Genomic DNA, 108,312 nt, shown 5'->3' on the forward strand with positions numbered 1-108,312 from the left:
TAAAAGCTCCCCAAGTAGCAAGAAAGAAGTGGCACAGCAATCGCTCGACAGAAAAGGAAAGCTGGAAAGCTGAAAGGTGGAGATGGAGGTGGAGGTCCTGACCCCCATCTTCCTCGGAAAATAGCTGAGGATGCGGAAAACTGTAGCAGAGGAAGCGGAAACAGTGCAAGTTAAAGTTTGCAGCGAACGGACTCCATCTTTGAATTAGTGAATTTCCGGTGGCAGCAACTGTAACAGCTAGAAATGTTTTTAATTCTGTTTCTATTTGTTTTTTTTTTTATACCCGTTACTCGTAGAGTAAAAGAGTATACTAGATTCGATTAAAAGTATGTAACAGGCAGAAGTAGGCGTTTCTGACCATATAAGGTATATATATTCTTGATCGGGATCAATCTGGCCATGACCGTCTGTTCAAATGAACGCCTCGATCTCAGGAACTACAAAAGCTTCCAGAGACATAGACGCAGCGCAAGTTTAGTTCCATATATTGCCACTCCCACTCTAACGCCCACAAACCGCACAAAACTGCCACGGCCACACTTTTGAAAAATTTTATAATAGTTTTTCACATTTTTATTAGTTATGCAAATTTCTATCGATTGCCGAAAAACTTTTTACTACGCCCAGTCAACCGCCCACAATCCGCCCAAAACTGATGTTATAATTCTGTAGAAATTCAAAAAAATTAAAAAAAGGCTGAAGTTCTGAAGTCTATAACTCAACTTGTCATAATCGGATTTTAAAGTGGCATATCTCTAAATGTTTCCGGAACCATTCTCTAAAAATCTGCATTCAAATGTAAAATTTTATTTTTTTTAATTTTTTTTGTAATTTTTCTGATGTGATGATGTAGAAATTCAAAAATGTGCCAAGACTGAAGTTCTAAAGTCCATAACTCGACTAATCTTAATCGGATTTTGAAGTGGCATACCTCTAAATGTTTCTGGAGCAATTCTCTAAAAATCTGCATTCAAATGTAAAATTTTATTTTTTTTAATTTTTTTTGTAATTTTTCTGATGTGATGATGTTGTAGAAATTCAAAAATATGCCAAGACTGAAGTTCTAAAGTCCATAACTCAATTTATCTTAATCGGATCTTGAAGTGGCATACCTCTAAATGTTTCTGGAGCAATTCTCTAAAAATCTGCATTCAAATGTAAAATTATATTTTTTTAAATTTTTTTTGTTATTTTTCTTATGTGATGATGTAGAAATTCAAAAATGTGCCAAGACTGAAGTTCTAAAGTCCATAACTCGACTAATCTTAATCGGATTTTGAAGTGGCATACCTCTAAATGTTTCTGGAGCAATTCTCTAAAAATCTGCATTCAAATGTAAAATTTTATTTTTTAAAATTTTTTTTTTAATTTTTCTGATGTGATGATGTAGAAATTCAAAAATGTGCCAAGACTGAAGTTCTAAAGTCCATAACTCAACTTATCTTAATCGGATTTTGAAGTGGCATACCTCTAAATGTTTCTGGAGCAATTCTCTAAAAATCTGCATTCAAATGTAAAATTATATTTTTTTAAATTTTTTTTGTTATTTTTCTGATGTGATGATGTAGAAATTCAAAAATGTGCCAAGACTGAAGTTCTGAAGTCCATAACTGAACTTATCTTAATCGGAATTTGAAGGGGCATACCTCTAAATGTTTCTGGAGCAATTCTCTACAAATCTGCATTAAAATTTGCATTCATGTTTTTTTTTAATATTTTTGTAATTTTTCCGCCCCATACTGTTCACGCGTTTGAATTTTTTTAAACAATTTTTACCGATATTCCAGAAAATGTTGAAATTTCTCGCTTGCGCTTTCACTAGCTGAGTAACGGGTATCTGATAGTCGGGGAACTCGACTACAGCGTTCTATCTTGTTTTTTTTTGTATTTTTGTTGCTTCTGTGCTTCTGCAATCTCGGTTGCATTGCAACAATTGTAAAGGCCAAAGGGAAAATGCTCGATCTATCTGCTGGTCATTTGTGTGCTTTCAGTTTTAGTTTTTTGTTCCACTGGACAGCGGGATAGATGGATGAATTTTTCCCATTTTCACAAGCCACGCTTAGTGGAAAGAAATGCAGGACTTTGCTTTGACTGGCATAAGCCGCGTTCTCCTGCCGGCAAATATGGAATACCGATGACCGAGCCAAGTGAATGGCGTCAGCCACAGTTGGTTTTAACCCCTTTCCGCAAACAAACATGAAAGCCCTCGGCCACAAAGGCTATCAACATGCTGGCCCGCAAATCGATTAACTTTGGCTTCTTAATTAACATCTTTTGTGGTCCGTGGGTCCATGGGTGAACTCCCGACATGTTGCTTGAATAATTACGTGCGACAAGCCGCAACATGTTAATCCCCACGTCAACACAGCCTCTCTGTCCGTGGTGATGGTCGATTCCATATGCACAGCCATCGCTCATTTAACTGCTTATCAAGTATGGATGTCCATATGTACGAGTATGTACGCAGGATTGGAGATTGCGGTCTCGTGTCACTGGCCATAATAACAATAATAATAATAATACGCACTTCCACAACCTGGCGTGCAATCAGCGGATGCGCCTTAATGTATGCAATGATTGATATTACTGCCAAATTAGGGCATGTCGTTGGGCATTAGTTGATATGTATTGGTATTAGTATCGGCACTCGCATCGACACTGGATTGCATAGCACAAATTGTTTGCGTTGAATAATGCATTAAATTAAATGGCCGAGACTGCAAAGCAAACAGCTGCCAGGTAAGAGCAACTTCTGTGGCACACGGATCCATTCCGATTCGAGAAAAATGCTGCACACACAAAGACACACAGAAACGGAGCGTAAATGCAGTTGCAATGGCAAAAACCAACGACCAAAAACCAAACCGAAGCAACCCAAAAGCCGAAACGCACAGGCAAACCCGCAAATTGCATACAAATGAAGCAATTTGCACTTGAGGCTGCCTGCCTTCCAGGCGAAATCAATTTTCAATTAAGAATTGCATATTTTTGTACACATTTACGAGTATATGGGTGTGCGGAAAGTCCTCTCTATGTATTTGTAGGGTGTGCGTGTAAACGCGACTGCACTTACACACACCTTAAAGCGCGACTGGTGAGGCTGGCGCGCTGGTTTAATTGGAAAATCAAATTAAATTTCGAGACTTAAGCACATTACGTATACGCCACGTTGGCCGCACATAAAACTTCCCTCTCGCTGTCTGCGCAAGTTAAGGCATTTTTAACAGCTCCCGAGAAGCTGAGCTCAGTTTGGGCTGGGCTCCCAAACCATTCGCATCGCCCCTTTTGTGCTTCCCACTTTTAGCCATCGGCTGTTGCTCCTCTAAAAGCTTTGCCCCATTTGCAACAACAACTAAAATGGCAAGAAGAACAACAGTTACAATAATGGCAAACCCAGGAGATAAAAAGATAATATCCATTTGTCTGTTTGTTCGTTGTTTGCAACAGCAGCAACAGCAGCAGCAGCAACAACAATCGGAAGAGCTACAAAAGTGGAAGCAGCAACATTTTAAGCGGATTTCGCTCTGCTGGCTGTCAACTTTCGGTCAGGATCGACCGCTTCTCGTCCATTTTAATTGATTTGCATGGAACATTTCGGATGGGCAGATGGATTTTAGCGGTGGGTGTGACTATGTGGCTATGTGGCTCTGCGGATCTGTGGCCATTGGTTTTTAGTTTGCGAAGCTGCACATTTTCGCTGATTCAAATTAGAAGCAGAGCAGAAATTTGGACTTTGGGCGGGACAATGCTTTAAATCGAACCGCCCATCGATGCGTAACGCGAACAAACTCTAATTGGAATGGATCGGCCGGAAGGAATGCTAATGTGCCACATAACGTTCAATGGAAGGGGCATGTAGAAATGTATCGCATACGAGTATACCCGTACTCGTATGTAAGCTGGGCAAACACATTTGTCATCCGATGTCAGGGCTTTATTATAATGTCATCATGGCTGGCAAGTGTCAACCATTAAAACCGAACATCATCATCTATTTAGAACGTTTTTATTATTTCTGTTCAATCTGCTCATTCAGTGCAACAACGAGGAGGAGAACGGCGTCAAAAAAAAAAAATCCACATCGTTAAAAATTTGCGCAACGCCACCGACATATTGGCTAAAGTATTTCATCAAATTGAATTCAATCACGTGCCAATGATCAATCGATACTGTCAACGCAAAATACAATGCCAACGGAGCCATGAATGAAGCATCGCCTAACTGGATTCAAGCTTTCAGTTCAGTTCAGTTCGGTTCGGTTCGTATCGACTTTCCTTTACTCTCGCAGCTGGGCTGATTGAATGACTTTTGACATTAGTGCACAATGTCGTTAATCAAAATGCTTTCGACTCGAGCCCAATCCGAGTGCGAATATCCAGCAGCCAGCAGACAGCAGCCAGAGTCCTACGTCCTGCGTCCTGCGTCCTCAGTCCTAAATCTGGATTCCTGAATTCCAAATCCCGAATCCCACATCCCATCCACCCAGCTGGCAGCCTAATGCCGGGCATGTGTCGAATGTCAATGGTTGGGTTGTTTCAGCCACAATGGCATGGAGCTATGCGACCTATGACCAAATCGGGCCACCTACAAGCCAGCCCTCCACAACACACCACCTACCCTAATTCAATGAGTTGGCTTACACAGACAGACAGCAGTGGTGTTATGACATGCCAGGGAATTCCATTTAGCGACCTTGAAGTGATTTTTGGCCAGCCAAATGTTTGGGCCACTTCATTGAAATCGCCTTTCCCCTCCCCCTCCCCCTCCACCGACCACTGTCTGTCTGCCTGTCCTTTTGTCAGCCGGGCGTGCGTGCTACAAAGTTAATTCTGGCACAATAAAAATCTGTTTTATGGCGCCGAGTGTGTGCCTGCTCATTAAGCATCTTCCGCTGGCAAACAGCTGAGAATGTGTGAGTGGGGCGCGAAAAGGGGGGTTTTTGGGGGACCATAAGCGCACTCTTATGTAAATGTAGCCAGGCACGAACTGACGGGGATCCTACTGCTGTTTATATCCTGTGCACTCAAAGAAAACATTTGCATTTGGAATTTACTTCAACAAGTTTCTATGAATTGAAGTTCTTATAAGGAAAATGTTTTTAGAAATTATTTTAAAATATCTAAGTGGCCCCAAAAAGTATGCAACTCCTTTGGCAAACTCATAAGCAAGAACTGGATAGTCAAGGAACACAATTGTAATATAAATAACATTTTTAATTTCTTGTTAGACATTCTCGCCATACATTTTTCTGAGTGCATGCTGGTGTGTTTGTCTGCCGTCCTGCTGTCTGCACGTTCTGCGTGGTGCATGCATTTCGTAGTAATTGTGTAAACAACCTCACACACACGCTTATACATTAGACTCTCCCCGGGCGCCATATGCCAGCCCCCCTGCCCTAACAAAGCCCCCTGTTGCCACTCCTTTACGCCGCTTGTTGTTGGGACTCCTTAGTCAAACGCATAATTATGTCACGTAAGTTTAGAGCAGTTAACTGTGATGTTGCAATTTAGTAGCAATTCACGCTCAAGTTTGCAAAGAGAGTTCTCGACTTGAGTCAAGTCGAGTAGAGTCGCATTGCCTCGCCGCGCCAGCAGCAACGACCCGCAAGTGGCCTTTAGTGTTTTACGGTTGACAGGCTGTCAGCTTGTCCTGGCTCTGTGTCCTGCATCCTGGCCGGCTGGAGTGTCGAGTTAATATGACAGAGCCTTGTTTGCCGGTCAGCGGTGGGCGAGCTCATACGCCCCATTGGCCCCCCGACTTTTCCAGCCATTTTAATTGAGCTGAAAATCACTTAACCTACTTCCCGCAAAAAACACCCAAGCGAGCGAAACTAAGGCGAGAATCAGCACAAAAAATAGGAAAAACGGTCGAAAGTGTGCCAAGCATAAGTGCACACCCAAAAGCTGGTTGAACGGAGTCGCAACATCCATTATAGTGGTCATTATGCAGCTGGAAAAGGTGAGACGACAGGCAACATGTGTGCCCTGCCTGTGGCCGCGTTCATGAATGCACTCATTTGGTTAGATATGTGAGTAGAGTGAGTTCCAACCAGCTGTTAATGGATTACCGGAGTGGCGAAACGCCAGGGGCTATAACGTGAATATAGCCAAACTTGGCTAAATCAGTTTGTATGGAGATTTAATTGGTTGCAGTCGAAGAACAATGGGAAAAATACAACAGTTTGGTGAAATGCAAGCACTCAAGCTACTTTAGGATAGAAAATGTATTTCAGTTCGTTTACCCGTACAGATAGGCAAAATAAATAATATTTATGACTATTAAATATTTGGCAAAAGAATTTCGCCATTGTGCTTTGCTCAAGAAATTACCCACTCACCCAGTTTAAGATGCATTTGCGCATGCACAAAAGGAAAAAACAAATGGTGAATGGACAAGGAATGAGAGCATTCCCGCCGAATGTCTGCTTGTCCCACGTTGTTTTCCACGCCATCTTTTTAGCTGGCTGCAATAAAACATGCTGAACTATTTTGCATTTATTGCTGCAGTAGCTGGCAAGTCCTTTTGTCATGTCGTGAATAATTTATGAAAACCTAGGGAAAAATAGATGCACATTGTTTAGCCGGCCCAGCCCAGCATTGTTTCGCTCAGCTCACTAATAGCTCAAAAATTCAGCTGCGAGTGCTGCGCGGATCTCAAAGCTTTGTGCCAGAATGAAAAATTGAAAGTTTCTCCTGCCAAACTGCAGCTAATTTCATCTGCAAGTGGAACTGCAGCACGTCTAGAGATAGATGCAAATGCTTATCGCGAAAAAGTTGAGCCAAGTATTCCATTGTGTCTTTCTGATCCGAATTTGGAACAGGACTCGAAGCTGCTAAAGCATTTAAAACTACAGATGGAGCAGGGAGGGTGGAGAAACCCACAGATGGGGTAAATTTTCGGAAAACTGCTTCAGGGCGACGACTTCTATGGAAAAGTTTGGCAACTGTTTGTCGGATTAAACAAGCTAGATTCCTTCTTTTTGGTAGAAGCTTGCAAGCGAGATAAAGGCCACTTATGAAGCATACATAACATAAACCCCGGGCCACAAGTTGATGTAAGCAAAAAGCCAACAAGAGTATTAGCAACGACTGGGATGGGGATCGAGCGACTGACCAAATGTTTTACCACTCTTGCGGAGAGTGCCAATTAAATTCAAAACGATTGCCAGTCCCGTAATAATTCCGTCAATGAATTATGACAACAAATTGGTAGTTAGGAGCCCAAGAAAAACGACTCGTAGCACATGGCACATAAATTCGGGCCCAAATTATATGGCAAGTGTAAATAGAAGGGGCGTTCTTGGGGGCTGAACTCAAATTTATGAGAGCCACTCAAGCGGGTTTCAAAGGGTTTTCCTTTTCGGCGCAGAAGTTAAACAACTCGGCAGGAAGGCAAGTCGATCCAGGACGAAGGATGTGTGCCACGCCTCTCGGTGGGAGGGGAGGGTGAGGGTGTGGGGGCGGAAATCCGCAAATGTGCAAGTTAAATATTGAAAAGTATTTGTTGATTGTACGCAGTAAACGAACATTTTATTGTATTCAGGGCGCACTCAAAGCTGAAGCAAAAGGCAAAGCCCCAAAAAGTCGATTGGCATCCGGGAAAAGGGAGCTGGACTTCGAGCTCGAGTTCGAAAGCAGATTACCAAATCGTAGCAATGCCCCAGAGGCGCCGATGCTAAAAGGTAATGCACACACGTGTAGCTGCCACAGGAACAAGCAACTCCCAGAAACAAGGACATCAGGATTCGGACTACGGACATTGGACAATGGACAATGATGTGAAGACCTGCCACACAGACAGCCTGCCTGCCTGCCTGCCAGCCTTCTAATCGAATTTAAATATTCAAATGCTCTGAGAACTGGACGAAGAATCCGAAATGGAATGGCAGAAATTTTTGTAATTTAGCTTGCTTAGTGCCGATGCAGAAGCCGAGATATGCATATGAAAAATACACAAGCCGATTGCATTTCATTTGCATCCAGCATTCATTTGCATTCGCATTGTTTGCCGCAAGAAAGCTGCTACTGCAAATAAATGACAACGCTTCCGATTCTGAGTCCTGGAAACTGCACTCTGCTGCCACACAAGTCCTGTCAAATGTGAAATATAAATTTGTGCGTGCCACCCAGCTGCGCCTCGAGTAATTTGTCAGATTTGTTTGACATTTTTGGGGTTTCGTGTGATTACTTCGGATGCGCGCGTAACTTTGCCAAAAATCCATGTAAACCCTAATGAGAACAGCTGCACATTTCGCTGCAATGAACTCTGGGCAAATACTATAGTTATTTACAATTGTACACAAAGTTAAATATGAAAATGGAATGAGTGGCATCAAATATATTCTAGATTCAATGGGTAATTGAAAACTTGAAATAATTGCTCGTCACTTAAAATATTATTCTGCTAATAATGGTAAAAAAAAAATGTTAGCTTATCGAATAACCTTAAGTGGGAAAATAAAACACCATCAATTCAATATCCATTTTGGTGAAATATAGCCCTTAAGTAACGGCAATATTTTGTATATTTGGCATATTATGACCCTCAGTCAATTTAGTAAGCATATATATATTTTTTACCATATACATTTCCTACTATTCGAAACGCAAGTGTATATTTGCAAAAAAGATTCCGCTTCGATGAAATCAACCAGCAAATCTGCTGAATGTATTTTTAAAATACAGAATGTTTTATTCTGTGGGCGAAATAAATTGCAACAGCAACCGAAAGCCTTTTATAATTCTATCAAATTGAAATGCTGGCATTTTAATTGCTTACAAAAAATGTGCTTCGTTTTTATTAAAATTTTAAAACGGAATCTATAATTTGGAGCCTGGCCTGCCGAGTTTTGCTTTATTTTCGTTTCGGCCAACATAAATGTGGGCTTTTAATTCAACCTTCAGCTGAGTGACTGCCGCAAATCAAGAGATGACAGCATGTGGCATGTTCAGTGTCACACATTTCCACTGACACGTTGCACTTCAGTCAGAAGGCAGATCTCAACCGAATCCGCAGACTATCATTGTCATCCAGGAGGAGGCAACTTAAAGCTCCAGCTGTTGACAGATCGGGAACGGGAAAACTTTGAGGAGATAAGCTGAGATTGCAGGGACAAACTTTCATGGCATAATTATCGCTATCTTCTGATTTTAGGGCCACTTAAAAGCGTCGTTTTGCCAATCAAAGTGAATTGAATTCGGCTGCCGGCTGGGAACATTAAACTCAACTGAAAAGTGAAGCGCCGAATGAAGAGCGATGGCCCTGGCAGCCAAAGATAATCTGATGGCGGTCTTTTCAGCTTTTCCGCGACGATAGCAATTACCCAGTAGCCATTTCCATTGGCAGTTGGAACACGTGTTCGCCGATTAAACGATATTGCCGCGGAGCATAAAGTATGCTAAAGTTGTTACCCAACATCGCATCGATTGGCCTGCTACATTGTCTGCCGCGTAGATGCTGCGTTTTGTCGGCGCGTTTTTCGGTGAGTATTTTATGGCCACGTGGCGTATGCGCAATATTGCCCACTATATCAACTGGAAAAATATTTAGTGCATTCAACAACAGGCAACAGCAACAAATGGCAGGCCATATATACTGGCGTCTCTTTCGAGAGGAAAGAAATATACGGAAAAAATATACTACACAATGCAGTGTGCGGGTGCAAAATGGAAAAATGCCACCGACAATCTACCCCTGATTTTGCAATTCGAGGCGCCTTTAATGCAGTTTACAGCGCTTCCCGGCCGAAGTTTCATTAACTTTGTGCTGTACAATTCCTGAGAAAATAAGCCAGACAAGCCAGAAACAGCCATCGAAGTTTGCTGGAACAAAAAGCCTTGTCTAACCAATCAACTGTGGCTAACTTTTGGCCACACAACTTGAATTACAACGTGGCAGGGGAGTCGCTGGCCCCGGGCAATGCGACACGAAGAGCCAAGAAATGGAGAGAAAAGTCGAGAAATCGGGGGTAAAATGGTTGCTTGCAGAAAAAAACAGCAGAAGAAATAGTCAACTGGCAGACACAAATGAGAAATCAAATAAATACTCAATCGAGCGTAAAGCATTCAAAGCGACAGCGTGCCAAAGAGCAGCGGCAACAAATGGGCCATGCCATGTTGGGTTAAGCCCATTCGAATGGGAATGCCAGTGGGTTAAGTGGGGTGCCACTACACACTTACCAGTGAAGGTGGGGTTAAGTATACGCCCTGTAGTGCGGTTCACCTTGGCGACGTGTGCATTCGCACAAACTGCTAAGCGCATCAATCGAGGAATCAAGGCGCCCGCCTTATTCCACCCACCCTCCTCCACCCACAAAACGCTTATGCAATTGTTTCCCATTTCCGTTTACGACACAATACAAAGCATCTCAAGTGTTTATAGGAAGTCGAAACTTTCTGCGCTGCAGAACGTGATCGGGGTTTGTAATTTTTAAACAGTCTGCAGCATTTTGCCGAGATTTACGAGCCCAGCTAGAAATTAAGCCACTGAGCAGTTGCGAAGCAGCTTAACTAGCCCGGGGCAATGGGACACGCAGGACTCGTATCCTGGGGGGTGCTTTAACTAATTTCCAATAAACAGCTCGAAAGTTTTTTGCGATGCGCGTGCAAAACAGCGCAGAAAATTGCTCAGCACTCGCCCCTTATGTTTTTTGTTCGTGTGTTTTGTGTTTGTGGCACAACAAGAGTATCCACTTATACACATGCCCCCGTGTGCGTGAGTATCTGTGCTCGGTGGCGCGTGTGCTGGCGTGCTTGAAATTCATTTAGAGGATTTATATGAAAGCATTGCCTTGCATATTTAATATAATTTACAATGCGAAATGGCAACTGTTCCTCAGCTCATCCAGATCCCGGATCCCAGGATCCCTAGCAAGACAACCAGCATGGGGACACTGGGGGCATGGCTTACAATTTATTATACTAAACGTCAATTTGGTATATATCGACAATCGACTTTGCGCCGACAAACAGCAAACAGCTCCTTCTCCTTTTCAGCCGTTCCGCCATATCGTGTATGCAAATGATCCAGAGACCCGTACTGTACCCTGCTTTTTGAGGGGTAGTATGGACTTCATATGCGGTTGGCTAAGTCCACTGCAGTTCGACCCAATAATACAAAGGTATAGTACATAAGTATAGGCTTTTCTAGTACATACAATCTTTTTATATTTATTTGTACTTTAAACCCCATTTGGCTAAAACTCATAAGAAGGAGTTCCGGTCGATCCTACATCGCCTGCTTTCCCTTACTAAGTATTCCCATGTCGTCGCCCATCTCCTTATGCATTTTAACTTACATATACAGGCGGTATATGTGGGTTTTATACCAAGGGCTTATCTGCTTGTTTACAGCACAACAATTTTTTTCGCATGTTTATTTTGCAAACAAGGCGACGCCGAGCAAAATCGGCGGCAAATTTCATTTGGCACTTGTTGAACCTTGGCTTATGACATCGCACGCATATGGCTCCGTCTGGGCCAATTAACGATTCGCCTTTTATAAATTATTCAAGTGAAATTGAAACGCCACTTACACCAAACCGATTCGGGAGCTAGAGCACGACAAATTAATTAGGGGCCAATGGTATTTATAGGTTGGCTAATGACACGTCACGCATACGACAGGGGGGCCCGAGACAAGTTACTTATCCGCCCCGTGCATATGATGCGGTTGTTAATTAAACGCGGCTAACGGGGACACAATTAAACCTCGTTAAGCAATGGACGACAGTCGAGGAACTGTGACTGTGCCATTGATTACTTGTCAGTCAGCCAGCCAGGCAGCCAGCCAGCCAGCCAGGATGGCCATGATTGCCAGAAGCGATGTCAGAGTCCTGGCAAATCGACACAACTGACAGTGGCAGAAAGTTTTTCGGGAGAAATCATTAATTTATAAGTGCGACCAGAACTCTCTCTATCTAACTCCGATGCAAAACCAATGAGAAGTGGAAACTTTTGCAATTTGCCCAATGCATTTTTGCAGCCCACCCCAAATACGAGAGCCCAAAACTCGACGCTGTGGCGTTTTCGAACAATTGATCTCGATTCGCATCTTAATTCATTACTTAATAGAGTCAACGTCAGACTGACTGGCTGCCTGCCTGGTTGGCGGTTAGGGAGCAAAGTTTGCTTTGGTTTCGGCTTTCGTTGATTACATTTGAGATGCATGGCCAATGCAAATGGGTGGGGGGAGGAGAAAACGGAGGGGAAGCTGGCAACTTGGGATCCCAAAAACTGGAGAGCTGGGGAGCTGGGGAACCGGGAATCGGGAACAGGACGTGGATAACTTTGCATTGTGTCATTTGCATGCGGTTCTGTTGTATGCAAATTGCGAGTAATTGGTGTGAAACGTCTGCAATGAACGTGACCCCTGCTCAGCAGACACCCAGGCGTCCTGAGAGTCCTCGCAAAGGATTCCTCCTGCGAGGAGCCAAGCGATATGCATTCATTATTTATAAGCAAAATATCATAAAACTTAACAAGAGAACGAACAGCCAGCGGGTGGCCAAACTATTGGGGTTAGTGCCAGCATTTTGTCACGTGTCCTGAATGAAATCAGTTCATCTTGCCGGGCAACTTGTAAGTAAGTATGTAATTGTTACTGCAGCTGGGAAGATGGATTCTTGCTCGACAACAGCTGAAAGTGTAAGGGTGTTTCTAAATCTGAATCTGAATATGAATCTGCACTTGGCCCACGGGCCATGCTGAACTAATAAACTACATAGTTTACGCATTAAGTCCTGGCATGATTTCCTGGTAAACGCTCGAGAGCAAACCGCTGAGTGGCAAAAGGCAACTGAACTGTCGTTGTCCTAGTAATCGGATTTCAAAGGACACGAACCGCGAAACCCGAACCACAGAGAGGATTTCCAACGAGCGGAGAGAGAGAGAGAGCTTTCGCCTGTTCTAAACCAGCGAAGAGAACGTGAGTAGCAACCCCTAAGAGCTGCCCTTACGATATTCGCTGGCAAGGACACCAGGAGGAGTCCTTCCATATGCATGCATGTAAAATGTAAAACCAAAATTGTTATTTGAGCCGTCCGCTTGTTTAGGCTAAATGCGACTACTGAAACTGCAACAACAGCAACGACAGCCATGCTCAACACGACTGCGAATTGTTGAACAAGCCTTGCAATTTCCATTTAACCAGCCAAGTTTCGCATTAACCGAACGCTCGAGCTAATTGACTAGACAGCCAAACTGCAGTTGTTACAATTTAACGGTCTGCCTATTTGGGAGAAGCCCATTTTTTCCCCCGGCTAATTAGACGGGCAAACAGCAAAGGGGCGTGACGAACGGGCATATAAATTACGCCATCAACCCAATAAGTTTACACCTATCGAGGGTTCGTAATAGATTGCATCGCAAATTTGAGGTGCACGGCTGCCAATTCAAAAATGATTTATGCACACACGCACTCACCCCAAAAAGCCATCTCTGCGTATACGCATTATATATACAAGTATATGTTATTTTGAGAGCATTCAGCTTCAGCATCCATTCGAAATATCTGTGTGGCCCCCCCAAGTTAATTAATGTGCGGTCAGCATAGGTTTTTGTGGCTTCCAGCTGCTAGGCGCCAAGGAGCAGGCATTCAGCTCCTCCTGATATTTATGTTGCCTGGTGTTTTGCATTATTGTGGCCAAACATTGGGCCGTTGTTAAGGCGTCCGGAGAAGGAAATGTATGCGGCCAGTGCATATCATTTAATAAGAATTTTAATGCAGAGGCAGAATGCACATTGCATATTGCAGCAGGAAATTGAATTCCAGCCCCATTTCATGATGAATTTATGTTGTGTGGTTAAATTAAATAAGACATTAAGTGCTGCATTATGACCGAGCTGAGTGCATTCCGTTCCATCTGGTTGGGCTGGTAATCGGTGTGCTCGAGAATTAAGAGACATGCGGCTTGGTTAGTCCAAGCCAAATAACTTGCCAAGATCTGTTGCCACACCAGTCTCAGTCCTTCAGATTTAATTAGCATTCCGAGAAGCCAGGACGCCGGAGGACTTCTTCGTCTTCTTATGCCGCTCCCACTCACGTCCACCGCCAGGTAATTAACAATAACAACTACGACACTCCGGCGACACAAAGTCGCCAACCGAAAACATGACATAACACAAAGCCGCCAAGCTTATTTGCCTGGCAATGGTCAGCCGGTTGAATTAGCACTGGGTTCTTGGGCCCGGGTGGCTAATTAAAATGTATTGCTTTGTTGTTTGGTTTTGAATACAATACTGCGGGATGAATTAAGTCCTGCTTTTAAAGACTAACACCACCCCCTACCACAGATGAGTGGGCGATATGGTGTGGCAGCAACATCAACAGCATCATTATTCAAGGAGTAGACGTTTGGCAAAAGTTCGCTGGGAGCGCTAACGATCTGCCAATGTCGAGCTGTAGCTTCAGCTTCAGCTTCAGCTGAAACTGATGCGAAATCGAGCCGAACCGAACCGAACCGAACTGAGTTGAGCTGAGCTGCGACCATGCACCATTAACGATAACATCATCAAAGAAAATCCTTTACAACCATGTGTCACGTCAGAACGTAACCACCCACCCGCTGCCGCCCCACTCTCCCTTCGAAGGACACACACGCACACACACACATCGACACACACATGGTGGGAGAGGCGCAATAGAAGCCTACGCTTCCTGTCACAGGACAAAACGCACAGCAGCAAATTGGCAGCAACGACAGCAATTGCTACAAAAGGGACGACCATCCGAGTATGCCCGCATCCGAGTATCCCGATGAGTCCCCAGCATCCCCCAGTGTGCCCCACATACCCCACATACCCCACATCCCGGCATCCGAACATCCGAGCGTCCTTCGGCGCCGGAGACGCACGTCGCCAAAGCTCAACTGCACACACATCAAAAATAAACCATCAGGCAAAGGCTGGGAAAAACCGACAACAAAAAACGACGACATATCAACATTAGTCAATGTCGTGTAAGGGAGTACCCGTGTCTAGGCCACCCAATCCCCCAATCCCCCAATCTTGGCATCTCCACCCGCTGGATTCGGTAATCATCGAGAAGAGGGTATACTGCATTCGTGTGAATTTAGAAAAATAATACAACAAATATTAGATATTACGCTTAACCAATACACAAAACCATATCCCCCTCGGCTTTTCCGTTTCTGTGGCAGCGAACCTCATTTGTTAAGGGTATGTCATAGTCGTTTCATAAACTACACTCTTTTTTCTTTGTTTTTGTTCGGGTGGCTTGGGCTGTGCGGCTGTTTTGAATAATTGTGCCTCGCTCCGCTTGTGGATTTTGTAAAGTATGAAATATATGCGTGTCTTACTTAGAGCCGCGCCATGGGCCTAATGAAGTGCTCAGCCCCCAAAGGGCTGCACCGCCTGGCCCGCCCTTTGGGCCAATAATTAAAACGTGTCCGGCGGTTCCTCTCAGCTTACACGCCCCTGCCGTTCGTTTATCTATTTTTTGCCATTTTTTGCCCCTTTGCTGCCACACGAGGTGGCATCGAGGTGGCATCGTTATGGCCCTCCTGTTGTCTCCAATTCAAGCTGCCTGCTGGTGCGAATGGTTCGACTGGATGGAGATGGAGCTGCATTTGCACGAGCTTGTCATTTATCAGTGGCTCTGATGCGTCTGCTCTTGAATTTCAATGCAGCTTATACAATTGCACGACTTTGCATAAAAGCAAACGCCTGCCTGCCTGCCTGCCATCATCGAAACATTTTCAGCGCCCTGCTTATGTGTGTTCGAAGTGGCGATGTTTGCTAAGTCGTGGAAATTTTTGGAGCACGCAGCGCACTCTCGATTGGCAGGCAATGGATTGAAAGCTGGAGGAGTCACTTCTTCAATCCGCTGACTCTATATTGACTTGCACACTGTGGCGCTTTGCGGTATTGCGTGGTGCATACGAAATGCCTGCAAGACAATTCGCCAAAGGAAGCGTCAGTGGCAGAAAAGCCACGAAATGATGGAACAAAACATAAAAACAATTTTCACTTTCGGTTTGTCTTTGAGCGCATTTCAATTTTTCTCTTTTGAGCTCGTGGCATACCTCGATATAAGGTATTTCTTTTGAAACAGCTTGATTACCACTGCCTCGAGATAAAAACATAGAACAATATATTTCTAGCTCTTTTGTTTTGTTTTTTCCAAAGAATTACGCACCAAAAAAGTTGCATTGAAATTGGTGGTTTCTCTTGTTGTTACCGTTGTCCTAACTGTTTGCCTGCCACTTTTTGTTGCAGCTTTGTTAAGACATCACCCGTTCATTTCCCAACATGCAATTGCTTATTAAGGGATCTGCGGACCAAGCGGCGTATGCGTAACGTAGACAAGAGAATGTGACACGTAACAGGTGATTTGACCTAGCCAAGCAAAGGCAGACAATGGCACAAAAACTGATAACGATAACTTTATCCCAAGATCTTTTGACATGAGCAAACAAATAAGGAAGAAAGCACGCAACAGCCAAAGGAGCAAGGAATGGCAGTGGAATGGAATGGAAATTCAGAGGAAAAAAAACTTGGAAAAATACAAAGTGCTGTCATTCATTGTGTACAGCTATTTGCCAAGGCAAGGCAGTTCCACTGACATTCTCCTGTCCCCCACTTTCCTCCCACTTTTGTTTTCCTTGGCCGCCCGGCAAGGACATATGCGTGTGTGTGTGTGTGTATGTTGTGTTTGTGTTTGTGGATGTGTCCAAGTCCAAGTCTTTGTGCGTGTGACGTTTTATCTCTGTCACTAAATTGACACTTTAGTTAATGGATTTTGTGTGTGTGAGTGTGGCACTTTTGTGGCGCTTACTTTTTATCTGCGCTCCATGGATTTGGATTTCTGCCACTGTTGCTCCTTAACATATCAGACTCAGGAGCCAGCAAACACAAAAACAGGACACGCACTTGCCCGAAACGTTCGCTCGCCAAGTGTAAGTGTAAGTACTTTGAATAATAAGAATGCTCACTTTGATGGATGCGCAACAAATCTCTTTAGGTTTATCAGCGGAACGATGACAACGCTGCGGATGGGTAATATGTTGTGTACACCGCGCCAGAGGCGTCATGATTCCCATAACAATTGGGGGATTATTCACATGCTTTGTGTGAACGTTCAAAGCAAACGATTTACCACGACTTACGTGTCACACAGTGTGTAGAACACAGTGTGTATAAACGTTAGGAAAGTCTCTGTGCCTCGATTTCGGTCAAACAAAATGCCCCGTCGAGTACTGGAAACCTACAAATTTGAGCCAGCCAAGCACTCATGTCTTCGTGAGTCCTTTCACATACTTGCAAACTATCAAGCTATAAAAATAGTATAAACTTGTGTACCGCATGCAGGCAAGTCAAAATTGGATCCCAAAGGTAAATGCGGCGCTGCCATCAAGAAACAACCGAAGGAGCAACCTGTTGAGCAGAAGAACCCGCTGCACTTCCTCCAGCTGAAGAGCGATGAGGAGCTCGTCGTGCATTGGACTCGTGCTGGGGGAAGTACTTTTTCTCCCATCAAATTGCTGCCTCCTTGGTAGTAGTGTGTTTTGTGCATGAATTATCTGTTTGCCCAGCTTTCGCGCAATTCATGGTAGTATCAAGAAGAATATAGATCATATTGGCAAGTCCAAAAGTAAACAAAAGTATCGATTTTCAATTTTAGGGTATCTAGTCACTAATACAAAACGATTCGGATATTAAAAAAGTACAAATTATTTCAAACACTTGTATGAATAACATTTGCCCGGTTATTTGTTCAAGAGGGATGCCAATTTGATCTGGGCAAGTAATCACACTTAAGAACACATACACTACACTCACTGCTCGACCAGTAAGAGAGATTACTTGAACTATTTTGCGACTCTAAATTAGAAGACATGCCTTACAGTCCTCACTAGAACTAGTTGGGAACTATAGGGCTACAAGAAAATATTTTTCCTAAGCAAATATTAAAAGCGGCAATAACTATGAGTTCCGGCAGTAAGTTAAACATTCTTCAGGCTTTAATTAAGACAGTTTTAACTATTTTGTGCAAGTAACACATACACTACATACATACATACATACATACATGCATGCATGCATACATACATACATACATACATACATACATACATACATACATACATACATACATACATACATACATACATACATACATACATACATACATACATACATACATACATACATACATACATACATACATACATACATACATACATACATACATACATACATACATACATACATACATACATACATACATACATACATACATACATACATACATACACCAGTACATACACTACCCATACACTACACTCACTGCTCGACTGGTAAGAGAGATTACTTGAAATATTTTGTGACTCTAAATTAGAAGACATGTCTTAAAATATGTTTCCTAAACAAAAATGTATATTATTTGTACTCTGGCAATCGAGTACAAAGTACTCGTTAGTAAAAAGTAAAAACTCGAATTTTGGATTGCCTTAATATGATAACTATTTAATTACATCATATAAATAGTAATAGGTGAATAAATGTACATAATAATACCGAATTATTTTAATATTACTTTATTATAATAATTACTTTATACTAGAAAATATGTCGTTAGATTATTCAGCCTGCGACGTAGAAAATATATTTGATCTTAGTGATTCTTAGGTGCGCTGGTCCTGCCTCAAGAATTCAAGAAAATGCCTCAATTCAAGAAAATAATAGTCACGGGATCAATTTTTAAAGAATATTTAGCTCATATTACAACGAAATTGACCAAAACATTAATCAAATTCGTTTCTTAGATCAAAATTGATTTCGGACCGAAAATCGTCTTCTAGTGGCTGCATAGTGCAAAACCAATGTATGGCCGTTACGCATCTTATTCTAGTGTCTTTGGCTAAACTGTGGCGAGGAAATATAGAGAATAAATATAAAGAAATTCCTTTCCATGCTAATCAAAAACTTTTTCAAATTTCTCATAAACCTGCCCTTAAGTATAATGTTTTGATTGCTAAGCTGCTTTGGGGACTTTTGGTATGCTTATTCCATAGACATGATACCATAGAAAGCGAGGACACACCATTCGGCTTATTTTCGGTTTTTCGAGGGGCAAAACAAGGAAAAAGATTCCGCTTTAAGTAAAAAAAAAGCGAAATATTTAATGCCTTCGGCTTATGTGCGGGATTTCGATGCGACCTGGGCCGCGTGCGATAAATACACATGTGTATATCTGTCACACTGTGTCAAGTTTTAAATCGGCTTTCGGGTCGGCCAGCAGCTTCAATTTGACGCAATAATTTATATGTGATTTGGTCGCATTGCGGCGGCTTGTCAGGACGCAGTGGGTCCGGGGGCAGCTCGGCGGGGGATTTGTAAGTTCTGTTGACAAAATAAGCAAAATAATATATTACAAAAGTTGTGGCACGCGCTTCCACCGGGATTTGGTTAATCGAATATGCACACAGTGGGTTGGGATGCGGCTCAAACCGTTCCAATCACTTTTCCCAACCGACAACGACGCATCATCATCATTGTGCGCTGGTCCTTGACAGATTAATTGGCCAAGTGCTCGGGAAAGTTGAGGGGCTCCTTTGGCAGCATTAAATAAATATATGGGCATGTGCTTTATGCAGCACCCAGGTGTTCTCCAAACTGGCCAAAGCCGAAGTGGTAAACTTTCCTCTGAATGTGCCAGCACATGCAAGTTGCCGGTTGCCAGTTAACAGTTGCCCGCTGCAACTTGCAACATACCCATGCAACAGCCACCCACCACTTGGGCACTGGGCGCGAACTTGGCCCAGCAAACTTTTCCTGTTCGGTTGCGGATTGCTTTAAAGCGACTCTATTTATGCCACTGCCAGACTAACCACTCACACTTGAAAAAATATAGTTTCAACTTTAGGGAAAGCTGCTACCTTGTGGCCAAAGTAAAGGGGAAGTCCTGGACTTGACGTGGAACGTTCTCCAAACAGAAGTAATTAGAATATGGGTCGGATTTACATCAACCCCCTGATAACGATAAGCTCTATTAAAATATCTGCACAGATTTCTACTTAGTAGCGGTTATTTTTCCATTCAAATCATATTCAAAATCGAGCTAAATTTTGGACAGATTTTTTGGAGTGCAGAATGCTTCCTGAATACGAACCCTGGTGACCGGGTGCTCATTATGCCCATTGCCGAGGGTATCGCGCTAAGTGGCTCCTGCATTGGGAATGGAAACTAAATGAATGGCCGCTTGAAATGCCTTGAAGCCCAAAGGATTAAATGCTCGCTGCACACACAAAGGCGCCGGATTGTGCCACCGCATTGTGAAAACAACTCATTTATCATAAGCGTGCTGCAGTGGGGCTGATGGCATGATGGTGCTGATGGGGGGAGTGGCGCTCCTGGGGGGAGGGGGGAGGGGGTGTGGTAGCGGGGTTTCAAGAGCGGACTGGAGCTTACGACAAAAGTAACTGACAACTGCAGATGAAATGTTGAAAGCGCGAACTGAACACACAGCGCAACAATTAATTGTCTCCGCATTCATTTGCCCTTCGCCAAGATGCCAGATGCTATTCCATGCCAGAGGCGAGGGGTTAGTGGTGCTGACGCGATGGGGTCAAGGGGCAGGTGGGCGGTCACTTGGTCACGGGTGCGGCAAGTTGGTCCGCCCGGCACGCAATAATCGCCCGGCATTTGCCCTTAATTAATGGTTGAGCGCAAAGTAATAAACGATATTTAAACAGAAATTGCTTTGTTTTTTTGCTCTGCTTTTGTAATTGAAAGCAGACGGAATTCATATTTTATGTGGCTGTCATAAAACTTTAACAACTATTTTGCCAGTACAAATAACAAAAAACAAACTATAAAACAACAACGTTCCTTTTAATTAACTCAAAAGCTTGAGCATGCGATAAAGGCATTGGCCAATAATTACCTTCCTTTAATTAAAATATTTATTATTAAATTAGATAGGGGTCAGCAAAAAAGAACTCACCTGATCCAAGCGAAGATAATTCATTTTAATGACGACAGACGCCGACTCAGAGGTTCGTGCGTGTCAGGACAAAAGGCAAGAAAACTAGGAGCAAGGATGGGTCACCATGGGTGATGAGTTAAAATATATGAACAGTGTGGGAAATTGGGGCATACAATTAATAAATAAGAGCGTTGGTAAGCCATGAAACCATAGTATTTATATTGATTTTGAAATGAACTCCCTTCTATTGAAGGACACCCATATTATTTCCACACCCATCAATCAGCAGACAAGTGAACCCATCGCTTCATTTAATTCAGAATTCAGAATTCCAGCTCCTTTCGACTTGCCGCAACATGACCAATCACTTTCACCAGCCGCAGCGATCTAATTAATTTGTTGCAAAATAATTTATTAATTAGCATGTCAGTGTCAGAGATTTTCGGCCACGGCTTATCATTAAACAAAGGCGTAGTCGCGCAGCAGAAGGTGGGTGGCGGTGTGATTCTACCGAGAGGTAAATAGGCAATTAATCTGGCTCAACTGCGGACAGGTGTGTGCGCGAAAAAGCTGCATAGGAAAGCCAGGGAAAACTGGCCTGGCCGGGTTGCCATTGGCATGGCCATGTTTCTCTTTCGCCGGACATCGAAGAAGAAAGGATGGGCAAACTGCCGGAGCCAAGTGCGACACAGATGGAGGACAGGCAGCGGCAAATTGAACGAGCAATTATTTATTAATTTAACAGACACGCAATGCACATGGAGTTATCTCGATGCGATTCCTGACATCCGCTCCGATTGCCGGCAATTCGAGTTTTCGCAATTCGCAGCGCAGTCGAATGTCAGGCGAGGATGCGGATTCAGATGCAGATTCACAAGCAGTTTCACATGCAATTGCAGTTGCAATCGCAATCGCAGTCGCAGTCGCAGTGCAGTGCGTGTGTGCGGCCATTAAGCATTTATGATGTGCATGTCAGCGTCGGGATTCCTCATTCCTGATTCCTGATTCCAGCTTCTGGCAGGACTCGCAGAACTGATTTCCCACGGCGACCTTCCGTGCGCAGGACTTTCCGGCTGGGCGGCTTTAATTCAAGCAGCCAGGCTGGCTTAAGAATCATGAGACAATTAATCAATTGCCTTGATAAGTTGCCCTTAATTGGGCAGCTCTCGACGTATCAAGTGATTGCTGACAGCCATTCCTGGGCACATCCTCTTAGAAATGTTATTCAAAAGTAGCCTGCTTTTCGGAATTTAATATAAAACCAACGCTGTATTTCGGGGCTCAGCTTTTGGCTTTGGCCTCCTTTCTCACATCGCCTGAAGGGCTTGGCATTTTGGCTAGGTTTTAGCAAATTGCAGGGAGGCATTTGCCCCAAGCCGAATCCAACCGAAACCGAAATGAAAACTAAAACGTCGCATTTTGCACTCACATCTGCAGCACTGCATTCGAGTCTCTGGGTCAGCAATTTGCCAAGTTTCTGGCAAGTGAAAATGAAAGCCCTCGGTGTCTCTGTGTCTGTGAGTGTGTGTGGGGGCAGGAAGGATTTTGCAACGGAAGTGGGTAAATAGTGAAAGAAGGAAATGTACAAATAAATATTTGCAAATGAAAATGAACAAGGAAATGCAAGCGCCATGTGGCAGCGACAAGCGCTAAAACGTTTTCTATATGTGGCCTGGTGTCCGCAACGATAATAAATGCGCCTCTTTGGCCACACAAAAATTTGCAGCAACCCTGATCCAGAAATGCCTCAAAGAAAATTCGTTGGAAAATGCATGTATTGTTCTACTACAGCAGAATAGTCAGGAAATGCTGCTTGTGGCGTAAAGGCTAAATAGTTACCGAAACTCTATAGAAATTATATCTCTCACGTTGTTCAAAAACATCAAGGCTATATGTGTATTCACTCCAGAATTATTGTGTATTCGCATATCTTAGAATATTATTGATCATTACATTAATGAGCTTTTCTACCATGAAGGCATAAAAGTAAACTCCCCTGGGACTCAATCATTCAGCATTGCATAAGCCTGAGCCCAAATCATGATTGAAAATTTAATGCGCAAGTTTAAAGGCAAAGATTATCGCCAGTGAATCAAATTAATTCGAGTGCAGGAATTCCAGATAAAAGAGGAGCGAAATATGTAAAGGCAAAAATGCTAACCAACTGAATTATTTTCAAATCATTCTAGGCAAAAGCAATTTGCATCTCAATTGCTGCTCAAAAATCGAGGGGCGACGGCACGAAGGATCTGATGGGAATGGCAATCGGAATGGGAGTGTGCATGGGTATGGGTGTATGGGCACGGGTGAAAAATGCTGCCACAAAGCGGCAATCAGTAACAGTTATAGCGGAAAATAGCTATAATATGAATAGGGCTGATATGAATATCTAGCCCAAAACAGGCAGAAAATTGCAAAAGTGCCTAGAAAGAATCCACAGAAAGGGGCTGCACACATGACTGAAATTAAAATAGCAACAGCAACAGCCGAGCAGATGAGCAGAAGGATATTTTCGGGGAGGCACGAGCTGAGGTCCTCCGGCAAGTCCTTCGTCCCCGGCAACCACACAAAAGCAATTTCGATCAGGCACAAAGATAAGGAGCGGATTCGAGCAGCGCGAGAGAGAGCCAACGCAGCACATCAGTTACAAAAATGTAGGCTACCCCCTGAAAAACACCCTCGAACATCCTGAAAACCAAACCCACACCTCAACAAAGGACCCGTGAAAGCAAAGCAGATAAAGACGAGCCGAAAAAACGAACAAGCTTGAAGGGCCGGAGTATCAAGCACACAAGGATGCGCTGCAGGATTCGTGGTTTAGGCCTCTTTTTTTGCCCCTTCTTTGCGGCTGCTGTAGGTGCGCTAAAATTATGCAAATCATCGTAATACTTTCCCGGCGCAAAGCAAAGCGGAAGGAAATTGTGTAAAAGCGGCAAGAAGGCTATATGTGCTGCTGCCTTGTCTGTCTGCTGCTGCTTTTGGCAGCCTTTTTGGCAGGCTACAAAGCAAATAATTGCCCCAGAAATTGGGGCCATGCAAACTGTAATGTAATGGAGCCGTTTCGCTTTGAACGTCGTCGCATGTGAAGTCCTAATGATGATATTTCCCGAAAAGAACTCTGAAGCGCCCGTGTTCGGCTGGTGGAAAACAGTAAAATGAAGTGAAATACTTGGAAAGTGTTTGCTCAGGCGACCGCAGTCAATGGAGGAAAGCTTAAAGACTCTTCGCCCATAAAAGAGTTTAAGCTGCCGCCCAGCCGAGCATAAAGTGCACACTCCCCTCGCCAGGATTCAGCCCAGTTGCCAGCATCCTTGGTTTCCGCTTCCTGTGGTTTGGTCGAAAAATTTAATAAACGTCAAGCTGAGTGGCAAAGAAGAACGAGGGTCCAAACATTGCACCTGCCGCTGACCGCATTCGGGAATGTTAGTGAAAAGGTGGCACGCCGAAATGCATACTTGTATGGCCGTACACTCGTACGTATACGTATTGTCCACACGAAGCAGCGGCGGCGAGTATGCAATATAACGTATACGCCCCGTGACATTTTTGGGACAGCAAGCAGCCTTGATCCCAGTGATATCACGCAAACTTCATAATACTCTCGCCACCCGTCCAAGACCCATCTCTGATTTATGGTCTTTAACTTGGTTAACTTGCCATCGCTCATATGTCCTCGTGGTCTTATAATTGCACTTCTAAACATGGACCATTTATAAATCTTAGACTTGCAAAACTTTTCCCATTTCCACGACAATTTCGCGCAACATTAACGAGCTTATTAATCGTTGCACCCTTATAGTCAGAAACATCAAGCACGTATCTCGATCCAGGACACAGCACTCTGATCCTGGGATGAAGGACGCGTGAAATTGTCACACACAACCACATTAATGTGGGGTTGGGGCTGAGGTCACGGAATTTTATTGGTCCCCCCGGCTGGGTGGATGCCTTTTTTGAATAGCGCGACACATTAACTTAATAATTTAGTGGGTGTCGAGTGGGCTGTTATAAATATTTATAAGAGCCTCCCTGAGTGGGCCGTCGATGGCAGGACTAGATCTGCTGCTAAGAGCTACTCCAAACTATCCCAGCCGTGCGGGGATTCTCCTGGATTCTCAGGCTCAATTGCGCGTAAAAGTCAAATGTCTGTGCCTTTCGCCCAAAAAGCTTCCTTGGCACTTGGCAGATTCCAATACACACATGCAAAGTTTGCACGTTCCGGCGTACACACACGTATAGGTATACTATATACACACATGGCTGTCTAAGTCGGCGTTATATATGCGCATGTATTAGTTTTGGCCGCCATTTCTGCATGCCGTACAAACGGAAAAGCGTACAGCCGTTAAGGGATTTAGCAGGCAAATATAAATTTATGAAATATTCGCAAGGATGTGCGAGATGCGGTCCATGCTGGCTATTGCTATTGCTAGTGCACCTTTCCGCAAACAAACCAGAAAATCAGACCGTTTTGGCCTGGTTATAGCTAAAGCTATAGCTTCGGCCATGCAGCCATTCAGATGGGGCAACAAACACTCAATCTCAGCCACAACACAACTTGTTGTTGCCCACTGGTAGTGGACGTGGATGTTGAGCTGGACATGGACAAAATCAATGCTAAACCAAACCAAACCAAACCAAGCCCAACCCAACCAAACCAAACCAAACCAAACCGAACTAATGTTATTTGTGGAACAAACAACGATAATGAAATCATGGGGCGCTGGGTAAATGGAAAGTGATTCGGTTGGTTCTGGTCAGGTTGTGGCATCGGGCCAATAACTAATTTCATTTACTCTGCCAGGCACATTTGCAATCGAATGGCAGCATATGCACACAAAAGTTGACAATATCGGCATGGGGCCCCCGGCTTAACCATTACCTGGGGCCTCTGATCTGGAAGTAATTAAGCCAACCAGGTGATAATGTGGGCCACATTTTTCCCACTTTAGTTCGTTACCCAGTGTTACCAATAATGATATAATAATATAATTTTTGTATCGCTCGTGCAAGTTGATGCATACAATAAAATTCAGCAATGAATTGCACGTATTTTTGAAACAGTTGTGCATACACTTCTCCGATTTCCGAACAATATATAAATAGACTGGCAAGCGATTAAATGTCGAGATCAATATTTCGGAAATGTTGCGAATTGTGCTGCCGCTACTGGCTTTCTGTGCCTTGGGTAATATACAAATATATTCTCCCCCATTACTGGACTTAAAGTTTATATCCTTAAGCACATGGACAGTGCCGATTCACCAGGGCTCAAGTGGAAGGAACCAATCGCATCTTCATGGTGCGTGGTCAGAACCGCCAGCTGTCACTTAAGCGAACTGCCAGTTCGGCGGTTGGCGAAACGCTGCAAATGTGGTGCAATCCCCGGGACATAATGGCCACCACCTGTCAGGCGGGACAGGTTCCAGCCTTCCGGCCAACGCTGCCCATGACCTGTCCCTCTGCTCCAGTGGCCATCACCACCCCAGTCCAGGATCGCAGCTGTCCGGCGACCATGTACCGGGTGGGCTACAATGTGGGCAACAACCAGTTCCTGGAGCTTTATCGCGCCTGTTTCAATACCAGGGCTGTCAGGGCTATTTTCGTGGAACACCGGGTGTATGGAAAGCCCTTCTGTAAGTATACATATGTACAAATTCAGAATATTATCATCTTTCATATCTAGCAAGATTCAGCAGAACACTTAATATTAAATTGCTGCTTAATATCCTCAGATATCACGCGACCCTGTGTCCAGTTCAGTTCTGATGGAGTGATCAGTGGTGCAGATGCGGCCAGTTATACGGTCCGAAATATCTACGGCACCTTTAGGCGGCTGTTTGGCCAGAACCAGAACTACATACCAAACAACCGCGATGTGATCATCAATCGCGGGCATTTGGCCGCCTCGGCGGACTTCTTCTTTGGTGACCAATTGTGCGCCACCTTCAAGTATGTAAATGCAGTGCCGCAGTTCAAGAGCATCAACGATGGCAACTGGGAGACCATCGAGCGGTTCGTTCGCAATTCGGTGACCGGAAACAATTTTGTCAATGTGCGCACCGGGGCCAGGGGTGTCCTCTCGCTGCCTGCGGGGCGAGGATCCAAGAATGTCTTCCTAAGTGGCAACCGGAATCCAGTGCCCCAGTGGATGTACAAGATAGTGCGGAACGCCAACAACCAGCCCATCGTGGCCTTCCTCACCCTGAACAACATCTACGCCCGTCAACGTCCCAACGCTCCCAACTTTTGTCAGCCCGTGAATTGCCCAGTGGCATTGGCCAACACGGCGCAGGCTGGCTTTTCCTTCTGCTGCAACCCCGCCACTTTCAGGCCCTAATTGGATGCCTTTCTTATTAAAAAAAACATTTGAGCGTTACAAATTTCAGTCATTTAATTACCGCAATCTATGAGCAGGCTGGGAATTAACATTACATGATGTCGCGCACTTAAGATACTTTAAGCTTTAAAACAAGATAGAAGGCTATAGTCTAGTTCCCCGACTATCAGATACCCGTTACTCAGCTAGTGAAAGTGCAAACAAGAAATTTAAACAATTTCTGGAATATCGGTAGAAATTGTGTATACAAATCAAAAAATTCCACTATAACATCGGAAAAATTAAAAAAAAATTAAAAAAAAATAAATTTCCAAATTTGAATGCAGATATTTAGAGAAATGCTCCAGAAACATTTAGAAGTATGCCACTTCAAAATCCGATTAGGATAGGTTTAGTTATGGACTTTAGAACCTCAGTCTTGGGACATTTTTGAATTTCTACACCACCTTCACATCATAAAAATTACATAAAATTAAAAAAAAATAAAATTTCAAAATTTGAATGCAGATTTTTAGAGTATTGCTCCAGAAACATTTAGAGGTATGCCACTTCAAAATCCGATTAGGATAGGTTTAGTTATGGACTTTAGAACTTCAGTCTTGGGACATTTTTGAATTTCTACATCATCACATCATAAAAATTACAAAAAAATTAAAAAAAAAAAAATTTCCAAATTTGAATGCAGATGCTTAGAGAATTGCTCCAGAAACATTTAGAGGTATGCCACATCAAAATCCGATTAGGATAGGTTTAGTTATGGACTTTAGAACTTCAGTCTTGGGACATTTTTGAATTTCTACATCATCACATCATAAAAATTACAAAAAAATTAAAAAAAAAAAAATTTCCAAATTTGAATGCAGATGCTTAGAGAATTGCTCCAGAAACATTTAGAGGTATGCCACATCAAAATCGGATTAAGACAGGTTTAGTTATGGACTTTAGAACCTCAGTCTTGGGACATTTTTGAATTTCTACACCACCTTCACATCATAAAAATTACATAAAATTAAAAAAAAATAAAATTTCAAAATTTGAATGCAGATTTTTAGAGTATTGCTCCAGAAACATTTAGAGGTATGCCACTTCAAAATCCGATTAGGATAGGTTTAGTTATGGACTTTAGAACCTCAGTCTTGGGACATTTTTGAATTTCTACACCACCTTCACATCATAAAAATTACATAAAATTAAAAAAAAATAAAATTTCAAAATTTGAATGCAGATTTTTAGAGTATTGCTCCAGAAACATTTAGAGGTATGCCACTTCAAAATCCGATTAGGATAGGTTTAGTTATGGACTTTAGAACTTCAGTCTTGGGACATTTTTGAATTTCTACATCATCACATCATAAAAATTACAAAAAAATTAAAAAAAAAAAAATTTCCAAATTTGAATGCAGATGCTTAGAGAATTGCTCCAGAAACATTTAGAGGTATGCCACTTCAAAATCCGATTAGGATAGGTTTAGTTATGGACTTTAGAACTTCAGTCTTGGGACATTTTTGAATTTCTACATCATCACATCATAAAAATTACAAAAAAATTAAAAAAAAATAAATTTCCAAATTTGAATGCAGATATTTAGAGAAATGCTCCAGAAACATTTAGAAGTATGCCACTTCAAAATCCGATTAGGATAGGTTTAGTTATGGACTTTAGAACTTCAGTCTTGGGACATTTTTGAATTTCTACATCATCACATCATAAAAATTACAAAAAAATTAAAAAAAAAAAAATTTCCAAATTTGAATGCAGATGCTTAGAGAATTGCTCCAGAAACATTTAGAGGTATGCCACATCAAAATCCGATTAGGATAGGTTTAGTTATGGACTTTAGAACTTCAGTCTTGGGACATTTTTGAATTTCTACATCATCACATCATAAAAATTAAAAAAAAATTTTAAAAAAAAATTCCCAAATTTGAATGCAGATGTTTAGAGATTTGCTCAAGAAGCTTTTAGAGGTATGCCACTTCAAAATCGGACTAAGATTGGTTTAGTTATGGGCTTTAGAACTTCAGCCTTGGGACATTTTTGAATTTCTACATCATCACATCAAAAAAATTACAAAAAAATTAAAAAACAATAAATTTTCAAAGTTGAATGCCTATTTGTATAGAATTGCGCCAGACGTACATTGCCAGATCGACTCGGCTATTGATCCTGATCAAGAATATATTTATATGGTCGGAAATGCTTCCTTCTACCTGTTACTATTAAACGAATCTAGTATATCCTTTTACTCTACGAGTAACGGGTATAAGAAATATAATATAATATAATAATATTAATTCGCCTTCGGGTCGCAAATCAATTTTCATTTTCATAAATCGTAAGTGCTTGCGTGGCAGTTTAAAACGCGTGCGAACGCTTCGAATTCATGGCTCATTCGGAATGGACTCGAGACGTCAGTTTTAATGGTCATTCAGCGGCTTCTCATAAATTTATCCCCCCGGGCCGCCACTGCCACTCGCTTTTGGCCCATTTAAATTCAAGCTGCGATTGTGGCGGTGGGCAAACGCTTTTCAATGCGTGCGAGTGCAATAAAGGCCACGGCAATTGCTTGGCCGGGGGTTGCGCCTAAAAGTAGACATTAAATAAATTATTCAGCAGGGCATGGCTGTTTGTGTCTGTGTTGCTTTTAAATACGCACGCCTGCGAAATTGTTTTGTGCGTGTGCTGCTGGAATGGAGCTGATGGATATCCTGTGTGTATAATGGGAACAGGGGGCCGGGGACACTGGGAGCTCATAAAAGTGCAGAATAAATTTAGCAACCCGGACATGCGTTCAACTGGGCTCTCATAAAACCTAACAGTTGTAATTGTGCTGTAAACACGCAACTGAATGGCGTTGTGAATGGGCTGAGCACTTGCACCACCCAGCATTCAGAGCACCCACATTCTGACCATTTCTATGCATCCATTCTGCACTGCGGCACAATTTAATTTATGCCCCGTTTTGTGGCCGGCTTGTTGATTTTGCTGCCTTGCCCCATGTCCCATGCCCCTTGCCCCTTGCGCCTTGCCCCTTTTACTTTTATTTCTATTTTTATTGACCATTACAATTCTACACAAGCAGCCGGGCAGAGCCTCTCACTCCAACCGCACGATTTGAGTCACAAATTTTATATGGCATAATTCGGCTCGCCCCTGTGAGCATGCATTAAAAGTGCCCAAATAGCGCCAAATTGCTCGTAAGCAGCGGAAATTGCGTTACACCCACTTCAAATCCAGGCGGACGGAAATCAGACAAAAGCATAGCATACTTTACCCAGCATTAACCATTTCGCAACATGGCCATTAAAACACATAGCCACTTAGACAACTCTCAAACATTTGGGCAGAGAACGCATTTCAATGACCAGACAACAACCGACAGACGAATAAAACGAGGCCATTATGCAGCCTCTGTCTGGCATGGATTTTGTAAAAGTTGAACCTTGCTTTTAGCCACAAAAATCTATGGAAATCACTGGCTAACTAACCGCAACACCTTTTCCCGGAATAGTGCCATCAAATTCCCAATAAAACACCTATCCATATGCACCACTAATGGCCAACTATGCTTATCCATGCAAGAACTGTATATATTTCCTTCTAAGCCAGTTCTTGTTACTGAAATAAATTGCATCTGTAGTCAGGAAAAATATGCACCAATTACTACGCATTTTCCAAGTGGAAAATGTGCCTGAGTGCAGAGCCGCCCAGAATAGTGAAAAGTAATAAAATAGCTTTTTCATGCGTTTAAGCCAGTAGACAGACAGGAAATATGTCTATGGCCAAAAATAGTCTGTTGTCTGAATGCAGACACGTGCCACAAGCCTGGCCAGAACAAAGGGACCAGGTCAGAAAATCCGGCCTAAACGCTATATAAGCACCACTGGCTCAACTCAGTGATCAACAGGCAACATGGAAGCCCCACAACTGCTCCTAATCGTAACCATTGGACTGGGACTGGGTAAGAAAACATAAATATTAATCACTTATATCCTGCCGATTGTAAATTGAATATAAATTAATAGGGAATGCAGCAAATAACAGGTCCAACTTGGTTTCCAACCGTTTCCATTTCAGTGCTCCTGTCCCAGGCGGACTGCCCGCTCTCCAGGGCCATGATCGAGGGCACCAATAGGATCTTCACGAACCGCAATGCCGCCGGCCAGTACGAACTGAAGCGCCTGCAGAGGGTCCGCACCAACGAGGTGCTCCACATGATCTGCCAGCCGAACGACATCGTCCAGACGACCTGTCAGCGGACGCACAACAACTTCAGCAGGCCATTCCCAATGCGCTGCCAGAGACCACTGGCTGCCTCAGCCACGGCGGTTGCGGATGCCTCCTGTCCAGCCACCATGTACTCCGTGGGCTATACCATCAACAATCGGCGTCTGGAGCTCTACCGCGCGTGCTACGATCGCAATGGAGTTCGGGCCCGGCTTACTACCCACTCCGTGTACCACAAGACCTTCTGTAAGCGAGCTCTTTCTGATTCCTAGCATAGAATACAATGGGTATATTTTGGCCACTTTACAGTCCCTCAGCGTCCTTGTGCCGATTTCAGCAGGGATGGTGTGCTCAGCGAGGCCGATACCCAAAGTTTCCTGCCCCGCAACATTTACCGTGCATTCCGCACCATCTTCGGCAATAGCCAGAGGTATATTGCCAACGAACGCGACGTGGTCATCAATCGTGGACATCTGACGCCATCGGGTGACTACCTCTATGGAGACCAGATGTGCGCCACCTTCAAGTATGTCAATGTGGCACCCATGTTCAAGAGCATCAACGATCGGAATTGGGAGACCATCGAGAGGTGGATTCGAACACGCATAAGTGCCGGCGGATCGCTGAGGATCAAGACGGGGACCAATGGTGATCTGTTCCTTCCTGACAATCGGAATCGCCAGCGTCGCATTATCCTGGGCGCCGGCACCAAGAACATAATGCCCCTGTGGCTCTACAAGGTGGTCCGCACCTCGTCCAATGCACCGCACAGTGTTTTCCTCACCCTGAACAACATCTTTGCCAGAACTCGACCTCCGGCTCCAGCCTTCTGCACCAGCATCACCTGCCCCATGAGTCTGGAGAGTGTGGCAGCCGCTGGCTGGACCTACTGCTGCAATGCCACCACTTTCGCACTTTAATGCCACGCGTCAGGATAATAAATATAATTCATTCGATGCATTTCAGTGACATTTTGTCACTTAAGAAAGACCCTTGCTTTCAATTTTGAAATTATCAGAACCTTAACATTCTTCCATGGAGTCACCTAAAGTCAGCCCCATCACATGATGAAATCCTGCTTAATGATTCCGCCCGACGAACGGTTTCAAGTGCGGAATCTTATTTTATTATTCACTGCTGCACCTTAGATTCAATTTTAGATAGGTTTTTATGAGTGCTGCTGACAAAATGCAAGCCACATAAAGTTCATTGGATGCAGCTGGAAAGCTCGCAAGGAAAGAAAGGGCGACTCCTTTGTTATTAAACGTGCGCTTGTGCAGGTAAACAACCCACGCGATGATAAGCGCAGATAAGTCCGACTGAAAGGAGCGGAAAAAGAGGTGAGCTCGGTTGGGTTCCACCCTGCCAGCCGCCCTTTGAACCTAGAAAAGCCCACGGCAAGGTGCCTCTGCCGCTTATCACTGATGACCTGCGAGGCGCCTTGATGAATGTCTGGAATTATTAGAACTAGATAGATTAGGAATGATCTAGCATGAGCAGCATGGGTTAGCCAGGTCTAATCTCGATCCGCAGTTCTAGCTGGAAGCAGCGACTGTGAAGATGATCGGACTTGTGGGTAATTTTAATAGATGCAATCATTAATCAAGATCACGTTCAGATCTGGGAAGTGCCAGCGCCAATTACGCTATTAATGAGTACATTTTTTCACGTCCTGACTTTGCAACTGGAAACCAATTGGAAACCCAAGTTACGCAAAACATTTTAGGCTTTGATAGTACATATCGCTGTCGTTGGAGCAGGTCTTGAAGTGCTCGGGCTGGAAACTGGCCATTGCATCTGAGTCAAAGGGATCAACATAAGGAATCTTACGGGACGGACTTCGTCTTGCACTTTTCGTCCTTGGCGGCTTACCATTTATGGATCACCACTAGTCCATTACATATGTATGCTTCTTATCACCAACCGGAAGCTACCTTACACAAATGACAATTTTTCATTTCCTAAAACACATAATTTAATTTCTTCTTATAAATAATTTCTGCCACAATAAGATTGATAATATACCATATAAGATACTTAGGAAAGTCTAAAGCAAGTTACAATATCATGTGATTTAAACTTTATGCTCATGTATACATTTCAAAATTTTGAAGGGTTAAACGGTTTAAGTCATAGCTAAAATCGATGTAAGTACTTGTAAGTAAAATAAAATATGGATGATGTCATTGCTAAAAAGGAAAATATTGAGACCTTTCAGTGAATGAAATGATTTAATGATTATTATGTACATGCTTCAATACAAAGTCTACAATTTGTCAACGTTAACATCCATATAGGAAAAAATAGTTAATCTCAAAGCCTCGTTGGCCATAATTTTTATAGCAAACATGTAGTTGCCCATGGGAATTGGAAAAAGGGAGAACATCTTGTCGTCCAAAACGAAATTCTTCAGTATAATGTCGTGCTGTAGGTAAAAAACTAATAGAAAACCATTGAAGAGGCAACTTCGAAACAAACTCACGTTGAACGGACACGAGTGATTAGCATTGAAGTAGGGCTTTAATGCCCTATAAAAGTAGAAGAATACATTTGACGGATTCGGGTGCTTTAAAATGTGACAAACATCCACGGTGGTATTAAATAGATATGGATGGTAGCCGGACAATTTTTTCCACACACTGAAATTGACATTTACCGTCTTCACGGGCATCACTTTCAATTTCAAGTAAACGTTAGCTCCGATAATTCCGCGACCCAGGACTTTCAATCGACACTGTTTTACTTCAACAAAGGATTCATCATGAACTTCGCACTTCATGTTTGTGTGGCGTGTGGTGGGCACTCCGTGTACCAGGGCACCGAAAACCCACATCCGAGCGACCATAAGTGGGATATTCATATCGTTGAAGTTCACAATGTACTAATTACTAAAAAGGCGTGTCGCACGGTTAAATATTATAACCTATCATCAAAAATCGATTAGTACTACTGCTTGGGTGTAAGATAAACGGTCAAAACGGTATTTATTTTGCACGTCGTTTAAAACCAAATTATCTAAAATGTTTGTCAAATATGGTTTTTCAGAAGGCTAATTAAAATGTTTGTCAAATATAGTTTATCAGAAGGCTAACATCTTTAATGTTCTTTAAAAAAAAGGATTTATGAAATTTAAATTGCACGTTAACATCGCTATTTCAAATAGCGAATAAAACCACCTTAGCCGTGTTTCACTCCATTTAGCGGAGTTCACCACCCTAACCATAAAGGCCTGTATATACTAGGAAACTGGTTATAAAATAAACGATATCGGTTATCGATAGCAAGATCGCGGTACCGCGAACGCACTTATGAGCTCGGAGGAAAAGCTGGATTTTTTAGTACATTCAGTTGCGCATTTGGGGGATTTTCTTTATAAGAGCAGCAAACACCCTGCGCTTTTCGGTTCGATTGGTTCTTAAAATGGTAAAACGCGACTGTGCCGTCGAAAAATTTGAGAAAAATAAATCGCGATGAGTGTCGGTCGCGAACGGAATCGCCGTGAAAATACCGAATTAAATGTGTGTGCTTAAAACTTTCCTCCGAAAAGGATGTGCAATTGAGACGGAAGGGAAAACGCACAGCACGACATCCTTGCCCACGCAGGATAGCTGTGTGAAGCAAACGCGGCGATAGGTTACGAGGAAGGGGGGAGCACAAACAGGATAAGCAGCAGAAGAAGAAGAAGCAGAAGGCGGAGCCGCATCTGCCGCAGTCAAAACAAGAGAGGCAATGCAACAAAAGCGAGATAAAAGTGCATTCAGCTGGGGCAAATGTGAAAAGTGAACGATGTTGCATCGTCGCGCTGCCTGCATCGCGGAGTAAAAGCATAATCAGAAGCAGAAGAAAAGCAAAACCAAAGCAAAGCAAAGCCAGAACAAACAAAATACACAAAGTGAGAGAGGCGAGAAAGAGAGAGGGAGTGTTTGGTGTATCTGTGTGCAGTGCGTCCGCGGGTGCGTTTGTGTGTGTGCGTGTTACTTTGCTCACAACAAATTATCGGTTAATTTGCTTCGATTTTGCACCAACAACAAGCAGTGCGAAAGGGGATGTCCTTTCCACCACCGCCACTACCACTATCACCACCCCCTGCTCCCTAAGGTCATAGGTCACCAGCCAGGAGGTGAGTAAATCAAGTTATTTGAATTCTTTACCCAAAACACACTTGCACCTAACGATAACGAACTGATGAGTTGACCTCGCTGCAAGCCGCGTAGGAAACGAATGCCAAATTTAACCAAAATAATAAAACACGTTTGCCAACGCCAGCAGCAGCAGCGACAACAACAACAGCAACCCATGTCCAATTAAAGTTGCAGTAGGGAAAAAAGAAATGAAAAAAAAAACCGGCATGCCGGCTGCTGCAATTCAGAGCTGCTCAAAGTTAAACGAGCCAAGTAACAGCAGAAACAACAGAAACCACGCACCATCCACAGTGGAACTTCACAAAGATGGGCAAACTAACAGTCGACTTTAGATTGTATCCACCATTTAATTTAAGGATACATCCTTTGATTTCAAAACCATCATCATGGGGGTAAAGAAACCTTGGGAGCACAAGTTTGTATTTAAATTAGAATTAGGTAATCCATATCCGTAAACTATACCTCAGTTCTATACCTGGTTAAATCAGATTAATTTCGTGTTCCATCTCAAAACAGCTCGGGTTACAGAGGTTCCACTGTACAAAGGGTACACAAATCGCGTGAGTGTTGGAGCCGCTCTGTGGGTGTGAGTGTGTTTTGGTTAGCAATACTACACCACTCGCGGCGCACTTTAAATATTTTACCCAACTACACAGAGAATTGTGCTTGGGCTGCGGTTTTTTCTGCGCCGCCAAGTTTTTGAAATGAAAATAATCATAATCAAGGGCTGGGCGCAGAAGTGGGAGGCTTTCAACAATGCCACACCCACTCGAATCCCCCAGCACTTTCCCCCACCTACCACTTATTTTTTTTTTTCTCTCTTTTTCTCTGGAAAGCCAGAATGTATGAATGAGTTAATCAGAGAGCAGAGGCAAAGCGCCAAAAGGCAACAGTCAGCAGACGCATCGTCTGCCCAGCTTACTGGCAACCAGTGAGCCATCATCAACAAACAACCAAACAACACACAAAACGCAAAAAAACAAATGCACTAAAGTTTCACTAGAAACTGCAATGAATCAGAAGGGAAAACCAGGAAAAGGAGCAAGCGAAAAGTGCTGGCCGTAAACTTAATACCCTTTTCAGTTCAAAGTTATATAAATTATTACAGTATCCTAAAGATAGAACAGTCCCATGGAGAGCTTAATATGACAAACAAATTGTGGGGAAAATTTTAAGATATCTAAGTAGATGAATTATTGTAATAAAAGCTACAAAAAGTATAAGGAATAGAAAGTACCAAAAGCTAACAAATAAGAAACAGGTAGTATTATAGCATTCAATGAGCCCATGCCCACAGAGGTAACTATTCTATCAAGTCGGTACGTTCCAGCCAAGTAACCCATTTGATTCGGAGTGTATCAAATGCCATGACAAAGATTCCGACGATGAGTCTGCTATAAATTGCGATGGCATTCTGCGCTTAACGGGTTTTTTGTTTGTTACATTTTTCGACATTTGCGCCATTGACGTAATTGTCAGACCCGGCCCAGACACACTACTCAACTGAACCGTCAGCAGTCAGTCTGACACCGCCACTCCAGAGATCCCTAACTGCAGAATAACCATTCGCAGAGTTCCCAGCTCCATGGCCATTTGAATACCCATTTCCATTTCCATTTGGAAGCGTCGCTCCCGTCTGCGCCTTTTTCAAGCTCAAGAGCAAAGTCGGCTTTGCCTTGGTCTTTTCATGAATTTGCATTTGCTGCGGCCGGGAAAATACTCGTATTTTCAGCGGGTATTTTTCATAATTTTCTGCTCGCGCTCTCCAATTTTTCCAGCACATTTTTCCTTTTTGCTCGCCCGGCCCGCCGCACGGTTCGTTGCACTTTTGTCAAGCATTTGGCAAAGTTTTCGGCTGAATTTTTGGGTTATTGTCGGTATCGCACAGAAGCAATGAATGGTCTGATAAATACTGGATGCCTAGTAAACCCAGCAGACCAAACAGCGCACCAAACCGCCACTGACTGCCAATTTGGGCGGACCACAAGCAATTAAAATTTAATTTGCCCAAAACCTCCAGATATATGTACGTAGCAAGCACATAAACCGCAGTATTAAAATTTAACAACGCAGCAGGTCCTGCGGCCAAGTTGCCTACTGACTGGGGCCACTTTAGAGCCCAACACGTTGGATCCCAGATTCCAGATCCCAGTTCCCAACACAAATTAATTGAATTGAGACACATTTGCGAGTGGCCACAGAAAAGAGAAATTATTTCGGGAACGATTCCTGTGGGCGGCTGGCACATCAAATACATTTATAATTTTATTATGAGACTTTTTCCCATTCGCCAGAATGACTTGGAAATGAAAGGTCCTTGGCAGTTAATGTTCCGAACTCACGCACTCCATGACAAGCGCAGAGGATACACTAGGAACAACATTTGACTCTAGCTAAAATGAAGGCGCCTTTCCTTACAATATATATTTATCATTAAACATTTGTGATAACTAGGTTTCTTAAAAGCCTGATTATTATGCTTGCTTAAAAGGTAACAGGCGCATACAAATTTATAAACAAAAATACAAAGGATACAAATTAAAGCCTTTTTTCTCTGAGTGTACTGAGGTCAATTCGGACTGAGTCATTCCCATTCAAAGTGAGATGCGCTGAGGAGTGTGAAGCGCCTTCTACGATCGGCCATAAAACTGTTTGCGTTTGACTGTCGCGCAACCTTGTAGCAGAGTGTATAGTATTGTTTATGTGTCGGCAACACGCTGTGGTTCCGGCAAATCGCAAATCCCGCTCCATCCTCGGCTCTTGTCCCACTGTGCGGGTGTGTGCTAATGACGCCGCACTTAACCCATGTTACCCGAAATCGGGCGTGTCCAATTCCGCCCGGCAGGTAGTCGTAGCAGGGTCGTAGAGTACCTCGATTTTTATGAGCACTTGACAACTCTATAAACAAAGAACGCTTATCGCCAACAGAACACCTCCTCGACCCTTTAATCTAGCATATATCTTGTTTCAAAGTCTAGCACTTGAGCCGCAATTTTCACACGGCTTTAATGCTCGGTTTTATGGCTGATATGCCAGTTAGATAGCTTTAAGCTCGTCCCAAGTCTCTGGTTTTCCTCCAGACAGTGGCCCCTACCCAAACAAGGGCCAGGAGAAATATGGCGAAATGAAAGCATTGCGAAAAGAAAAACTGGCAAAAGATGAAAAACTTACGAAGTAACTTTTCGCTTTGTGGAGAGGAGCATATTCACAGGCTGTTCCAACTCAAACCGAAGATTTGTGTGTGGGTTTTTGTGTGTTTCTGTGCCTCCACGAGATCTCCAAGTTGCATGTTGTCAAAATTGCTTTGACGTTTTATTAGTTTTCAACTGGCCCCCGAGCAGCCAGTTGCACTCTAACAAACCGACAACATCATCATCGCCATCGCCATCGTCATCTGGTGGCATGGCAAACAAAAAGCAAAACAAAAAAATAACACAAAATCGACGGGAAATTTACATAAGAAACGTTGAAGGATGCTCCACGGACCGGGCACACTTCACTCTAGCCGGCGCTAAAAATAACAAAAAAGCAAACTCCCAATGCGCTGACCAAAGCGAAATGAATACTCTGTAGAAAATAGCAATGGGACTCCGTCTACGAGCACATTTGAAAATAGTTTGCGGCATGTCAAAAAGCCAGTGACCGCATTAAATTTTCTCCTCTCCAATAAACGAATTTTTTCCCATTTTTTGGAAGGCATCCAGGGGCCCAGCGAAAAGCCGCAGCCGCTTGAATTTGATCGGGCAGCCAGCTGAGACCCCAGAGATTTACGTCCTCATCCAGCAACTCGTACACTTTTTCATTCTTCGGGTAAGAACGATGCTCGCGTGCAGTTTGTTTTCCCAGGGCAGCAGATTTGGTCATTGATTAATCACACGGAATGAGAATTTATTGAGGAAATCGAACGATCAAAAGCGTCTGAGAATTAAACGGATTGTGAAGAGCTGCTAAAGTTAGTCATTACAATAATATTGTATTAATTATCTAACTTAGGGGGATCTGGGATTGAAGCTAAAACTGATTTGGCAGCCTCATAAATTTGTAGAAAATAATTTATAGCTCATACTAATCCTCAGAGTTTTGTTGTGTATCTATTTTAGTCAGGTCTCTTCCAACATCCCGACTGTTGGAATTAAATGAGAAAAACCCTTTGATTAAAAGCTGAAAAGTAAATTTATTATTGAACATTTAAAACGTACAATGTTATGAACCAGATCCACATTTATCCCGTGCTCTACATAAAGTAAAGGGCATCTAAGCTTCGGCTTTTCCCTTAATTTTGTGCAACAAATGGAGCACACGGTGCAACTCCCAAAAATGAGATTTGTGCACACGGCTATTTTTGTGGCCATTGCAGCCGGGCAGGCAGGAAAATAAATCGGAAAAAAAGCCATGACAAATAGTTCAAAGGCCCAACTCGTTGAGAGATATTTTTTCCGGCGTCAAGTGTGTGTAGCTTGTTATTTTTGGCCCAAACGCTGGACTGGACTCGACGCACCCAAGGGGGAAAGACACTGCACATGACAGAGGGAATAATTAATTCATTGCATTGGCCAAACGGTTTTCGGTCGGCTCGGTTCAGCTTGGATCACCCCAGTTCACCTCTGAAATGGGTCAGCAATTGTAATTGTAAGCCGGCTGGCGGTTTCCTGCCTTTTGTTTGACATGACGATCATGAGATTATGGCGACGACGCCCATGTTGCATCACAATGCCACGCCCATGGTGTAATTTGCCCTTTTGGCCTTTGCTCCAGAATCAGATAAATTTGGTTATTGCGTTTTATTGGCGTGTTAAATTGTTGCAACTTGCATTGCAGGCCATGTGTCTATCGATTGTCTGCCCCACAGGCCCAACTCATTAAGTGAAATTGCCATAAAGACAAGCGTCTTGTCGCTCGGCGTTTTCCCCCCCGTATTTGCTGGGTTTGCCTTTTGTAATTCAACTGATTATGAGATTGTTGACTTGTGTGCGCCTTCCCTTCCTGTGCGTCGTGATTGGAGGAAAGGGGGTGAAAGTGCCGGGGCTGGGACTATATATATCAACACAATGAGAGCCAGAGTAATAGCACTGTAAAGTTAGCACTTCTTTTCTTTGAAAACTCTCAAAAAGTTACGGCTTCCAGGGGGTCAGATAATGTAATAAATGGTACAGAGTTCCTAATAACTTTCGTTACTTAAACAAAAGTGTAGTCCAGCTGTGGAGGAATCCTTTATTCTCTACTACATATTTATACTAGCATATGCATCGATTTTGACTGAACTCAATTTAAATTATTTACATACGTATAAGCATGCTGCTTAAAATTGTTTGTAAGTTCTATATTCCTCTTAAGACTTTATAAAGGTATTTTGAGGTATCCTTTTTAGATCTTAGAACTAATTTGTGTATGTGCAGTGATACAAAAGTGAATGGAAATAGTGCTATACATAAATTATGAATCGCAAGGCTTGATCCTATTGTTTTGTCGACAACTGTTGGTACTTGGTATGAGCACTTTTACGCGGCTCCTCTTGTTATTGTGCTTTATTTACGTTCTGCTTTGGAGCAGCACATCACCATGGTCAATGGCCGATCCGCAGCTAAAAGTGGGTTCTGAATCCGAGGCTATGGGATATGGAATACAGAATGGGGGATACCATGGGGCATGTGTTATGATATAATCTGCGGTTGCCCAGCGTGTGGAATAACATTTCTTCTAAGACTTCCATGCTGCGCGTGGTAGCAGCTCCATCATTTGTTCGTAGCTCCCCAGAGCCCCAAACCACGCGCCATATTCATATATCCACACGCACACATTGCCTCTTTGTCAGCTGCCAACAGCAATGGCTGTATTAAAAAAAAAAAGGGGCAAAAAAGTGAGGAAGTATGGAGAGGGCCAGCGAGTGCCGTTCAGTTTAACTAACGGCCTGACAAATGGGAGTGGTGTTAGCATTTCAGTTTTCAGTTAGTTTTCCATTTGCTCACAAGATGAATGCAAACAAACACACAACACAACAACACACGGCAGCGCAATACTCCTCAAAATTAAACTGGGACGACGGATGGTATGGGCAGACCTTGCAGGTCCTTTTAAGCAGCGCACCATAATTTACATAACACTCACTTGCACTTAGTGCCTGACCTAAATTTGACAGCCACCTGCTAACGAAGCCCGTGCTGCCAGAAGGAAAATTCCATGGGGCCTTTTGTGAGCTGGCAAAGGCGGGTGGTTGGCTCGCGGGGATGGCCCCGGAAAATCCAGAGATCGCGGGCTGTAATTAACTCGGGACGGTGGGGGGTGGAAGGATAAGAGGAGCCAGCAGGCAGCCGCAAAGGTCAGGGATTTCGTGTCTGCCGCAGAAGGCGTGAGGTGAAAGCGAAAATGCTCGTAATGCGGGTCTATTTAGAGCTTTAGCTAGATATTCATAAATACAGCTATTTGCTTAATTCGTTTGGCGCCCAGGCATGGGAATAGAGAAAAACCATTAGGGCACTTTAAATGCCTTATGAATGATGATTCATAATTGTTGCTGTATGTTGTGCAGTACAACTTTTACCAACTTCATTTATTATGATCAGCAATTTAACCTTTCACCTGTAGAAATTCGAATGCTTTCGAATTTAGATTGGCGAATTAAATTGTTGAATTAAACGGCAAGCAAACAAAGTGAACTGTGTTATAGCAAGTTAAACATATTGCTTTATTACTCGTTTTCAAAGGAAAGTTAAAAGTGCCATGAAATATGACTTCAAGTTTAGATGTGGCACGATATGTAAGCCAGTTTTATGGTCCTCTTCCGATAGGGGAAGTTAAGAACCAAATGCTTTTTGGCTTTAAAGGGTGTTGGCTTTTAATGGGTTCCATTGTAGCATGCCCCAGCCCTCTTCACATATCTCAGAGTCCATCGTTAATAGCCGACTGCAAAGACTTGTGCAACATGCAGCAAACATTTATCATCGATGGCAGAGCTCAAATGGCACGTTTCGATGGGCGCCCAGGCAATTTACGCAATGGAAAGTGTTTGCCATCTGTGTGTGGGTGGTCTCGCACACTCAGACACCCCCATCCTCCCCAGACACAAAGTGTCCAACTTGCTATCTCTTGGATTTCCATTTAGCTTTATTGTGTAGCAGCGACAATTTCAATTTCTATAGACAGGGTAAGGCCTGATTAATGAATGAATACCCAAGTCAAGTGACAGAAATTTTGTTTAATTTACGGCTCCAGTCGGCGGATGAATGAGTACTAAACAACCAACAAGGAAGGGGAAAATGTTGACAGTAAACCGGAGAAATCCCTACGTAAACAGCGCTTCGCTGACTCATTCTGCTGAAATCTTCCTCCCATTTACTGCATATTAACAATATAACTTGCAGTGTGCCATTTTTAACGGCGTAAGTGGGAAAAAGAGCCTGTCAGCCCTGTGCAGTTTGTGTAAAAACCCCCTTTGTGTGGACTAAACCAAAAGTTTAGAGTGCTGAAACACACACTTCCCATCCCCCGGTTGCATTAGCCGAGCTGCCACTTCAGTTTGCCGATTGGCATTGTATTGGCCATTCACTGCTCGAGTTGGCCGACAAGTGGCCGAAACTTTTGCCAGCCTGACCCATATACGTCTGCCAGTTCCGGGAGGGCATTTTAATTGCTTTGTTTTATTGCCACTGCCATTTTCCCAATGAAGTTGTTCTCTGCATGCTTGGAAAATTTGTGTTCATTACCTAGAAAATGACCGCAGGATATATATATATATATCCAGCAATCACCATTCAAATCTGTCCGCAAAATCGGTAAAATATCCAAGCGCTTGAACTGAGCTTTGTGCAATCGGTGCCAAGAAAATTTGCACTTCGCTAATTCCAAAGCAAACACAATGCTCGAATTGTTTACTCATTACTTTTCGCTGGGGCCAGTTTTATTTATATTTTTTCCGAAGTGAGGCAATCGAGGCTCATAGTCAAATGCCCATAATCTATATATAAGTATGGCCAGGCACCGCACAATTATGGCAATAAATATATCAGCGTTAATGTATGCGATTTGGGACCAACTGTTAATTAGCACTCCCTGCCCCAAAAGGCCAAAAGCGGCACAGACAAATCGGCAAATGAAGCGTGGTAAAAAATAATAGCCAAATGAAGCGTGAACAACGAGTGCACAATCTGGCCAAAAGAGTTCCATGAATGAATTGCTCTGTGCGTGTGTTTTTATTCCGGTTACGGCTACGGTTGTCTGGCCACGCCCCCATTGGCGCCATTCGGTTGTTTACCAGGGTTTTACGGGTATTACCCATATGTATATAGAAGCAGCCGTTCATGGGGCTTTGGACTCTAGCCTCCATATCGGAAAATGCCAATGACTGCGACTTTGTCTTGCTACTCAGCTAATTGTTTTGTGGCAAGTGACTTCTGTTCTCCTTTCTTTTCTGTTTTTCTTGGCTAAAATCGAAACCGATAAGCCGAATGCTTTGAATAAGTTTGTTGAGAACTTACTTGAGAATTGAACAAGAACAATGGCCAATCAGGAAGGAATCTTTGTGGGCAAAACTTTTCATTGTGCGCATCATAATCGCATTTGTATTCCTCTTTTTTTGTTGACTCAACGTGAAGCATTCTTGAGCGCATACTCCACTTCTATTTGCGCTTATCAATTCCGTGGGGTTTCGTCATAATTCGAAAAGGTTTTCATTTCCGCTGCCAGCACTCTTAACTGGAAATTTAATGATGAGAATATTACCACCGCATTTTGGCTCTAACCAAGCCCCCAATAGGCTTCAATTAAATGTGGCGCTTTTGGCATTGCACTACCAAATCAACAAATTACTGCTGCGTCAATTGAAATGCATTTAATTGGAGAGGGTTTTGGGTATTTGCGGTGTTGTCTATGGTCATGTCTGCCCGATTCTTGGCGAGTATTTTGCGTTAATGCTGTTTGCCAACGCATTAACATGCAGCCAGCACCGATCGCATTACGCATACGCCACGTGTGCAGCAAACCATGTTGGGATTTGCCAATTACCCATGCAGCAAACCCAGTCGCACAAAGTGTCAGCATAAATAATTGACTGACAGGCGAGACGACGAGGAGAGTCAGTCTCCTCCGGTTCCGACTCTTTGTGATGGAAATGCAAATCTTATCGGGTTGACATAGTTAACCCAACTAACTGGCCAGCTCGCTGGTAGGCGGAAATTCGATTGTAATTACTAGCAGTTTTTAGCACCAAACAAGTTTATTTACATGCATAACATCCCGCGGGCTTTTCATTCTTCACCAAACCAAAGAGAGCAACAAACTCGTTTGTGGCCTTAACCATTCAGTTTGCAGTTAGCCAGTTATCGCCCACTTAGTTGCAAAAAGAGTTCGTTTTGCGGTCGAATTGAAATGACTAATAAATAGATTTAACACGAATACCCGTGCATTTGCGTCCAAAATGATGACGCACTACAGGGCGTATGGGCAATACATTTCCTTTGTTTATTCAATGGAATATAAATGTATGGTCGCCAGAGTTTACAGAAATGAATAATATAGTAGCAGTATTCTGATATCTCTGTGGTTTTTTTTGTACTGCATATAGATAAGGTTCGTCGGCTGTTCAACGCGAGCCACAGAGATTAATTACGGCACTTTAAATAAGCCCAGTTTTTTATTTCAAACATTTTTCTCAAAGCTTATTAGCTAGCTGCGCCAATTGAACCCACCCAAACCACCCACACGGGCGCCACTCGCATTCTCAATAGCACTGCTGCCACCGCAGAAAGTCAACTGCACTTAATTGCGAAATAATTGACTTTATTTTTAGTTTATTACCCGGACCACCACAATTTTCCTTCATTTTCCGTAGTGCATTTGCAATTTGTTGAGTGTGTTTCAATTAAATTAAATGAGAAACTTTTGCGGCAAATGAAAATTTTCAGCGGGCAAACGAAGGCAGAAAAGAAGCTCTTAACTGGCGCTCCGAGTTGCGGTCACCAGCCGCAAAAAGCATTTAACCCACATTCGCCGGCGACACGAAAAACAACTGAATGCCATCGTTGAGAGTTGGTTTTTCGCATTATGCAAAGTGCTGCCCAAGCAACTCCGGGAGCTGGCCAACTGCCTTTGGCCAAGAAGACAGTGTAGGCCTAAAGAAAAATGCAGTTTTGAGGATGGCAGTGATGGCTTTTAAGAGACAGCTGCAAGTGGCACTGGCTAAACAGCATTTTAATTTGCTCCTTACTCACATTAATTAGCCAAAAGCAATGAATAACATCTGCCGGCCAAGTGAGAAAAAAAAAACAACAGTCGGCTAGAAAATGCAATTGTGCTGGCAAACGAGTATGACCGGCAGTCCAAATGTGTATCAAGTGACCAATTGGCGCACTTCGGATGGGGGCATTTGCATGGCTCCCACGGCTGTCGTTTCTTTGAATTATATGGTCGGCCAACGAAACCATACAAAATAAAGTACAACTCGGAGGCCGAACAGTGGCCAAACATTGTTTTTTCAGTGATAACAGAAATGTACACGCAACTAAATACCGGGATGATAAGTTATTAAATTCGCGTATAATCAAACTTATTATCAGTTGTAAGCCTTGAAATAGAAATAGAAACTGATTTACTGTTTATAACTAACTTTAAAACTGTTGTTTTAACTATGGCCTTACTTATTTGAAGTTTTCGTGTTATTTTTTATTTTTGCCACTATGCAATATTCTCAAAATGTGTAATTTTTTTACTGTGTAATTTATTTTACCCCTGTGTTTACCCACAGTTTGGCTTGCGTTTCTTGCCCCGCTTGAAAAGTATCTCAAGTGCGACAACAACACACGCCTCATATGGGATTCCACTGTGACCATGCCCAACTGTTCAACTGACACAATTCCAATTCCTGTATAGCACAATCTAAGTTCTCCCGGGTTTTGACGGGGTTCCAGACCCCAAAATGAAACACGTGCCCCGTCCACTTGCATTGCCATCAAAATATGTGCGGCAATAAATTAAATAAAATATGCAATATGGAGAGTTAAATACGAGCATTGTCACTGTCGTCGCATCCACTTTTGCGTGGGGCACAGTACCGAGGGGTTGGGGAGTGGCTGGTGGTGCGGTGGTGGCGCTGTCGGCTGCATTTACATGCTAATGGAGGAGCGTTGAAATTTATGCGATCCGCTTTTGTTGTTATCGCATATCGTACTGGTACCGCGAACTGAGCCGTGCCCAAGGTCAAAACTATGGCAACTTCCGGAAAAACAGAATTCTGAAACGGTATAAGGCAAAAAATGTATTCAGTGAACTTCTCAACTAAACAGCTTTATTACCAGCCTGTCCGAAATCCTTATTCCATCGCTTAGTCAGAGCTGATAAATATTTAAACATCACTCAAGTGCAGAAACCTCACGCTATTGGCAAATCACTTTAAACTAATAGCAAATAGGATAGACATTTTACTGTCGAAAAAGCAGCACAAAATCCCAACTTCATAGCCAGAGCATGTCAAAAACCTCAATCCGTTTAAGCCTTTTCCTCTGCTTTTTGCATGCTGGAAAATCTCCAGTTCTGATTCAATTTACGCTTGCCATAAGAACCAACAAAATATAATCAAAACTTGCCCGGAAAATTTAAAACTTTAACAGAAGAGTTTGGGCGTAGACTTCAGAGTTCCTCGGCGTGCGTTGTTCATTTGGGTGTTGTTGATTTGGATTAGCAACCCGTACACCTGATGAAGCTGCCACCTGCCTCCTGAATTAGCGTCATCCATCACGAAAGTTCACTTAGCCCATATGTTGGCAAGATAGCGAAGCAGGCGGAGATGGATTAGGCTGGTTAACACATCGCTGCTCCATATTGATGCCACTCTATGATTACATGCCTCATTAGGGCAATCCGCCATGGATGATCATTAATAAGCACCCGTTTATGTGGGCACGAATTTCGGTTTATTGATTTTGCCTTAATTAGGCCAGATATTTGTATCACTTTTCCATATTCGAGTGGCAATTGATTTGTGTACAATCCATGGCAATCAAATACTTAATTGAATTACTTATTCCTATACAGGTAGTTTTATGGGGCATTCAAAATGCAATTTAGTCGACTAATTGCACTAACTGCCTCGAAATATACATTTAAATCTAATTGTGTGTTCCATTTGGCTCATTTAACTTTAAGTTTAACGTTTAAACTGTGTTTGGTTCTCTTGATATTTGTGCTGTCTGGCTAATAAATTTAAACAACGAGTGGCAGAACATATTGTGGCAATAACTGTTACCACATTGATTGCACTTCATGTTCATAAGTGCTCTTTAGTTGTCACTTAGTGACTTTGGTCTAGGTCGATGTTATTCGCATATAATCCAGCCGGGAAGCTCACTTAGTGTCAAGTTGATTTGCGGTGATGTGCGTTCTTGCACTTGACCGGCGGAAATGTCGCAATTAAGCGACATTAAGCTGACCCAAACTGCAAACGCATCGCCCACATATTTCCCATTTTCTGCGCGCTTTTCTGATTTTCCTTTTCCCTTTGGAGAAAGCCAGTGACAGGGGCGACAACGTGGGCAAATCAATGCCAAAACGAGGGTCATTTGTTACGGCATACTTAGGAGAGACTCGGTCCTTCTGCTCCCTACTTTCTGCCCCTTTGTAATCAGCAGCAACATTAATTAAACCTGAGCTTAGGATGCCAGACAACGACAACGTGCTCCTGATTTTCAGTTTAATTGAACCGAACTTCTGTCTGGGCAACGGAAAAAGAGTCCTTGGACATGGATATGCACTGCTGCTACTCCAAACGAATTAATTCCATTTTCTTTGGCTAGAATCGAAAAAGCTACTTGCCAATGGTCTTTCATCCTTTCAGACATCCTGTCAGCTTTTCGTATTCAGTTCAATTAGATTGTGAGTCAAAGTAATGAAAGGCAACTGGGAGAACATGCCGTCTCGAATGGGGAACACAAGTTCCCCTTTAAGTTTACACAAAAAAGAGGCCATGAATTAAATTTTGTATTCATGTCCTCCAGCACCACCACTACTTAATTTTCTCCTTCTTCCTTCAATTTTGCTGCCAGCCCACAGACACTCCTGCTCATTCATCAATAAACGGCGGAAAGGACAAGGTTGTAAAATGTCAGGCAGCTGTCAGGACATTTGGGTTCTTCTGTCCCGGTTGCGTCTGCCTGTGTGTGTATTAATTTGATTAAATGCTACTCGGCACACACATGGAACATAACCCAAATCCAACAACTTTTTCCCACTTCTTTGCAGGTTTTTCCATAGCACTGAAAAAAACTGAAATGTACTCTTTTGGGTTGTAGCTCGTAGCTCAAACAAGCAATATCCAAATAAAATGAATAAATTCTTTCAATCACAAGGGATATTGATAGGAAACAACCGGATTCTCCCAGTGTTTCTGATGACATTTACACAAGACTACCCAGCACACAGTTATTGAAAGACAAACAGAGAAACATGGCCAAAACCAGGGAGCGGAAACTGGGAAACAGGGATTGGGATCAAAGGGCGGAATGGAGGCGGCGGAAATGCCAAGAGGCAAGTGCGTGTGCCTGCATTTTCCGGGCGGAGAACAGGCGTCAAGGAGGCGGAGTGTGAGAATGGGCGTAGGCGTGTAGGGGTGCAGTTGGGATGAAAAGGTGATATCGGGGGCATATAGTGTTTGTCAAAAAACGATGTCAATATGCTCGCTCTGGGCAAAACAGACAGCGAACAAGGCAGTTGACACAGATAAACCAGAGGAGCGATGCCAGGAGCCAGCTTTTCATTATGCAGATACAATGCAGCTGCCTGATAACAGAAAACGAATGGAAAACAATGCGATTTCAGTCATTAGAAATGCATGACTCGAATAATTCATATTAATTGCTACGCACTTTGTCCTAAAAACAATTGCCTGACTTCGCCTTGGCCAACTGCCAATTTGGACCCTAAAAACCTTTAGGGTCCTTCCATAGAGAAGAAAGCTGCTAGAATAAAGGAAAAGTGGGCGTTTTCAGTTCATCTTACAGTGCTCAGCTGAATTACTTTTGCAAAGTAAATAAATGCATTAAAAGTTTGGAAATCGCGTAGAAAAAGGCACGCCCTGTTCTTTTTTCGGCACTTAAGAACTCTTGCGTTCTCCACGAAATTGTGTTTCCCCGGAGAGTGTTGAAAAATGCATGGCAGGAAGTTGGATTGGCATGCCAAGGAGCAAAAGGGGCAGGCAAAGATGCGAGCTGGAAAATTACACAAAAATTCTTGCCAAGAACGATGATCATCATGATGATGGGAACGCCAGGCTGTCAGGCTTAATGTTTGCCCATATGCAGAATACGGGATAAAGGATACAGGATATGGGCGCGCGCTGTTCCCTCTCATTTTCATATAGCCATAATGTCCTGTGAATGCATAAAATGCATTTACAGAGGCATGAAAAATTTAAGTTTAATTAAGCGTTCTCCCAAGGGCCCACGGACATCGCATCCTGCCAGCTCTGTGACATCCTGTTCCCATTTGTGATGCTGCTCCGTGCCATCGGCACACACCATTGTCCTTTCCGATGCCCGCATTGAATCCGCTTCCGGTGCAGCCACAACTGCTGCAGGGGGAGCGGTATGGAAGGGGATGCGAAAGCCAGCACACAATGCCATTGGTTTTGGACACGTTCCAAGCTGCAAACGCCCAATCCACTGGGAGTCCTTACGAGGATTAGAAAGTGGGGAGCTGCTCAGTCTCCAGCGGCATTGTATTACAAAATTAAGCGCATCCGTAAGCGGAGCCCAGAGCATTCGTTTTGATTTCCAACGATTTATTCCCTACCGTTGAAGGTGTCATTCCAATTCCTCAAGGGTTTGTCACGTGAAAAAGCTACAAAGGATTGAATAACCTAGAGCTGTAAGCTATTTCCTTGCTGTGCCAATTTAACATATATTGGATATAAATAACTATTGATTGGAAAACTCCACGATAGAGGAATTTTTGGTCATATATCATCATTTAAGATATTTATTTATTTGGCTAAACTTTTTGCAGAGTATGCTGACTTTGAGCTCGGTTGGCCCCTTTTCGACGTCGTTTTTCATGGTTTCGCTGCCGGGGGAGCCTGAAAATGTGAAAATCGATACGGAAGTGCTCCTGAGTTTGCAAACTCTGGTTGCCTCTAAGCTGCTTTTGCCTCTGTTTTTCACATGATTCTGCACGTACAGCGAATTTCGCTTAATTTTTTACCTTTTGCCTCCACGCAAACAATTTGATGCAATATTTGATTTAGTATTTGCGCTCGCAATTGTCGCACTGATGAATAGTTGCAGCCACCTAGACATGCCATAAATATAATATACCTACTATATTGTATCTAACTTTGTTTGCATGCATTTATGTGGGCTTGCAAACTGTTTGCCCATGCATGGAATATATTTTGTTTACGAAAAGTTATTGCCTGAATAATTGAGCAAGTCAACAAGTCGAAGCGTTTTTTTTTAAACATGAGCCAAGCGCCTCCATCGTGCGAGAAATGAGTGAAAACAAGATAGAATGCTATAGTCGAGTTTCCCGACTATCAGATACCTGTTACTTAGCTATTGAAGTGCAAACGAGAAATTTCAACATTTTCTGGAATACGGTAAAACAAGTAATTGTGTAAAAAAAATTCTCACAAATTTTTAAACGCGTGGTCGTGCCAGTTTTGGGCGGTAAAAATTTAAAAAAAAAAAGATTCCAAATTTGAATGCAGATTTTTAGAGAATTGCTCCAGAAACATTTAGATGTATGACTTTTCAAAATCCAATTAAGATAAATTGAGTTATGGACTTCAGAACTTCAGTCTTGGGACATTTTTGAATTTCTACATCATATCAGAAAAAAATTACAAAAATATTAGAAAAAAATAAATTTCCAAATTTGAATGCAGATTTTTAGAGAAATGCTCCAGAAACATTTAGAGGTATGCCACTTTACAATCCGATTAAGATAGGTTGAGTTATGGACCTTAGAACTTCAGTCAGTTTTCAGTAGAACATCAGAAATTTTTTTCCAAATTTGAATGCAGATTTTTGTAGTTCCTGAAATCGAGGCGTTCAAACGGCCTGTTCGCCTCGTCTATTGATCCTGATCAAGAATGTATAATCTTTATGTGGTCGGAAACGCTTCCTTCAGCCTGTTACATACTTTTAAACGAATATAGTACGACTAACGGGTATGAAAAGGGTAAAAATGCGAACCAAAATATGTAAATACAAATTAATGGAGTACTTCCTGTCTGCATCCTTTTGAATGCCAGCCAGGCGGTAAATGCAAATGTAAATGCGAAGTGCATTAAACGCCCTGTCTGTGGGTGCAACATTTCAATTACATCCCAAACCGACCACTGGCTTCCTTTTCTTCTTGGGTTTTTGGTCTTTTTGCCGCATTTTTGCGCCTCATTTTTGGGCGGGTCTGTTTTTCCAGGCAAAAATACTCCATTTGCATTTTGTTTGTGGGCACACGGCAGCAGGCGAAATATTCCCACGCCGGCATGGCTCAAGTTCACCCAGCTGCCAGCCCCAGATATAATATATATACATATGTATATATATGCCACAATCAAGCTCCAGATCCAGATGTCTGCAGAAAACCATGCCCCATGTGGCTCGCCGACTTGTCTGATTACTACCCAATGTGTTTGGCAGCGCGAATATATTTGCCCATTTAATTAAATCGCTTTTCCGCTATTTGTTTAACATTTTCCCCCTGTTTACAGCCACATTTACAATGTGCCTGAGATGTGGAAAATTCCTAGCGGTGAATCACATGTGAAATAAAATTGGTTCAATTACAATGCGTGATTGGCTCTCTTCGTTTAATTAGCATAATTGCCTGAGGAGCATCAATTAAACTTTGGAAACTACGAAAAATCAAAGGGGGTGCTGTGTAACGGCCAAAGGAAACTTTATCGAGAGTTACACGGTCTGCCAGTTTGTCAAGTTTGCTAGGGAAAACTTATGCCGAGCCGGGAAAATTGCAATTAGCTGTCGGGTGCACCCCCTATTTTCCTACTGAATTCGCCTGCCACACGCACGACTCGCCTCGGAAAAGCCATTAAACTTGCATAATTAGCACACTTTCAGCACTGCTGGAAATCTTTAAAATCCGATTGTATCGTGAGGCTAAAATCACAGACTTTTGCCATTTCCATTTCGTTTGCAATGGCGAATCAATTTGGTGCCCATAAAAAAAGGAGAGTCGTGAAAAACGTGCGATACTCGAATGTGGCAAAGTCAAATGCAACTCCGTACGTGCCGTATTGTTGTGGATGCTTTTGATGGGCGGATGGTGGGTTGGTGGAATGTGGCTTGTGGGTGGTTGGGTGGAAAACCGCAGTGGCAATCGCTGGCAAACCTGGTTGAACAATGCGGGCATCCATCCAATAATTACGCTTAAACGGCCGCAGTGCCAAAAGCAGAGGAAAAGCAAAGCACTCACGTGCCATCGCGGTCAGGAAGTTGATGTGTCGCCGCCAGTCTGGAGCATTTCCATTTGACTTTACTGCTTCTGCCCCCGTTTCTCCTTTACCCTTTGCCCAGTACCCGTTCCCTGTTATCCTGTCTGTCTACCTGGGCCACCCCGTCATCTCGTCACCCGTTCAATCAATGGATTTTACAGCTGACTTGCCAATATTATGGTAATCCATCGTCGTCGCTCCTTTCGTCGCTGTCATTTTGGAAATGGTTTTCCCCCGCTATTCAGCAGGCGTAAATCATTCATTTCACTTGGCCCGGATTTTTTACGGCAAGGGTTTTTGTGGCCTCGCCATCAGCGGACCAAGGAACGTGCTGAATTTGCTCCATTTCTGGTGGAAAGTTGCACAACAAGCGTGCTGGGTCGTATCATTAGTTACATTGCAAAATCCTCACCCCCGCCAGACGTGGACACACGGCGACTCAACGAGTAAATTGAAGTTTAAAATAAAAACTTTGTGGCATCAAGAACATTATTTACACAGAGCTGTGTGCTGGTCCACACGTTCTACTACTAGGAGCTCCTCCTCAAAGACGCACATAAATGGCATATAAGCTTAGATATGGCAACAGCCACAAAAGCAGAAGCAAAAGTTCCAAGAACAAAAGACACTGCGCGTAAAGACAAGCTCAGGAAAAATGATGACAAGTATATGTATTTTTGTGTGCACAGCCAGTGGGCGTGGATGATGTGGATGTGGATGTGGGTGTGGTTGTGGATGAGGTGAATGGCTGGGGCGGGATGGCACCAGAGCTGCCAAAGGGTTAAAAATGTATAGAAATCAGGTCAATTGTTTGCAGGATGTTAAAAAAGTGAAGCCACTGGAAAACATGGCAGAAGAAAGTGCTAGTTAAGTTCAAGTAATGGCACATAAAAGCTAAAATGTGAAAGGATGGGAAAAGGTAATTTCTGTTATCTTAAGGATATAATGAAACTAACGAGGAAGGATATTACGAGGATGAAGTAGTCTTAATACCTTTAATGATCCGTTGAAATTATGTACTGAATTTAATAATTTCGCAATGTATTTAAATACTTCATGCTTCTCCCCGTTTTCAAGTTTCAACATAAAAAACTTGTAAATTAGTTTGGCTGAATCGGCGGGCTCCATAAAAATGGAGAGGTAAATCAGTGTTTAGGAGTGAAAAGTTAAGTACTTCACACATTTCATTTAAGTTTTCAATGCCCAAGAGCATAAAAGTCGATGAAAACTCAATCAAATTCAAATGCAATTCACCGAACTATCCAACGAGTTACCCAACATCAACTGATCTCCCCATAAAATGCAATTAAACCATTTGGCATTCGCTTGCAACGATTAGTTTTGAGAGTTCCTGCATATTAAAGTGATAACACTAAACCCATTTCCATGTCTCCCTCTCCTTTTGCAGCCAACCGAGGAGCGGCTTAAGTGAAAGGCAGACACACAGAGGCAGCAGAAGCCAACGAACCCGCTTCTGAGAGCAGACAGGCGAACGGATTACGCACATCCTGCAGAGCAACCAGCAGCCAGCAGCCAAGCCACAATGTCTAAGCACACGGACAACGATAATCTGCGCAATGACATCTACGAAAATCTGCCCTGTCAGGCGATGTACAACGATTCGGTGCGCAAGATGCAGCAGCAGAAGTCATCGACGCAGACAGCCAGCAGCAACCACAACCCCAATGCCAACTCCATTGGGAACTGCGACTCCACGCCTGCGGCAATCAACAAGAGTCATCCGCCGCCAGTCAACAACCTGCCCAAGGAGATGCTGTATGCCACACCGCTGCGAAAGTCCGATCGCTACAAGAGCGGCGATAGGACTCGCCACGTGGCCACTGCGAATGCGGAGACGAAGCTGTCCAACTTCCGGGACTCGAATCGATTGGCCAGTGCGCGCAACGGAAATCCCGTTCAGGTCACCGATCTAGATGCGGACGAGGACGATGCCCAGGGCGATGGTGTAGATGGCTGTGCCTCCACCAGTGCCCTAGTCGGTGGCTCCAAGTACAGCAATCAACCATCAGCTGGCACGGCCAACCAGCATCTAGAGGATCGGCGTATCCTCAACTTCCTGAAGGACACCACGCAGCTGCAGAAGAAGCTAGAGATCACCGGACGCGACTGTCCCAACGCCAGTTTTTCGAACCTGGCACGTGAGGAGCATTTCGCCAACCTGGTGCAGCAAAACTTTCCCCAGGATGTCGCCACTCACCACTCAAATGGTGAAACCAATGGCGGATCAGCGCCAGAGGAAGATGGCCAAGAGGCAGCTGGTGGATTGAAGACCCAGCCAACTGAGGATACCGATGGCAACTTGGAGGCTCTGATGCAACGCAAGGTGTCTCCGGACAAGGAGGTCAATGGACTGGTTCACAGTGCAAGCCTGGAGCCAAACAATCGCATCGTAAGCACCGTATACATCCATCGCGAGTGGGTGCTAAAAAAGATTGCCCTTTGCCTGGAGCAACGAACGGCGGGAAAGAAGGCAGGACCCGTGGCTCTGGGAGGAGCAGCCTCCTCCAGTTACGTGTCCGCCAGGGCCAAGGCGGCGGCTATATCGAGCTCTAGCTACAACGGTTGCCTAGTGCTAGGCTCAAATGGCTCTGGCAAGACCTCCATTTGCCAGGCAATCATGAAGGGCAACTCTGGAACCAAGGGCATACTCAACCGGAAGCTGCTGGCCTGCTACCTCATCGAGTCCCAGAATCCAGAGTGCCACAGTCTGTCGCTTTTTATGCGAAAGATCGTGCTGCAGCTGCTCAGCCATGCCTCGCTGATCAGCCGGGATGAGAGCCAGCGGATCATCGACGAGGGGTTCTCCTTCCTGCGCGAGGAGGCCCAGCAGCAAGAGTTCAAGCTGGACGAGGCCATGAACAACATCAGTCTGAGTGAGAATGCCGAGGAGCTACTAATCGAGGAACTCAAAAGAGGAGCCAACGAATGCGACACCAAGGAGCTAGACAACTTCCAGTCGCAACGCACCTCCACAGTCAATAAGGCAGCCAGGACTAGTCTCACGCGCCAGCAGTCGGAGCCGGCTCCGTTGCAGGTCGTGGATGCAGTGAATCCGGACGAGAAGACCGGCAGTAACTACGGCACACATCCACCGAAAAGGGCCTCCCGGGAACGAGGTGATGCAGGTGATGCTGAACAGGACAAAGACATGGGCAGCGAAAAGGAGCAGAAGCAATCTCAGGAACCCAAGGAGACGCCCAAGTCGAGTCCTGCGAAGAGCAAGTCAAAGATTCCCGTCAAGCGGGGTCGTTCTGGCAGTGGTGTGCTATCGCCCTCTAAACTAGCCACCATCAGCAATGGTGGCCAGTCTATTCAGCAAGGTGGTGGCGAAGATATAGCCGATCTAAACACTGACCAAGAGAAGCACGAAATCGAAGCGGCCATCAAGGATGACAAGGTGGAGGAACCACAAAGCAACAACGAAGACAAGGAGGAAGATAAGCCCGAAGCGGATAAGGAACTGAATGACCTACTTAAAGAGGAGTTGGATAAATCCAGTCAGGAGCCCAAGGAAGAGGAGACCAAGGAAGAAGCTACAGCGGATTCCAGTGCGGAACCCCTCATAGATTTCACAGAGCCAAAAGTTAATGGCAAACAGGAGGAACCGCAGCTGATACCACCTGTACCCGGAGAGAAGCCTAGGATGAGCACCAACACCCTGCCGCCACCACTGCCTAAAACAAAGAGCTGTCGTACCATCATAGCGGATGGCTACTACGAACTGCTGCTATCCAATCCGGAGATCCTTGAGTGCCTCAGTGTGGACAACATCGAAAAGAATCCGGATGAGTGCTTCAAAAAGGCCTTCTTGTTTCCCCTGCTGGAACTGACTCCTCCAAAGACGGCTTTACTCCTGCTGATTGATTCAATCGACGAGAACTACATCAACGAGGGAAACCTCATCTCCACTTTAAAGGGAGGAAGGGGCACAGTCACCAACCACAAGAGCCGTAATGTGGCCGAGCTGCTGTCGAATCACATCCATCTGTTTCCTAAATGGCTATTCCTTGTGTGCACCACCAAGAAGCAGACCAAGCAGATCACCAAGATGTTCACTGGTTTCAAGAAAATTACGCTGGATGATCTGCGCAAGTCCCATGTCGTCAAGGATGTTCAGGAGTACATCATCAACCGCCTGAATTCCGACTTCAAGGATAGCATTATGCTGACCAAGGAGATAATCGAGTCGCTTCACCAGCTATACATCAAGTCGAATGGCTGTATTCTTTACCTGGAGAAGGTCCTTCACGGCATCAAGGATAACTTCTTCAGTTTCCGGGAGATAAAGCTGATTCCCTGCACTCTGAACGGCCTGTACTTGTACATCTGCCAGAAGTCCTTCAACAAGAAGCAGTATATGAAGATCCGACCCCTGCTAAATGTCCTGCTAGCCTCATCCGGCTACGTGGACAAGCTCTTCCTGTTCAACTGTCTACGCACCCACAACTACACGATCGACTGCCAGGAGTTCGAGAAGCGCTTGCAGCTAATGCGCAACATTCTGGCCTACGATTCTAATGCCCAGCGCCTGAAGATCTTCCACAACTCCTTTGCCGATTGGCTAGTGGACGTAAAGTTCGCCACCAAGAAATTCATCTGCGATGTGAACGAGGGTCATGTGATGATATCCATGTACTACCTACTGGTTGCGGATACCCTCTGTGCGAACACAGTTCGAAGATTTGCCTACCATCTCATAAGATCGGGAGAGTATCTCACCAGTCGGCACGTGGACCTAGATCTTATTCTGATGTTGCTGGAATCGAGGCTCAATTTAAGCGACTGCTTCTACACGAACCAGATGAACTGCTGTGCCCAGTGTGAGCACGATTTCAAGTACGACGTCAATTTCCTGCCCAAGACGAGGGCCATGTTGGAGCGCTTCTTGGCCAGCGAGCTGAGCGAACCCTTCGCCCAGTTCCTGTGCGATTTCTTTAAGCCCAGCCTGCCCACAGACGCCAAGATGTTGAAGCTGCTTATTGAGACGGGCATCAACAATGCCGAATCCCAGAACTCCTGCGAGTCGTCGCTTATGTCGCCGGAGCTCTCTGAGAAATCGCAAAACATTGACTTCGAACTGGCGGATCTGCTGTTGTCCAGCGAGAAGAGTTGCCTGATGGAGACCCAGCGGGCTGGCAGTCCCTCGGAACACAGTGAGCCACCAGCCGAGAGTCAGGATGAGAATGCCTCGAGCACGTTGCACCAGCTTTCCGACTCGCATCACATTGAGCTGCACAAGGGCAAGGCTCTGATCCACATCCTAGCCAACGATGGCAATCATCAGCTGCTGGAAAGGGCCCTCAATGCCTGCAAGAGTCCAATCGATCTGGAGATTGAGGATTACAATGGGCAGACAGCCCTGAATATAGCCGCACGGAACGGACACCTCGAGGTGGTAAAACTGCTCCTAAGCTTCTCTCAGCCCTGTAACGATGGGACTGGCCGGATGAAGCGGGTGGATGTCAACCATGCCGATCGCGATGGTTGGACTCCACTGAGATCCGCCTCCTGGGGTGGTCACAGTGAGGTGGTGCGTCTACTCATAGCTCAACCAGCCTGTAAGATTGATCTTGCGGACAAGGAGGGACGCACCGCCCTAAGAGCTGCCGCCTGGAGTGGACACGAGGATATCCTCAAGCTGCTGATTGAGTCGGGAGCTGATGTAAACTCAGTGGACCGGCAGGGACGCACTTCATTGATTGCTGCCTCCTACATGGGTCACTATGACATCGTGGAAATTCTGCTGGAAAACGGTGCTAATGTCAATCACTTGGACCTGGATGGACGCAGTGCTCTGTGCGTAGCCGCCTTGTGCGGATCGTCAGGATATAGTAAAGTTATATCCACGCTGCTGGATCATGGCGCCAATACGGATCAGTTGGACAACGATGGCATGTCGCCACTTTTGGTCAGCTCCTTCGAGGGCAATGCCGAAGTGTGCGAGTTGCTTCTGGAGAACGCCGCAGATCCGGATCTCGCCGATTTCATGGGTCGCACTCCACTGTGGGCAGCCTGTACCGCAGGCCATGCCACCGTGGTGAAGTTGCTGCTCTTCTGGGGCTGCGGAATTGATTGCATGGACTCCGAGGGACGAACGGTGCTAAGCATTGGCGCCGCCCAGGGAAATGTGGAGACAGTAAGGCAATTGCTTGATCGGGGACTGGATGAAACGCATCGGGATAATGCCGGTTGGACACCACTGCATTATGCCGCCTTTGAGGGATTCCACGAAGTGTGCTTGCAACTGCTGGAGTCGGGAGCCAAAATAGACGAGTGTGACAACGAGGGAAAGACCGCCTTGCACTTGGCCGCTCAGGAGGGACGCCTTCATTGCGTACAGGCTCTACTGGATATCCACTCCAGTTTCGTGGACCAAAAGGCCCACGATGGAAAGACTGCCTTCCGGCTGGCTTGTTTGGAGGGCCACATGGACACTGTTGAGTTTCTGCTGAAGTTCTGCTGCGATGTGAACTCCAAGGACGCGGACTCGCGCACCACCCTCTACATTCTAGCGCTGGAAAACAAACTGGAAATTGTCAAATTCCTGCTGGACATGACCAACGTGGATGTCAATATTCCGGACAGCGAGGGTCGGACGGCTCTGCATGTAGCCGCCTGGCAGGGACATGCTGACATGGTCAAGACCCTGATCGAGGCCGGAGCAGATGTGAACTCCATGGACCTGGAGGCTCGTACACCACTGCACTCGTGCGCCTGGCAAGGCAACCACGACGTGATGAACATCCTCCTGTACTACGGAGCCCTGGCAGATCATGCCTGCAAGCAGGGAGCCACTGCCTTGGGAATTTCGGCCCAGGAGGGACACGAAAAGTGTGTCATTGCCCTTCTCCAGTTCGGAGCTAATCCCTACAAGTCAGACCACTGCGGACGGACGCCCATTAAGCTCGCAGCCAAGTCCAGTCGCACTAGCATCCTGAAAATTTTCGAGAGCTACACCAAAAGTAAGAGTTCATCGCGCAGGAGAAGCCTCTTGCTCTGTTACTAATGCTTTCCCTTTTAACCTTTTCCCGTTTCCGAACGTAGATGAAGCTAGCAATCCCAACGAACCCAAGTTCCATGCCCATGCCAGCATGCTGAGATCTCCGGATCAGCCACCGGCTCTGCCACTTCATCAGAACCTGGCCCCGTATCCGGCCCATGCCTCCGCCTCGTCGGTATGCTCGGCAGCCACCACGGCCACCGTGCACAATGGCAGCCACCTGCACGTCCTCAATGCCTCCAGTTCCACGCACAGCTCGAACAACTTCTACCAGAACACCATGCAGTCGGACACGAGCAGTTTGCATAAGCGCAAGAGCGTCATCTCTAGTCAGTCCACGGGCAGCAGCAATGATGTGAGTATCCTTTAAGATTAATGTAATGTTATCCCATCGCTTATACCTTGGAATCCCCCACAGCAAGCGCCGCTTACCTTCACACAACAATTGCAGCGACAAAGCAAACTCAGCTCACGCAATAATCTGATGGTGAACTCGAAGCACGCATCCAGTTCGGGAGCAGCAGGACACAAGTCCAGTGGTGGAGGCGGTGGTGCTCAACGGCACTCTCAGGTTCTGCCCGATCTCAGCGAGCATCAGCTTGGTATGTCGCACAGTATTTTTATTGCCCAGCCTCGAGCTAACTTTATTGGTCTCTATATAGCATCCAACATGACCAACGAGGCGGACATGTACGACATGGAGTGCATGTCGCCGCTGTACGCCACGCCTCCTCATTCGCCCAGCAGCGAATTGAGTTCACCTGGCCAACTTCCAGGTCTGAATGCCTTCGTGGACGATGAGAGGGCCGGAACCAGCAGTGGCGGAGGTGCCAAGCTGCCGGATAATCATTTCGCGCGAGACACGCACATGCGTATTATTCTGGGCAACCTCAAGGAAAACCAGCCCAGCTCCTCGGGGTAAGAAAAGCGAAAACTGAATAATTCAACATCAATGAACTTATGGGTTTTTATGTTTCTCCACTAGCAAAAGCAAGCGCAGCGGAGTATCCAGCAATCCGGCAATGCGGCTCATCCGCAGTCGCTTTGATGCCGCCTCCCAGTTGATCCGACGCACCAACAACATACTCTCTTCCAGCAGCAATCAGGGCTCCTCCAGCATTGGCGTCAAATCGGGCACCTTCCAGTGGCGCAAGGAGAGTCAAATGTAAACGCACCGGATTACATATTAATGTGCTCCCCGTTAACTCACTCCTTTAGGCACCAAAACACCCACTTGCATACTCAACCCTTAAATCGTAACTTATTTGAGTTTATATACCTTAGTACTTTTGAGAAAGTATTTGTTTTTTGTGATAGTTTCAATTTTAGTAAACTTTTTAATACGTTCTGATTTAACTAAATATATTTAGGCATACTACCCATACGAAGTAGTTTAAGGCATGCGCCAGGTATTAAGCTAAAACCCCATATATAGAATACTTAATTACATTTTTGGCATGCGAACTGTAGCAGATTCTTCTTCAATGTAGCAAAAACTAACGAAATTTAAATAGATCATGACACGAATGTAGACTTAAGAGAGCTCAGATCACCGCACTGTTCTCAGAATTAATTTTAAAGTATTTATTAAATCACCTTGCGTAAGACAGAGCATCGGCTTATAATTTAACTATAATATATAATTTATGCCGGAACAGGCTACCCAAAAAAAAGAGATCATGTTCTGAAGGCCATACTACTCCAATGCGCATTTATTGGCAATCGGCTATAGAAACGTAATTTATTTATACGAGCTACTTTACCAATTAATTACGCTGTTTATGTCAATTCTTTAAATCCAGTTCCCCAAAGTACCAAAAACCGATTATCCCTTCCCACAATGTGCTTTTAAAGGCACAAGCAAGATCCCAGAGATACGATATATGTGTATTATATTGCTCGCACCTAAAACTCAAAGCGGTCCGTTCCTGTACCTTAACACTTGTCACTAATTTTATGTAACCCTTAAGCCGGACAAACCAATCAAATACGCAACTGAAGCATTAATTAAATATTTTCTGAAACTCTACTCCCACTGCAAAGCAGCAAATCACAGACACAACAAACAACGCACTGGGCTAAATCCAAAAAGAATAAATCGAAACATAGTTGAACAGCGAAATGTTAATGAACAGAAAGAAACCTAATTATTGTTAACAAACCTATAACATACCGCAGAATACAATTGTTTAGATATACATAAATATATATTTCAAAAGCATATTTACAAGTTAATGATCAGAGTTATTCAAAGTATCATTATTATAATCGTAATAGATAACCGAACAGACTAAAATACAATCCACAGAGATACACACATAACACATAACGAAATGCATGTGGGTTCGAAACCAAAGATAAACATTTACATTTGGAAGTAATATACACATGATACCTATGCCTAACATATAACTATATATATGAGAATATGTACTTATACATTGTAGTGTTGTAGTTTTGAAAAGGTTGCGATGAATTATTGACAAAAATTGATACAGGAACATTTACAGAAAATTCTGAGTGTGTTGAAGTTAAAACAACTTTTTGAGCGAAGCGACGAATAACGAAGCATATACATACATATATAACTCTGAATCTGAATAAAACTGTATATTCATACAAATAATTGAAAGTCTTTTTGAAAGTATTTCGAGGAATGTGTTCTCAGTCTACTTGCTGGTGTCCACAAGTATCTTGGGATTGGCCACATGAAAAACGCTGGGAACCATTCCCGCCAGAGTGGTGAACAAACTTTCTGATATGTCATCAGGCAGTAGCAATTGCAAGGTGCTGGAATTGACAAAACAATTAGCATTCCCACATTCCAAAAGCTCAATGCCTACCTTAACTCAGCTCCGCCCCAAGATGCAGATTCTATCATAAATCCCTTGGCGCACTTAAACACCAGCTCTGCTCTTCTGATGCACCACTGGACGGTCATGTCCTCGCTCATCTCGTGGCGCAGCAGAGCCGGAATGGTCAGCGTGGTAATGTCATGCCTGCTAGCTGTCTTCAGGATGTTTCGCAAACCCAAGATCACCGGATGCCGCGAGTTGATCTCACTGGGACTGTTGATGGGTTCGTCCGAAACCAGGTGGAAAATAACATGCGTTTGCGAGAGATTCGAGTGTTTGGTGATGAAGAAGTCGCCTGTTTTCAGTCTGGGCACGCTCTTCTTGGTCGGCGAGGGTGTGGCGCTGCCCTCGGCACTGCTGTTGCTAGTACTGCTGCCACTCGAATCTTCAGTGCTCAGATTCTTAACCTGCTTCTCGATCTTCTCCAGCTGAGCGTCGATTTGCTCAAAATGGAACTCGGTGGACTTGTTGGCATTCTTAATGATATTCTTGTTGGCCTGGGCCTGAATAGAAGGGGTCAGCACGACGACGCCGCATAGGGAACTGGAGTACAATCCCAGAGCCATGTTAAGGCCATTAAGGCTCTCCTCAGCGTGCAGCGGACTACAGAGCTCCGTGACGTTGGCACTTAGAATGCGTATGTTGTGCATGTGCTTCAGCTGGGAGCCCAGGTGAATAGTGAAGCTCTCCTCCATTGATGGCTGTTGCGAGACGAACATCGAGGAGCGATTGCCCAGCGGCGTGGCTACCGGCGACACTTGAAACATCTGACTGACTTGACTGGTGATCCAATCTCGATACTCGTTTTTCTGGTGACCCATCATTGCCTCCAGTTCGGACTCGTATCGCTTTCGCACATAATTCTGTGTGGTGTACTGCTGGGCCAGCAGATTGTTGATATCCTCAGAGGTGGTGGTGATGTCCAACTGGTTTATCTGGCTATCCATCTCCTGCTGCTGGCAGTTGTTCAGAGTCTCCACCTCGCTGTCCATGTGCTCGGTCATGTCGGACACCACCTTGGCATACGCTCGCTCTCGCTTGAGTATGTCCTCCAGGGACGAGGAGTGCACCAGCCGATGGAAGCTCTGGGCGAATATATCTGCATCGCTGGGACCCACACGATCGGCAAATTGCAGCAGTTCCTCCTTGTACAGCTTCTCTGTGTCGCGCACAATGGCCTCGATGTCCAGCTCCTCGTTGGCCGCCTGATTGAGTAGCTTCTCGGCATGGTCGTCCAGGAAGTTTTGCTGCTCCGTGTCCACGAATTTCTGCAACTCATTCTCCAGATCTAATAAGAATAGCACGACTAAAGCTGGTACGCTATCCATATACGCTGCTACTCACTAATATTCTCGTCCAGGTACCGCATCATGGGATCCATCTGGGTAGGAGCCATCAGCTGGGTCACACACTCCTCCAGATTCTCCTGGTCGAAGGGAAAAGTGATGTCCAGTCGCGATTCACAGTCTTGGCCTTCATGATTTTTGTACTTGTACACAAAGGGCAGCGTGCGAGTGGCAGTAGAGTCCATTTCAGAGTCCTTTAGTCGGTGTTTTAGTTAGTTATAGTCATTAATTCGCAAGTTAACGCCCCCTGCCCAAAAGAAATGCAATTAGTATGACCGCATTGCGACCGCTTAAACATACCACAGAGCTTATTCACCACGTAGCCGATACTCGAACCAAGCCAATGTGATACACTGCTCAAAATTTATTTAAATTAAAGCAATATTACGGCTTTTCAAATGCTTCAATTACAACTCAAGAATTCGGTGGTTTCACGCTAAAAAATCGTTTCATTAGCAATGCTAACAGCGCTCTTCAAACACCATACAATTTCCCCCATGTGCACACTATGGTAAAATTTAAATTCTAAACAAAACGAAAAACAGTTTCATTGATTTTCTGAAATTTCTTTATTCGAAAGATTGTTAAAATTATAATAAATGCAATTTAAATGATCTAATAGTCATATAGTTACGGTGCTTCAGAGGAGAAATCGCCCAACATCCATTCTCCATTCTCAAGTGCGAAGAGCCGACCGGAGCACCACCTGAAAGTTACAACTTTTCCGGATTTGGGATCTGCGAAAGATAACTTACCCAGGAGCAACCGAATCCCAGCGACGTAGTTGCAAGCAAACGCGGGGCACCTTCCGTGGCTGCTTTCAGTAGCGCGGCGGCCGTCTTTCAGCGCTCCGCAACATACTTTTCACAGCCAACTTGCAACAGAAATTACAATAATATACATGTTTGTAAATGACATGGTACAGGAGGTGGCGGGTTCAAATCAAATAAAAGGGGAGAGTGAATCCTGTTAAGCGAACGACGTTAATGGCCCGCCCACAACAAATGCTATAGTTCACATAGTATAAGAGTTTCTTGGCTGGCTTTTGGACTTGGTCCTACTTGCTTGCTCCTTTTTACCTCTGCAATATACTCCAATACCTCTCATTCTGATCGAGATCCTTTTGCTGCTGCTGCTGCTACAGAAAGATAGAAAACTACGAGGCTTTGGCTTCTATATAGCTATATAGTTTTTGTTCTTTCGTCAGAGTTTACATCAATTGCTGGACACTTGTGTATTTTTGCATCTTGTATTTTTTAGCTACATTAAAATGTAAATTTTGTTAAGTATAATTGCGCTGACTCCTCAGACAGACTGCTTGCTAAAAGGTATAGATTACATTAAGTGTTGTTGTTTGTAGATCGATTACATCTAAACAGCGGAAGAGGTTTATCCATGTCGACACTTATTCAAAAATCTAAGTATCTAGATCTAGGTTCCTCCACACACGGTCAGGTTCGCTTAGAACTTGAATAGTAAAATTATTAAGTCTAGGGCAGCGTGCGGATGGATGCAGAATTCGCCCCGCACGCTCTACTCGATTTAATTCTATGAGAACTTAGCCTAGTAAAGTTGTAAAATGTAATACATGTTTTTATATATTTTGTGTTTTCTGCTCTGATTATCAAAAGTTGCCAGCAGCCGGTGGACTGGAGGAGCTGTCTACATACAAATAAACATATCTCTCGGCTGCCGCCTTGAAGTTTTACATAGCTGATTCATTTATGACTGGATTTAAATAGGTTGCTTGTGTGGTGGAGATACAAATTTTTGGCCTGTCGTCGGCTTTGTTGCTCTAATTACAATGTTACAATGTGAAATTATAGATTACAATTCTATGGGTATTGGATAGTATTATATGCGCCTCTTAATAATCAATCAATCACCGTGTGCAAAGACAAATCGAATGGAATCCTGGCCAGCTGCTGTGTACGTGTACTGCCACTTGCTGTGTTTCTTCTGCTTAGCTCACACACTGCTATGCACTGCACTGTTCTGGTCTGGTCTGGCTTGGTACTGATATCTCTTTCTGTTCTAATCCAAGACTGAACCAAACTCCTTACGACTTCACTGCACTGCACTGATCCTGATCAATCAATCTGCTCTCCTCTCTTCTGTAATGTTTGGTTTGTGGTGCTCGGAAAACTTCTTAGGTCTATGAACGTGCGTTCATACTTGTTCATATTGATCATTGAATTGCGTATCGTTTACTTGACTTTGAATTTTGGGCTTATACTGAGCGACTTTTACTTTATCACCTATAAAATGTCGATAAATGAGAAACGTTATTTAAAACAATTGGTATGCAAAAGGGGTTCTTAATTGGTTGATGGGTTTTTGTTCTCTAAATACTTTAAAGTGTAAATACGTATTTAAGTTGGTTGAGTAAGGTGGGTCGGACTGTCTTAGCCGTTTTGCTTTTTAGTCTCAATATGCTGTTATATAAACTACCAAAAAATGCCGATAAGGGCGCTATTAAAAAAAAGCACAACATATGATTGTCAAATCAAACGAAAGATTAATGGTCATACGGGATAGATTAGCGTTTGGTTGGTTAATGGTCTGACTTCGCCTTGGACTATGTATATCTAGGTGTTAGTAGTGGTTATTCGGATGTCTCACCTCGTCTGGTACCTCTCTCAATATCTTCGGTTGTTGCCACCGTTATTGAAGCCCTGATTGTTGCCGCCATAGTTGCCTTGATTGCCACCGCCTAAAAAAAAAAACCCAGGATCGTTAGGAGCACATCCAATCGTTGTCTTTCTAGTCTAGTTTCTACACCACACTGGTGGTGACTATTCATTAACAAAATCTGTAACGTGGCTGCGTGTTACGTCGTACTGGGATTATCTTACATACGCATAACATAGCGAAGGCCATCGTCGGTTGATCTCACAGCGTTTAATAAGCTAACTGCCAAACTCTATCGACGCTCTAACAGTTAGGTGTCAGGGTACTGTGTCTGTTATCCAGTTGTAATCAATACAGCAATGGATGTTCTATTGCTCACCTGCTTTGAATCCACCACCTCCTTGATAGGGTTGCATACGATTGTTGTTAAAGTTGCCGCCACCTCGCTGAGGGCCGCCGCCATAATTTTGCTGGTATCCTCCAAAATCATTGCCACCATTGTTCCAGTTGTTGCCGCCGCCACCAAAGTTGCCGCCTCCATTGCCATTGTCCCACGGATTATTATTGCCCCAGCTGTTGTTGCCACCGCCGTAGCCACCGCCGCCGCCACCGAAACTGTTGTTGCCCCAGTTGTCGTTACCCCCGCGGTTGTTGCCCCAGTTATTGCCACCGTTGTTCTGCAATGTCAATTAACCAGCCATAAGCCACAATTCGAATTGAAGGCTATCATTAAGTTCTTACCCAGTTCCCACCACCATTCTGGTTGCCGTAGTTGCCACCGCCCATGTTTCCGCGGTTTCCACCGGCACGACCTCCCGGACCACCGCGTCCTCCACCGCCTCCCTGCTGGTCATTTTGCTTGGGCAGGGCCTTCTTCACGTCCACCATTTTGCCATTCAGCTGATGCTGTTTTTGCACTGCAAAGATAGAAGGGAAGCATTCCATTAGTGGGGTCCAAAAATATAATTTCCCTACACGGTGCATCTGTAGGATAGTGTGCCATATACTCTTTCATCATTGATGCACATACACCACCAACAACAATAATATAATACTGGCTGGGATTTCATCTTACAGTCACAAACGCCGCACGAGCACATCAAACATTGCTATGCGGAGCTGGGACTGTGGAATCGTAGCTAAAATTAGGATAGATATTCACGCTAGTACATTCACCATTCGGTACATTTGATGTGCAGTTGTAACGAGGCTGCGTGTTACACAGAACTGGTTTTTAATATACATTCGCATAACATAGCTTAGCCAACGCTTCAATTCATCTCACAGCGTTTAAATAAAAACTATACAGGCGACTGTTTCATGCCCGTCAATTTGTCAGTACTGTGATGCCCACGAAGGAGCTGATATAGAAAATCTTCCTGTTTAATCAGTTCGATAATCAAGGTGATAGTGTGCCTTATACTCTTTCATCGTTGATGCACAAACACCACCAACAACACGATATAATATGGGCTGGGCTTTCATCTTACAGTCACAAACGCCGCATGAGCACATCAAACATTGCTATGCGGAGCTGGGACTGTGGGATCAGTTTACACAATAAGAATTAATTCTACAATTGTAACGAGGCTGCGTGTTACACTGAATAGGCGCAATGCTTACATTCGCATAACATAGCTTAGCCGACGCTTTATTCATCTCACAGCGTTTAAAAAAAAAACTACCCTGGTGAGGTTTTCAAACCAGTTAATTTGTCAGTACTGTGATTTCAAGGATACATTTTTAGATTCAAGCTATAGTGTGCCAAATACTCTTTCATCGTTGATGCACGAAGAGCACCAACAACAATGATATAATACTGGCTGGGATTTTATCTTACAGTCACAAACGCCGCAAGAGCACATCGAACATTGCTATGCGGAGCTGGGACTGTGGATATATTATAAATGGATTCATTTAGCCGACGCTGAGGGACATTTACGAGAAACCTTACAATTTGACTGAAGCTGATTGAGCTGTAAATTAGGGGTTGTTGCAAGCCGAGCCGTCGGTTTTGTGGCTGTTACACAGAAACGCCGCGTGCACTAATGGGGTTAATATTTACATACAGTTTACATCATAAGTTACATATTCCTATCCTATGCTAATTGTTTGCTTCATAGGAAGAGAAAATACAGGTAATTTAATATTGTATAAATCTGACAATGTGCTCCTGTAATTATCCTAGGATGCTACTTTCGCACTTTTTAAATCATACTCGATGTTGTCTTGATAAGGAAAATTCTACTTACAGACAACTTTGTCCACGGGATCGTAGTCGTCGAACTCGACAAAGGCGAATCCACGCTTCTTGCCAGTCTCCTTGTCCATGACGATGTTGATGTCGACAATATTGCCGAAGTGCTGGAAGTAGTCGCGGATGCACTGCTCATCATGGTCGTCTTTAAGGGCGCCCACAAACAGTTTCTTTACGGTGGCTCCGGCGTTCGGGGAATCGATGTCTTGACGGGGAACAGCCCGCTTGGGCTCCACCACTCGACCGTCGATCTTGTGGGGACGCGACTTTTGCGCCTCATCAATCATGCTCGAGTGGGAATAGGTGATGAACCCAAAGCCACGGGATCGCTTCGTGCGCGGATCCTTCATGACCACCACGTCCACGATGTTGCCCCATTTCTCGAAGTGCGCCTTCAGGTTCTCGTCGGTGGTGCGGTAGTCCAAGCCACCGATGAACAGTTTGCGCATATGCTCCGGCTCGGTGATGGAGTCCTAAGGAAAATCGTAAATTATTGATTTTATCAATGGCCGTACTTAACCTCAGTTTTCGCCCGTGAGACACATGCGTAATTTTCAAAATGGCTACCGGTAAAGCGAGACTCTAGTTTGCAGGAAATTTCTAGACCCTTAATATGCACTACTTACATCATCATGGCCGTTGGAGTTGCCGTTCTGATTCTGGTTCGAATTCACCATTTTACTATTGAAACGTTAAATTAATATTATTCTAACTATTTTTGCTTTTGCAAGTGGAGAAAGTCCCCGACACACGCGGCGAATGAAAAAACTGAATGCAATGTGACCGTTTCATGGCACGAATAAAAAACAGCGGCTATTCGATATATGTATGTACATAGGCGATAAACGACAAGCAAGTCGGCGAATACCCTTAACAATAAAATACTATTACAATTTTTTACCCTTCTTTTTAACCTTGCCTTAAAAACGCATGTATGTGTGCATTCTTGAACCCGACTTTTGCGTTAAAAAATTGAAGCAGCAAGCAATACTGACAGTTTTATATGACCCAACTGGGGCTATCGCTCGCCAGGGAGAGATTACGCGGTTTTGAACGCAACTTACATCGTCATCTTCATGTTGGCCGTTGTTCCAGTTGTCGTGTCCACCCATTTCGCAGCGATTAGTTTTATCTTAACTTCACTGATATAATATTTTTAAAGAAAATATATGAAAATATTCCGACACTAGCTGTAGCCGACTTTTGCTTAAAGTGAAAATTTATTTCACAGTGACATTAAAAGCCGTATATATATTTTTGCCGACAGACCGTAGGTCAACTTTTACAAAATACCAGTAAGGGTAGTTCCAACCAGTTAATACCACAGCCATTAATGACGTGTTTCCATTGAAAATCTATTTTTAAATTTTCGATGAGTACAATGCTATTGGTATACAGAAGCTTGGACATCTAAGGCTTTGCATAATTTCTTACATGCACTTGACTTATTGCAAGTGAATTTCGCCCTAGGTTTATATCATTCTATCTATTTTGAAGATGTAGCTACATATTTCGGCGGTAAATTCGAAAGCTTTTTGTGGTTTTTTTCGCCGCACCTGCTACAGCCACACTGCCGCACACGTAAGGAAATAAGTTTTCCAGTTCGATTTCCAAAATGCCGAAAAAGAAGACTGGGCAGCGTAAAAAGGCCGAGAAGCAGAAGCTTCGTCTCAAGGAGATCCGCAGCAGGGAGGTGCCCCTAGCGGACTTGCCCTGCAATGCCCCGATGGAGTGCGACAAGTGCGAGAAGAAGCAGAAGTCGAGGGCCTTCTGCTATTTCTGCCAGAGCATTCAGAGATTACCCATTTGCGCCCAGTGCGGGAAGATCAAGTGCATGCTGAAGACCGGCGACTGTGTGGTCAAGCATCCGGGAGTCTACACCACGGGCCTCGGAATGGTGGGCGCCATCTGCGACTTCTGCGAGGCGTGGGTCTGCCACGGACGCAAATGCCTTCAGAACCACGCCTGCACGTGTCCGCTGCAGAATGCAACCTGCCTGGAGTGCGAACGCGGTGTCTGGGAGCACGGCGGCCGTATCTTCAAGTGCTCCTTCTGCAACGGATTCCTGTGCGAGGACGATCAGTTCGAGCACCAGGCCAGTTGTCAGGTGGGTAACCAAATTATCGCCTAGTTTGCTAATTGGGACTTGTAAGCTAAGAAATCTGTAAAATACCCATTAAGTTTTGCTCCCAACTGGCTCGCATTTGGTAATTCAATCCATTCAATTCCAGGTGCTGGAGTCGGAGAACTACAAGTGTCAATCGTGCAACAAGCTAGGCCAGTACTCCTGCCTGCGCTGCAAGACGTGCTACTGCGAGGATCATGTGCGTCGCAAGGGCTTTAAGTACGACAAGAACAAGCCGATTCCGTGCCCCAAGTGCAACTACGATACCTCGGTGACCAAGGACCTCAGCATGTCCACGCGGTCACACAAATTCGGGCGCCAGCAACAAGGAGGCAACAGCGACGACGAGGAGGGATACGGTGGATACTATGGAGCCAGTGGCAGTGGCTATTATGGTGGTGGCGCCAGCGGTGGCTACTCCTACGGCAATGATGATGATGAAGATGAGTCCGATGGAGACTACGAGGATGAAAGTGATGAAGACGATGATGATGATGAGGAAGAGGAAGAGGAGGAGACTACGGAAAGCGAACCAGAGAAGGAAACCGACAAAAAGTCCACCAAATAGGCTGAATTGTTTTTATACTCGTAAATGGCTAAGTGAGCGAGTTCTCGGCTGTGCACTCGTTGCTGTCAATGTAATAGGGAAATAAATTCTTTGTCAAATTGTGGAGCTTCCAAGTAGCCATTCTCTGTAATGCAACAAGCTGCATGTGGGCCTTGGGCCGAAGTCGGAAGGTAAATGCGCCCACGAATGTGTACCAAAATTCCACGAGGGAGGATAACTGGGGAACTGAGGGTGCGGAATGGAAATGGGCATGGATAGGGAGGAGCAGCAGTGCCAACCCATACGCACATGATGATGGCGATGCCAACGGCTCTGCCAACGCCAACTTCTCTGTTGATAGACTCATCCATCTCCAATCCACTTACGAGCGCAAATATTTACACAATTTACTCGAAAACGGAGGTATGAGCATATAATATTTCCAAAAACGATGGCAAACACACCACACACACCCAGAGAAAGACACGCACTTCGGCATTTGGGAATGTTTGGCAGTTAGGCAGAGCGGAACAGCAACAGCAATGGGTGATGGGTGATGGTTGATGGTTGCTGGGCGATTTTGTGGGGCATAGGATGTGGACGGGCCCATCATCAGGCTGAAACATTTTAGGCATTGCAAATCAATGAGCGGCTTGTTGAAAGGGAGGAGCATAGTTCTTCGGCATATGAATGAAATCATATGTGGCGTTACTTATGTAGGCGAGTCCTGGGCGAGGATGTGGACGAATTGGGTCGGGACTGGGCGAGTGAGTGGCAGGCAAATCAACTGTGTACATAATACAGATTAGTGTGGGAGGATGTGGGATGCACATACAGCTGCGGTCGTACCAATAGTCCTTTTGGTTAGGCATAATATTAAGAGTTTCAGCAAATTATAAACTAGTTTTAAATTTATTTTCTCTTCACGTCTTTTTTCATATGAACTTTAACGATGGATTGATACTAAACGTATACTTGGTGTCCTTTTTTTTTACCCCCCGCTGTGGTCCCTTACATGACCATACTTATGTATAGATCGGAGCAGCTTAATGGCTGCCTGCCAGCATTTGTGTCTGCATTTCAATCAAAATGGCCTGTCGATTCCGGCCGAGGCGATGTCCAAGCCATTGGAGTTAGGGCTACTCAACAAAATTAGAAACGGGGTGGCTTATGAGGGCAAGATGGAGGGGGTGTGCCATTTATGGACTATGTACTGTGGGCTGTGGTGGTCAGTGCCAAACATCAATAATAATTTCATAAATGTAATCAGAGAGAGGCAAACAAGACCCGAGTCGAGTCACAGTGATTGAGCTCTTAATTGCACTGCGATATTAATCCCTGAGCCCACTCTGTCCAGCCAATTTGGTCACTTCCCATCACGATGACCGCTTTCATTAGCCGGAGTGCATTCTCAATTACCAGATGGACGGGGTCTCGATTTTAAAGTCTCGCTGGGATCAGGATTCCCAAGAAAACCCTGCAAACTCTAATCACTTCCGATCAGCATTATCTATTGCTTATTTATGCAATACCAATATTTTCGTCAGCCAAAGTCAAGCCATAACAAAAACACAGCCATGGCCAAGGATTAAGGTGGGAAAATCCTGTGGACAATCCGAGGAACACGTGGAAAAGTCAAAAACTGCGGCTTATGACCAAACGCAATTAGCGTTAATTACGATGGAAAACAGCCGGAGCGGCACAGCTTCCCATGGCTACGGGTTAAGGGTCTCTGGATTCAGGACTGTAGGATTTCAGGACTCAGCAGGTCCTTGCGGCCACTTGAAGTTTAATTTAATTTCTACTTGCGGCTGCCGCAGCGTTGCTCGCTTCAAGTGATTGCGCCATGGGACTGGATTGGACAGGATTGGGTGGGATGGTCTAGGTGGGTTAGATAAGGTGGGGGTAGTTCCTAACGTCATCATCAACATCACCCACATCGACATTCACATCCACTTCGCCATCGACGTTCGTCAAAGCTAGCGATGATTGATGGTGCGTAATTTGGAAAATTAGAACCAGGATACGCAGCGAAAAAGGGGTGGCTCTCGTTTTCAGCATATTTTTTTTTATTTCGGCCCCTGCTAATGTTGTTGGCACAACAAGGTGTGTCCTGGTCCGATTGCCGCGTGTCCTGCCCGCCGTTCGCCGCTTGCGGACGCGTGTTTTGCGTCCAGCAAAGTAGCGCGTGGTTATTAGAAAACAATTTAATTAAATATTCACTTGAACCGGCAACACCAACAACGTGGTCCGGTGGAAAAGCGTAGGCAGTGGCACGGAGATGGCCTCACTTTCCCATCATAAAGCGCTCAAACAATGGCCATCAATATTAAACGATGTTGTTCGGTGTCCATTTAGAGCGCTCCAGTCGCTTGTCCTTGTTGTTTTAGCCGTCCTCACTGGTCCGTGATGTAATGTGAGAAAGTTTTTCCGTTTTTTCTGTCCAGAGGATGGAATGGGAACCCAAGTTTTTGGTCGGTGCTTTTCGGCGGAGGTAGGCCTTTGATCAATTTCGTCCTGTGGGCGAGTCCCTGAGAATAAGTTCTCAAAATAACGACGGGTTAATTGACCCTTGCTGTACCCAGGGAAAAACTTTGGCGGCTGATTTATATCCAAGCTGTATTATTATATTTATAAGTTGTAATTTATATTAATATCATACTATGGATTGTTCATAAATTCTTCTAAATATTCAATTAGAATTGGCACACTTCCGCAGATAGCGGAAGTGATCCCCTGATCCCAACCAAAAGCTGTTAGAAAGTCATCGCCATCGAGTCGGAAAAGAGCTTCATCCAGGTGTGCCGCACTGCACCCGCACAGCAGGACTGGATGAAGGCAGAAGCCACTGAATCGGGAAAGCGACACCAGGAGGACCGCCCGCCCGCACACAAGCGGTTCAATGGAGAATGGAGAAGTCACGGCAGGACAATGGGAAAGTCGTTGGCTGTCTAATTGCATCAGCGGCGCTTCCCTGGCCACGCGACCCGGTGCGCCTCACCTGCAATTAAACTGTCGCATTAGGAGCAACATGCCCGGCTCTTCGCCAGAAATTCAAAGTGATGACGCAGCTCGACAAGCGATTCCGGAGCACAATCGAAAGGGCTGGTTGGGTGGGGGTGGTGTGTGGCATGTAACAATCGAGGGGCACGTGTCGGCGGGGGGTGGAAAGTGGCGAAACTTGGACCTGAAACGACCTTCCAGCAGCCAAAAGTTTGGCTTAGGGATTAGCCGCACGCTGTTTCGGTGGTTTCTCCATTGTGTTTGCCAACGCAGTTACATACTTTGCACCCGGCAAGCCGCCTAATGAAAGCAAATCTCCGAATTAATTTCAAACGAATTTGTTTTGATGCCCTGATAAGCCGTCATCTCAACCGAGTGGAAAAAAGGGGCAGTCGCAGGAGGCACAAAATCTGGCCAGCGCTTGCCATTTAGCCCACTGAACCCACTGATTCCGCCCATTCTTACCCGTTTTGATTTCTGTCAATAGCCCGGCGGGCTGGCACTTGAGCGGCGAGACGCCCAGCTTCGCCATCGAGCGAAACTGAATTTTGCAATACGCCCAAGGGTCCTGGTTCGAACTCCACTCCCCCTACTCCACCTCCCCACACTCCACTCCATTCCACTCACCCACACACGCGCGCGCGCTTTGCATTACAATTGGTAAGCGGGCACGCCCACCTCCGCCTCCCACGCCCACGGCGTGCTACAGTTATTAACCTCAGCTTACACTGGACTACAGGGAAACACGTACTTAAGCTTCAGTGTGCGCGAATTCTTAGGTCGTATTTGGCCTACCAACTAATAATAACTTATGAGTACCAGTATTATAATGTATTTTATTGCAGCTTTATGCTGATATTTTCTTCAGTTCTCATCAGTGATCAGAATAAGTAAGATATTACAAAAAGCCTCCAGATTTACCGCCCTAGCCTTGTGTTTGCCAGTGTAGTTTGCCTGCGGCTAACAGTGTAATTAAAGTAGTTGCGGTCGCTTGTAATAAGCTCGATGATGATGCCGATGATTATGATGACCCGCACTTGTCGTGAAGCACCAGTCAAGCGGCCTGGGAATCTATTTGCTCGCACATCCCATTACATGTCCTGGATTACGAGTCCTGGCACTTGTCCTTCCACCGGCCGCGTGCGCTGCACGTGAACTGCCATGATAATGATCTCAATCTCGCATGCAATCGGCGGTGGGAACACTGTGGGAGCGTCTCCGGCTCACAGGCCAAACAGCACTCATCAGCGGGCCATTATAGATGGCTAAATTATTTATTGTCAACAGCTATGGACGAGAAATCGAATTTATATATGCCACTGGGCCATTGTCTTTGCATCTGGCTCTGCAGCAACTCAATGTCAAGATTAATCGCCAGCTGTGGGACGAGGCTGGCGGACAGGTAACCCATCGAGCGAATCGAGCGAATCGAGCCAGATCAGGAGTCGGACTTCTATATGCCGGGTATATCGTATATATGACGGCTATTTGCCGGGGGTAACAATGAAATATTGAAATGAAAAAATTTCAAGTTCGGCAGCTTGTCAAGTGGCACTTGTCGTCAGTTGAACGTCACGGCGTTCGGGCACTTTGTCAATTCAAGTGAAATTTTTATTAATTTCGTTTTTTAAACCGTATGTACGCGTTTGTATGCCCAGTGACAGATACGATTGTGTGCCTTGTGTGCATTCATATACTCGTGTATGTATGCTATTGAAAGGTTCTTGATGCACGTCCTCATCAATGGCACCCATTAGTTGTTGTTTAATGCTAACTAATTGCCGGCAATTCGTCAGCGGCCAGTTCCCGAAAAACCATCTCATCGAGATCCCAAGACCGGCGGTCCCTTTGTGCCGCGATGGGTGACCTGTATCCTTAATTTCTGGCCGATCTCTTCGTTGGCCACTATATGTGTGTATGTACCCTTAGCCGGCTTTGTTGCCAATTGACAGTTGTAAATGTTTGTTGTAAATTGTGCTTTAGAGGTGCTAATAGAGTGCCACCGCCGTGCGCGTTTTCCCAAGTTCTTCGTTTGGTTTTATGCTTCCAGATTCCTGTTTTCTTCTTCAGCTTCGTTTTGGATTTTTGATTGAGTTGCCCCCAGCAGAAAATCAATGAACTCCGCTGGTGGACACAAGGTACCACCTTTTTATGATGCTTTTGGCCGCCGCCTGGCCGGAGATCTCTTTGATTTCGCACCGACCGAGTGAATCACAAGAACTTCACACCAGAACTTCGAGGCTCGAATATTGGGGGTCGGGGTTGGGGGGTTTTGGGGTGTTTGGGCCTTGGTGATGGGGGGCAGGAATCAAATCAACGGCTTCTGCTGCAGTAGCTGTCAAGTGCAAACTATTTATGAAGTGGCGGATCTGTGTTTGTCCAGCCAATTATTGTGGCCGGCCATAAAGGCTTTGTGTTTTAGTGCCACTTGATTTCTAGCGAAAGGGAAATTTGCGTTCTATACTTTTCCATTTTTCGTTTTGAGGAATCTTCATATGCGCTTTTCAAGGATTTTAACATATTCCCTGAGGAGCCATTCATTAAATAGTTCTTAGTCTGTGTATATCGATTTTGGCTTAGATTCTTGTATGTCCCCGTGAGTTTTCCCTGCTTTCACTTATCGATTGATTCAAACTTTCAGTTTTGCCGCACTTCTGGGCTGTTTGCTCTGGATGTCATTGACTTTGCAGCTTTGACTTTGGTGCAGCCGAGTGTAACAATTATGGGCAGCAGCGACTAGGAAAACAAACACACCTCCCGTGCCGGAAAGGTGCCGCACATTTCCCATATGCACCAAATTATTGTAAGCGACTTGCAGTCACAAATTTGGCCATTATTAAATTAACGCTTTCGCCGATTGCTGCGTCATGCGGGGGGAAGGGGTAGGATTTTTATCCTGTGCTGCCCGTTATGCGTCGAAGGATGTTCACTCACTGCCAGATATGAGTATACACCTATATGAACAGCGAGTCCCAGTCAGAGAGTTGGAACCCACGAGGAGGCAGAGACAGCTCGGGCTAACAAGGGTGCCGCATGTCCAGTTGAAATGCCAATGACTTGCCATTTTCGATGGCACTTGGCACGTCAGCCGCCCGTCACGTCATGGGTAGACCGGGCCAAAACCAAAAACCGGGAGAGCCAGTCGCTCGCAGCCCGACGTACGATCCATGGATCGCATACATCCAAAATTCTCTTATCAAGCGCCATCGATGGACCACACACGACGATGCGGTGCTGCATTTAACAACTCCATGGTGCACCCTAACACGTTCTTATCAGCCGGGCTTACCAGCCAACTGGCAACCAGATGGCGACGAGCAAAATGATGAGATGACTCTTACAAAACGATGAAGACAAGCTGTGGAGCTGCGGACTGGCTTTTGGCTGCTCGTTGGATGCGCACGCATCATCGGGTAAGCGCCACTTATGTCACTTGTGCCGTTGATGTAGAGATGGAGCCTCCAATGGAGCACATGAGCACTCACCACATGCAGCTCCAACTCCAACTACAACTCCGACTTGGGACTCCAGTCGCAGCTTCAGGTTGCACACGGAAAATAAATGGAGTTTATCTGCTGTGGCCCACATATGTGATGCATGAGCAACCAATTTTTTCGATTATGAAGATTAATACAAATCATTAAAAAGTCATTTTAATTTGCCTTTGAAAAGTTCATTTATTTTAAATCGTTCTAAATAATATTTCACTCAATTTCATGTGCAGCCCATCTATAATGTATCAAAGTTTAAAAGCTGCTCAGATTAACTTTCTCAGAATTAAGTTGTTTTAATGGTGGTACACTCGTTTCTCTCAGTGCAGCTCCAGTTTATGCTGTTTCGATGCTGTTGGTGGTGGTGCTGATGCTATTGTTGCTGGTGTTGCTACTTCATAATGTGCTGGGTCTTGATGGGATTAACACAAACGGGCAACACATCTCAAGCATCCAAAGCTGTGTGCCAGTTTGGTGTTTTTACTTTTCGTTTTTACGCAGTCATCACCGTGATCAACAGCCATGCTCTTCAGGTCTCCATCTCCATCGCCAACTCGAACTCCGGAGTCTGGAGCTCTTCAGCGATCGGAGTTCCAGCTTTAGACGACTCCGATCTCCTAACTCCGAACTCCGATCGCCGAGAGATCTCGGTGATCGCTGCGCTGTCTGCCTTGGCTGAAGAGCTAATTTTCATGTCAGGCCGGGCAAAAGTTTATGAATGATAGCCAGAAAATGCCAAACCGGTATTCAAATTGTATTTATTTGATTATTTACCGATGCCATTGCTTAAATCTCGTTGTAAATTGATTAATGCCCGGGTACGGGCTCGTATCGCCACTGGTCATCGGTTGTCATTGTTTTCGGAAGTAATTAAGACCCAATCGGACGGGCCAGTGTAAATAAAACTCCAATCATATTTGCTTTGGCGTTTCGACACTCAAAAAATCACAACGCCAGCGCGATAAGTCGGTTCCAGTTCCAGTTCCAGCTATAGTGATAGTGATAGTCATAGTTATGGTTGGGCTCCGGGCAGTAGAACCCCGGGTGGACGCCACCCATAAACCTGCATCTATCTGCGATACGGGGCTCCCAGCTTGTAAATCAATAAACTACCGAGGAGTTCGGGCTTACGGCCCCCTAAATACTGTACGCCCAGTCCAAAGCCAGCCATTCATATCCCACCGATGTGACATATTCTGCTCTACAACAATTAATTGAATTGTTTGTACGGACATGTGTAGATACAAATGTATCTTTGTAGCTGTATCTGTATCTGTATCTTGAGCTGGAGCTGCGTGTGAACACGGCCACTCAATAACGCGCAGCACGATAACAATAATTTTTTCGACAATTTGACAGCTTTTCGGCTGCCGCAACGGTCGTCATTGAAATGGGAGGCTTCTGGGCCCAGGCTCAGTCCATAACATATTGTTAGATAGTCGGATAGGTAGATAAAAAACACACTTTTTTTGAGTGGTGGGGGAGGGGGGGGGGGGACTTTATAAAACTGGCAGCAGTCTCGTTGTCGCCACTGGCATGCTACAATGTTCGCCGCTGGAAAGTTAATTTTTCAGGCAACGAATATGTAATTAGCAGCCTGGTGCTAAGTTGCATGGGTATTTTGAGAGGAGTGGATAGAAGAAATCTAAATCTTTGGACGGGAGATGAACAAAACATTCTTTCGCATGATCAATTTGGTCACTCTCGAAATCTCAGCTGAAGTTTAGGGTTGCATAAACTGGTTTGGTGGGAGAAAACCGGCTCTCGGGGTTCTAATCAATTAAATCGATTGGCGCGATTTGAGCCAAAAAATAATTTGTTTGGAAAATTACTTAAGATCGGATAAACATGGATTCAAAATCTGCTGTGAAATTGAGGTAAACAAATAGGAAACAACCGGTCAATGTGGGATCTATTTTAAAAAAATGTATGTTCAATATTCCATAAGATTACTTAAATTGCTGAATAACTAGTGATGATAAATAATAGATTGAAGTAAAAAGTAGTTTTACTTATTACTGTATTAGGTGCGTAAATTCTTACATAATTTGAACAATAAAATGGCGTATATTTTCTATTTACCCCACAAATTAAAATTGAATTCCGCCGCCGTGCTGAACTCAATGTTTGGATTGCGTTTGAGGGGCTACACCTCTTCTGCGGATTCCTAATTAAAAGAATAGAATTCGCTGTTTTCTTGGGGGCCGGAGGAAATAGGGTCGCCAGGGCCTTAATAGCACTGCTTTCCCGTGTTTGCACAAAGATAAAAACCAGAAACTTTATAGCCAGCCGCAGCCAAATAGATAAAATGGAAATAATCAAGCAAAAGCGCGGCTAGGCTCTGATTTATGCGATATCTAGAGTCGTAGCCCCATGGGCTCCCCACTGATAAGGCACGCACCCCAAATGCGCCAAATTCCCTCCATTCCCAAACTGCATCGGCTGATTCAAAGCCCGAGGACTGGGGCCCTTGGAAAAGTGCAGTTTTCGGTATCTGTTTCTGTTTCTGTTTCTTACAGTGTTTCGAGTGCAAACAGCGACGGGCAGGGAGGGAAAAATGTGAATCACGATGAGGACGGCTGACGCGCCAAAAACTGATAAGGCCGCCAGGGAAAATCACATGTGAAAGTAGGGAAAAGGAAAATCTTGAGGCGGCTAAAGGTGCGCTGAGCGGCTGTGTATGCCGGCAAACACTCGCCAGATAAATTGTGAAACGGAAATGAAACACCTACGCAAATAGTGAAGACGGCGATGTTGTGCAGACACAGCCGCAAACAAGCAACATCCTAATTTAGATAAGAGCCGCTTTATGGCCCGAAGAAAGTAATTTCGATCCTTGAACCCATACATATACGAGTACATATATCCGCAGCGTTCTAATTAATGCAGCGTCCCGCTCGCCATCACCCTTTCGACCCATGTGCTCTAGTTTCGCCGTCACCTTTGGCTCCAGGTACATAAAGAACTATATACCCTATATACTATAGTTAGGTGGATGCTGGACTGTCGGGATGCGGTTCTTTGGGCCATTGTCTACGTGGCCGGGGCAGCCATAAAATTGGCATTGTTTTCTATGGTAAACACGCGCGCGATGCGGTCGTAAAACAAAAGACGCTTTTATGGTTACGCTCATTACGGCACACGCAGTACAAAGAACAAGATACACACGCAGCCGCAGATACAGATACGGATACCGATTCATAGACCCATGGCAAAATACCGGGCAGATACACCTCAAATTCGAAATGCCCCATAAAAAGCGGCAATTTTAAATTGTAATCGAAAAAACTTTCTATCTAATCTTAGCTGGGCACACAGTTTGTTAAAAGTATATTTAGAACATAAGGAACAAAAGTACAATTTTAGCGAATTTCTACGAAAACATTCAATCTAAGATGTTAAAATTCCCAAATGAATTTCATAGAAATTTTGATGCAAATTAGTTGAAAAGAGCCGAAACAAGATTTAAGTGCCAGCACGAACCGGATAATCTGAAATGTTATCTACTATTGAATAACATAAACAAAATATAAAGTTTTTTAGCTGGCGGCAACCTCCCTTTATTTTGCATACACTCCCCAGTTTCTTTATACAGTATATTCGTATAATTATGCCAAGCAGAATCGTAAAGTAAACTTCATGAAACACGGCAAGATCTCGAATTGTTTGCGCTGCATATTAGAACGTTGTGATCATCTGTTGCTGATGTTGCAAATGGATAAATAATCACTAATGAGCCCCGATAATTGGGTTAAGCCAAAAAATACAAAGTAAATAAGACAACGAAAAACCGTTTAAACGACATCGATATGGATGTCCAACGTAGTCCGTTGTCCGTCGGATGCCGGGTATTTTAATTTGTGTGAAAATATTGTTCAAACAAATAAATCAGCAATAACCAATAATAACAATAAAAATAAATATTATTCGTATTATGCCACTACGCCGATATAGATATATCTATCTGAGAAATGTTGGTCAAATGCGCCGGTAGATATATGTATGTGATTTTGTAAAGTCATTGCCACACGGCGCATGCGTCACATAAATGCTTAAAACAAACAGAAAGCGCAGCATTTTAAAGCCATATCAACAAAAAATCAAAACAAAGCGGGAAAAAAGTACTAAAGCAAATATTTTCCATAAATATCCATTTGGGGATGCGTTGGGCGCCAACAATTGAAACTAATTTAAAAGTTTGAGCATGGCTTAGCCGAGTATGGCCGACTGTATCAAAAACGCAGCCAATCTGAATCCGAATCCGAATCGGAGTCGGAGTCGGAATGTGAATCCGACCTACAGTGGCGCGCTTTTAAAGCAAATAAATAAATAGATAAATGACTAAAGGTAAATAAATACACATTTTTGGACTGCCTGGCATTACTATTTGCAGAGAGTCTACGCCAAAAAAGCACACATTTGATGCGCTCCGAACAACCAAAGTACCTACCAACCCAACGCCCACACCGCAAACATTAATGAGCCAAAGCCACTTGAATTGCCTGTGAAATACAATAAAAATATTAAATATTTAAGCACATTACGGTTATTAGAAGTGCACATAAGGATTTGAGTACATATGTGCTCAGTCACCGAAAGTGTTTGATGTTTAATGATCATCACGATGGCATATAGATATCCGAGTGGCAGGCCAAACAATTTAAAAAAGGTTAAATATTATGAATACCTCTGCTCAGCGAGAGATTTTTTCTGATTCAGTTTCGCTTATCTCTCAATCTTATCTAACCCATGGTTATTGTAAACAATTATTCAAGGAATTTGATGATTATCTAGAGTATGATAAAAATATTACTGAGTAACGACTTTATATGGCATGATCATTAGTCATTTTAATTGCACGGAAATGGGGTGACCAAAAAATTATGAGCGAAATTCCTGCAAGTGAAATATTTCAATCCATTTCATTGATAATTTGAAAGATGCGAAGTCAGTGCGCCTGGATGTAGGCTACACAAAACGTGCGGGGCAAAGGAACTGCTGCATTGACAAATGGAAAAGTAATGCGGAAATTCCCCGCATTTCCTCCCGCTCAGGTAGATCTTAATTGGGCAAAAGATTCATTGAGAAACGAGACAATTGTCCTTTTATGACACGCAATAATGAGCCTGGCTCACACACACTGGCACGGATTGGCACACACACGCACACAGATACACACAGATGCACACTCGCAGATACACTTGGCCAAGCGAAAGGGTTAAGCGGAATAGGAAGGCGTCTATGGTTTCTGGCCCGAAATTAGAATGCGTTTTATCCGGGGCCATAAACGTGGATAGATGGCCAGGATACCAGGAAGTGGCCGCCAACACGCGCTATCAATGAACTGTGGATGTTTATGTTTCGGGTTTCGGATTCAGGTAGGATGCAGTGGGATGCTCGGATGAGATGCGGATAATGCTGGCCAGATGCAGAACTGGGTCACTTTCGCAATGACTTGCCAAAAAGGTGAACTGCGCCGCTGTTCTGATGATTTGCTGCTGCCGCTCGCGATGCCTCGCCACGAATGCGAATGGGAATGAATGAGAGTGACATTGCCATACCTTAACCTCAAAAGGGAAAAAGCGGTGCGGATACGGAAAAAACTGGCTGAAAAAACACACACAGATATTATTAAATGTCTTGTTTGGGAGCCAAAGCAACCCAAGCCAAGCCAAGCCAAGCCATGCGATGCCATCCATGCCCAGCCCAGGCCAGGCCAAAGCACTCGGTCTTTTGTTTCTCTCGAAAAACAGAGCGCGTCGCATTCTCAGTCTCCCCAGAGGTTCGGTCTCCAGAACTCGTCTTAGTAGTTCTTTTTTCCACATTTTGCCACATTTTTTCCTTTTATTTTCTGATAGCACGCTACGGCGAGAAGGAGAGCGAGCGATTATTGATCGCATTAGGGAAAATCGTTAACTGTAACATGGCGTCGCTCAGCATTAGGCTAGGCCACTGCGGGTGTATCTGCAGCTGTATGGGTGTCCGGTATCTCTGGCCGTGTATCTGTGTCCGCGCGTTTGAGGGTGTGTGAGTGGAGGGCGTTGCTGACTGCGGCCTGGCCACGCCCCCCGCAATGGCTAGTTGCCTGGCAACCGGGCCTGCTCTGTTGATACAAGAGGCCAGCGGACCAATGCGCTTGCGCCGCAGCACCACTGTGTACGTAAGAGAACCGCCGCCTGTCATTGGTAACTCCGGCGAGGTGGTGGTGAGACGCACTATAGCGCCGGGCCATTGGCGAGAACGAGTCGGAGCTGGTGCTGCCCGGGCGCGCCGCTGCTGCAGCCGCCGTCGCGGCCGACGGCGACGTCGGCCGAGGCACTTGAGCGCGGCTCGAACAATATTTGTTGGCAGCAAGCGCAAGCCAAATAGTAGACAAGCGTTCCCCTCTGCAAACAGTCACATTCAAGAGCTCAAGCCAAAGAGACACTCGAGCGGACCAGCAGCTAAAGCGGCAACAGCAACAGCAGCAGCATCAGCCCAAAGCAGCAAAAGCAACAGCAGCAGCAGCAAAAGCAGCAGCACAGCACAGCACAACTCCCAGCTTCAGACTTCAGTGGCCAACAGCCAGCTAGATATTCACGTTCGTGCGTCGGTGTTTTGTGGCCGCTCGGTGCGGCAGACAACAAAAATACAACAAAAATACAACAAAAATACAACTAAAAAAAATACAAAGAAAAGCGAATCGAATCATAACAGGAAATAAATATATATTTTATATGATTATCCCGCACAAATAATTAAATCACGGTGTGTTTACAAACAAAGCTTAGATACAGATTCAGATTCGGTATCGGTATCAGAACCTTTCAGCCAACAAGTGACAAGTGCCGAAGTGCTCTCGATAAAATGCCAGATAGATGCAAACCGATTGAAGCAGTGATAGTGCACTGAAACCACAGTTGATATACAATATATCAGAGTAGAGCCACGTTTTAAAGACCTCCTTTTTGATTTTCGTTTTGACTAACGCGTTGCAGAACGCGTTGCCTTTTCCATCGATCCACCAGAGGGCAGCGCCTCCGACAGCCGGCAACATAACGGCGCAACTATTGAACAGCTTTCTGAAGGGTAGCCCCCACCAGACCACCATTGACATCATGCAGAAGCTCTACGCGGAGCCGCCTCCGAGCAGTGCTCCGGTGAGCATGGCCAGCTCGGGTGGCGGTGGTCCTCCGTCGGGCGGCGGTGGAGGCGGCGGCGGCGGAGGAGGAGGCGGTGGCCCGCCACCGCCCAGCAACAACAACCCGAATCCGACGAGCAACGGCGGCAGCATGAGTCCCCTGGCCCGATCCGCCTACACAATGAACAGCATGGGCCTGCCGGTGGGCGGCATGTCATCCGTTTCCCCCCAGGCGGCGGCCACCTTCAGCTCCAGCGTCCTGGACTCGGCGGCGGCGGTGGCCAGCATGAGTGCCAGCATGAGTGCCAGTATGAGCGCCAGCATGAATGCCAGCATGAACGGCAGCATGGGCGCGGCGGCCATGAACTCGATGGGCGGCAACTGCATGACCCCCAGCTCGATGAGCTACGCCAGCATGGGATCTCCGCTCGGAAACATGGGTGGCTGCATGGCCATGTCGGCAGCCAGCATGTCGGCGGCGGGATTGAGCGGCACCTATGGTGCCATGCCGCCGGGAACACGGGAAATGGAGACGGGATCGCCCAATTCCCTGGGCAGATCGCGGGTGGACAAACCGACTACCTACAGAAGGAGCTACACGCATGCCAAGCCACCGTACAGCTACATCTCGCTGATCACCATGGCCATCCAGAATAACCCCACCCGAATGCTGACGCTCTCGGAGATCTATCAGTTCATCATGGATCTGTTCCCGTTCTACAGGCAGAACCAGCAGCGCTGGCAGAATTCCATTCGGCATTCGCTGAGCTTCAACGATTGCTTCGTGAAGATTCCCAGGACGCCGGACAAGCCAGGAAAGGGATCATTTTGGACTCTGCATCCGGATTCGGGGAATATGTTCGAGAATGGGTGCTATTTGCGGCGACAGAAGCGTTTCAAGGACGAGAAGAAGGAGGCCATTAGGCAGCTGCACAAGAGTCCGTCGCACAGCAGCCTGGAGGCCACCAGTCCGGGCAAGAAGGATCACGAGGACTCGCACCACATGCACCACCACCACCACAGCCGGCTGGACCACCATCAGCACCACAAGGAGGCGGGCGGAGCATCGATCGCCGGCGTGAATGTTCTGAGTGCGGCGCACAGCAAGGACGCGGAGGCACTGGCCATGTTGCATGCCAATGCCGAACTGTGCCTCAGCCAGCAGCCGCAGCACGTGCCCACCCATCACCACCACCAGCACCACCAGCTGCAGCAGGAGGAGCTGTCGGCGATGATGGCCAATCGGTGCCATCCGTCGCTGATCAGCGACTACCACTCGTCGATGCATCCGCTGAAGCAGGAGCCCTCCGGCTACACGCCCTCCAGCCACCCGTTCTCCATCAACCGCCTGCTGCCCACGGAGTCCAAGGCGGACATCAAGATGTACGACATGAGCCAGTACGCCGGCTACAACGCCCTCAGTCCGCTGACCAACTCACACGCTGCCTTAGGCCAGGACTCCTACTACCAGAGTCTTGGCTACCATGCGCCCGCCGGAACCACGAGCTTGTGACATCACCAATACCCGCTGGCTTAAGGACGCGCGGAGCAGATGCTGCGCTCGCAGCAGCAACAGCACTTGCAGCAGCAGCACCAGCAACACCAGCAGCAACAGCAGCAGCACCAGCTGCATCATCAGCAGCAGCAGATGCAGCAGTCGGCGCAGCAACTGACATCCGCTTCCAATACACCAGCAACATCAGCAAAGGCCAGCGGCAAGGCGGGATCGGGATCGGGATCGGCTTCGGCCTCGGGATCTGGGTCAGGATCGGGTTCAGGATCGGGCTCTAACTACTCTCAGAAGCTGCAGCAGCAACAGCAACACCAGCAGCAGCAGCAGCAGCAGCAGGCGGCGGCAGCGGCGGCGGCGCAGCAGCAACACCACCAGCAGCAGCAACAGTTGCTGCAGGAACTGCAGGAGGACTCGTCGAACATCACCAGCGATCTGAGCGAGGAGCAACTGCAGCAGCACCAGGCGGCGCAGCAGCAGTTGTACAACAACTATCAGCAGTATGCCGCGGCGGCAGGCTACAGAAATTGGAATCACGGCCTGGCTTTCAATGGGGCCGCCGCCCTGCAGAATCTGCTCTAGCTATAGCTATAGATCCCGATCTCCACAGGCAGCGGCTTTGTTGCGGGCCAGCCAATTAGCGAGTGCAGTGCCGGTGGCTTTTAGCACCTGGCCGCATCCGCATCCGCCTCCGCAACCGCATCCGCATCCATATCCATCCTTTGAGCACGTGAGTCTGGGGCCGCAACTCGCACTTGTACATATAGAAATACCCATGAAAGGGCCGATCGAGAGCGCTGCCTTTTGAGTTGTTCAGTTCCAGTACTATATAGATTCTGTTCCGGGGGGTTATCTAATCGATACGGAGGAGGAGCGAAAGAAACCGTGATGTAGTTGTAAGTGCAGCAGAACTTTTGTTAACATTATTACGTTTTGCTAATACAAATACAAAATAATAATTCCGTGCCATTTGTTTTCGTTGTTTCGAAACAAGCAATAACAATCAAAGCGGTTATAACTGAAAATTTGAAAACACATTTTAAATGTATCCGAGAATGGAGAAGCTAGAGAGCAGATAGAGTGAAGGGATCGTGTGTAATGTTCTTTCAGAAAACAAAGCCCCAAATGAAACAGTCCCAAAAAGAGAGATACAAATACTAAGCCCTTTATCCAAAGGCAATCGCAATCGCAATCGCAATCGAATTCGAATCGCAAAAGATCAAAACCAAAAAGAAATCTAAAACCGAAATCATCATATTGAGCAGTCCAGTCCAGCAAAACCCTAAGAATCTTCAACTATCTAAGCAACAAAATCTGGCCATGCATAAGAAAACGACACGTTTTAACTGAATAATTTAACAAATTCCCATTTATATATACGCGCATCGATATACGCCAATATATCGCAAAATCCCGCATTTCATTTACATTATGTGTCTTCTGTTGTTGTACGAATTCGTTAGATTAAGGCATTTTGTAAATAATCTATAAATAGATACCTTTAAGCAGCCCCCTCCCCAAAACCCTCCCCCCAACCCAAAAAAAAAACCCAATTTAACTAAGGACCCATTGCAAGCAACCAACTTTTAACTAACTCGAGAATTAATCAAATTGTATGAAATTATGCCACACCACTTGAAAGTAAACATAATATAAATATAAATACTGTATAGCATTTAACGTTTAATTAGCATAAATACTGAAAGCAAAAAACAAAACGGAAAAAAAATCACATAAAAAGCGAAACTGCAATTATTATTCAATAATTTTTAATATTAGTTATATTGTGCGTAAAGAAAAATGAAATAAAAAGCCAATTGCAAACACGAAACAAAGACCCATTTTTACATTGAGCTAAGCTAATTAATTAAACTTGATAAAAAATAGTCTAAATATAAACACACACACACTGACAAACTGACAAAACACACACACACACACACACACTGACACTGACAGACACAGAAACAAATGAAAATTATTGTAAAATACACAATATAAAATTCAATAAATGTCAATGCAAGAATTAAAATCCAACTCTAAAGCTAGTAAAAATTAATATTATTATAAATCATGCAAAACAAACACAACGTCAACGTCAACGACAACCAAAATCGACTATTTTAACGTTTGAAATACAAGAAAAAGGAAAAAAAAAAAACAAAAAAGTATCATAAATTAGTTTTCATTTCCCCACCTTTGTTGACTCAAGCAACTGACCTCCAACAATCATTTATATATTGATTGGGCCGCCCGGATGGCTGACTATCTCTATTAACGATATCGACGCCATCGCCGCTATCAATGCAGCGAATTCGAATTGAACGACCGATAGCTGCGCTGAGCAGTTCCAGGAGTCGCTATCTTATCGCAGAGTATCGCAGATGCAGAGTGCAGTTTTCCACCACTACCGCGCCACGATAAACCCTTATCGCCGTGCACTCATAAATTGCAACGGAACAAGAAGGTAAACAACCAGGATGGGACCTGGATGGGTCCCAGGCCCAGGTCCCATTCCATCCCAACCCATTCCCTCCCGGACTTGACACACTGACTAACCCATCTCAGCCCAGCGGCAAGGGTAGTGGATATCTTCCGCCCGGCTCGACTGCCCTCTGTTTGCTTTCTAGTAATATTCATGGAGCACCTTTCCTATCGTGCACCTTATCGCCGCCATATAAACCGAGCAAGTCTGATCCGACGCAGTGCCCCCCGGGCGAGCTACTACTACCTCTTGATCAACATCGGTGTGATTCATTTGGAGGAATCTACGATCCAGGTCCTACGACTCTCGGACGCTCGGCAGGCATTAAAATTATTGCTTATCTAGAGCTGGGGCATGTTTGATGAGCAGTTGTCGCTTTTAATTAAGCAGGAAGGTCACCATTTTCTATATGTCCATACGCCGCATTTTATTTATACATGTGCCTGTGGGGGCAACTGGCTTTAATACATTTTTTATAGCCTCCAAGCCGACTGGAGCTGTTCCATAAAGAGTTCGCATTGTTGTTCAGCTGGGGTCGCGTCGTCGACGGCATTGGATTGGACTGGAAATGGAAATGGAAATGGGCACGGTGATAGGGGGGAATATGGGATATGGGATATGGGATAGGGGATTGTGGGCGACTTGGTCTGGGTCTCGGTCTCAGGAAAAAGCGACAACAAAATGGCGCTTCGTTTGTTGTCGCTTCAATTTCGATTTTTCCTTGACATTGTGACTGTCAGCGTTCTGGCGTTTCTGGAGTTTCTTCATTTTACCCCGGCTGGCAAACAACCCCATCTGGGCTGGCTTAGGAAATCTGTGTTTTGGGGTTGGTTTGGCTAAACTGACAACCACCCAGTGGTCCCACCACCCAACCGCCCAACCGCCCAGCCACCCACTCGAACCCCCACCGAGACCGTCCACAATTTATATATCGATGCCTTAATGCCAGACATGCGCGCTAAAGACGCTCCAGAGTTTGTTGAGCTCTCTAGACAAGGCAGCCCGGCTCGGCTATATTCCATATCTATATCTATATCTACACCTATACCTATGCATGAATGCCACGCCACAGACTGCCATCAATTTGCAATTATTTTTGCCGGAGACCGATTTAAAATTCTATTTCGACCAACAAGTTCAGCTGCACTCTCTCTTTCGCAAAACTGGCAGAACAAAGCCATTTCGAAAACGGCAAATAGGAAAAATTTGTCATGACATTTGTCTGGTCATTAAAAATGTATGATTGCCACAGTTCTGGGGGAAGTCATCGAAATAATGTCTGGGAACCCCCACTTTTTATATTATGTACATGCCTCTATTTGATAAAATGTATTATTTACACAAGCAAAATTCACCAAAAATGCCAAGTTTAAATTGAATTCAGAGTGAAAAGTTTCCAACACTTTACCAAAAGCAACCGAATTTCAGTTCGAGTTTCCCGCAGCACAGATTGTGGCAACAAAGTTGAATTCAGTCGAGTTTCTAGCCAAAAGCCCCGGCTGCTTTTGCTGCTAATAAAGAACCACAATCTTGTAGTAATATTCTAATGGAATATTTAATTTTAAAACGAGACACTGCCAACTCGGGGCGTACAAAGCGAGGAGAATCCCTGCGAATCCCAGCGTTGAAAAAGTGGTCGGGCAACCCTTTTTTCCCGAGCTTATGCCGGATGGATACACAGGAAGTAGTGCCTTTGCTCCATCCTCCATCCTCCCAGCTCCATCCTCCTCCTCCTTGAGTCCCAAACAGCAGGGCACTCAAAGACAGCACAGGTACACTCGATTAAAAAGGGCTATGCATTGGGATTGGACATACTGCTTCAAGACATAGTACATAACCATTAATGATTTGTTCATTTGCATATATTACTTCCAATAGCTGCAGCGCACAATGATGGGCAGTCTTTTATATTCGAAAGGCATTAATTATGTATGTTAGTAAGTTCACATTTTGCGCTGATAACGATCGTGTGTGTGCCATTAAGTTTGGCATGATTAATGCGATTGAGGCACTCAACGTTTTGCAATCTAGTCGGCTTACTGAATAGTAAGAAAATAGTAATACTGAAAACAAAACAGCAAAACTCCATTGCGGCAGTGCAGACTTCAATACTCGAGCGCCAAGAATAATTAATGGTATTTCAAATGCCTTGGGAATGTCTGTTGCTTTTTCGCAGTGTATCCACCTCCTGGTTGGAGGTCGTAGAATCGGGAGATGTAGTCGTGGATGTCGCTGCAGGGGCAGCACTCGCTTGGTTGGCTGCCTGGTTGGCTGGATGGCTGGATGGTTCCATCTCTCCACGTGGACCCCCATGGACCCGGACCCGCCTCAGCAAGCTCCACTCGCTTTGTGCACTGCTTTTTCATTATAATAATACTTTGTAATTAGGTTTTCGAAAGTTAATTAAAATTCGGTTATGAAAGCGGAAACTTTCTCATGAACGCTTCCGGTTATAAAAACGCATGATGGTGGCTGGGTGGTGGGGTTTTTTTGGGGGGGTTTTAGTCCTGGTGGGTGGGGCTACCCGGTTAGGCAAATGGAAAATGCCGGGGTAGAAAAAAAAGAAAGGGTAAAAGAATGAGAAGGGAAAAAGGATTTTCGGTCTACAGTTGAGACAGACAGGGAATAAAAGATGGAAATGTACAAGGAACCGAAAATGTGGGGGGCGCCTTTTGGGCAAGGGGGAAAAAAGGACACGGTGTGGATACAGCGGGTATGGCGGCTGTATAGCAGACAACGGACTGGCGCTCTCAACTTTGTTTCGAGCAAATTTTTGTGCAAACATTTCTGTGAAATTAAAAAATACATATTATATTTTAATGAGCAAAATGGCTGCCTGCCATCGTGTTGTCACGTTTTAATGCCAGCCGCGCCCAGAAACGCAAGGTTGCCATTGCCAGGCATTGCGAACGGGATAATTAAAATGATGACTTGAAAATAAATTGCTGTTATCTCTGACCAACAGGCTGCCTCTGACTCTGCCTCTGCTGCGTTGTTCTGTGCTGTTCTGTGCTGTGACCCCACCCAAAACCGTTGCCGGTTGTCGATGACACGTCGATGTCGACAGCGCCCCATCATTATGAAGTGGGTGGGTGGGCCGCTGGTGGCCCAGGTCCTCGTCCTGGCGAGTGTCCTCGGTGTCCTCGCTGTCCTTTTGGCGGGTCCGTTGCTGTGTGTGTGCTCTATCAGCGCCTGCCGCTGCTGCGTGCTTGAGAACGACACTTACGGATTAGGCCAGCACCATCAACAGCAGCAGCAAGAGCAACAGCAACAGCAACGGCAACTGAAGCACCCAACAGCAACATCTGATGTCCTTTTGGCCGCTGCAGCCTGTTCCTTGCTGCACTGTTCGCTTACTTGTTTATCTAAAACATTCCACACATAATTAGCAGCAAAGCTCTGCAGCTCCACACCCTCATTTCCTGGCTGGCAAATTGAAATTAATCCGCGAAACCTTACGCTCGCAAATGCGGGCACGTGTCCTTCAGCGCAAAGGAGTTCCAAAAAGTCCTGCCACGCGTCGTCCTCCGCCCTCGACAATCAAAACATTACAAATCTGTATGGGCCGAGTGTGAAATCTGCTGGGCATTATCTGAAAACAAAGTGCCATACGTTTTGCCCGATATCTTGGACTATATCTGCTGCCGATGATGGCCGGCAACAGCGGGCTTAGCTGCAACGTCAACGCATTAATCACGTTTCGGCATGGGTATGGATGGTATGGTGTGGTATGGGTATGTTATGGCTTGGTATGGTGGCATGGGGATCGCTGGGGAGTGGGTGGTTGCCCATTTGTGGTTGGTGGGTGGCTCGGTTCGGGTCGGCTCGGTGGGTTGACAGTGACTGATGTGCCGGGAATGGGGCGGGTGGGCGGTCAGAAAGGCGGCTTATCGATTGGCAGTTCGAACACACCTTTATCGTGGAGCAGCAGCCCATTCGATTGGATGAAATTTCAGACGACCACATGGCTGGCATCTAATAATCAAATTGCATTTTGACAGGCCAACAGCATGGGAGTGTGGGATGGAACTCATTAGGAGCTGAGTATGATGAATGAACACAGGACGCTGTGTTTGGCCAGCGGCAGAAAGTCTTATTGGAAATGTTTAAAGCCACCGCGATGGAAAATGGAAAAAGTATCCGGAAAGCGTACAGCATTCCGACCGAACGAGTGCTCCGCATCGCAGATTGATTATTTATTTTCGTTTTAATTAAAACTCGCACGAAATGCACTTGCAATGTTTTTCATTTAAATGCAATTAAGTTAATGCCCGGCAAAAACGGCGGAGAGTGTACAGATACATTTAGCATTTGGCAAAAATCAAATCAAAATCTCGTATTAAATTAATTCGATTTGTTTGAAAATGTGTTTGCATACGCAGGCGAAATTAATGCGAAAATGGGGAGTGGGCGTGGGCGTGGCAGCTGGTCCATCCGGTTCCGGTTGCGAATACCGAGCAGCGGAAAGCGGAAACGGACATGGTCATGGTCCGATTCTGCTCGGTTGTTTGCGGAAAACGCCTCACTGCATAAATGGACGAGTGAGTGATTGAATGGGCTCCACAGCCACATTCACATCCACATCCACACTCACATGCACACAACGGACAACAAGGATAAACAAATTTGGAAGAGGCAACAGTTTCATGCAATCTAATTCACAATTAATGACAAATTCCCTGCCACTTACGAGGCTACGTGGGCATGTGTATGTGCGTATCTGTGTGCTGCAAGCGAAAATATTTGCACAATAATTAATTGAATAATGTCAATAAATTTTCAACACATTTCCTCACTCACACACACACACACACACTCACTGTGAGCCAAACTTTCCCAGACTCACACATGTCCGTGCACAGGACAAACACATTTGCGTACGAAGGAGCAAGGGAGTCGAGTCCTGGCCCGCTTCCAACTTGGGACAATGTGCTCGCCAACTGGACAAGTTTGTCTGCCATTCCTCGACCGACCATCCAACGGACTCGTTCCGGCTGCGAATCCGGCTCTCCGCCGCTCCTGCCCTCCAGCTGCCCAGCTCTCCAGCTCTCTAGCTCTCCGTGGTGGTGATGGTGCGATTAGGCGAAACGAATCAACAAATCAACACACTCAGCAAATTCGTCAGCAGGATGCGGATGCCGTTCGCCACTGCTGGTGCACATTGTGTCTCATTTCCATTTTCAGCAGGACCAAGAGCAAAAGCAGCACGACCAGCAGCAGCCGACGTCGACTGTTCAAAAGTTTGTCTTTCAATTTCGAAAATGGTATTTGTCAAGTGGGCGCCACACCCCCTGGGCGCCAATCCGCCCACTATGCCGCCCCCCACTTGCACCACCCTTCTGTTGGGCTTTTGGATTTGCATAGCTCAGCAGGAGCAGCTCGCCTGGACCGCACCGAACCGCTTGAATCGTAGGGTCCATGTGTGTCCTTCAAATGGCTCAAGTGGCGTTGAGCAACAGCCCCGGGAAAAGGCGACTCCGGCTGACACACAAACCGGCTGCCCTAATTCCGGGCTTTTTCCTGGCATCTCGCATGTGAGCGCCGCTTGTTTTACTCCGAAAAACATCCGAGTTGGTCAGCATGGGAAGGATAATAAGGCCTGGTTGTGGTCGGTATTCAAATGCACGGGGTTTTAAGTTAAGCAACTGCAAAGCAAATTATCAAAGGAAGAAGAAATTAATTGATTAACTTTTTGTCTTTGCAATAATTTATTTTCCGAAGCCAATCTGCTTCTGTATAGGAATATAGGATAGGTAAGTGGACAAAAAGTATGTAAATGCATCAACTCCATCTGATTCACTGCGCTTCTAAGTACACTTATTCAATTGATACGAATTGTTGTGGATGAGATACTTTCAGTCGATGAGATACTTTCGTAGGAGAATGCGCTGGCATCCCCTGCCCTGCAGGCTCGATCCCCGATTCCATTGATGAATGGCTAGGGAAATGGGATGAGCAGGACGGACAGGACAACAGAACCGATCTGGCATGAGAGCGGCCGAGGTAGGATCCCCATGCAATTGTTAAGCCAGCTAAGCCATCAAAACAAGGACCATTCAAAGCAGCGACGACTCACGGCATCTTTAGCCAATAAAGAAAACAGGATAAGCCATCATTTCCGATTTGCAAGTCAAAAGGATGTAAGCAGGCGGAATTCCCCGCAAAACATCAAATGAGCAAATGAGCGGAGAGTCGGGGGAAATGCACTTTTCCATGTCATGTGTTCGAGAGTGCTCAAACAGTTTTTCCGGCCAATTGAGCAGGGGCCACAACAACTACCAGAAGTTGCCACAGCCGGAGTGGAAGGTGGGAACCCCGGTGGCAAAGCTCACCGCATAGCACATGTAAATGTCAGAGCTGGCAAATCCTACGTAATTGATCGGGCCCATGGAGCGAAGCTTACCGACTGTCGCCGCGGGTGCAATCCCAATAAAAATCGAAATCCGTAATGCTGCAGCTCTCCGGCGGCTAAGTACCTGCTCGGCACTCGGGCACAATGGGCGCCCATTCATAAGGCGACTGTCAATCATGTCTAACCCGTCGACAAAACGTCGCCGCGCCGCAGAATTTGGTGCCACCCCGGGGAAAATTCGTGCAGATGTTCTAGGGTCACGAAAAACAAAAAACGAAAAACAAGAAACAACACAAAAAGAAAGGTCTTAAACCTGACTGACATGCAAATAAATGTCAGGTGCAAGTCCCGGGGTCAGATCAAAGTCTTGAAAAGTCCGCGGCCCAAATGCTAACAGCAGGTCAACTAGCGAGCTCAAAATATTTTCCACATTATATATCCACTAGCTGTTATCTCTGCGTAATGTGCCAATATTTTTACATGTTAAACAATTGTCGCTGCCCCTTTATGGCCCTCTGGCCCGAGCACTGACAACTAAATTAAGCCATTTGTCACAGCTTATTTTCACATATGCTGGCATTTAGCACGCAGGTTCCTTCGAAAGTGCACCCACCATCCGCGGAGGGGGCGGAATAATCCCCGGAATCAGACTCCGTCCGGCGGTGGTGACTGACGCCTTTTGATTGGAAATATCCCGGCGTGGTCGGGCATTAGAATAACAGCAACGGAAATCCAATGAAAACAAAACCGCCCATCAACACCCTCGAAATAAATTGCCATGACATGGAAGTGCCAGTGAGTGGGTGGGTTATGTCGATTTCGTTGTGGGTTCTCCTGCCTCGCAGGACATAAAGGAGTTGTGTTGTTTTTGTTATTGTTGCTGATGCTGTTGTTGCTCTTGTTGCTCGTGTCTTTGTGCCAGGAAGACCCTTGGACCCCGGAACTCGTGTAGCATTTAATTGAAATGGGCGCGAGCGTTTGTTTCTGCATTTTATGCCCACTAGCCGCATTAAAGTGCTAATGCACTGTTGTTGTTCTTGGCCAGGACAACCCCTAAACCGGCCAACAACAAAACGCCCGTCTGCCCTCACACCCCATTCACGAACAATCAACCCCAAATAATAGCAAGGATTATGCCATACATCAGGACGAAGGCTTGGGTGCCTGCTCGAAGGTCCTGGCTACACTGCGCGCGGCGTACCGAGTCCTGGCGACAGGACGCAGGAGCGATAGAGACAGAGTGCATTGTCCTGGCGGCGCAGAGGAACGTAAACGTGTGATTGAGGAACTAGAAATACTCTTCCAAGAGGTAATATTCAATATTTTCAGATCGATACCATCTATCTATCTATGTCATACAGAAAGTCAGAAGGAAGCTCAATAAATCTGTGCTGGGCGATAACCCAGTAACTTGAAATGCAATATCTTTAAGCCTCAAGTTTTTAAATTAATCAATAGTGCGTTGCAGTGCTGGCAGAGTATACAAATAGTTTCCCACATGGTCTTCGTTTTTCCCAAAGGGGACGCTTTAGCCGGCGGATTCCTCTTCATCATCGTCATTTTGCAACGACGTCCCCTTCCAATTCGCTTGGTCTCGTATTCTCGTTTTTGGTGTATGTTTTGAGGCTACAGATATCAGGGCAATAAAATAATTGCGACAATAAGCGTTTCATTATTCATTTGTGTGACTGCAAGGGGCGAGCAATTTGTGAGCAGGTCGACCCACCGGGTGGTGCGGCGGAGGCGGGAAAAGTCGACCCGGGATGGAGTGAAATGCGGTGACGGATACGGATCGGCACTGATTGCCGGGGTGGTGACTGGCCTGAGCTGATGTTAATCCAACTGTGCTCGGTTTTCCTGGCTCTCAGGCCCGTTGCCGTTTTAGCAGTTAATAGTTTGGTACTCCGGCCCGGCACTGAACTTTGATTTTCCCATTTCGGAATGAATTAGGTTGGCATAAAAGGCGGAGGAGGGTGGCTGACTGGCTGACTGGCTGACGATCTTGATTTGATTAGGCCGGCGTTAATACAATTGATATTCCAGCGATGGGCTAATATACAACTGCGTTTAGCCTTTTTTGTTTGGGTTGCTGTTACTGTTGTTGTGCTCTAAGCCGCACAAAGTCGCTGCAGTTGGCTGATTGCTTTTTTATTCCGACATTTGTTTGCCTGCCAGAGGATAAGCCAATTGGAATCTGGACTCTTCAAACTGCCGGCAGACACTTCAAGCTAATTGCAGGCATTTCTGCATTAATCTGGGATAAAATGCGAAGAAGGCGAAGAAAAGCGAAGAAGCTTGGCCCCAACCAACTTCAATTGATTGGCCTGGCCAATTGCAGTTTAATCTTTCGTCTGCCCTTCGATTCCGCTTAATTGCACGCTTGGGTCAACTGTCTGTCTTGGCCGAAAGGAAAATCGCTGGAAATAATTATAATTGAGGGCTCGGAAGGCGCTTGAATTTACATTCTTTTCCTACTTGCAGAAGAAGCGCAGAAACTCATTGGGAATTTCTTAATTGAGTTTGCATAATTAGCGCGGCTAATCGTCATTGAATCTGCATATTAATTGGGTCTGCTTTTTAGGTGAAACTTTGGCTTTAATCGGTGTGCCAGTGTCAATGACACCTCTTCGGCACTTGCTGTGCGATTTTAATTTTGTGCATATATTTGTGTATTTGCATTGACAAATGCACAGTCAAAGCTGCAAATAAACAAAAGGCGAATAGCCACCCAGAATATCTCCTTCCGATTCGCAGTTGTGTGCCCAAGCCCTATATAGTACACAATACAGTCTTCAAATGCGCTGCTACCTTGCGCTTGTTATTACAGCAAACAAATGAAAGTGAAAGCACAAATTTTGCAATGCTTTCGCTTTGCTTTTTGCTTTTTTTTGGAATACTGTGGAGTACTACTGCTTTTTTCCCGCTTTCATGGTTGTGGACGAAAGACGAGGAAAGCGCGACGTTCGTTCACTTTGGTGCCAAAATTGCTTCCGAAATCAACTAGAATGTGTATGTGTGTGTGTGTGTGTGTTGGCCATGTTGTGTTGGCCATCCCAAACACACCAACACATCCACGCCGAAGCCCAGCTAGAACCGAAAGAGCCATGGAAGAGAGCTGGAGCTCGGCTGTCGAGTTTGAGTTTGCTGCTCAAATATTATGCGAACGCAAATATTTTTATTTAGTAAATGTCATTTATTATTTATGTTTATTCGAGCACTTATCTAGCGCTGCTTAACAACTTTGGCTCTAATGCAGCCAGGGGAGTGGAATGTGGCAAGTTGCCGATTGCGGGGTGGCAAGGGGGCAAGAGCAAGGTCGATCCAATTGGATCGAATCGAGCCGCATCGCAAAGCGGAATCAACAAGAAATCCAACCGGCATCGCATCCAGGAGGCGGAGGACACGCCCACGCATGGTATTTCAGGCCAGGACGATTGCAGAGGATTCAGGACGACTCCGGATGGCGGCGGGAATAAATTTAAACTCAAACTAAACTTGCGAGTAAATAGAAATACAAAAAGGCAAACAAAAACAATGCCGCTGTGCCAGTAAGGATGTCGGTGGCGAGAAGGCAATCCCGCTCCCACTTCCATCAGTACACTAAAAAAACTAAATAGATATTAATTTATATTGATGAAGTGTAATAAGTGATACTTATGAGTCTCTAATTTACTTGCCCCAAAACGTGGCATTTAATGTAGAGTTTGAACTAAAAATATGAAACTTTTTTTAATGCTTTAGCCAAGGGTAATACCCAAATCATAAAATAGTGGTGGTCCTGGTATTTTTTCCAGTGCAGCCGGAGTCGCAGGCAAATGGCGGACAAAGTGTACACAAGCCGCCGTCTAGCGCATGTCTGCCAAGTGCGAAATGGGGGCGACCTGCTGCTCCCGCTTCTCCTGCTCCTCCTGTTCCTCCCGCTCCGGCTGCCCCCAGCTCCTCCGAATCCCCGCCTGCAGTCGCTGGCTGCCAATATTTGTGATTGTTTCGTATTCGATTTTCATAGCGGTGCAGTGTCCTTGGCGGCGAGGATGGGAGTGCGGGAGTAGGGAGCTGGAATCGAAGTGGGTACACATCGATGGTGGGGCTATGTGCATTGGGGGAGCTGTGGAACCCTGGAACTGGAGCTCTCTATGAATGACTTTTTCTTTTTTGTGGCGGCTCCTCTGTGCGCCCGCTCTTGTTGTTCTTGTGCTGCTACGATTATTGTTATTAGTCGAGCAAACAAATTGGTAAATAATAAATATTTTTCAGTTAAATATTGTTAGTAGAATGCCTCTTGCGGACTTGCAGGGCCAACTAGCTGCGGCACGAGCCTTCTTTTTTCCCGATTTTTATTGCCACAAAGTGTGAGCGGTGGAGTGGTGGATATGTAGATCTCCTGAGTAGGCCAGGCCACATTGCCAATGACTTGCGCTTTCGTCCATGTGTACACACGGAGTGGTGTTTATGTGTGTGCCGAGGGAAATTGGTAGCCCACATTTACAAAATCAGAAAAGCGCTTGATTTGTAAAATATTTGCTTTGCGCAAACGAACGCAGCACAGCAATTGTTCAATTCATACAGGCATTGGAGCTCCTCCTGCTCCTCCTCTGTTTCCGTCTTCGATTCCAACTTGGGCCACACAGCTCCCTGGCTTGGAGCTGGAGTGCCAGTGCTGGTGCCGGTGATGTTGTCGTCATGTTTGAAAATGTTTATGGAACGACACCTGTAGGTGATAATAATAAACAATCGAAGCACGACGCCCACGACAGCCAATCGATGTGTTTTTGGTAGGCACATTGGAGCAGGCACACATACTCGTATGCATAGGTAAATATGAGGATTACAATTAGCTGGAGCTCTAGGGAGTCACTCCTCTTACAGCGGGCGATTTTCTCTGACATGATAGTTGGAAACTGGCCGTACGATAAGGGGATGCACTGGATTTAGCAATCTTCTATCTTGGCCACAGATAAGATACTACAGAAATAGTTGCAGATTAGTAGTTGATTGGATCTGAGTTGTACGGCAGACTAGCGATTTATGAGCTCTACTGATACTCCAGCGAGTGGAAATGTAATTAGCATACCTTTAATTTATACAGGATTTGAAATATCTTTCGGTTTTGCTAAGTGGGCTGCTCCTTAAGGCTTTCCTGAGAACTTTACCAGTGGAATCCCCGTTAATGGCCAGCCCATGTAAGAGGGCAGGAGTTTCTTGGAATTTCGCTGAGGCTTTTGCTTTTCACACCGGATTCGAGCTTCCAACGCACTCAGTCGGTCAAGCCTTTTTTTTTAGCCCTGGCTTTGTTTGTTCATTTGAGTGGTTTTGGTTACTTTGACGCACTGTGATCTTAATTTTTCGCTACAAAAGCCGCAGCAGGGCAAACAATAATTTGGATATTCAAATGCGGCTGGGTGTTTTGAAAATTTGAAAATGTATCCAAGATCGACGATCGCCGGATGTTCGTGGACTATTTGCGAAAGCATTAAGAGGGGATTGTCCCGGATTGTCATCGCACTCCAACTCCATGGGAAGTCTTGCTTTGCTTTCTCAAGTGGGCTGGGTGGAGTTTTACGGCGTTTTAATAAACCCCAATGCGGCGGCATACTTATTTTGTACACTTCTCGGAAAAGTTGTAAATTGCACTTTGTAAACAAGTAAAGGCTGGGCATGGAATGGCGGAGATTCAACGACGTCGTTTATCTCTGGCGTGGCAATGTGATAAAGCCGCGGTCCGCGTGGAAGCCACCTCATTATCTGGATCAGGTACCGCGACCTGGGCACTGGGAACAGGAAGACGTCCAAGGCACTCGTATGTCTGTATCTTGAACTGGCGTTGGAGGTGCCTTATCTAATCTCGGGCTGCATAAATGCAAATAACGAAGATCGCTACGTTCGCCGTACCGCTGTACTTCTATACCGCTCTGCCGCTGTACCGCCGTGTATAATGAGGCAGTTGTCGAGGCTATGGCGATAAGCCCGTTGGTAAATGCATCCGGAGAGAAGACAACGACGACAGCGACGACACACCGTGCAAACAGTCCCAAGAACAGAGCAGATTCTTTCTTCTGCCGGGCCAGCCAGCCGCACAGATAACAATAAAATAACGCGAAAAGGTCGGGCCTGTGTGCTCGGCTATATATAGAGCGTTGGCTCAGACCCGGGACTTCTTCTTCTTCTTCTTCCTCTCCGGGAGACTCAATCTGCTCCGGCTGTTATCGGCCCCACATATACGGCTGCTGATTAAGGCAAGAAATACAAAATGGTGACTGCCTTGGGAATACTCGTATGTGAACCGCTTGTTGACCCAACTAAAGGGCGGGGTTGTGGTGCACATATAGGTGTACCTGGCTCTCCAGCCTGGCTTAATTAAGAACAAGTTGGCAAACATGACAGACAATGAAAATAGTTGGCCTTGCTTATCGCGCCCTATCGGGGGGCGTAGTGGGTGGGCGGCAATGCGATTACTTTCCCGCAGGACAACGACCATCGCCAGTGCCACACACCAAATGACAGGCCGAAGCTGAAATACGGAGGTGATTTTCTAGTCAGCCGAAGTTCAAGTAATAGCTGAAGCACATACTTTGCACTGCAAGGTATGCAATATCCTTATCCATGAAGTTTCTCCAGATGTGCTTTTTAAGTCATGCAAAATGATCCAACCCTACAAGCTTCATAAGTTGTGTAGGCTACAGACTAAATTTATTAGTCTTTATGCCCTCGAATGCAGTATGCCCATCTGGGATAGAGTATCTGATTATTGGACCTCGTCTGCTTAGCGTGTCTGGTTGCCATTGCTGTCCACATGCATAATACGCCTGAAACCCTGTTCCGTGTGTGTGAGTGGTGGCGATGTGTTGGCGAGTCCTTATGACAATTTGATGAGGACGTTATTTACACTAGTTAAAAGCTACGACTACGACTACGCTACACCGCCCCTCCGCCCGGCCCTTCTATCGCGGGGTTGTCAATAAAAAGGAAATAAGCAGTTGGATCCATACCGAATCCGGATCCGGGCACCCGACCCCAGCTCGCTGCCCCAATGGAGCTGACACTCGCATGACAAGCAACCATTTCCATGGTCCAGTCCCGTCGAATATCGCGCCACCGTTCCTCTAGACCCATTTTCCATACCCATTCCGATTCCCTTTCCAATTCCCATGTCCATGTCCATTTCCATTTCGATTTTGATGGCGATGGCCGTTGGCTCGACCGCCGCCTGCCATTTTTCCGTATACGCGCGTATCCAATCAAGCATATATCGTTTGTAGCTAGGCTATATGCTATATCCGCCCAAATGTGGGCGTGTGCGTGGTGGACGTGGTCAACATTCCGTTGATTACGTATACGACTGGGGCGCCAATCAACCAAATGTCAACGTCAGCGACGCGACGTTTGTCATGTTGACTGTTTTATTGTCGCTGTTGCTGTTTCAGTGCTGTTTCAGTACTGTTTCTGTGCCGCTTGCGCTGCTCCTGCATAGGAAAACGCCTGAAATGTCGCCGAACAACAATGCGTTTACATTTTTTCTCGTGGCCCGAATCAATATTAGTAATTTGAATTATTCAGAAGTCAAATATGAAGCTTTAATGGCCAAACAGCGTGCCCGCACACGAGGCCGAAAAACCCCCAGTTGCAACCCCCTTCTGGAAAACTGACCACCCCCATACCCCAAAAACCATCCCAATCTCGACCCCCATTCCCTCCATTTTCGCTCTCTGCTGCCCATTGGATGTCCATGTCCTCCTGCCGGCGACAACTCAATAATTTGGCGAATCGCCCAATTTAATGCGGGGCATCCGAGAGGGGAGTGGGTGTTGGCCAAGTCGGAACTGCAACTCCGGAACCTGCCGCCATTGTCTACGGCTCTACGGTTCTCCGGCTCTACGGTTTGGGGCACAGTCGTTGCGCAGGTAAATACGTCAATTTAAATCCGTGGATTGGATTGTAAGTCAATGTTTGACTTTTGCTCGCTGATTGATTGCTCAAAAGCAACAGCAGCAGTAGCAGCAGCATCGCCAGTTGCTGCAGCAGTCAGTGGCAGCAGCAGCAGCATCAGCAGCAGCAGTAGCCAGTAGCATGGGACTGCTGCTGCAATATCGAGGCAACTGCATATGCATACGGCCCTGGGCTGATGACTTGGCCAGTTCCCGTGGGGTGGCAACCGAATTGCCGGATGGGGCATGGGCACGGGCACGGGTACTGACTGCCACATGCATCAACAGTTTACCCGATTTACAGCCAGTGGAGTTTGCATAGCGGAGTCAACCGTATGAATCAACGATTTCTGCTGCGCCGGCATAATTTCCAAAAAATGTACACACACACAAGCACACTGCTGCGCAAGTGGCATAGCCCGGAATGTGGCTCTCCAAGGAGCTCTGCACACACACACACATGTGTTTAAGGACTTGCAGTGGGGCAGTGCAACTCCTGCTGCTCCTGACTTTAAGTGGCAAAATCAACAAATTATAGTCTATGTGTGTGGCCATTGTGCGTTGTGTCTGCCGCCCGCACAACTTCCGCAAAGTTTGGCCCGCTGCAACACGAAATATTTAACTTCAGATTTTGGTTGTCATCCTGCCTGCATCTACAGACAATAAGTATCTATGGATATGTAGAAGACGGCGCTGGACCAAGGGCTGGAAATAAAACTATGGATACAAATATTTAAGTTAAAAATTCTAGTTCCACTTAATCAGAAGTATAATCAGTTGGTCACAGACAAGTATTATTGGTAGGGTGTTATGATTTAAACTCTTAGCTACGTTAATTAGTTCTGTTAAAGATTGCTAATTTTCATTTAATTTAATTGCATTCTCTGCTTTATTTGTATCTTGCTACTGCTCCAAACTCCGTGCGCCGCTCCTGGTTGTCTGTATATTTAAACTCAATTCTAGACACATGTGCATTATTGTTGCCTATCTGGCGGACGTTCTCTATCCGACCGCAACAACAGTGCCAACAACAAACAGTCGGGGCAAAGCCACCGCAGCAGCGGCAATTGCAGCAGCAACAGCAACAGCAGCAACAGCAACAGCAGCAGCAGCTCATATAAAAGCGCTCGCATATCCTTGTGTGTGCATATCCTTTGCTGTGTGCGCTGCACTGCGTTGTTTTGCCGCTCTTGATAATGATGCTGGCCAGCATATTCATAATGAAATTTCATTGCGGCAGGACCACCCCACCCCCTCTCTCTCGCCCACTCAAACGACGTGTGTGCGTGTGTGCAGTGAGTGGAAAACAGGACACACCCGGACCCAGGCATATTATGTATAAACACAAATTAATTTCGTTTCACTGGCCCCAACCGTAGTAGCCAAAGCCGTAGCCATATAGCCGTAGCCGTAGCCGTAGCCGTACAGCCATAGCCGTATTGCCGTATAGCCGGGTCCGTGCAATGACGGGGCCCGGACATTTGCATAAAATATTTGCACAGCTTTCGGCTAGTGCAACGCCACTGTTGCTGTTGCTGTTGCTGCCTCTACTGCTGTGGGTTTGCCCTCGCTTTGAGGACTCGTGTCCGTATCCGTGTCCATAAACTAGGCAACAACAGGCAGTTACCCAGCCAGATTTAATGAATCAGCAGCAGCCAGCTCGCTCAGCCAGATAGTGGGTTTTCGGCTTGGGTTTCCGTTTCGGTTTTGGGTCTCGGCCATGCCAGGCCAGGCCAGGATCTGGGCTCCTTTTTCCGGACAACGTGCCGCATCAGCAAACGTCTTGTGCCGAGCCATGTTGAACCATGTCTGGGTTTTGGTCATTTTTGATAAATTAGCACAAATTCTGCAGATACCGAATCAAGGCCTAAAATATTGTCCTCAGGGAGCTGATCGAATTCGTTGCTACCTCAGTGGGATTAATTGAATCTAATGCCACATACATTTTATGCATGGAATTCATAATACAGTTTTTACAGTACTGCCTGCATCGAGATGCAATAGCTCACAAATCAACTGGTCTTTCAGCACCCTTATTTAATTTATGACGTGCGTATCCCATCATACGTGTATTTATAGACAAACAGGATTTGTGTATTTGAGTGGGTGGAGGGCCTTGAATGTTGCTGAGTGGACTTACTCGAAATCACCTACCCTGTAACCTGCAATTGGCCAAATGTCAGAGCCATTGATGCATACGAGCTCAGACTCAGCCTGCTGTGGATTTTCGAATCTGGCTATGATATCATGTTTATATAACTCGACGTTTTCTCCTCGAAAGGAGAACTGGCACCCATTCCTCCGCCCTTTTCTCGTATGCCGCCCCCCACACTTTAGCACATAATTAACCTAAAAATGTAACTCCATCTTGTTTATCAGCGAAAAAAAACACCGAGGAGGAGATACCCAGGTACCGAGATACTGAGAGAGAGCAACGCAGTGGAAAAAGGCGCGCATCTCATTATCACTCGGACGTGAATATCTCGACATGTTTGTCGTTGTCGTTCGTCATCGGTGCGGATGCGAACGCGAATGCTTGTCGCTGTCTTGGCCCCATCCAAAGCCCCCCATCCCCGCCCCCGCGCGTCACAGCAAAACGTTTAAAGTGAATTTGTGTTGAGCTCACATCGTTAAAATATCCGTCAAAAACTTAAGTAAACAGACATAACTACGTGCATTTTAAATTGAATTCGAACACGAAACAAAAAAAAGGAGAAAAACACCAAAAAATAAGCAAGAGACAGTGAAAATTTACACATACCACTCGGCCGTACTTAGCCTGAAATATCCACCTTTTCATATATCGCTATACGTGGTATATGCTAACTCGATCCATCGCTTCGACTGACGCCGATCCGATCCGATGCGATCCGTCCGCGCCCATTTCTCAGACGCTCGAGAGTTTCGAGCCGTTTCTCCCTCTTTCCCGGCTTATTTGCCAAAAAAATTAAAGACAAGTAAAAGTCGTGATTAACGTTGAATTGACTGGCTGCTTAGCTGGTTAGCTGGCTAGCTGGCTAGCTGGTTAGCTGGATGGTCTGCGAACCGCTGCTCGAGCGTCATTATCACCGCAAACAAGCACATCTCGGACCTATAATGAGTGTTTCAAACGAGTACGAGGTACGCGGCACTCGTACTACAAAAATGCCGCGCTCGGTTGACTCTAAATGGTGGATAGAGTACTTTCTGTCTTTGTAAATGGTATTCACGCAGTGCAGGGGTATGCTGAACTGTATACGAGTATACATAAATAGAGGTAACTCAGATTGGCTATGAACCCATGAAATATATTCGAATGTGTAACCGCTTAGGTGCATATATTATATACTAATATACATATTAGTAACCTGTATTAACTTGTTATAAAGACCAACTTGGGTATTTTACATTAATGGTAGCATGGAATTATCAAGCAATGGCTCCGAAAAGTATGCAACATTTATAAACAGGGTAGCCAATAGTCGTGCTAATCCAGTTCATCTTTCACAAACGTTTTCTTTATTTGACTCCGAGCAGGACAGGTTTTGTACAAGCAAATGCTTTTCGGTCAAGGTAAATAGGCCCGATGTGCCATTGAGCGGGCTAAATTGGATCTTTCGCTCCCGATCTGAGCAAGAAATAGTAACCAATGCCCGTATTTGCGGTATTCCATGGGCAAACACGGCGATAATTGACCAGATCGCTGCGCATGCTCCGGAGTCTAGCAAACATTTCGAAGGAGCGTCCGTCGCAGAATCGCATGGCCGCTGCTCCCCGGCTAAGGCTGAAGTATCTGGTATCTGGTTTATGGTGTCTGGGGTCTGGTAACCCGGGTATCTGGCCATTTCGCGGTATTTCGCGTTAAATATTTACCCACACAGCGAGGTACACGCCCAATAAGCAATCTGCGGTGCAAAGTGTGCCAGCAACAACATTCGCAAATGGCGGGGTCAAGTGCTGGATTGATCGGCGGCAACCGGGGGGAGCCACTGGGGGGCAGGAGGAGCATCGATCGCTACGGGCACGACGCGAGTGGCAGGCACTTTGCATATTTTAGCGCGTGCATTGCAGTTGCTAATTGAAATAGTGTCGCTGCGGTGATCGTTGCCGCGGTTGCTGTTGCTGCCGTGGATGTTGCTGGTGTGCACATATTTGCGCATTGCCAGAGATGCGCAACGGAGTGGCGACCTCGCCTAGTCCGTATTTTCTGTATTTTTTTTCCTCTTTTTTCCCTCCCATTTCACTAGAGGTAAAGGTGCGTGAGGCGAGCGGCAAGCGGCCGTTTCCCAATCCGCCCGGGTAATGCCCACAATTGCGTCACGACGGCGTACCGGCAACATGCAACGAATGTTGCTGGTGGCACGTACGCGAGACCCGCTGACTTTTGCCACTTTCATGCGTCTTGGTCCTTGGCCAAACAATCGGGAATCGGTGGAAGGCGGCGGAGAAACAGGAGAACGAAATCTGGACATGGAGTGTACGTCATGATTTTTTGATTGATCTGAAAGGCACACAGCGCAGTTGGTCCTTGTATATTCTTAATGAAAAATGAAACGTTTTTCATTACGATTCGGCCGGATG

The 108,312-nt window shown here is 45.1% G+C and overlaps 10 protein-coding genes across 13 annotated transcripts; 7 read left to right on the plus strand and 3 right to left on the minus strand.

Annotated features, from left to right (window-relative positions):
- The first annotated feature begins 17,121 nt into the window (after positions 1 to 17,121).
- LOC6555361 lies at positions 17,122 to 17,620 on the plus strand. The gene is made up of 2 exons (XM_001981409.3): positions 17,122 to 17,258; positions 17,328 to 17,620. The coding sequence occupies exons 1-2, from the start codon at positions 17,201 to 17,203 to the stop codon at positions 17,513 to 17,515; spliced, it is 246 nt and encodes an 81-aa protein (XP_001981445.1). The 5' UTR covers positions 17,122 to 17,200; the 3' UTR covers positions 17,516 to 17,620.
- An 8,471-nt stretch (positions 17,621 to 26,091) lies between these two features.
- On the plus strand, positions 26,092 to 27,344 carry LOC6555362. The gene is made up of 3 exons (XM_001981410.2): positions 26,092 to 26,134; positions 26,190 to 26,582; positions 26,682 to 27,344. Exons 1-3 carry the CDS (start codon positions 26,092 to 26,094, stop codon positions 27,284 to 27,286), a joined length of 1,041 nt encoding a protein of 346 aa, XP_001981446.1. The 3' UTR covers positions 27,287 to 27,344.
- Positions 27,345 to 31,199: 3,855 nt separating this feature from the next.
- Positions 31,200 to 32,434, plus strand: LOC6555363. Its single transcript, XM_001981411.1, has 3 exons — positions 31,200 to 31,248; positions 31,365 to 31,760; positions 31,824 to 32,434. Exons 1-3 carry the CDS (start codon positions 31,200 to 31,202, stop codon positions 32,432 to 32,434), a joined length of 1,056 nt encoding a protein of 351 aa, XP_001981447.1.
- A 1,346-nt stretch (positions 32,435 to 33,780) lies between these two features.
- LOC6555364 lies at positions 33,781 to 34,374 on the minus strand. The gene has a single exon (XM_026975818.1). The coding sequence runs from the start codon at positions 34,372 to 34,374 to the stop codon at positions 33,781 to 33,783; it is 594 nt and encodes a 197-aa protein (XP_026831619.1).
- Positions 34,375 to 35,452: 1,078 nt separating this feature from the next.
- On the plus strand, positions 35,453 to 62,734 carry LOC6555365 (ankyrin repeat domain-containing protein 50). Its single transcript, XM_001981413.3, has 6 exons — positions 35,453 to 35,634; positions 54,496 to 60,070; positions 60,153 to 60,463; positions 60,527 to 60,710; positions 60,771 to 61,026; positions 61,094 to 62,734. The coding sequence occupies exons 2-6, from the start codon at positions 54,631 to 54,633 to the stop codon at positions 61,275 to 61,277; spliced, it is 6,375 nt and encodes a 2,124-aa protein (XP_001981449.1). The 5' UTR covers positions 35,453 to 35,634; positions 54,496 to 54,630; the 3' UTR covers positions 61,278 to 62,734.
- LOC6555366 (protein C12orf4 homolog) lies at positions 62,296 to 64,634 on the minus strand. The gene is made up of 3 exons (XM_001981414.3): positions 64,308 to 64,634; positions 62,952 to 64,251; positions 62,296 to 62,898 (listed from the first exon to the last, which is right to left on the minus strand). The coding sequence occupies exons 1-3, from the start codon at positions 64,492 to 64,494 to the stop codon at positions 62,778 to 62,780; spliced, it is 1,608 nt and encodes a 535-aa protein (XP_001981450.1). The 5' UTR covers positions 64,495 to 64,634; the 3' UTR covers positions 62,296 to 62,777.
- An 845-nt stretch (positions 64,635 to 65,479) lies between these two features.
- On the minus strand, positions 65,480 to 70,493 carry LOC6555367 (heterogeneous nuclear ribonucleoprotein A1). Of its 4 annotated transcripts, none has more exons than XM_015153544.2 (6): positions 70,262 to 70,492; positions 69,193 to 69,670; positions 67,682 to 67,857; positions 67,320 to 67,617; positions 66,932 to 67,022; positions 65,480 to 66,567 (listed from the first exon to the last, which is right to left on the minus strand). In XM_015153544.2, the coding sequence occupies exons 1-5, from the start codon at positions 70,307 to 70,309 to the stop codon at positions 66,949 to 66,951; spliced, it is 1,074 nt and encodes a 357-aa protein (XP_015009030.1). In that variant the 5' UTR covers positions 70,310 to 70,492; the 3' UTR covers positions 65,480 to 66,567; positions 66,932 to 66,948. The 4 variants fall into 4 exon arrangements, with proteins under 4 accessions (XP_015009030.1, XP_001981451.1, XP_026834031.1 ...); XM_001981415.3 differs by lacking the exon at positions 70,262 to 70,492 and adding an exon at positions 69,824 to 70,006; XM_026978230.1 differs by lacking the exon at positions 66,932 to 67,022 and having other exon boundaries at positions 70,262 to 70,493.
- Positions 70,494 to 70,716: 223 nt separating this feature from the next.
- LOC6555452 (zinc finger protein 330 homolog) lies at positions 70,717 to 71,995 on the plus strand. The gene is made up of 2 exons (XM_001981416.3): positions 70,717 to 71,304; positions 71,429 to 71,995. The coding sequence occupies exons 1-2, from the start codon at positions 70,813 to 70,815 to the stop codon at positions 71,888 to 71,890; spliced, it is 954 nt and encodes a 317-aa protein (XP_001981452.1). The 5' UTR covers positions 70,717 to 70,812; the 3' UTR covers positions 71,891 to 71,995.
- A 12,701-nt stretch (positions 71,996 to 84,696) lies between these two features.
- On the plus strand, positions 84,697 to 88,716 carry LOC6555453 (protein fork head). Its single transcript, XM_001981417.3, has one exon. The coding sequence runs from the start codon at positions 85,461 to 85,463 to the stop codon at positions 86,994 to 86,996; it is 1,536 nt and encodes a 511-aa protein (XP_001981453.3). The 5' UTR covers positions 84,697 to 85,460; the 3' UTR covers positions 86,997 to 88,716.
- LOC113564839 (GATA zinc finger domain-containing protein 10-like) lies at positions 87,015 to 88,716 on the plus strand. Its single transcript, XM_026983716.1, has one exon. The coding sequence runs from the start codon at positions 87,036 to 87,038 to the stop codon at positions 87,573 to 87,575; it is 540 nt and encodes a 179-aa protein (XP_026839517.1). The 5' UTR covers positions 87,015 to 87,035; the 3' UTR covers positions 87,576 to 88,716.
- Positions 88,717 to 108,312: the final 19,596 nt, after the last annotated feature.

Source organism: Drosophila erecta, unplaced genomic scaffold (assembly GCF_003286155.1).
Source record: "Drosophila erecta strain 14021-0224.00,06,07 unplaced genomic scaffold, DereRS2 tig00000000-arrow-pilon, whole genome shotgun sequence".
NCBI lineage: Eukaryota > Metazoa > Arthropoda > Insecta > Diptera > Drosophilidae > Drosophila > Drosophila erecta.

Bases quoted from the DNA above. Each gene is read 5' to 3' on its own strand.
- LOC113564839 (XM_026983716.1), top strand. From the start codon at position 87,036: ATGCTGCGCTCGCAGCAGCAACAGCACTTGCAGCAGCAGCACCAGCAA.
- LOC6555364 (XM_026975818.1), bottom strand. From the start codon at position 34,374: ATGAATATCCCACTTATGGTCGCTCGGATGTGGGTTTTCGGTGCCCTG.
- LOC6555453 (XM_001981417.3), top strand. From the start codon at position 85,461: ATGCAGAAGCTCTACGCGGAGCCGCCTCCGAGCAGTGCTCCGGTGAGC.
- LOC6555452 (XM_001981416.3), top strand. From the start codon at position 70,813: ATGCCGAAAAAGAAGACTGGGCAGCGTAAAAAGGCCGAGAAGCAGAAG. The intron at 71,305-71,428 runs GTGGGTAACCAA...ATTCAATTCCAG, and splicing joins AGCACCAGGCCAGTTGTCAG to GTGCTGGAGTCGGAGAACTA.
- LOC6555365 (XM_001981413.3), top strand. From the start codon at position 54,631: ATGTCTAAGCACACGGACAACGATAATCTGCGCAATGACATCTACGAA. The intron at 60,071-60,152 runs GTAAGAGTTCAT...TTCCGAACGTAG, and splicing joins TTTCGAGAGCTACACCAAAA to ATGAAGCTAGCAATCCCAAC. The intron at 60,711-60,770 runs GTATGTCGCACA...GTCTCTATATAG, and splicing joins TCTCAGCGAGCATCAGCTTG to CATCCAACATGACCAACGAG.
- LOC6555361 (XM_001981409.3), top strand. From the start codon at position 17,201: ATGCCCCGTCGAGTACTGGAAACCTACAAATTTGAGCCAGCCAAGCAC. The intron at 17,259-17,327 runs GTGAGTCCTTTC...TACCGCATGCAG, and splicing joins AGCCAAGCACTCATGTCTTC to GCAAGTCAAAATTGGATCCC.
- LOC6555362 (XM_001981410.2), top strand. From the start codon at position 26,092: ATGTTGCGAATTGTGCTGCCGCTACTGGCTTTCTGTGCCTTGG. The intron at 26,135-26,189 runs GTAATATACAAA...TATATCCTTAAG, and splicing joins ACTGGCTTTCTGTGCCTTGG to CACATGGACAGTGCCGATTC. The intron at 26,583-26,681 runs GTAAGTATACAT...TAATATCCTCAG, and splicing joins GGTGTATGGAAAGCCCTTCT to ATATCACGCGACCCTGTGTC.
- LOC6555367 (XM_026978228.1), bottom strand. From the start codon at position 69,874: ATGGTGAATTCGAACCAGAATCAGAACGGCAACTCCAACGGCCATGAT. The intron at 67,858-69,192 runs GTAAGTAGAATT...CTATCTTTGCAG, and splicing joins TCCCGTGGACAAAGTTGTCT to TGCAAAAACAGCATCAGCTG. The intron at 66,568-67,319 runs GTGAGCAATAGA...GACATTTTATAG, and splicing joins AGGTGGTGGATTCAAAGCAG to GTGATAAAGTAAAAGTCGCT.
- LOC6555363 (XM_001981411.1), top strand. From the start codon at position 31,200: ATGGAAGCCCCACAACTGCTCCTAATCGTAACCATTGGACTGGGACTG. The intron at 31,249-31,364 runs GTAAGAAAACAT...TTTCCATTTCAG, and splicing joins AACCATTGGACTGGGACTGG to TGCTCCTGTCCCAGGCGGAC. The intron at 31,761-31,823 runs GTAAGCGAGCTC...GCCACTTTACAG, and splicing joins CGTGTACCACAAGACCTTCT to TCCCTCAGCGTCCTTGTGCC.
- LOC6555366 (XM_001981414.3), bottom strand. From the start codon at position 64,494: ATGGACTCTACTGCCACTCGCACGCTGCCCTTTGTGTACAAGTACAAA. The intron at 64,252-64,307 runs GTGAGTAGCAGC...TATTCTTATTAG, and splicing joins GTACCTGGACGAGAATATTA to ATCTGGAGAATGAGTTGCAG. The intron at 62,899-62,951 runs GTAGGCATTGAG...TGTCAATTCCAG, and splicing joins TGGGGCGGAGCTGAGTTAAG to CACCTTGCAATTGCTACTGC.